The sequence below is a fragment of the Pholis gunnellus genome (genome assembly GCF_910591455.1).
Source record: "Pholis gunnellus genome assembly, chromosome: 12".
Lineage (NCBI taxonomy): Eukaryota > Metazoa > Chordata > Actinopteri > Perciformes > Pholidae > Pholis > Pholis gunnellus.
Genome location: NC_136539.1, coordinates 10,184,461 through 10,320,659, shown reverse-complemented (window position 1 = coordinate 10,320,659; position 136,199 = coordinate 10,184,461). Strand labels below are relative to the sequence as shown.

The following is a 136,199-nucleotide window of genomic DNA, read 5'->3' as shown; positions in this document are numbered from 1 at the left end:
TTATAGCCTAATGACAATAATACAGCTTTTAATTATTGAATCCATGAATATAATTTGTAAGATAAACAGATTATTTTCAATGCTTTAACAAGCTGTGTTCATCTGGAATAAGGTCATTTTATCCATCTTTTTTCACAGCTCTATTTGTTCAAGTTAATAGATGACCAACCCATATAGGCTAAATCATTATTAAATCAACTCTGCAGCAGAGCTCTGCCCATAACCACTGAAATTCTGACTCCAACGGGTCTCAGCAGGGCAATAGTCCATAATACATAATTTACCACCGGGGACAGCAAGGAGTTTCCCTGAACCTATTTAGAGCACAGAACTACATACTTAAATGTATATTGTGAATTTCTAGGAAATACACCAAATGGCGCAGTTTAATTGGGTCATTAAGTGTATTTCCTAAAACAACAGTCTGATTTTTTTGCAGAAACAATTGTCGCATTGTCAGGAATAATCCTATTTGTGAGGATTGCGTGGCGCACACGCACACACGCACAAACATACACTCTTACACACACACGCACAAGCATACACTCTTACACACACACACACACACACACACGCGCGCACAAATATACACTCTGTCTCTCTCTCTCTCTCGCTCCCTCTCACGCACACTCACACACACACGCACACGCACACACACGCGCACATACACACACTCTCTCTCTCTCTCTCTCTCTCTTACACACACACACACACACACACCACGCCCCCTCCTGTCGGGAACACCCTGGCTGTGGATATGAGCCTTCAGACGGTGCCGAGGCGCACCGACGCACTAACGCACGGTCACTGATCCCGGGACGAACTCCCCCAGCCTGCCGTGCTCCCGTGCCGGATCGTCGACAGCCACCAGGTAAGACACCGTCGCTCCTCAGGTCAACCGGCAACACACCGGGACTCCCAACACCGCCGTGTTTCGTCTGTCATATGGCACGGTCAGTCGCTGCCTGCTCGTCTCCAGTTTTAATGCTGTTTTGTTTGAGTCTTTTCCTTGTTTTGCGGAGGGGGGCTGTTTCTCCACCATCACGACCACGACCTTGGATGATTAGTCACAGACCAGCGGGTCCAGACAGCCCCACTTCCTAAAGTTACGCGCGTTTGGGCAGGTGCAATGCAGCAAAACGCTCCTTTTCTTGTTTCTTGTTGCCTCCCGCTGGTTTCGACGGTAGATTAACCTGCACCCAAGTCAACTCTCTTCATAATCTGCTGAGAATGTGTTGCATTAATTAACTTGCTGTCCGGAGAGGTTCGAGACCCATCACCATGATGTCATGATATGGTGGGCAGTGGTTTAGATCAATTGATGATGAGGGTACGAGTGACTTGATTTAAATCAACTTAATGGCCCTATAACATGTCAGTTGTTGATTAATGAGGACCCTGTCTGTGGTGGTTTCATGTGGAGTCACCAGGATATCCCTCGACTTCTCAGGGAAGACTGGTGCTACTGAAGAGGTGGCAGACTCACAGCGATGCTGCCTAATGTCTGCAGGACTGACTGAATATCTTGCTCTGTTTTCTGAAGGTGCACCATGTCTGGAGACGTGTACGGTATACACTCCTCATTACAATTCTTCATAGCCTCAGATTAGTTGGTGTTATGCGTGTGTTTGATGCATGCTTCTCACAGCAGGTATGTGAGATCCAGTTTAGGATAAAAGAAATGTGAAGCTTCTTTTGAAGATGTTGTCAGCAGCAGGATTTGAAGCCTCTATTCTGGAACCCGAAGACCTCATGAGGGTTTGAGTCTGGAATACATGCAGGATGTATAAATTACATTACGGTTGTAGGGCTCACTAGTTTATTTGTTCAATCAAATTATGTTGTAGCTGATGGTTATAACTCATCATCGATGACTCTGATAATGTTTTTGATTCATCGTTTGGCCTATAAAATGTCAGAAAACAGTCGAAAAAGACAATCACAAGGCTAAACAAGCAATTGTTGTCCGCACAACTGTCCCAAACTGAAATATATATGGTTTACCATCAAATAAAACAAACAAAAGCAGTAAATCCTAACATTCAGAAGCTAGATTATTACAGGAACAAAGGGAACAACTGAAAGATAAATTGATTATTGTCTTATGATTAACAATTTGATTAATCAATTCGCCCTTTCAGCTCTAAATCAATTAATGGTTCATCTTTAACGTCAGAAAATAATGTAGTATTACTCTTACAATTGCACGTGTCATCTGAACAGCAGACTAAGTATGAAAGACGCTCTATTTACGTTGATATTTAAATGAGACAAAAGCAGCAAATCATCACATTTGAGTCTGATCCAGCAACATGTGATAAATGACCTAAAGGAATAGATATTTTATTTGTTGCAGACAGTTATATGAAACGACCGCTACTTCTCTCACATCCGTCCAGCATCAATCTTCTCCTTTAACTCTTGACAGCCAATAAGCTCATTGAGCAATAATATGCTTTTCCCCAAATATTTATAATCTATTACTCTAAATGACTATTCAGTTACCAAAAATACTACTTGTTTCAGCACTAACTTTCAACATTTTTGATTGATTTCAGGTCAAAACATGGACTAGAGGCGAGTGGACTAACTCCACTACATGGTTTAGTCTTATTTACTGCAGTTATTTGGCAGCAAGTGTTACATTTTAATTGGCCAGTTCAAGGAGCCAATATAGTCTAAAAAGGCCAGTTCAACGTATTAAAGCGGCTACTAGACCTGTCAGACTGGCGGATAAGTGGCTACTTACTTACTACTTACGACAAAGTAGCCACAGACAACATTTAGCTAGTCTTTTCGATCAGCTATCAGGCCTGTGTATATACAACTAAAAACAGCTGTAAATTAAAACAAAGCAGTTGTGTTAATGAGTTAAAATAACATGAGTATATACATTATCCATGGGTTCATTACGAAGCCATGTAAGTGAATGTATTATTAGGTTTTTACAGTATATGCTTTCCCAAAAAGAAAAAACAATTTTACATTGCTGTTTTTTTTTTTTTGGGGTGGGGGGGGGGGGTATTTGCTGCGTACCACATGCCGCCACGTAATTTGTCATAGTGACGCTTCCTTAAATTGGTTAATTTGGCTCCTTGTTAGCAGTAGATGCTGCATCAGCTGAGGCTGTTTTATCATTGTCACAGGGAGAACGGCTCCCTAATGATAACCAAGCTTTTATACAGCTCACACACACAAGGCTGCTGGAGGGGGAATAGATGGGTGAATAAAGGAGGAGAGAAGCCAGGGAACGAAGGGATTCCCTGATTTCTCTCCATGCTGGCAGCCAGAGCTCATCCAGCAGAGCAGAAAGAAGCCCTGGGGAGTGCAGTCACACAACATTAGAGATCTGGCAAGACATAGTAGAAGTGTCCGTGTGTGTGTGTGTATGTGTGTATGTGTGTGTGCAGGCATATATAGTCAGCCACACATGTATTTGTTATTATGGCAGACATGTCTGTGACAGGCTGCAGCTCATGGTGCCAGACTGATGTACTCTGACCTAGAAAACCAAAATGCTGTATTTTTAACTACATCATTTTTTAAACCAGATTAGAAGAATTTAATTACTATACTACATAAATGTATATTTTCCATGAAAACAGCATGTACAATTTGACGTAATTACACAGGAATTGCACTTTGTCACGTAGCCTTTATCTAGCAAACCTAAAACAGTATTTACTAGGTTAATAAACCAACATTTTAGTAATTCAGTTCAGTAAGCTGCCCACACATGATCAGCAGTAAAACCACTCTGCGCTGGCTGTGCCATCATTTTCTTATGGGGAGAGCAATGGCCCCCAACTATGTGGAAGAGCTCCCCCCTGGCATGGCTCAATGCTCAAAATGTCCACAGAAGGCTGCATTCAAAGTTACAATTATTAAAGTCCTTGTGATTTGCTGTGATAAAATATGAAAATGTATTAGATAGAAGGACTAGATTAGTTTATGAAATTGATGTCAATATATATATTTATATGGATAAACAACTTCTTAAAGGGACAGTGTGTAGGAATTGGTGGCATCTAGCGGAGTGGGTGTTGGTTTTGCAACCAACTGAATACCCCTCCAATCATGTCCTCCCTTTCCAAGGCTGCAGTAACATGAGCTGCAGAGTGCAAACCCGTGGTAACACGGTTCGCCTCACTCAGAGGCCATCTTTACCATAACAACAACAGCACGTTTTTTTTGTACTCTGCGGCAAGCGCCCCCTACGTAGATATGAAGGGCTCATTCTAAGCTAACGAAAGCGCCACGATTCTCGGTTTCAGTTGATAATACACCAATGAAAACGGTTTTGAATATTATATTCCATTTCTGAAATACCACATAATGGCCATTTTAAAGTGAACAATAAAGCTAAAAGAGCACATGTTATTGGCAGGTCCTGTGTTTTGTTTGTATTATGTTGCCTAAAAAGACAGCATTGCAACATTTGTATGGAGGCCTCGTATACATTTTCTGACCAGCCTGAACACTTTGGCCTTTCGTTAACGTGACAGCTTTTGTAGTTACTGCTTTCTCTCTTTATATGGCAGTACTATTGGCATCTCATCGGTCCCTCACATAAATGCTGTCCACTCCCTGTTCTCCCAAATGATGAACTTGGCACGTGTAATGGAGATGCACATATGTTGGCTGCCTTTAAAACGTGGAATATTAGCCTATTAAACCCACTATAATCTGCATGATTATAACAAGATTAACTCCGTTGATGACCTGAGCTGCTGCAACAAAGCTCGTCTGTGCTGCTGCATTCAATAACTCGGATCTCTGTAGTGCCGTGTTGTGCGGGGTTTCCCTCCCTCCCACTCACTGATGCTTCTCTTTATCTGTGGCTCTCTAGTGCATACCCCGTTTGGTATGCAGCATATAGCCCCACGCGGCCTCAGAGATGCAGCTCATCCCCGTTCAATCACGGCCGCAGCGAGGCAATCAGTGGAAGCCCGTCCACACACCAACACTGCAGATGTGGGAGGTAGCAAAAAAACACTTAAAAAAGCAGAAATGTAATTTGGAAGCAGTGCTGAGAGGAATGACTCAGTTGGGTAATAGATTGCCGGTCAGGGAGTGATGCCTCTGTTTCACCCTTCCACCAATGTGTATGGACACATACACACTGTGGGCGCTCTGTCATAGGATGATGGGACACTTGAACCTGACAATGAGGCAAATGTGTGGATGCCCACATGCTCCAAACGAACCTTTTTTTATTTAAAATGACATTATTATTTAATTATTTCCCAGCAACAGCATGTTGACTGGGTGTGCTTTGTGGAAAAGTCAACATGGCAGAACGTACATCAAACACTGACATTAATTAGATTCATTGTTAGCAAGTCGTGCACATGAAGGTGTTTATTCAGTAAATGTATTTGAACAGATTAACGACAGCTGTAAGGACATGACTGGGAGTCACAGCCTCAGTGTTATGTAAATATAAACGTTAAAAACAACAAACTTTGACTGTGAAATTATTATAGTGGATTTAAAAATAAAAAAATGATGACGTTTAAAGGTACGTTATTAAAATTGTTATTTAAAAGATTTAACAAATGCAGTTGAAATGCCTTGCAATCATTTGCATTTGAGCTTGAAAGGTCTTTCTTGACATCTGAACGATGATGTACAGTTGAAACTGTGATATGCAGTAGAAAGCTTGGACCTAGAGTTCATAATTGTTTTTAAAAAACAATTTGATTATTCAAATGTATTTGCACTGATAAAATATGTAATGATATTATAACGTAATGTCTGAAGAAGAAATTTGAAAATAAGCGAATAAGAAATAACAAACAGGAGTCTACAACCATGGTAGCAGCTCTGTGAGTAACTTCGACACAGCGGTCCTTTGAGTTAAATGTTAACATCAGCATGCGAACAATGACAACGTTAATCTTAGTGACAGTTAGTGACAGTGTGGGGTCCATGGTAACGTTAGCTCTGACAGCTTGACGGTGTAGCATCAGAGGGCGGGGCTTAGAGAAGGTCAAATGTATGGAGAGACAATAAACGCAAATACAAGGTAAAGTGCCTGAAGGTGGAGCCTGTGAACCTGAATTCCATGTTGAAGGCATTAGATGCATTTTGTCATCAGCTCAAACCGAGCGGTCTTAAAAACATTAGGCAGAGGGTAACATGCTTTATGATGTCATTACAGGTGGAGACTCATAGGATTAAAATGTAGTCCTCAGTGCCATGCACATTTTAATCACATAATCTTGAGCATTAATCAGTTTCGGCAGAATGTCCTGTCCACCGTGCCTTTATTTGTTGAAAAGGGCAAAGTCCACATTGGAATGTCTGTTGGTTCTTACCACTGAGACACAGTTTGTTTCTCAATGTGAACGACGGATCCTTCACATTGAGGAACACCCGCAGTGTCTGTACATACTGTAAGACCAGAAGACGAGTTCATTCATCTGAGCTCAGCATGTATGCATTCAGTGTACCTTCAGTAGCTCTCGGCGTTGAAGTGCTAACACTAGTTAACGTTGTGCTAACATACTCGGTTGTATAGTGAACCTAGATCGTAAGAGCACTTCACACTTCCTGCAGAACATCTGGACCAAATAACAAATCCTTAAAGCTAAACGAGAAAAAAACGCATTTGTTCAAAACTAATACAAATCACTGTTGAAAAAGTGAACCTGTTTTATGGTGTGACAGCACTATGGTTAGGTTTTCGGAAAGTTAGAAATACAAGTTTTACTTTGTTGTCAACGACCGCAAAGGAACGATCAAACTCACAATTAGTGTTGACTGTCGGTAGGAAACAGAAAACAATATTTGACTCATCCATCCATCCCCTATAACAACGTTACCCGTCTTACACCTTCCAAGTCATAAATCCTAGAGTGCCATCCTATATGTGTTTTTGGGGGGTTTGCTGAAACAAATGATACTGTTATTTTTCTTGCGAGGAGAGTCTCTACTGGCATGTTGACATTTATAATTCTGATCTTACTCTTTTTTTGCTGTTCTTTTATTAAAAAGTGAGAAGTGCATCACCCTTGAAGGAATAGTTTGACATTTTGCTTTCGTGAAAAGAGTTAGATGAGATTTGGATTGGAGCAGGCAACAGGAAGTTACTGATCCCAGTCAAGAAACTGGCACAAACCCTCTGTAAAAAGGCGAATTGTCGTTTTTACGCTACGGATTTTGTTCTGATAAAACAGTGACATGTTAATTTGATCTTTAGAGGTGCTGGTAGGTTCATCCCTTTGGAAAGAGCCAAGCTAACTGCTTCCCCCCTTTATTATTGTTAATACTAAGCTAAGCTAACCGACTGGAGGTGGTGGCCATATAGTCAGAAACAGGCTGGCCAAGTATGTTTTCATTTTCATTTGCCTTGGTGTCGTGGTCAAAAGTAGTAGAAAACACAAGCACCTCAAAAAGTGATCGAAATATAAAGGATACATTTACAACTAGAAGGGCACTCGACTGTGCCGTGTCTCGCAAAAGTTCCAAATAATTTGTTTATCTGATCGGATTCAGATCTGCTCCAAATTGTAATTGGTTCTTTGTTGGCCCATGCATACACCCGAAAACGTTCTGTAATCCTGCTGCCAAACAGACCGAACCGAAAACATATCCTCTTCGGTGGAGGTCATAAACACATGCACGATATAGCTGCAGTACAGAATGCTGTATGCGGGGGTGATATTCTAAATAAGTGAATAAGCATATTCCCAAACTGTGAAAATATTCTTTTAATTAATGACGTACTATCATTTATAACTTGCCGACATGATAAATATTCATAAAAAAGATTACCAAACATTGTTTAACAAGCCAAAGGATTTTTTTTTATAACTTTGCAAACCTTACAATTGTTCTTAATAATGTCTCAAGCTAATCCCCCTACAATCTTTAATTAATATTATAACGCCCGAAGAAATGGTGCCTTATCAGAAAGTGATACCAAGGAAGCAGCTAATTGCAAAGTCCAAGTTACTGAAGCATCTTTGAACACTGAATTGAACTTGTTTTATAGTTCAGAGGTTTCACAAGTTCACAAGTGTTTGAATGGATGTCACGAGCACCTGAAATTCCCTCACCAACATGCGAACATGCTCCTCAGCAAATTAATTCTTCTGGCTTCTGATCAGTGTGAGAAAAGGTTGACAAGTAGATGTTTCTACATGCTTCTTTGGCTTGATACTGTTGATACATCCTTTTAAAAATCCAATATTGCTCTAAACCTGGAGTCCATCTGCCTGAAACAGCAGCTTGTCTTTGCTGCAGGATCTTTATTCATCGATCCATCCTCGAGGCTCAGGCAGCCCAGACACTTATCAGTCCTCCGAACACTGAATTTCATTGTCCATCTGTCTCCTTTGTGTTCCAGCTACGCTAACTTACCCACATACAGTGCAATAGAACTGAAGAGACAGGGCTAATCTTAAAAGACAATCATAATCCATTAGTGTCCACTGCAGCTTTAAATTACACATGCAGTTCAGGTGTTACACTCTGATTAATGGTAACACTGCTCTGCACACACACACACACACACACACACAAGCACTTTCAGAGGATTCCCCTCTCTAGGGGCATCAAAAAGAAAAAAGTACAGTCAAATGTTACAGGCAAGCAGCAGTTAAACAGGAATGAGTGCTATGAAATATTCAGCCATGTTGGTGAAAGGAGAGGGAGCTGTTTATAACCCCAACGTCTCTCTCTCTCTCTCTTCTTTTCTCTGTGAAGAAGCAGCAGAGGCCACGACTGTAACTAGGTTAATGAGATCCAGCCTCGATCTAGAAACCTCTCATCTCTTGTTCGTTAAGTGCTCATGCATGGGAATCTTTAGCACGCTGACAAACAAAAAGGGTTTTGCTGTGTTAAGTTTTCCTGAAAGAGGCATGTCATAAAAGATCACACGGCTCTTCTTGATATCTTAGTTTTATCTAGTGATAATATCTGACAGAGGTCCTTAAAGATAGATTTCAGATACTCTGCACTGAATATGTGCGTGTTTATCCAACAACCAGACTGTCTTCACTTGAACTGTCTCACAGTTTCCATCATAAGCCTAAACAGTGCCAGATCTGTGGCGTAGAAGGCAGACTGTGTCTTGAAATCTGGACCATTTCACTGCTGTTTCTGGCAGAAGGAATTGGCCTGTTTTACAGAATATGGGAGAAGCTTAGGTATGGTGCCTCCATAACCTGTCACTCAGAAATTGTTAGAAATCGTTAGATAGGCCTTGAGAATTTGATTGGAATTATGTGGATTTTTGATGCAGTGCAAAAACAAGCAAAATGGCAACATGGAGAGAAAATGAATATTAGAGGTGTGCGTTATTTTACGAAGACTATTATACATGATTTTGCTTTGCTGATGTCATCACTCATCAGGTTCATTCTTCATGCAAAGGCTTTGTGATATAATTAAAGGTGCAGTTGGTTTGTCTGTCATTGAATTTATTTAAACACTTAATAGTAAAAGGGCTGAATCCTCTCCACAAGCACGGCCGGAGTAATGCACAAGGGGGATATGTAAGATGCTAAAAAAAGATTTTGACACAAGACCCTTACACAAAACAGAATAGCTTAAAACGTACAAAGGATGTCAAATTAACGAACCACTTTTCAGTTAATCCAATTATGACAAATAACAGGTGTACAGGTCATCTATAGGTCCCCAGGTCAAGAGGTCATTCCTATGTTCCCAGGCTCCTATATTTTCAGTTTCCTATAGACTGACATTGTAAGATATGGGTAAGGGGCTGTCTTCGCATTATACTCTAAAGAAAGGAATGCAGAGCAATGCAAAGGCAGTTTGAATGGTTTAAATGCGTTCACCCACCGTGGAGATCGTGTTGGTTTCAAGGAGTATAACATCAGTAGGCTGTAATCTGTAGGTGGGGGATTTAAACGTATTGACTCAGGGAAACATATGTTCAACAATTGACCTCTGGACAAAACATTGCTGAGAACATAAAATCCTTTGAAAGGTCTTGTTGTGTCATATAGCAGGGATATTGAGCTGGGGAACAAAGAATCCTGAGCGCACACACGCTCCCCCAGGGCAGATGCCGGCTATGTGCAGCTGGTGCCATGAGATGAAATTGGAACCTGTCCAATATTTCAGTTCATGACTAAATACCTGCAAAACTAACAGCATTCTCATCAGCTTCAGCTGTGCTGAAGTGCTAATCAGAAAATATTAACATTCTAAAATTGATGTTGAACATGGTAAATATGATACCAATCAGCAGCATCAGCATGATGATGTTAGCGTTTAGCTCAAAACACTGTGACTAAATCAGAGTCGCAAACATGGCGCTAGATTCTCACGCCAGGCAGTCACTGCACAGATTAAACCCAATTTTACCCCCAAATTAGTCGTGGACTAATATTAGAATCATGCAGAATGTAAGCCACATCGGTTATTATTTGTGTGAGTGGTGCTTGTTAGTCTTGGTAATCTCTGGTCTGAGTCCTTTTCATCTTTAGTGATGCAATTTTCCAGAAATATTAGCTTCATGCAACAGAGACCACAGAACTACTGATGTGTTTTTATCTCTGAGGGGAAGAAAAGTTTCTTCTTTGTGTTTGTTTTAAGGGGTGCTGAAGTCATCACTGAACGTCTGATTTAACTTCCTTGCTCCTTCTGCGCTTAAAGTCCAGATCTGGTATCCTCTTCCTGCTAGTCTTTGATTTCTCCGGTCACACCCAGCAACACAACATGACCGAAACCAAATTATCTATTTTCCGTCTCTGTGCCTTCTCTCTGCTGGTCTGTGCGGAGGAGTGGCAGCCTTTTCCTAAACCCACGCTGCCCTTTCCTCTTAATTAGTGGGTGAAAAGACACAAACAGCCCATCAGTGCGAGGACAATGAAGCAGCATTCAGATTCGACTGATGCCGGAGAGTTCAGTGAAGGTGAAAGAATCAGAAATTGGAGGGAGGACTGCTGGGAGAATAAGAGAGGACAGCTAACAGGAAGCTCCAGATGAGGTTTTTAGAAGCACTAACTCTGTTAGTTTGTTTTTTTCCTATTTTCTGCTCCATTGAGCCCTGCAGGGAACTGTGGAGGCCTGCAGGCTTGATAAGTCATTACTATTGACGGCTCCCGTGAGAGTTGTAATGTTACGTTGGCTCTGACATGTGTGCTCCATGGCTGCAACGGCATCATTTTAAATGTTAGTCCTGGTTGAGAAGGAATTGCTTCAAACAACGGTGGAGGTCAAACACAAACTGAAAACAACTAAATAAAAACAACTCTGAAAGGCCTTGAGTGTATTATGTAGTAGAAAAATATATTACAACGGAAAGTCTTGCTTTTCAAATGTATCTTAAACCAATGTGTAGGATTTAGGGGGATCTATGGGCAGAAATGGAATATAATATTTGTTTTATAACTAATAATTGTTCTGTTTTTTATTAGCTTGGACTGTGCCCTTCGGATCTTCACATGGAGCTGGTCCTCCATGTTTCTACAGTAGCCCAGAACAGTCAAACCAAACACTGGCCTTCATTTCTGACAACCAACACTCAAAGCAGATGCAGGATATGCAAGGCAACGCTATGCGCACATGAATGATGTATATCACCTTCTTTAATTCTACACACTGGTCCTTTAAGTAAAAGTATGCAAAATGTTAAAACTAGTTTTAATAATTTGGCATACTGGTGCGTGGTTTGATTGATAATTCATCATAATTCGTTGGCTCATTACATGTTTGTTTTATGTAAAATCCTAGTAGCTCCTTAATCCTAGTAGCTAAAGCTGTCAGAAATTTGACGTGGAGTAAAAAGTTCAATTATTCCTTCTGAAATGAAGAGGACTAGAAGTATGAATTGGCATGAAATGAAAATACGCAAGTAATACTTCAAAACCGTACTCAAGTGGAGGACTGAAAATTGGGTGGGGATCTGCAGTTATCATTATGCTTGAAACAAAGTAGTTTGTACAACGGACGTCGGAAGTGTTTTTTGTTGTTCCGAACGGCGACACCAGAGCTGGGGCGTCAGAGAGGGTGGAGACGAGATAATTGTTCAAATGGGCTTAATAGCGCACACGGCTGTACACACGAAATCTGATGTAAGAGAACAATTAAAAAAGAGAGAGAAGTTGAAACGCTGCGTACTTTCTCCACACTCGCGTTACTGCGGGAAGTTGCCGTGAATGTTAGATTGTCGAATCCAGCTCCCCCAATTCCAACTTTGGAAAGATCTTTGTCCGTCAAACAAGGACTACAGTTGAAGCATACAGACACTTTTCCTGTCTACAAACGAGTGAAACACCACGAATGCCTTTTTTACGAGAGACTGTCTGAAGGTGTGCGCTGTATTCCCCATTTGAGAGATTATTGTGTCTCGCCCCTCTCTGTGACAGCCGTCTTTTCATCCCCATGGCTTCGAGCGAGGCTCTTCATAGCAACTACAATCAATTTTGCCTTCAGACACGTAAAATAGTTTGTTCCAAGCGAACCCCAGCCTTTACAGAGTTGACCCTCTCTCCTGTGCTGTACAATTTGTAGACAGCCAGTTTAGAGATAAGGGCAAAGGATTGGTTGTTGTTCTGCTGGATCTTTCCCTCAGCTGCAGTTTGACATCTTCACCCTCCCTGTAGACTTACAATCAGAGACAAAAGGCCAAATCTGGTGAGGACAGGATGCAAGTCACCGTTATGCAAAGTGGCAGGCTTGACGGAGGTGAGTTATTTATTTCGCTGTCTTAAGTCGCTTCATTACCTTTGAGCCTGCCAAGTAATTAAGGTTTCAAATTGGATTCTGATTCACCAACCACGATGGTCTCTGTGTTTCAGCAGAGTTATTGACAGGCAGAGAGTCCGCAGGATGAAGAGGAGTATTTGCAGACAGCTCCTTGCTTGATTAGCAGTGACATAGACAGGGTGTCTGACAGGTCTCCAGGCTGAGAGAAAGGGTTATTAGAGCACTGCAGTGGTGCGGATATGTTATCTTCCCTGAGGTGTTGTGTGTGTGTGTGTGTGTGTGTGTGTGTGTGTGTCTGAGAGCAACGAAGCAAGCGACAGAAAAAGAGAGACGGACGGAGGGGTCACCATTTCAGTGAAAAGTACTCATAAGCAGGGATACTTTCCACTCTGTAAAACCCGTCATATAAAATTTAACGTGCCGCCTCCTCCATCCCAATGTCTCTCTTCCCAGAAACCTCGGCAGTCTCCTCCAGCACGCCAGATCTCATCTCCAGCTCTCTGTGAGAGCGGTGGCCGCCTATTGATTTCACACCTCGCTGTGAACACAGTTCCCACATCCGATCTCAGGAAGCAGATTACATGCAGGGAGCTACACGGCTGAGATGGCCGGATGAATCTTATTTGCTTCATTTCCTTTAAATTGAGATAAGCTGTGCACGCTGGAAACCATTTTGAGGTGCAACAACATCCACGTGGATCCTTGTCACAACCTGCACTGCACTCTGAAGCAGCTTGCTTACTGCTTTATGAAGAGCACTCTCAGTCTGTAGGGACACTGTTTTCGACTCGCTACGGGTAAATCTGATTGGCCTGACTCTCAGGGTTTTATGAGCAGAAATCTGTCTGAAGGGCTTTGTGCCTCATCTCGTCCTTCTACTTAGAAAAGCAATTCAATTTTGTGTCTGCTGAAAGCTGCTGTTCTTTGGTCATCAACTACATCTGTCAATGCCATGATATTTATCTCCGAAATCTGTTAATATAGTGCTTTGGCTACATAGACAATACTCACTTGCAGGGTCAATTCAATGATGGTTGAAATATATATTATACCACCAGATTAATCGTTTCATTACCTTGAATCTCAGACTTTTGTCATCCAGCACTTCCATATAATTCCATATGATTTATGGATGTTGGATAGCAATTTAAGTAAAAGAAAACAGCCCCTACTTGATATAGCAGGAATTACCAAAGCAGAGATAAAGTACAATAGAATATGTGATATTCTCTGGTCATCTGTGTCATGGCACAGGTGTAAGCAGCTGTGAGATTTTTTGTTATGGACCTTTTCTGATGAATAATTAATATCTTTACACTTATACATGTCTGCTATTCTCTGTGTGAGTGAGTGAGTGTGTGGACCATATGAAAGCCTTTATTGGCCAGCAGAAAGAGGTCTCTGGTTGAGCTGAAGTGACCGGCTGTTTATTGGTCACCAGAGACGCTCTCTGCCACTCATCAGCAGTCTACTGCCGTCTGACATTAATGATTCAGGAGGAAAACGTACATACCACAGGGAGATGTCGGGGTTATACATTAAAACGATGGAGAGCCATGGTGTGGAGCGCCTACCTACCCTGGAAAACAACAACATCTAGACAGAGTAAAGGTTAACAGACTTGTGCAGCTGTCTGTTACATGGAAGTTGTATAATTTGTGTAACTTATTGATGATCTGCATGCTGCTCTTCACACTGTCGCCACCTCTGTCAACATTGCGTGGTAGTGAGGATGCTAGAACACGTAAATTATCTGGAAAAGCATCACCCCCCCCCAGGAGATGAAGAATCTGCTGACACAAGGTTAAAGAGCTACTGTATGATTTATTCATTATCTTTAAGGCAAAAAAAGATCGGTGCTGCCCCTCGCTGAAATAACAAGACTAAAGCTGGAGTCATAGCTGATGAATTTTCAATTTAAAATGTGGGGGCGGAGTACCAATCACAGGGCTATGCACAGACACAGACAACTATTCACATTCACGATCATTTTCAGTTGCTACTGAACCTGCATGTCTTTGGACTGCGGGAAGAAACGGGAGAAAACCCACACAGTTAAAGGAATGGACATGCTTATCTCATTTGCTTCTTAATTTTGTAAGTTAGTTCGGATGGGGCCCAAATCACATTCACAAAGACTTCCAGTTCAACCAGAGTTCCAGTTAGCAGCATATGTCAGCTTCAAGAGGTCTGACCATCCCCATCTGTGTTTGTGTTATATCAAAATGTCTATGCAATACACAAGGATAAGCACCTGGAGAGGACAGATGTTTGTTGCTTGAATCACAAGAGCACTGATGGCTGGAGGGGACAACTTTGGTGAGATGCCAAAGTGCAGCACTATAACAATATAATGGCATTACAAATGATCACAGAGGTAACGAGAAGAGTGCGAGGGTCTGAGGGGTTTAGTATGAACATCTTACACTGTTTTCCTCATTAAACAATTTACATTTGAAGGTTTTCCTTCTAGCAGAAGAGTCCAGTATTGAGCTACACACAGTCCAGGTGTGGCCTGGTTCATGACTGAAACACTCATATTTTGCCTGGTATCTCTGTTCCTTTGTCCGCCCATTGACTGTTCAGTAATAAATGCATTTTATTGATAACGTGTTTATCCAATGTTCATTTTTCATCCAAGTCTACTTTGGGTCTCTGCCAACTGGAGTCCAGCTGCTCCCAGCACACCTGTGGTCTTTAATTGGCAGATTGGTTCTGCTGTATATAAGCCCGGCCACCTGTAGAAACACACCACACTGACAGGTGGTAAAATGCCACATAGTTACAAAACACCCAGTTAGATTACAATGTGGCTTTGTGGCCAGATGTGCCCCGGCGGAGCGCAGACTCCGTGACAAAACGACCCATTCCATGTTTGAACAATGTGAATTGTGGAAAAGATGAAAAACGTCCCCCGCACTGTGTTGAGAAGGTCAAGCTTTGCTTGGAGCTTTGTTATTACTGCATTGATGAGAAGCGAGTGCGTTTCCGCCAGCACAGCCAAAGTTTAACTGTCTCATGACTCGTGTTTGCTCAGGGCAGCGAGAGCGGCAGCGGGAATGTGTGCAGTGTGTACTCAGGGAGGACTGCGTCAGGACACACGCCTACTGCGGGCACACAACTCAAACTCTGAGATACTGTTGTGCTCTCACGGCACAACTGTTATATGAAAGATGCTCAGATAAATATTAGTTTTGCTTTATTGATTGTTGAAGTCAGTCCAGTACGCCAGGAGTATCATGTGGCACAGTTGCTTGGCTACTAGAATTGTCTGTGTGGCTATAGTCTGCATTTTTTACTTCCTTGCTTTACATACACTACTACTTGCCAGTTTTTTTTTAAAACCTAGCCAAAACTAATGTAGTTCAATGCAACAGTCCTAGTGCACCTATAAACCTAAAGTGGATCAGTTGGACACTTGGACTGCAGCTCTGTCCCACACAGACAGTCAGTGTTTGTGTGAGGACAACTGGAAGTCCATGCATGTGTTTGTGTATTGTAGCGCTGTCGCTGGTAGCAGATTTAATAAATATGAATTAATTAATATAAATGTATGTAACCATTATTAGTAATGCAATTCATATTTCTAAACCCATACATTCGTATAAAATAATGATGGTATTCATCTTACGTCATAAGCCACCATTAGTTTGACTAACAGAATTTATTTAACATAAGATTCCATTTTGGAAAACCTCCAAATTTGATATTAATCAATTCAATCTTAATCTCAGGTTTGCTACAAAGTTCTTCTCAAGGTGTACAGGGAGCTATTATTTCATAAACACACAAATCAAATGATCAAGTTATTTATAAACATAACTAAATTACTGAGCAGAAAATAAATGAATAAGCGATAAAATAAACAAAATGAAGGGAATGAATAAAGAATATGACGAACAATACAATGAATAACATTGAACCAAATAAATTAAAAAAATAAAGAAATGTGGATTATATCACCATTGCAGTCAGAACAGTTGGTTAACCCTACCAGGAAGTAAGACTAAAGAATGCTCATTACAAAGCTACCAAAGTGTTTTCCTTTTAGCCTCACTGACTCTGGATTGCAACAACGGTCTGTCAATGCACAACTTTGGTCCAAATTAAAATACCTCAACAACTATTTGATGATCTGCCATGAAATTTGGTTCATACATTCATGCTCCTTACAGGATGCATTGTAATGACTCTGATGATACCCAGACGTTTAATTTAGCGCCACCATCAGGTTAAAATGTGTCCAATATCTGACCAAATACATGCAGAACTAATCACATTCCCATCAGCCATACTTTATACTTTTTGTGTAGTGCTAATTAGCAAATGTTAGCGTGCTAGTACACTAACAAAACATCGTACCTTTAACATCAGCATTATGAGCATTTTAGCATGCTGACATTAGCATTCGGTGCCTAAAACAGCCTCTCAGAGCTGCTAGCATAGCCGTAAACTCTTAGTCTTGTCCACTGTTGACGTGAGTGGTTGACCATTCGATTTGATATAATAAGACTGTGGTGTGTTTGTAAACACCCACAGCACCACAGAGAAGGTGGTTTCTGGTGCAACCGCAGGTGATGCCCAACATAGATAAGACCAAAAGTAAGGTCGCCGAATAAACACTTTGAATTGCCTTGTTGCTGAAATGTGCTAAAGTTGCCTTGTCTTACAAGAGAAGTCTCAGTCAGTGAATCGTAAGGGTTATTTATATTCAGCAGTTGAGTATTTTAAATGCAAAGGTATCTTTAAATCTCCATCTCATGCCCAAGGTGAAGAAAGATCTCTTCTTCGGCTACAATGCAGCTGCAGTTCAGCTTAAAACGCTCTAATCGCTGATGTCATGGTGTGCCTTTGGTTGCAAATGAAGCTGAGATGATGTCTGCCGGTTCATTAGTGCTAATTCATGTTAAGTGAAGGGAAGAGGCGAGAGAAGAAAGGGCGAGGATGAAAGAGACAGTAATGAATAAGGACTGAAGGAGGCTGGTGTGGGCTTATGCAGATCCCTCCACTCCATTCAATTTTTATTTCCCAACTTAATTTACACAAGCACCGGCAGAATTCTGTCCCTGTCCTCCCATATATATTAGTTTCTGATCTCCATGGTCGGTATTATTGAAAGCATGGATGGCAATTTTTATGCAAATCAGATTATTAGCGGTTCAGTTCAACTGATCAGGCATAGCAGCTAGATTGCGAATCGAGTGTGTTCATGTGTAGCATTCAAACCAAAGAACGACCAAAGAAATTCTTATTTGACTAAAATGTATTCGATTTTGTCGACATATAGATGAGTTGATTTAATAGACCGATGTCAGATTCTCAACAGAGAATCACACACAAGCACAACTTTAAATCTTGTTTTTACAAGAGATGTGCTGATAGGTTTCTTAGAAACAAGTTGCTCGGCATTAACACTGACTAATCGACTAAAGAAGTCTTAGTTGTCTAAGACCAAAGAGATCGATTAGTCGACTTATTGACTAAGACGGGCAGCCCTAGATCCAAGTTGTTGAGATATTTCAGTCCGGATCAAAAGTGGGGGACCTGCAGACTGACATTTCCATCCCTCTTTGTACAAAAGTATCTGCCAAATTAATGTTATTTAGCTGAGTGCATTGACATTCAGGTATGCAGATAATTAGACCTTGTCTTGTCGTGAATTTCAGGAAAGATAGAGCTTTGCTAATAGAAGCTGAGAAATGTGGGTGTTGTGCTCTGAATGTCAGGCTTGGAGCCTAATTGGGAGCTTGTTAAGCTGCTGTCGAGCTGTCGAATGTCCACCAATTACTTGTGCTTCCTCTTGTCATCTTGTAAATCACTGTCTTATTTTAATAAATGCTTTAATAAACATGAGGGGAAAAAAGCACTGAAACCAGGACTTTCATTGTCACCCCTTATATTTATATTTTTTATTAATGAGTTATTAATATCAGTCATGTTTTACTAACTTTCTATTGTGTCTGTTTGACCTCATCTAGGCTTCCTGAGAGTGGTCAGCTCTTGTCAGTTTCCCTAAGAAACAGAAGGTCATCGGAGGAAACGCTGGGGGGACAAAGTCTGGACTATGCTAGCGCTAAAAGAACAACAGCCCAATCGTGAGCAGAAAATTACAGAAAGAGGAGCTTTTTTGAAGCATAATGTAGCTCATTCAGACGTCTTTCCTGCAACATCTTTGCTTTGGTGATTTCATCGGCCAAGTGTACACTGAGGGACAAATGGAGCAGGTCGGGGAGGATCTCAACCTCTCTTATCTCCTGGAACATGAAAGAGACATGATCCTGAAGGTGCTGCAGAAAGATGAGAAATTGAGGAAGCGAGAGGAGAAGAGGATTCGGTGAGGACTTCAGTATTGCAAGTTTTAACGTTCATGCTACAGAGTTTTCTTAACGTCCCTTGATATTTTCTTCTACCTTGCCTGCAGGAAGCTGAAGAATGAGCTGCTGGAGATCAAACGGAAAGGGTCCCGTCGGCCCCAGGAGGTGGAGGAGCGACAGTGCGCTCGCTGCCTGAAGAGTCTGGGCCTCATCTTCGGCCGTGGAGATCTCTGCAAGGAGTGTCAGCTGCGCGTCTGCGACGACTGCCGCGTTGCATCTCCCAAAAGACGGCAGTGGAGATGTAACGTTTGTGCCAAGATCTCGTAAGTGCGATGCCTGGCAGGGATCAAAAACAGTTTATTGTTTAGAAGAGCAATTGACTCCAGATGGTTCGGATCAGATGGTTAATGACACCACATCTGTGTCTCCATTTGTCAGTGAGGGCTTCGGGTGTTTCAGTGCTGGCATCTTCTACAGGGCTTAAAAGAATAATGACCAACCCCCCTAAAAAACCTCTTGAGCACTAAAGAGTCTTTTTTGTGGCACCCACTTTGGGGGTTTATACATTCTAGACAAAGAAGTAATGTGAGATATTTACAGCTCTGCTATAGTGAACTGTTCAGAACTAACTGAATAATTACTGGTAAACAGGGTTGTGTGTCTGTTGTCGAAAATCGATTAGCCGTAGGATCTTTCTACAATCGCTCTGCACACTCAAAAAAAAAAAATCAATACTGTAGCATAGATACCAAGTCCTCCACTGCCGCCGGTCTGAATAATCACACTGTGACCACGAAATGTGTTTGTGTGAGAAGTAAAACTTTTTTGCTCGTGAGCTAGTAGCAATGTTTTGGCTCTGTCCAACGACACGTGTAACCCACAGAAAGAAATGAAGAAATGGACTGAATTAGTGAAACTCCAGCAGAAGGAGAGAAAGTGGTTACACGAATCAATCTTCATCCAGGGTATCTGCAGGTCCTAAACAGTCGTAAAACAAAAGGCCAGAGGGAAACTTCATTTAATCTTAATGTATTTTGTAGCCTGCAGTAGTGAGTAATGTTAGTTATAAAAACATTTTGGGAAAGAAAATCCCCAGTTGTTTCACACACTATCCATCTATTTTCTGTTGTTTATTCAGTTCCAGTTTGTGTCTAATGTTTAATTAATGATATTTTTATGAATTATTGTTATTATTGTTATATACAGTACTGACAACAATGTGTTGTCAATAACCTTCATGCACTTGGTAAACTATTCTTCATCTCATCATCTCTACTGGTTCGTTAATATTGTTCAAACTTTGGCCGGTGTGACTGTGAAACAGGCACTATATGATATCACAAAAGTCTTTAAAAGTCTTACATTTAACATACTGAACACTGCAGAAACACTGATAACTCACTGATTGACGATATCTTAGTTTGGGTGGACTTTTGTATGTTGAGGCTCCCAGTAATGTTTGTGTGTTTGCAGCGAGCTGAAGGAGGTAACAGGAGAGTGGTTCCTGGAGGAGCGGTCCAAGCGCTTTGAGCAGGGAGTGCCGAGCAGCGACGTGATCAAACAGACAATCATGAGTAGCCCGATCAGTGAGTTTCACCTCTAATGTCCTCTTTCCAAAACCGTATTGATTATGTGGAGTAGTGTAGGTTATATGCTGATTGCATTAATGCAATGTTTTTGATTACCAGTCACAGACAAAAAGTCAACAGAAAACCTGTCAAACCTTTCTGAGTCTGAGAGACCCGACACCCCGAAATCCAACAGAAGTGCAATACTCAACATCGGTGCCAGGAGGAAAGGGTAAGCAGAGGAAGAGGAAAACAGCTCAGTTTAAGTTCATGCAAACACATACATGTTCTGAATATTAGAGTGTTTACTGAGTGAATTCATCTCAACCGGCATTTGAAAGAACTCTGCAGTGTGTTGAGAACTCGCCTCAGTACAAAAGGCATTGGAAAAGATCAAGGGGATACTCTTATGATTTTACAGAGACATTGAATACATTTCAGAATATATTTAGTAAAGCAACACAGCAGTAATTGGATTGTGGCGGCTTGCACCGCTCCCCATCTTGGCGGCACTCTAATGGTACCTGTAGGCATCACAGTGATTCAGTCCAAAAATTAAAAAAATAACTTAAAAAATAACAAGAAGCTGTGATTATTTCATGAGTGTGGGGAGTAAGAAGTACTACCCTGAGCCTTCCACTTAGCACTTATTGTATTCATATTGGTTTGTTTCTGTACTTTCGCTCTGCTTTATGCTCTTAGATGCTTGTTTAAAAAAGGAGATGCACTTACGACTTCTGGTGACTAGTAGTTCTCTTGAATACCGATGTTGAATACACTTATTGTAAGTTGCTTTGGATAAAAGCATCTGCTAGATGGCTGTAATGTCATGTAATGTAATGATTACTGAAAACCTTCTGACTAATGAATTGAATAACCCGTCATTAAAGAAAATATTAAACTTCTGGTTTTAGCGTCTGACCAGAAGTGCAAAAAGAAGCAGTACGGTGCAGTGCAATGTGCCAGATAAACAACAGTATGAGTATACAATATAGACATTATAAACATATAAACAGTATGAACAGTGGATATGAAATGCAAGATATACAGTATAAACAGTAAGGTGTAAGTATGTATAGTCACTGGAGGAAGGTGTCTGGTGTGTGTGTGTGGTTCACAAACAGTAAATAGACAATAATGGGATTCATATGCCAGAATTTTGGCAGTCAATTAAGTACCGTGGTAAAAGACAATTAGAGAAATAGTTCAATAGTCTGTACTTCGGCACAGCGTTGCTTTGAACTAGATGCTTGTGTTGGTATGCTGATGTGGCACAAAGAATATTTGTATGTAATTGCCCACAGACTTATATGTGTTGTTTAATATGCAAGCACTCCTTTTCAAACATTTCTATTTTGAGGATAAAGGCACAGGATCATACGTGGCTGTATAAACTATTGGCTTGCGCTGTGTTCTTCAGTTGGCCATCACATCTAACGTTACTAGTAAATTTGCCACTGAGGTCCAGCCATCGGTAGGTATATGTCAACCTAAGCACCTTTTTGTATGTCATTAATGATGTAGTGTTAAATTAGTAGAGTAAATGACGGCACTGTAGTGAAAACAACATTGGGAATCGGATGTATATGAAATAGTGAGTTAATGGCTTGTTGTTGTGATAGACATGCTGTTTTTATCTTTGAGATATTGTGATTTTACTATTATATTTACTAAACTAAGCAGTTGGCCGTTGATGTTACGAGTAAATTTGCCACTGAAAGCTCAGTTTGTGGTTTTTATTTATACTTTACAAAATAAATTATTTTTAAAATGTGTCACCACCTTGAGTCAGCCTGCACTCTATGGGTGTGACACTAACAATGACAATGTCGACATGTGGATGTTTATCAGGTATAATGTTGGCCATGTTTTCTAGCTTATTGCAGCTTGACAAACATGGACATATATTTTTAATTCTGATAACAAACAGGTCAGAAAGCCACCTTCTTTGTGGAAATAATTAATCAAAATAATGTAACAGCATCCTTTACTAGATTTCCTCTGCAGGATGCAAACTGTAGAGTTGTGACTTAGATAATCTTGATAAAGCAGAGAGACACAGTGTAATAACTCTGCATTAATAGACCTGATTGAATATCTCCAGTAAACAGTAGATAACAGGCTTTGTGTGTGCGTGTGTGTGTGTGTGCGTGTGTGTGTGCGTGTGTGTGTGTAGAAGGATGAAGATGGATAAGAAAGGCAGCCGACCGGCCTTGAAGCCGGAGAATGGAGTCGACAGCGTCGGTGTCAAATCTGTTTCGGCCAGAGACGCTCACAGCGTAAGAAGTGTTCCCTCGGCACCGAGTCCACGTTCCAACAGGTGTCCATTCTTAACTACGAACAGACTGAACTGTGTGCTGTATACCACTTACATACAAGTATTTTAAATAATATTTTTATCATCAAAATACAGTCCCACAGAGATTTAATGAGGAATTAATTAAAACGAGATGGAAAGCGCAAAAAAATCCTTCTTACACATGCAGGCATGAAGGCAAAATATTTCAAAAGAGAAATAAGCCGCAAAGAAAAGTCAAGTGAGATGTCAGTGACTTTAACGACTCTATTGATGTTTTAGTAAATGTTATTTGTGAAGCCAAAGAGCCTCGGGCAGGTTGTTTCCTAAAAGTGTTACACAACTACATAAGACTTAAATTGAGGGTATTTCATGATGAAAGATGAAGGGAATATCATGGGATGACTGGTTTCTTTGCGGTTTTCAGGGGCGGTGCCGAGGCCTTGGAGTCCTCAGGGATGCCCACTGTACCCAACAACCTGCGTTCCCGAACTCCGGACACTCTCAGCGACAACCGGAGGGTCAGGGTCAGCAACTGATACACACAAACACACATACAGCAACACACTGGGGAAATTGTGCGGTTCAAATTGTTATTTTAACAGCTTGGGTGTGTTGGGATTTGTTTCTGCACGCAGCCTGATGGAGCGGAGAGCGTTGCCAGTATACACTCCAGTGACAGTGCGCCTGAGAAAAAAGCTACTGGCCATCACAGGACAAATTCGGGCACCCCGACAATTTCTGTGTCCAGGGCCTCGGTTTCATCAGGTATCACAGTCATTTTATTTTTTTTTGCTCCACATTGGAGCGACATGACTCCTGCTGTTGTCTCACAGCTTCACAGCTCACAACCATTTCAATATCTGAATCACAGTTTCAGGATGTGTTAGAGGCAGCCGTATCATATCAAAGGTGATGTTATACAGTCGAGCCAGAGCTGTGCAAAAATACTCAGCTGCTCGCAAACTCAGACCTCATAAAGGACGACATTTCTCCGTCTGTGAGGAGCAGATGTAACGTGTGCACAAATAACATTATTAACTTACACTGTCTGCTGCTCTTCTTTATGAGTTGAACTCTCCACTTTTTTTTTTATTTAATGTTCTCAACTTTGTCTCAGTTTCAGATCCTTTATCTCCACTAATAACAGCTGCTAAGAAGTGTGTCAGGACTTTTTTTCAAATGGCTCAATTAGTGCCGTTAGCTGGAAAAGAGGAGGATCGCCACTTACGCCCACAGATGTGTCACATCATATACTCCAGTATTAAACAGTATAGCTAGCCATTGTTTTGTGTCATTGTATTTCCAGTTTGCCATCTTATTTACACTGCTAATCAATTTCAAAATCGTACTCAACTTCCCTCTTTATTTTTCGCCCATATGTATTTGAGATTACTTATTTTAGGAAATGCACCTACTCACCTTATCTCTTTCTCTGAGTTAGATGAAAAGATCTATATCAATCTCATGTCTTTGTGTTAAGTGTGGAGCATTAGCCACGGGGCGAATATTTGCTCATCATATGGACTGCTATGATATCTCCAAAGTTCAAAAGTATGCCTTCCAGCTCTACAGTGACACATATGTTTAATCTGTACACAAAGAGCTTTTGAAGCAAAGAAAAGTGTTAGGAAACTGACATAAACTGCAATTGTTAGCATGTCTGGCTAGCTAAGAATCCTTTGAAGGTGCAATATACAACATTTAGAGCAAAGATATAGTGCAGTAATGTCTGCCTTCCCCTGTGTGTGGTCATCCTCCGTTCTTTGTTCACATAGCTGGTCAGCCTTTTAGTGCATGTTTAGTGCTTGTGAGTGTGTTTTACTGACCAGCTCATTGCCGCTGCTCTGCACTGCTCTCATACAGCTGTTATATCTAATAACGCTGTCCCGGCCGGCAGCGTCGGTACGTAAGCGTAGCACACACCCTCTGGTTCCCCCCCCTCAGGTAAACACTGTTAGCTCTGTCAGCACGTTTGCTGTAGTTGCTGTAGCAGCAAGCATAAATCACATTTAAGACGAGGACAGTGTGTCGGGGTTGCAACCACCGTTGGAGAGTTTTGTGAATAGAAACCATATTAGAAACACATCCAATGCACATTCACTGTAATCTGGCCAAGAATTACATCTCTATAGTGCCACATCAGACCGGTTCTTTAGTGTGTGTGTGTGTGTGTGTGTGTGGCCATGTAGAATAACATATGTTTAATCTAGTTTTTTAATTGGGTTTTTTCTTTTCCTTTTTCAAGTTTAGTTTGGTTAAAGCTAATAATTCCTTTGTCTTTTGTAGGCCTAGCTTGTTTTTAAGAAAGAAAATCGATTCAAATTGGGTGTGATGAGAACACACAGTTGTGTGCTGTTCTAACATCTGTACATGGATCAGCAACTGGTGAACCTGCTGGTATTTGCTCGTGACCTGTTCACTTTAAAAGCCTCTCTTTCAGCATGATATCATGAATCCAGCCATCAAACGTATATTTTAGAAGTCTGCTGAAAACATTAAAAAGTCAGCGTCAAACGTTTTTGACTTACTCATGTAGCTAACATGAGCTTCGTTAGTTAGCTAACTTACTAACTAAATAGTTATTGACAGCTTACCGACTAGAAGTGAAAGGCCGATTTCTTTTGTTAACAAAACGACATAAGAGATGATTTCCTCGCTTTAACTTTGTAAAGTGTTGAACTATCCTTTACATTATCAGCTTTCTTTCTAATTGCTCTCAGTTTTCTCTCAATGTAAAGCACTGAGCTAATTATATGAGGTACAAATAGTTATATTGTCACTGTTATATGGAGAGTAAAGTTCACACATTCATGAAGTTCACACTCTACCCTCTCTTTTACTGTCTGCTTGTATTGTGTCTGTATTTGGCTTCCGGCCCCTCACTCCCTTCAAACTATTTTTTTTGTTGTCTTTCTGACTCCCCCGCCTCCCTTTCCTCCCTTTCCTGCTCCAGATCACAGCCGCTCGGAGATGGACCTGTCAGCTCCTGGTTCTGAACCCAGCGACGACGCCTTCAGTCTCAGGAGCCGTTCGGTCCCCGGGCTCAACGAAGCAGTAAGCCGCTTCAGCCCTTTCCTTCTTCCTCCCTCAGCTCTAACTCTGCACACAGATTTGGTTTCTGTTACAAATTCACCGCAGGACCACAAACACGTAGATTTTTCAGTAACCTTTTAATACATAGATCTACTATACTGTGTGTCCATATTAAGCTCAGGATCTGAGCTGATGAACTCAGCGTGAGGCGTCAGATGTGGGGCTGAATGTTAATTTCTCCCCAGAGCTCACTTCAAAGAGCATGACAAGCGTCTAAACGGCTGTAGGCTGAAAACAGGTGGAGGATCTGATGGTCAGTATAGGGCTGCTTTGTCTCGTTTTTTACTGAATGGTAATTTGCATTCATAGTGCAGGCACTCACAGACACACACACACACACACACACATTTCATTTGTTTAACTCATCCATTCATTCTCACAAGTTTGATGCAAATCCAATGACATTTTGATTTTTGCGCGTGAAAAACAAGTAAACAAATTACTGCACTCTGTCCTGACTTGTCTGGTTGAATTTATGGAAGCTGGCTGCATCCTCCCACACAGAGCTGCTGTGTGGAAAACTGTACTTTGCACAAAGACGCTTTGGCCAGCTTCCCAGATGGCATCTCCTCTTTGATTAAATCTGAATCCTGTCATCCGCAGGAGTTTTCTGATGAGGATGCGGATGAAGACATTGATGCCCTGATGTCAGCTCACAGTAAGACTGCCAACCGACGCTTCAGCCACGCACTGTCAACGGTAACACCCGTAAAAAAAAAAACCTAGTGCAAACATGACAATATCAAAAGCAGATACTGGGAAGTGATGTGTGTTCACATACAGTACAAACATGTGCTCATACACTCACCAGCACCTGACGTGTGAGTCAGGCGTCTGCGTACTGTTGTTGACTGTGTAAACATGGTGTGAGACTTTGGGGCAGCCTGTTGTTACGAACAATTTCCTCTGGCGCTGCACACTTAGAAAGCCTGCTGCATTTACATAAACTAACTTGTAGCACCATAATGTGAAGGATTACTGTTGCGTGAGTAAGAGTACACACATTTCAAGGTACTTTGATGTTGTGTATGTAGTTGTTTTTTTGGTATATTATGAGGTAGATTAACCTGGATATTACCTCATCTACCCCCTTGTGATATCAAGCTATGCTGATAGTTTTATGTGCCCAAATTTTCAGATATGTGTCTCTGTGTGTCAATGCTGTTGCATATTATCACATATCTTGATTTGCCATGTTTACACTTGGGCCTTGAGCACAGTTCACTTGGTCACTTGGTCTACAAAGCACCAAGTCTGGCAGAAAATCCAGTTATTCAAATAGCCTAAATAATTGGTTTATTTCATGCCATTCTCATTGTTCAGTCTGTGTGTGTGTGTGCGTGCGTGCGTGTGTGTGTGTGTGTGTGTGTGTGTGTGTGTGTGTGTGTGTGCGTGCGTGCGTGTGTGTGTGTGAGTGTGTGGGAGGTTGAGTTCAATTTGAGAACTCCACCGGAAAACAGGCGAGACAGACGTCGTGCCTGTCTGTCATTTATCATTTCATCTCAGAAATGACTAAGAGCCGTCACTGAGCTTCTGTTTTCAGTATGAATGGAAGAGGAAGGAGGTGATGAGGGACATTATGCAGATAGTTAATATACTCAGCCTGCTGTTACATGATTCACCTCATGGAGGGCTTTGGATAGATAATGATATCACAACGGAGTATTTGTGCCATTTATTTAATATTGCACTTTCTATCACCGGGTAGATTGTGTTTTTCCAGCTTTAGAGAAACCTTTATTGTTATTCTATTTATTCAGTTTTACTGATGAATCAAAATGAGCAATACACATACACCTTTATTAAGTACCACTAGCTACTGTAATTAATCTTCCCATATAAATAATATATATATATAAATAATAATATATATATATAAATAATAGAAACATCTGTCAGTATAACAGCTGAGACTAATGGGAATGTTATTAGTTCTGTAGGTCTAAACAAGTAGTGGACAAATTAAATCCATTAAACCAATTAATCCAATTAAATCGAGACATTTCACTTACAACCACATACATCAACCTGCAGGTGGAGCTGGATAAAAAGTCAATAGGATTCATCCTCTGGGGACCATTAATGTCTGTAAAAACAGTCTCTCTCATCACTTGGGCTACAACACTGTGACTCAAATTAATTATGAAAATCAAAAATATGTAAAATAGACATAAACATCACAAAGGAACTACACATCTTCCTCATTCTGCCCTGTGTGTGTGTGTGTGTGTGTGTGTGTGTGTGTGTGTGTGTGTGTGTGTGTGTGTGTGTGTGTGTGTGTGTGTGTGTGTGTGTCCAGTGGTTCCAGATGAGTTGTAATCTCTGGATTTATCTGATCATCACCATGGTAACCATGTGTTTCTGGCTGTGCTCCTGTAGACAGGGTTTCTGTATCTCCTCCGCGGGGGGGGGGGAGTTATGTGCTCGGGGCCTGCATCTATGACTGGCACATCAAAGATCACAGACCTATCTCCTTCTCCACTTTTTTCTTCCTTCCCTCCTTCCTTCGTTCCCTCCTTCCCTCCTTCCTCTCTATCTCATAAATGAATCTGCTGCTAGTCTTCCACTCCTGGCTCAGAGAGAAGGTGGGGGTACCTCAATATCCCCGACTCAGATGCTGAGACTGTAAGTCTTCCCTTTCCATGTCTGTGCATGCATTTATATTCACCACTCGATGAATGCAGCAGAAAAGCATCAGACCACAAATCTCTAGCATTCATTAATGTATACAGAGTTTTTATGAATGTGATGGTAGCTACATCTCTTTCCATTAAGTCTATGCTCCCTACATTACACTTCATTAATCACACTGGCTCCAAGCAGGATATAAGTGAGGCTCAATTCTGACTTTCTTTCCCCAGCGCTCTCCAGACAGCAATATTATTATCAGTGGATTAGACCATTTAAATCCCGTCCAAAGCTACAACAGCCATGTGTGCCAGAAAAAAAAATCACCTGCTGGGTTTGTAATGATTGGAGTCTTTTGTCCATGAAATAGGTTTTGCAGGTGCACAACATGAGGAGGCAAAATGTGCTTTTCAATATCTCTAAATTGGCAATCTATGAAACTCACTGTCGGACAGTCAATGTAAAGTCTGGATGGTACAGGTAATAATAAAACCACATGACTGGCAACTTTCACTCTTATAACAAATAAGCAATTTTAAAGACACTATCTTAAACCTTTAAAAACTGTGACGGGTATTTGTCGCAATTTTCTGACATTTCAAAGACCAAACAATCAAGAGGTTAATCAAGGAAATGATTGGCAGGTTGCTCGATAAGGAATGGTCAAAGTCACTCTCAGAGAAAAGGAAAAGAGAGAAACATATAACACTGAGAGAAACTATCAAAAGCATGAATCGGTGCCACCTCATCCTTTCACTCGTTCATTTATAAAACAATGTGGTCAGGTTTTCCTCTCTGTTACACATTCTTTCATATCATCTTTCCAAAACTTCTCAATTCTAATTCATTTACCATCTCATCGGTATTATTTTATAGACCCAGGAACACAGATGATACAGTATTTCTGGGACATAATACAAACTGCAAGGTTGTGATGGGCACAATATGTAACTGTGAATATTCATCTAGAATTCTTGATGAAGCTTCCAGGCAAGCTTCACTCAGAGCAGTGCTCGCTACATCTCTTTTCAGCAGGCCACTGAATTTTTTTAAGTCTACAGTGTACAACCTTGTGGGGCTGCAGTTTGTAGCAACGTAAAATGTGATTCTGTTTCCATGAGTCTCACCCTCAACATCACCACCATGCTCTGCCACAGACTGAAGTTCATAAAGGGCCGCTACTGTTTCATGTCTACCTCGTTTCATCAGCGTTCTGTAATACTTTAGACGTTGTTGTTTTCTTTATCTTTCCCCCGTTTCCCTTTAACGCTTCGTACCTCATGTGTCGTGCTCTGTCCTCACCTCTTCAACACTCCTTGACCTTCTCCCCCTCCTGCATCTCCACCTCCCTTGTCTTTGTTCTTTGCCTAACAGAGTAGTATCAACAGCATGATGAGCATGTACAGTGAGACTGGTGACTATGGCAACGCCCGGGTGAGCGGCGAGATCCTGCTGAACATCAGCTACAGCTACAAGACTGGTGCTCTCAACGTCCTGGTGAAAGAGTGTCACAACCTGGCCACAGGAGACGAGAGGAGGCAACGCACGGACACGTGAGAGTTCAACAACACCATTAGTCTTCTCGACAAATGTTTAGTGTGTTTAGCAGACAAGTAATTCAGGGGGCAGGTGATGTTTCACGTTGTTGGCTTTAACAAGAACAAATAGTGTCCATCTCCTCCTGGGGAGCCCGACTGAGTCGCTGTGTCTTTTTCATGGCAGATATGTGAAGACGTACCTGCTGCCAGATACGTCACGGCAGAGCAAGAGGAAGACGAGCATCAAGGCCAACACCATTAACCCTGTTTTCAATGAGAATCTGAGGGTCAGTGGCTGAAAAACAAATCGATTTACTAGAAAAGTGATATCAAATTGCAAGAATTCCAAACTTTTACATCATTGAGCTCGTGTTTTTGCTGTGTTGTGCAGTACGTGATCAGCCACTCTCAGCTGGAGACTCGAACGCTGCAGGTCTCGGTGTGGCACCACGACCGGTTTGGACACAACAGCTTCCTGGGAGAGGTGGAGCTGACCTTTGACTCCTGGGAGTTTGATTCCCAAATAGAGGACTGGTACGCTCTGCTGCCCAAGGTAGGGACCACAATCAGAGCGTTGTCACACATGTTGTTTTTTCCTTCTACGTTATAGAAACAGGCACGAAGGCAAGTGGTTGAGAGGATTGTTAATGACGTGAACTATGTTTGTGTAGGTGGAGGGCAATATAGACTCCTCAATGCAGTATAAAGGAGAACTGACTGTCGTGTTGAAGTACATACCTGCAGAGAAAAACCTCACGCTGCCGCTGGACCAAGTACAAGGTACATTCATACTTGCGATGACCAATATATATTATATTATATATCATGTTTTAACTCAAATTGTGTTCATTTTAAATTTATTTCCCCAAATCTCACTGTGACATATTTGTTTTTTGTGGGTTTGATCAATCTTTGGCTGCACAGCATGAGTTCGTAATAATGAGTGACCGGCCAGTGGGATGCTGCGGTAACAGGGCAAATAGAAATATATTTTTTCCAGCTTAGAGCTATATCTAAAATTAAGCACTTCCCTTATCCATCCAAACTACAAAATATGTTTCCACACAATTTAATGTAAGAATTTCTCATAAATGTATTCCCTGTCTCTAATTAATGCTCCTGCGAGAGTGAGGCTGAGATGTAAAAGAAATAGACCGTTTTGATTATGTGTCTGTGGGTTGAATTTCTCTCTAACTTATTCATACATTTGTGATTTGTTGAAACCTAAATATGGGTTACTCTTTCTGTGTTAAACCCATGTGACGATTATATAAGTATACACTTTACTACGAACTTCTTTTGTTTTTCAAGTGTTGCGTAAATAAACCGAAACCTTGGAAATGAAGATTGTTTGTTCTTCCTGTGTGTCTGCTTCCCTCCTCTCTCAGTGAAAAAGGGCTTCCTGAAAAGCAAGAAGACGAGCAACTTCACTCTGCCTAAAGGGGGCATGGTGGAGCTGCTGGTCAAAGGAGCCAAAAATCTAACTGCAGTCAAGTCTGGAGGCACTTCAGATGCTTTTGTGAAAGGGTGAGACACTCTCTTCAGGGGGTTGGACACTTTTGAATGGGAGTCTTATGGCAGTTTTATAGAAGGGGGGCACATTTGTAAAATTAGTCAAATCTACTCACTTTTAAAGCCACGATTCTTGGCAAATAGTATAAATATTTTAAGTTTAAATATGCTAATAACAAATATGCCTCCCTTGTTACATAAGATGTGATTTTGGTAAACCCCAACCTGAGTATTGTAAAGTAACGTTTTATTCTTTTTCCCAGATATCTCCTCCCTGACACCAACAAGTCAACCAAGCACAAGACGGTGGTGGAGCGACGCACTGTGAACCCGCAGTGGAACCACACCTTCACCTACTGCGGCCTGCAGCCAGGAGACCTCAACAACGTCTGCCTGGAGCTCACCGTGTGGGACAAAGAAGCCCTGGCCAGCAATGTCTTCCTGGGAGGAGTCAGGCTAGGAGCTGGCACAGGTGTGTGAAAGCGTTACTGCACAAGACATTATAAGCTCAAAGTCTTGCACTGAATTTAAAATAATGTGATTAAAGCCTCTTAAACTTTGCACAGTTCTCCATTTGCTCAAAGACTTCACTGACACGTTGAGGAAGCTGAGGCTTATCTGCATGAATAATCTGTGCTGTAATGTTTACTCCATAAAAATAAGCTTTTAATCAGATTTAAAGAAAAACCTGGCTTAAAACCTATTGTAAGGAACCTAGGTGAAGGACCTGTATGCATACCAAACAAAAGTCCTGAGGCATAAATGAAGTCTCACTTGAAAGACCGGCGTTCTACCACTCGCTATTGATGTTTGCAGATTGAAAAACAAATTGTGTGAGCTGTGTGATTTGGGAGAAATGAAAAGTGAGGCCCATTTTCTTTTGTATTTTACACACTATGATGATTTTCTATTTGTCTATTTTCCATGAAATAGCCTGAAAAAACCCTGAAATATTCTGGCTTATTGATGACGAACAATTGGAATGGTTATTAAATGTGTGTGCGTCCCTTCATCTCATATCCAGAAGTGTTGAGCAGGCGTTCATTTCCTCAGGGCTCGCTAGTAGTTCAAACAAAGGAAAACTAATATTTATGCCTTTGTCTCTCTTCCCCTCAAGGCAAAAGCTATGGTAATGAGGTAGACTGGATGGACTCAAACGGGGAGGAACAGCGGCTGTGGCAACGCATGATTGAAAACCCAGAAGTCCCTCATGAGTGTACTCTGATGCTACGATCCAGCATGCGCAAGTGCAACACATAAGCTGGATCGAATTACAGACAAGAGAGGATGAAAGAAGAATCAAAGCGAGAGTAAGATGTGACGTGAAGGCAGAAGGACGGTTGAGAAAAAAAAAAAAAGTGTCCAGGACTCAAATGCTCATTAGGGAATAGAGACCGTCCTTCTTCCTAATTCTTTCCCCATGAGAGGCCCTGTGCAGCCAGTCAAGCCTTACATCCACATGTGTGTGTGTCCCCCCCCCCCCCCCCCCCCCCGCCCTCCAAAGCATTTAGTCTTTGACAAAGCACTACTGTTTACCATTGTATATGAAAAACATGTTGTATGTAACTTACCTAGTCGAATAAGCACACGATGTGACTCCTGATGTGTCCGTCCTCGTCTCTGTGCTTCATGAACCAGAGTCATATCTGCATGCAGTTACAGCTGCCGGAGACCGTTTGTAAGGCGTTAGACCCGGCTCTGCTCAACAATGTAGAGACTTAGACATTCCCTTTATAAGCAACCAGCTGCATCCTGGTTCGCATGACGATGCGGAGAGTCATCCCCTTATAAACAGAGGTGGAAGGTGACGAGTTCTTGTACGACTGTCTTACTCAAGTAGTTGACTTAATTATTACTGAGGAAAACAACTTAGTTGAAATCACAATAGTAGCACTTTTTAAAAACTTCTCATCTCCGTTAATCTTCACTGCCCTCTCCAAAGTATACTGACCATGTTTTATTTATAAGCGTTCTTTTAGATCACTTTATGAGGGAAAATGTTATTAATAATAGAGTATCCTCCTACAGGCTGCTCTGATATTGTATGTGAGGTGAAAGTATAAATACTGATTTTAGAATATACTAAAAAAACAAGGACTGCAGCTAATTTTGTGGATGATTTGTGGATTTCAATCACTCAATTAGTCGTTTCAAAAAATGCCAGAAAATGTGTGAAAAGTGGCCATCAAATATGTTCTAGCTGACGTCTTCAATTTTCTAAAGTTTCCAACCCAAAGACACTCAATTTACAATGAAATGAAACAGCACAAGATAACAAATCCTCACATTTGAGGAGCTGAAACAATCAAAATGTTGAGCATTTTCAGCCATGCTAGCGACTTTATTGATGGTCAGTCAACAACGATTTGAGGGATTGTTATTATATTTTGTTCAGACATTTAAGGATCCCAGTCAATGAATGCTAATGACTTTAGTGGACATGACTTTAGCGCCACCATGAGGTTGATATTTGTGGTTTTGAGTTTAATAGATTGTCATGAAATTTTGTACAAGTGAATTGTAGGCTAATATGTCTTTCGCATTTTTATCAGGTCAGAACTAATGACAATGTTTGTTTAGTGCTAGTTGGAAAATACTAGCATGCTAACAGGCTCAACAAAGTTGGTTAACATGGTAAACATTATACCTGTTAAACATCATTGCATTGTTAGCATGCTGATGTTAGCAATTAGCTCAAAGCTCCACTGTGCTTATGCTCTGCCTCACAGAGCTGCTAGCATGGCTGTAGCGGTGGACCTTTAGGCTCGTGGCTTGATAAATGACGACCAGTTAATTGACAGCAAAATTGTTGGCATATTATTTTCTGTTGACGGTGTTGAAAAATGTACCTGCAGGAACAAGAGTGCTTACTTTCCACCTCTGGTTGTCAGAAAAAAAGAATCTAGAAAGATTACACAATAATTAACTTCAATGTAAATGATCATAACACTGTATCAGTGTGATAATAGAAACTGCATGGCATTAGAGAAAACAGAGGTAGAAGAACAAAAGAAAGTTATGTAACGCACTGATAAATAGATCATTTTACACTCGGAAGAGAAAGTGCAGGAACCCTGAGACAGAGGCCGTGTGTTATAGAGTGAGTCAGCACTGAGGCGAGCTGCCTTCATCTCAGGGGGAGCCTAATAATGACGCAGTGGCAGTCACCTTGTCCCTGTTGCCCGGGGCTCTGCCATCCACCCTCCTGCAATATATCACAAATTTCACGATAACCATTCAAAAGTTAAACCCTGAACAACCATTTCTCACGTGGAACGCCAATTTTGTTGCGCTTGTCCTCTGCTCTGAAGTCCCTGAGCACAACGGTTTCACACTGCACAATTGTAGTAATAATACATGGTGTTTACTGTACAAAATACTTTAGATGAGAGGCTCATGCAATACCTGATTACTGAAGAAACTCTTGATTTACAGCATGTACTATCTCTGTTGTCTGGTTTGCAAGCATCAAACTCTGTATTCACTGTATTCAAACCTATTTTGTCGCAAATCTGTTATTTTGAAATAAACCCATCTTTCCATAGACTGTTTGCTTTTTCTGTTTGAGAATATACATTATTTTATCCAAAGAGCCACAAAAGTATAAATGTAGTTGTTGTGGTGTGGGACATAAAATATATTCAAACAACTCTCTGAGAAAAAACATCCAATAAAAAAGTAGAATTTTTATCAAATCACTACACTCAGGCCTGAATGAGGAAATTGATTTCAGACACTTTTGTTTTATTTCAATAACTGTGTCTACTTTTATATTCTGAAAATGTGTTTTGGTGTTGGGCGTTTGGACAAGTGCTTTCTGAATGACACTCGTTATCTTCCACCTGTTATCCAATCAGGAGAAACCTGTAAATGAATGCATAACAAGGTCAGATTTCATGGCTTTTTTTTTCCTGAAGAGCAGCCGTGCTTATTGAGAACATCCCAAAATGTCCGCTATCTTTTTTTGGTGTTGCAAGAGAAAATATCTGCCAGTGAAACAAGTTTAAAATGTCTGGAAATAATTAACAGAAACAAACAGGGTTCCCAGTGAGTCTGTGCAGTTACTATATTGGTTATTTGATCTGGAAAACTTGCTCTCAGTCTGAACACACCTTTAGAGGTGCTTGTAGGCTGATTTTGTTACCTTAATTTCCTTTCACCCTTCTTCAATTTCTCTTTTAACTTGTCCTCAGAGGACCATGCATGTCTCTTGCACTCACAGTGACACACGGAAGATCCCATCCTTAATGATAGACATATTTATTCAGAGCATCACTGTCCTGTATACATAAAACACACACATTATTCCAAAGAGTGTATATCATTATTAAAAGATGTGAGGTATAAATATTAGACACGGGAAGAGTGGACACGCCAGTTCATGAAGTAAAAAGACTTTTTGTACAAAATAGTAAAACATATTCTGCTTTGAAAATATGAATAATAATAAAACATAAAGATACAGAAGACACAGGAATCAATATGATTGCAATGTACCGTGTGACCCATTCCATTTAGTGACCTCTTTCAGTCATGCTTCAGATCAACACACACACACACACACACACACACACAGACACACACTCACACCTTCTGGAAACAGGACTGGATGAGTTCAGGTATGTGTGACATGAGAGGCTAAAACAAGGAGATCTGTCTGCTGTGACTGAGGAGGAGAAGGATCAAAGATGGCTGACAGTCCGTGTTTTATGATTGGCAGGTCTGGCCCGCTTCCTGCTGTAGCACCGTCTCGTCCTTGCGGAGGGGGAAGGTGTCGATGGTGGTGAATAATTCAGCTGCTGTAATCGGGAACGGGTAGCGTTGCTTGTCCATGCCCTGTTTGTCTACCAGCACCATTTGGAAAGACCTTTGAGGGATCTGAAGCAGTAACCTAGGAAACGCACATCAGCTCAGTGAGCAGCAGTGGTGGAAAGTAACTAAGTACATTTACTCAAGTAAATACTTCTACTCCACTACATCTCAGAGGTAAATATACTCCTCGTCTGACAGCTTAATGCTTCGCAGATTACACATTTTCATCCACTTACTGTCCAGTGAAAACCACGTATCTCCAGATGTGTTGGTGTTGAATGTTTGAGATAAACTGAAGGATGTGGTGTTCCTTTATGTGTTGAGAAAATCGTCCTACTTCTTAAGCTGAATAAACTGTTTTAAAGAAGCCTCTTGGATCAGCTGGAAAACGCATCGCCACAAATGCGGTTCTCACAGGACGGCGATGCTACAAACATATGATGATCTCATAGAATGTGATGCATTGCTGCAAATTAAACTCCCATCAGCATATAAATGAGTTAACATTAGCTCAACCTTTAACATCTACTGCATTAAAATGCAACGTACACATAAATGCAGCAGTATTATTAAGCTATAAACACTGTGTGTGTGTGTGTGTGTGTGTGTGTGTGTGTGTGTGTGTGTGTGTGTGTGTGTGTGTGTGTGTGTGTGTGTGTGTGTGTGTGTGTGTGTGTGTGTGTGTGTGTGTGTGTGTTTACCTGAGCTGCAGGGACAGTGCTGGAGGGAGCAGCCTGTGTCGAATTCGGCCAATCTGTGCTGGGTAAGTCCCAACCAGCTCAATTACTGTGACGTGCCTCAGGTCCAGTCCACACTGAGCGTGCTGAGATGAAGATACAGAGAAAACCCGATAAGTTTTTGCATTTTTATAGCTTTGTTATTGATTTCTGTGCTGGCAAAAGAAGGATATGAACACAGAGGATATACATTATAACTCTGCAGAACTGAAGTTATCATCAATAACACCAGGGCTGCAACTAACGAATATTTTCATGATTGATTTAAGTGCACTCAGAACTGAATTTTCTTTTTTTTACTTTTTGTTTACTTCACTGTGCAGAACAATGTATGTTCAGAGTTTGAACCTAGAACGCTGTTTTCACATTCATCTGCTGAAAAGGGGAGTCTAAACAGCAGTTAAACGCTTGGAAATGAATATTTGCATATTCACAGATTCTGGATTGTATAATAAGGTAAAAGGAGTGCATACAATCTGAAGAACTTCTAAACAGGTAATTGAACTAATACAAATGATTAGGGAAAGTTCTTGTTTTGTCCAAAACAGAGAAAGGCAGCAAATCCTCACTTCTTGATCGACATATCAATGGATCAGCTAATCAATTCTGCTCTGAATAGCACAAACAACTCCCAACCAGACAGATTCCAGGACTGATCACTCAGGTTATTCACACACTTTTAACGCGGCCTTGTCTTTCAGCTGATATCCCGTCACTTTGAAAGGTCAGGCGTCTGAAGACGGAGCTAACGGTTTACGACGAGCCGTGGAAACATCCAGCCCCAGAATAAACCTTATCAAAGCCGGTGTCAGTCTCATTTAATCATCGCCCCCCCACACACCCACACACACACACACACACACGCACACCCCACCCCACCCCATTCTCCCCTTCCTATCTATTTGTCTCTCTGCTTTGTCCCACTTACGCAGCAAAGCGAGAAGAAAAATCAAACACACTGCGGTTCTCTTAGTGAGCAGCAATATACACACAATCCACTGCAGCATTGACTTCCATCTCCTCTTCCCTCCGTCTCGGTTACCCCACATACAACTCGTGTTCTCGCTGTGAGTTGTGGCTCACCTGTAAGTATGTCATCTGGTAGCGGTAATTATGATTGGCAGCAGTTGGAGCCGAGATAATGAGGAGCCGTCGCTTCTCGTAGAACTGGTCCAGCAGTGCGGCAGCTGTACGCACTCCCACGTTAATGTTCATGGCTGTGGTGACATTGAATGTACAATCAAGTGATATGAGAAGATGTGACACACGGGACAAGAATACAGGATTTAATACAACACGGCGAGATGCTACGTGATTTGATTCTTTCGGTCTGTTGAGCAGATGTCATCATCGAAAGTAAACCTGCAGCATTGAGAATAGATTACTGAAGGTTTGTTCACTCCCATCTGCTACCTTTCCTCACATTCAATTCAATAGACGGGCGTCCAGAAGTGATTATTTGAATCGATGGATGGCAGGTGGGCCCTTTTCTCCTCTCACACGGAACCAGTTTAGCACAGGTAACACAAGACTGCTGTGTTGACTGACACTAGACAGCCCAATTAAAAATAAATGAGATTCAGAGCTCGCAGAATAAGACATGGAAACTGTTGCCCGAATTGACTCACAACAAGTATCTCAATCAACATAAAATGTAGGCCAATTTTTGATTAGCTCCGTCAAACTGGGTTGCTTTTTTTGTTTACTCAGAGCCTATCTATTATGTTCTGTGGGTGAATGCTAGTCCTAAAACGATACAATAATACAAAATGATCTCCACTAAGTCTTTTACATTACATTCAATGGTAATAATATTTTAAATAGGAATAACACGGCATGGACAATGTCCTGTGAGTGATGCAAAGAAAGAATACAAATGGAAAATGATTAACAGATGTGTTTTATTCTCAAACGGAGCCGTAAAAATAAATTCTAATTAATAATGTTTTGGATCTTTCCAAATGAATCCCGATGCCGCAGTACTGGGAGTAATCCCTGAAGACTATAGGCATGAACACGTATTGTCAAATATTCTTTTGGTCACAGCAAGGATGCTCCCTCGAGGGAATGGGATAAGCAGCTTGACGTAAATGTATGAATGCAAGGAAATCAGACTAAAACTACAAACAAAAACTTTAGAAATGTCTTAGGTCCATAAAACGAAGTGAAACTGAAAACATAACGTGAATGTTGAATCATTTTGGAACAATTCATTATTTCGTAGCTGATTCTCTTATTTGTTTTGTTCATTTTTAAAAACTGCCATATTATAAATAATACGTAAATAAAAGATAAAAGATTGTTGTGTTTGTGTGTGTCTATCTGCAGGCAGCACGTACCTGCACAGGTGGTATCTGTGCCAGACCAGGTGAGTCCGTACTGACACACTCTGGCAGCGCTGCCCCGAAGCTCGTAGCCACCGGTGCAAGTGAACACACAAGTGGTCCCGTAGTTGTCTCCGTCACTGTCACACTTCATATAACCGTTGTCTGGGGGAAACAGTGAGCTGCAGCGGCGCACTGCACAGAAAGAGAGGCGCTTTAGACACAAAATGTCAGGAGACCTGACAGGCAGCGAGGTGGCATTAAAGTAAATAAAAACAGACAGGCGAAGTTTGGCTTTCTCAGTGTGTACATGTCTACATATTCCAAGAAATGGAGGTATTTGGGTTGGAAGAATTTAATTCGTTTTCAGCCAACAGATATCAGTTAGGCTCAAAAGAAGTGAGTTCCCTGAAAAAAAGTAATTGGTTTTAATTATTCGGGGAAATTATAGGAATTTCCATGAGAGAAAAACTCATTTACCTCCTTTTATTCTCCATGATGAATTGTACTATTGCCTGCAAACAATTATTACAGTTTTGCATAGAGTTGACCTGCTGTGCACTGAGAAGAAGACATGTAGCTTACACTAGAAATACATTTGATATAATTAGAAGCGTTACAGCCTCTAGTTTTCCCATTTTTAGTACCAAGTTACAGAGGACCTTCTGGCAGGCTTCCTGAAAATAACTCTATAAAATACAGTGGTACCGAAAATCCTCCTCCACATGATTATCAAACCGCTTTTATTAGCTCACCTCGCACTCTGACAGTGAAGCGACAGGACCCTTTGTTCCCTGCGCGGTCAGACACAGTGTAGGACATCTTATGGAGCCCCTCTGGGAAGTCTGATTTTGAAGGTTTCCCTTTCAGGATAACGCTGCAAAAGACAGGCTTTGTTTTAATCTTTCACTGTGATCTCCCTGTTCAGAGGGGGATAATGACCAGCAGGAATACAACAGACTGGGTGCATTGAGGCAAAAAGCTTAAAAGGGTGGTGGAGATGAGACTGACTCTGTGAGAATGCCATCTGCAGTGTCTACACCCTCCGGTGTGTCCCAGGTCACCCTCGCTGTCAGTTTTCCTGGTTCTGCCCACTTATCCTTCAGATTAGGACACTTCATTTTTGGAGAATCCATATCTACACAGAGAGAGAGAAAGAATTCTTGAACAAACAGAGAACAAAATATCACATTTAAATGTGTATTTTACTACACAGGCCACAAATGAAGACTAGGAAATGTGAACTCTATTGGCCAGAGCAGGAAGAGTAGCAGTTGACTGTTATTTCTTTCCTATCTTGATTCCTATCAACGACTATGCTGGCAAATAAGCTAACCTTATGTGTTGGTTGAAAAAGCGGTTAGCGGCTGACTTGTTTCCAGCAATTATAAAAATGTGTGTCTTAAATATATACACGTGGTGGCAATTAACATGATATAATGCTAAAAGACTGAGCTAAAGCTAACAAGTCCCAGACAAAAAGTCCCCATCCTCCCCAGTTGGTAATCCACGTAGAAGACATAAAGAGAAACAGCTTAAAAGAGCTGTTACACCTGGTATTATAATTATGATACAGAACAATCTGTATTCACTTTGTTCCAACATTACCATGTTTGGCTGCTTAGCTTTTATAATTATTTGTATTTCCGAACAGAATTTATTTTCATTTTTAACAGTAGTAGAGATGAGACTTTTAGGGAGAGTTTGTCAAACATAATGTATCCAGTGCAATGTTGTTGTTAGTCCTGTAACCTGTCACTATACCTTTGCTTTGGAAGTAACGCTGGTTTGCTACCGTGGGCCAATGCTAACTATTGCAGCTTACATTAGAACCGATAAGCACAACCATGCACATCGTTTCAACATGCAAAGAAATCCAAAGCTTGAGAGGCCAGCTGTTCCTTGAGCTATTATTGGACAGGTTGAGCCTTTAACAAACGTTTATTATGAACAAGAAAATGACCACCTCGTCTTCGCTGCTGAAACAAAAACAGCAGCTCCCAACACGCTGCAGAGGCTGCTTCCTGTAGCACCATTTTTCAACTAAACACCTGTACTTTTCATTCTCCCCAAGCATCAAATGTCTTATGATTAGAGACTGCTTTCTGCAAAAATGTTTTGAAGTATTAGAAGTGATCTGGCCAAAGATTTGAGTCAAAACAAGTGAAGTGAATCATTACTCTTAAGACACTTGATTTCGCTTCACAGACAGCATTGGTATGGTTGTGATGGCTGTAGTTCAGTGTGATTGTCCACTGTTACCGAGGTCACAAGATGTTTGTTTGTGTGTCTGAGTACATGTAAATGTCTCGAGGCTTGTTTTTTTTTCCAAACATCAATCATATAACCTTATATTATGTGGAATACACTGTAGACTGCAGCTCACATTATGCCGTAAGCAAATAATGACCGGTTACATGTGTTTTTGCGGCTCAGTGGTGTGCAGGCTCCAGTTCACCGCGGGAGATGAAATTAATGCACAAATTCACAACACACAGTCTCACCGACACAAGTGGGGACTCCAGCACTCCACGCCTTGCTGTACTGGCACGTTGCCGTCTTGTGTCCCTTCAGACTGAATCCAGGCGAGCAGAAGAACTCACAGCGAGAGTTGAAGTAGGAGCCGTCCGAACACTTGTAGCCGCCGTTAGCCGGCATGTTCAGCTTGGGACAGCGGATCTCTGTCAGAGAAAGAGCTCCGTGTTAAAAGGGCTTTGAGGTAAGGGATGGTTTGCGCAGTTCAACAGACGTACTCAAGGAGTCAGTAGGCTTTAAACAAAGTGCTTTTCAGATTTAGTGCACCATCCACCTTATTTAAACAATTATCGTATCCATGGCGTCTCTAGAACGGTCAAGTTTGCACCACCAGTGTGGCCACTCAGGGCGGCTATAAAACACTTTTGCTTTCCGACATTGTACGAACTAGCTTTTTTCGTGTATCGCCCCACTTTACAGTAGCAGTATCAGCAGTACTTTCCCATGGAGTGATTCAGTGTGCCATGGTGTAAATACTGTTTTCAAAGAGACTTTCACACCCTGCAGAGAATAGACTAATTTATCCATGTAGTCATGAACCAATCTTTAAAATCCTGAACATCAAGTAAAGGCAGTTTTAATTTAGGGCAGAAAAAAAACACACTCCCTCCCCTGATGAAGACAGTCAGATGTGGTTCAAGGCTGTAGAAAAGAATTAGCAAGTGGACTGCTATCTCCACGAACAAGAATTAACTTGCTAAACAATTTAAGAATTACTATCAGGAATCCCAAGTGCATGAGTGTATATGTGCATGTGTAGATGTCCGTTTTTTTACCTCGGCAGGCGTAGTTAGAGGACCAGTGCTTGCTGGCCATACACACCACCTCTGAGCTCTGGGTCTCGTATCCCTGCTTGCAGCGGATTTTGCACCGAGTCCCCATCACGTTCCTGTAGTGCTCTCCTCTGGGTGCACGACAGCTCACGTCCCCATGTTTCACCTTAATGGGCGCACACCACGGGGTCCCTAAAAACGGAGGGAAGACAGCTGCAATGACCTTTCCTCCACAGCATCATGGCAATTATGTGTTTTTTGTTCATGGTAAATCCTTTGAGTTAGAGATTATCAGTGTTTGATAATAAGCACTTACCTGAAGACTGTAAAAGCCAAGAAGGACTTCCTTTATTAGTGTGAAAATGTGAAAAAACCCTCCCATCGTTTGAGTTCAGACTGATACGGAGGATTTCTTTTTACCTTATCTGCAACTTCCCATAATCCAACAGTGTCTCATGAGGCAGAGAAGATAGTCTCACTTGAGGGAAAGACATTATGATGATGTGAAGAAAGCACTTAGGTTTAAAAGTTTGTGTGTGATAGAGTGAGCAACCTTCCACATCGATAGTTGTGTTGAGAGTTTAGCTCAGTTTTGATACTTATCACACTACTGATATCAGCTGTTTGTTGTGCTATCCCTGGATTTAGTTTATTAGGTTGACTGCAGATGTATCAGTTTTACTCCAGAACAATAACGTCCGAATTGGAATAGTTCATTTAGGAGTTCGATACAAATGTGGTGTCTGTATGGTAAATATGAAGACCCGTCCTTTAACACTTATGAGAACAATCGAAATTTGCCTTCAACTTTGCTCGGATCGTGGTGGTCACCGCTGCCCATCTCTACAACGCTTATGTAAAAAAATCCTTGTTATATGCCAAGTATGAGGGGCCACAAAGTTCTTATTTCAATACAGGGAAATCAAAATCTGCAATTTATTTCCTTCTGGCTAAGGACAAGCCCTCACATCAACACACATGTATGCACACACTGGGAGGGAGAACACACCAGTTTAGGCTAATTTCCAGTTGGAATAAAAATGAGTATTCATTACACAGCGAGCCTCCCTGGCTGCCTCTCTCTCTCTCTGTATGTGTGTGTGTGTGTGTGTGTTGGCAACGTTTCCACAACCCTTGAGTAAGAGAAAATAATACTACATTTGAGCTTTTACACAGTTTGGTTTTGGCCTGGACAACAATGTTCCGTGTCTAACTGACCCCGAATCTAAAGCTGGAAGCTACTTTGACGTAACTGAGTCAGTTCACAAAAAAGAGGCTGGACTACTGTTGAGTTATGTCTCTTTAAAGACAATCTCTTTAAAAAACAAAAATACTTATTTCTAATTCTAATGATGTGTCCTTGTGTTAATTGTTCAGTTATATTTTTTATACTCCAGTTATATGTTTAAAAATGGAGGCTATTGTATAAGAATACCTCCCTTTTGTCTCCCCGTAAAGCGCTAACATATTATTGATGAAACATCTTGAACTCTTTTTAATTCAATCCAATGTGATTTGGGGCAACTACCTACACACTGTTGGGTGGGTTGTAGTGGAAAGCGGACGTAGCTGCTAGCAGAGCAGTATCATAGGTCAGGGGTGTGTCTTACTTATTTATTCGTCTTTTGCTCTTCTGGTTCTGATCTTACAACGCTGCTGAGGATGCAAGCCAACAGTCCTCTAGCTTCGTATTGTGCTGTATTTGCTATGCCAATCAGATGTGAAGGATTGTATCTAAATCCCTCTGGCGCTAAACCCCAGCAATATAGTCTGCATCACTCTGAAATATCTAGATATTAGATAACGACGCTAACTGCCGTTTCACTGGGACTTTATTCATAGCAATTCAGGAAACCATATTTATAAGCAGTCCCTAAATTGAAATGTGAGTCGCATTTCAGAATGAATGTGTATTGGCCGTGTCCATCTGAGCATGTAGTCACCTTTATGTCTACGAGAATACCAGTCCTCATCGTCTCCATATGCGTACTGTCCTGACCCTGGGGATGGAAGAAAAGAAGAAAAAAGCAACTAATACAACGACAAGAGCTGCATCCAAGATGTTAAGCAATGTTTGAAAGCATTGTCCTGTGCTGACCTTTTTGCCTCTTTTTTTTTCATTGCAAACAGCACAAAAACAGGCTTAAAAATATTGCTTAACTTTGCATCTGAACCAGACTCGAGGGGGGATCTGGATCTTTTGGACAGACCACATGCACACGGAATAAATCACAAAAGATCCTCTTTTTTTCAGCTGGTTTGGAAAAATGAATTTGTTGAACACACATTCATTCTTCTCAATCCAGTATTGTTTTTTTGCTTCTTCTTCTTTTACTGTGGCTATTGTATTTGTTAAAAATGGAGGGAGTTAAACTATTTTGAAACTTTTTGTTTCAAAACAGCTCCCATAGATCACACTTACCATTTTAAGTACACTTCAACAGTGAGCAGATCACTCAGACAGAGAAAATACATTGCAACCATAAAATAGCAGCATTCAAGGAGAACTGAAATATTTGTCAGTGGTGGCTGCAGAGCTGGTGGAGGACACACTTGAGTGATAGGCCTAAAAGACAAATGTGAGGGGAATTGTGATGAGCAAGCAGGATTATTTGAGGAAAGAGGATGAAGGGATGGGGTCAGGAAGCAGTAAAAAGGGAGAGGAAAGAGGAAATGTGTGAGGAAGGGGTTAAAGTAGGGGGAAGGGTGTTCAACCTTGGCCCCTGGATGTTATGAACCCCAGTGTGAATGTGTCCTCTGTTCAGGATCTTCAACAGAGGAGTGTTCAAGCCTCCTTCAGCTTCATATACCAGCCGCATGTTGGGGATTGAACCTGATACTGAGAGCACATCTCACATCCCCTTCCCTCCATTCCTCATCATGGCTTTTCTGTCACTTTAATAAAAGCTGTCTGGACCAAAATCCTGCAAGTCATCTAATACAAACACACACACACACACACACACACACACACACACAGGTTTTGAGGTTTTAGCAGTCGGCTCACACAGCATGGATTGTACGGAGCAAACCCACATACTGAGTGAATCACATTTAGCTGTCTAATGGGAAAACTTCAACGTCTGCTTCTTAATGGAGGGAGAAAGGGAGGCAGAGAAAGGTATGGAAAACTAATTACAGGTGAGTGTGAGTGTGTGAGTGTGTGTGTGTGTGTGTGTGCGTTTGTATGTGTGTGTCTGTGTGTGTGTGTTTGTGTTTGCGTGCGTGCGTGTGTGTGTTTGTGTTTACAAAACGTGTAGCATTTGTCTTTTCAGCAGATAATTGTACATTTTTTTAAAGGTTGTATATACGGGATTCATAGCAGCAAACAAATATCTGCAATGTAACGATATAGTGGAGAAATGTCTACCTGAGCTAAAGTCGGTTGACCTCTGTGTTGTGTAGAATGTTGTGCTTTGTTGACACAGCCGGGCCGGCCGGGCATGCATTTCAGTGCACGTTAGTCTCTCTGTGGCGCCCCACGAGCTAGCTAATGACGACCACTCTACACTGCAGTTACAGCCAATAACGCCATGGCTGTCATCAGAGAACCAAGACTTAAATCTTAAGGATTATGACTTTAATTCACTCACATAGTGGTCATTGCCAGAAAAGCTCTACACACGCCAACCTGCACCACCATACCAACATCAGAACACCGTAACAGCAGCAGAAGAAACATATTGAAACTGTTGTAGCCTTCTACAGGTACACAAAGTAAAAGATGCTGCAGTTTTTAATACTAGCACCACCTGCAGGCAACCAGTGTTACAGCATTGCTTTTTAATGCTTATGCCACCTGTCAGCTGTAGTATATTTCTATTTGAAGACAAACATAACTGTCACTGTCATTTACAGATTCTAACCGCCCTATAATAACAATTTGACTTAACCAGTATAACCTCATAGATTCATATCCACAAACACTAAACAAGTAAAATAACCAAAATCTACAATGACTAAGACAGAGATACGGCAGCCCAGATTACAGTAGACACCTCTACAGAGTTAGAGAACAATCAGACATTTGTATCCAGTATATTATTCATATTTATGTCCATTGGGGAACTGGTAGTCTGTCCTGTTATGTCATTTCAGTTCAGCCAAATCCAGTACAGAAAAAAAACAAAGGCAGGAGGATGAGATATAAAATCCATGATAACTAAATAAACAAATCCCAGGAGTATTTAAATAACATCTCTCTTACTGGGAAAGAAAAGGGCCCCAAACTCCATCCTAAATCTCTAACAATAAAACGATTGTGCCACACTAGCCTCCAGGGGATATCAAATAGAACAGAAATATAATCCAACTTGTGTTGCAAGAGCCTTTGACCTTTACTGCAGCACTTGTGACCAAGATGACTGAGACAATTCAACGAGTGGCTACAGAACACCAAAACGCTGACTTTCAATGATTTTTATGAAAACGTTTCTTCGATAAACATTTCTTGTTGGCTTTTCCAAGCTAATTGTTTGTAGAAATATCCATTTTGTTTTATCTACTGAACAAGAAATATGTAAACAATAACACAAGACAGACCGTAGTCCTCGTTTATTGTTCGTCGTCTTGAACTGTTTCTTTAGGACTTCTTCCTTCTCCAAAGTAACCAAGACGACAAGGGCCACAGGAGGACACTCAGAGTGTGAGGTCATCTCTGTGAAAAAGTCTGTGATATACAGTAGTTCCTGCAAGGTCGAGAGAAAGAGCCTGGTTCGTCCTTGTTGATAAAAGCACTCCAGATTCAAACAAGTCCAACAAAAGAAAACGAGCCCCGATGATGAGGTGGGATCAGCTGCCAGCATCACATTCCTGTTCATCTTCGTCAAATTAGGTCTCAGCCAGAAAGATGTCAAAATGTTAATTGTGCTCATCTTCCTGACAAACCTCCGGGAGCTTTAAATTACAGAGCCCGAAAGCCCAATTAGCTTTTTTCTGCGGCTCTGTAATAGAAACCGTCGTTGTGTGGAAGCTCATTCCCTGTAAGTAGCTACCGGCTAACAGAGCTGAAGAGAGCAGAAAATAAAATGGGAAGTCTTTCCTTTAAAAAAAACGGTATGAGATTACAGAGTTACATAATTCCTTTTGGAGCACTAATGAGTTCTGTCCCATTTAAACTGTATACCAACACCTCCGCTGCTGGTTTCTTAAACACATCAGCAGTTTCTGACCCCGAGGAACAAACTGATGCTGTTTTTATCTCCATTAACGCTTCACAGTGAGGTATACAACAGTTGCTATGTAGTTACAGTAACGGATCACAGATCGCCACTATTGTGTTGAAATCATAACTGATGTTTCATTTCAACAATATCTATTTCTAGATGTGTTTTGCATAGTTATGCATGAGCATACGGCTCAGTAACTACTTGCGTAGGATGAAGCGCTACATTACCTGAGAGACACAAAGATGAATAATAGGGGTTAGCAGCAGAGTTAATTGGGAATGAATCATTTAGAAAGTGTTCAGTATTCAGATTCACAGTTAGAAACTCATCATAGCACGCTGCTCAATTAATATGCCATTTATCTGTCTGCTCCCGAAGCTGCTCGAATCAATATATTTGCATTAACAATAGATCAAGTGACTGCGTGTAGTGTGAAAGGGTTCGCCTGTAGTGACAAACCCACAGTGAATTATCAGCTGACTCTGCAGTTCCACGTGCAAACACGACTTCAAATGAGGACTAATTGTTGCTTGTGATGGATGTGTAGATAAGTAACCGTCTTTCTTTCTGGCAAAGACACAACTCAACGTATTAGAGTGACTGTTCTCCAGTGTGGAGGATGTATCTTCCCCAGACTCACATCAGCACGTCGTGGAAAATGTGATCAGGCTTTTATGACTACTTGCTTAAGAGGTTTTTAACTGATGTAGAACACAGGCCTGGGCTTAAAGATTTCCAAAAAGAGGCCAAAAGGTGCAAAAAGGGGTCCTTCTGGCGCACCGCCACACAGCTTAGAGGCATGCACGAGCACACTCAACAACTCAACATGGTTAACAATTGACCACCAGAACAAACGCAAACACACCCCTGTAAAATAAACTCCTCATAAAAACACAAACACACAAGTACAGACCAGAGGCTCTACTGCTCGACAAGCAGTTTTTAGTCTGTCAGTGTAAATCTGCTCTGCAGCTTGTGTTCATGTTTCAGCCTGTATGATCATACAGCAGCCACTCTCCAACCATTTACAGGCAGATTGCCACTGTGACTACACACACACACACGCATGCACACACACACACACACACACACACACTCACACACGCAATACTCCATCCAGACTTGAGCTTTGAAGTCATTTCAGCTCCTCACTGCAGGCTACAGGCCCAGCTCTCTCCCATCTATCTGAATAGTCTGTCTGTGTTCTTATGTTGGATGCTTTTCCTCAGTGTGAGGCTGCAACGGTCCTTTCTTTCAACTAACATGAATAAATGAATCATCTTGCCAATGAAAGCTGAGAAAATGTCCATCACAAAATAACGTCCTCATATGTCTTGTTTTATCCCAACAGTCCAAACCCCAAAGATTCTACACTTACAATGATAGAAGATACCAATGCTCACATTAGAGAAGCAGAGACCAGATACAATTTGGGATTTTTGCATGGTGAAAAAAATGGCTCAGACGATTAACTGATAACAAAAAACAATTGCTGATTCATTTAATGATCGACTAATTCATCAGTAAATTACTGATAATACTTCAAAGATGTAAATCTCCTTCGCAGTGGTTTGATCCGAAGAGTTGATGAATAGGTCGTTGTTTGTAAGGTATTAAAAGAGAGGGCGAAACATGTAACGTACACTACAGTTGCAGGGCTTTCATTGGGACCACAGACTGAGCTCTGTGCAGAGAAACGTCCCCCAGATGCACACTGTACTCCCCCCGCTGTCCACCCCCTCCACGTAAACACCACCGCGGTTCACCCAAAACCAGCGGTGAGAATAAGAAGCCTCAAATGAATGCAAAGGGGAAAAAAAGGGGGGGGGTACAAAAACATTCACCCAATACAAAGAGTTTAATTTAAGTGCAACCTCAAATCAGGGATATCCCATTCTTTCTCACCAGACAGTCTAAAACTGGTCGATTATTTCCGGCATGGCTCATAACGTCCAGGAGGTGAATGAGGCTCTTTGTCAGTTCCTTACCTTCATAAGCGGAGCAGAAGCACAGCTGGACGAACAGGAGCACCAGCGGCCACACGTCCATGTCGAGACGCGGGACTCTTCAACGTGTGAAGAGGGAGCTCGCAGGAAAACTTCCAGCGCATTCCTGCTTCCCAAAGGCCCGCCTCTTGCTCCAGATCCAGGGACAAGGGAGGATTCTCCAAATACAGTCAGGCCCGGTGACCGGCGCGAGGCGGGTCAGAGAGACGAGGCTGTGCCAACAACCCCTGTAGGTAAACTGTGACATGGACACAAGTATCTACTAGAATAAGTCAAGCCAGTTCTCCTTTATAACCACTCCTCTACTCTTCAGGGGTCATTGTATATTCAATCAGTTACATAAGTAACATTTAGAGGTACTTATACTCATATTCAGATGCTTTACTTAAGTAAAATAGTAGAAATACCGTCGTCTAAAAACACTCCATTACAAGCAAGTCCTGAAATATTGATCAAAATTAAAGTAAAGTTTGTAGAGTGTGGATGTGAATGTGGAGCCAATTTGAGACATGTTGTATACTACTGGGTAGATTAGCCGGCCTACTGCATCATACTGTATGCATATCATATGTCTTTGTTATGTAAAAAGTAACTTGTTACTATAAGTGTCAGATAAATGCAGTGGACTAAAACGTACAATAGATCCTAAAAATTCAGTGGAGTAAGAAAATATAAGAAATGTTACAAATTAAACCAGTGATTCACAACCTGAGGGCCGGGACCCCATAATGAATATGACCTCAGGTTGTGGGGTCATGAAATTATGAATTTAATCGGAGAGAAAAACAAATTATGATAAGTTACAAAAAGGCCTATTTTCTAAAGGGTCATGGAGTTTCACGAGTAATCTTTTTTGATCAGGAGAACACATGTAAATATACATTGCATGGTCCTTCCTGCACCTATACCAGGTCATCGCTAGTAGATTCTCTCTCTCTCTCACACACACACACACACTCACACACACCTATAAAACGCAGCAATAACACAGTGGAAAGATTTTCCAGTTTCAAACAAGGACAGAAGTTTACAGCCTGTTTCACTGTTTGCTAATGATGTGAACATTTTACAGGAAGTTAGATCCAAGTTGTTTCCTATATAGCAACAATGAAATGTTCCATAGTAACCTTAGAGTACTCGATTACGTCTTCTACACCTGATTATCATTCTGTTTCAGACACAAACACACACAGCAGGAAGGCGGGGTGAAAGTACGGAGCTGTTGAAAGACTGATCAGGGTTTAATTTGCGCATGGTTTGGGTGTAGACCCTGTCTGGAGTGCGAGTCCACACATGAAGGCGTTGAAGTGTTCTTTGTCTTCTCAGGAAACAGGAAGGGGAGACGTGACTGTGAGAGGATCTCCTGAGCTGTAATTATGTAATGTGGGTTCAGCCGACAGTTTAGCTGAAATGTTTGTGTGAGGTCAGGTGAACAAAGAGTTAGTCGACCCCATCTTCGCTTTGCTTTGATGTGGTGTTACAGACAATGATTTGGGATAAAGATTGTCTCTGGGTTTAGCTGTATTGTCTTTAACTGTTGTTTACACAGACTTACACTTAGCTGGTGTTCATTTTTCCGTATATTTGGGGGATTTCTTTGAAGGTTCAGTATCTAAAATCATTGATCCCTATACCCAAACACACACTGTGCACATGTACAGTGTGTGTGCAGGGGTTTTGTCACCATAAAGGTGGTGAATGACACATTCGTGGGGTTTGACTTTGGTGCAGAATCTGAATATTAGACTGCTGCAGTGCATTTTCAGGTCTCAAAAGCGTTTAATCATCTAATCCTAAAGTGATGTCACTTCAGTCGGGTCTGATCTGGAGTAGTGTGGAGCAGCTCGGGGCTACATTAGCCGCTACTAGCAGAACACAACCGAATCTCCAACAGAACTTTTAGCAGCCGCATTGCATTGTGGGAAATGTTGGCACCAGGTTTTGGTAAGGAAGAAGACTGATTGGATTAAAAACAATGATTGATCCTTCTTTTTTTTTATTGTCCATTGTGACAATGTTATAGAAGTTCAATGCCAAAACATATAAATGAGCCACTCCATTGCTCTGGGCTCCTTCATGGGCATTGTAGATTATTTTTGAGTCAATCCCACAGACATCACTCTGCTGCCTTCAATAATCAAATGTGTGTTAATCACCAAATTAACTATTTTTCTGTATAGCTTTGAAAAATGAAACTATTTGTGACACAAATAAAATGAATGCCTTCAGTAGGAATGCAGCTTGGTGCCGGGTGCCAAACACAAAGTGGGGAAGTCGTAAATATTGAGAGACGGACTAATGCTTCGTTAGTTTTGGTCTTTTAATGTGATTTGTTGACAATAAGAATACTATATCAACAGTTATATAATATACCAGCAGATATCAACAGTCACAGTGAGCAGGTTTCACTGTACTGCATGGCCCTTGTGGTGCTGAGTCCGTGTCCGTTCAGTTAAACACTGTTTTGAACATGAACCTCACTGCAGATCGAGGTACTGAGGCAGAACGTCGTTCCAGAACTGCTGAGACTCGTCTCGTTTCTTCTCTCCTGCAGCGCTCTGCTTCGTCCTCGGTGCTGGTTTGGGTGTTTCTTTATGTTGTTTGTATTTTCTGTCAGGAGGCAACTCCTGCATGTTTTTTGTTTTTGTTGATTTTACCTTTTCCTGCTCCTCACTCTCCTCCTCCTCCTCCTCCTCCTCCTCCTCATCTCCTTCTTCCTGCTCCACCTTTGTTCTTCCCTCTTTTTCTTTCTTATGTTCCTCCTCTTTAGCATGTTTCTGGTTATGTTTGACGTTTGCAGCCTTTCCTTCTTCCTCACTCTCCTCCTCACTCTCCTCCTCATCCTCCTCCTCATCCTCCTCCTCCTCCTCATCTCCTTCTTCCTGCTCCACCTTTGTATTTCCCTCTTTTTCTTTCTTATGTTCCTCCTTTTTAGCATGTTTCTGGTTATGTTTGACATTTGCAGCCTTTCCTTCTTCCTCGCTCTCCTCCTCTTCTCCCTCCTCCTCTTCTTCGTTCGCTTCTTCCTCACTCTCACCTTCATTTTCTTCAGAATCACTACCTTTCTTTCCTTCAAGGCGTTCCTGTTTTGTTTCTCCCCTCTGATTTCTGAGTCTTGTCTCTGTTTTTGGTTTAATCTTTGTTTCATTCTCCTCTTCCTCCTCTTCCTCATCATCATCATCGCTCTCTACCATCATCTTTTTAACCTCAATACTTTTCTCTTTTGTTTTTATTTCTTCCTCCTCCTCAACTTCACTCTCTTCCTCTTCTCCTTCCTCCTCTGCTACATCTTCCTCACCCTCTTCTTCTTCCTCCTCTATAACCTCCTCTTTACTCTCTTCTTCCTCCTCCCCCTCTTCTTCTTCCTCCTCTGTAACCTCCTCCTTACTCTCTTCTTCCTCCTTACCCTCTTCTTCTTCCTCCTCTATAACCTCCTCCTTACTCTCTTCTTCCTCCTCACCCTCTTCTTCCTCCTCCTCTATAACCTCCTCCTTACTCTCTTCTTCCTCCTCACCCTCTTCTTCTTCCTCCTCTGCAACCTCCTCCTTACTCTCTTCTTCCTCCTCACCCTCTTCCTCCTCCTCTTCCTCACCCTCTTCTTCCTCCTCTGTAACCTCCTCCTTACTCTCTTCTTCCTTCTCTGAAACGTTCTCATTTCCCTGTTCTTCTTCCTCACCCTCTTCTTCCTCCTCCTCGTCCTCACCCTCTTCTTCCTCATCAGTAACTTCCTCCTTTCCTTCTTCTTCTTCCTCCTCAGCAGTCTCATCCTCAGCTTCTCCCTCATCTACAGATGCTTTTTCCTCACAATCTTCCTCCTCATTTTCTTTATCACCCTTTTCATCTAGCTCTTCCACGTCTTCATCAGGCTCACTGTCTTCCTCCTCCTCATTTTCATCACTCGCTTTGTCCCGTGTCTCATCTTCCTTTCCTTCACTCTTATCTGTTTCGTCCTCCTCAGCCTCACTTTCGGTTTCACCATTTTCCTCTGCATCAACCTCATCTTCCTCTACCTCAATGTGTTCTTCCTCTTCAGAATCAGACTCTGCAGTGTCACCTCCGTCTCTGTCCTCCTCTTCTGACTCTTTGCTCTTGCTGCTCCCCGAGTCTTCACCACTGACATCGTCCTCATCCTCACTCACCTCACTCTCTTCTTCTTTATTCTCTTCTTCACTGGATTCTTCACTTCCATCCTCCTCTGCTTCCTCGCTGCTTTCTTCTTCCTCCTCTTCAGGCTCAGTGACATTACTCTTCTTAATTTCTTCATCCTCCTCTTCACTGCTGGAGCCTTTTTCCTCCTCACCATCTTCCGCTGCAGTTTCATGATCTTGCTCTTCCTCAGTCCCTCCCGTAACACTCTCCTTTTCCTCCCCTAAGTCATTGCTACTTGCACTTCCCTCCTCGTCTTCTTCCTTGTCTTCCACATCGCTTCCACTTTCTTCATCTTCCTTCTTTTCCTCATCTTCATTATCTGTTTCTTCTCCTTCATGGTCCTTGTGGGTTTTCTCATCTTCTTCATGTTCTTGGCGGGAGGTTCCCACATCTGTGTCACGATCTGTTTGTGAAAAGTCTTCACCCCCGTCACTTTTCATCACCTCCTGCTGTGACCGAGTGGTATCATGACTTTCCTCTTCTTGAACTACATTCTTCTTGACCAGACCGTCTTTCCTTGTGCTTCCTTCTGGTGAATTTGACACTTCTGTGGAAGATAAATGTGATAATGTCGAGGAAAAAGAAGGTTGCATAACTGCACTCTGCTTTGTGAAATGTTTCACTCGACACGGTGTTTTCGGGGTTGTAGAGGTGACCGTGTCACTGTCGGACTGGAAACCCCCCACGCTGGTCACTGCCTCACTAAGCACCCCGATAGCTGCACCTGCTATCCCAGCAGCAGGAAGAAGACAGGCTGCGACACTGAGGATCTCCCCCCAGCTTGGCTTTTCTTCAGTCAGGCTCCGAGTATCCTCCCTGTGTGTTCCAGAAGCAAGCAGATCCCTATCAACAGGTTCTGGGTCTCGAAGGGGTTTTGCGCCGCTGACGGAAACCACCTCTGTTCCCTGAGTGCTTTGTGGGGAAATGGGGTTACACAGCAGTTCAACCTGTGTATCCTGCTGCGATATCAGCGAGCTGGAAGCTTCAGTCTCCTTACTCCTTGGTTTGGCCCTGGTATTAACTTCAGAGTCTCCTTCTCTGATTTCATCCCCTCCTTCGCTACCTGGTTTTGTTTTTGCCTTCAGTTTAGACTCTATTGACTTCTTTTTGTCATTTACTTCAGCGCTGTCACCTTCAGGTATCTTCTGCTTATCTGCAGTTCTACCTCTCGTTTTTTGAGCTGTGTTTTCTACAACTTTTCCTTTGCTTTTACTTTTAAATTGAGTATTTCCTGTATATTTCCTGTGATTCTTGACTGCTGTGGGTTTGACTTCCTGCAGTTGACCTTTAATTTTGACAGGTGTAGATGTCACACTTTGAGTTTTGTTATTATCAACCTGAGCAGGTGTGGTTTCTTCAGTGATTTCACTCTTGATTTCTGCATCTTTTTCTACAGGTGACCAACTTTCACTTCGGACGGACGGGCTGGTTGTTTCATTTCCTGTAGTGATCTTAATAAGATGAGATGTCTTGTCAAAAGCTGATTTATTTTCCTCCTTTTTTGGTGTCCCTATCAAGTTTTTCTTTAAAGTCATGGCTTCCATATCCTCTTTGTTTATATTACTTTCTTTCACATTTTTATTTCTCCTGTCATTTCCCTTCAGTTTCGTCAGTCTCTGCTGCGCTTCAGTCAGTGTCTTCCTGACAAAATGGGAGGGTTCCTTTCGCGCTTGTCCATACGTTGTGACTTTATTGGACTGCTTGGTGATATTCTCTTTGCCTTTAGATGAGGCGCTTTTCGATGCGTTTTTCAGACTCTTTGAGCTCATCGGTGAAGACACTTCTCTCATCAGGAGCTCTGGTGAGGCCTTGAGAGACTTTTGTCCTGCCTTCCCATTGAACTGAAACAACTCTGCTTCTTTCGTAGTTCTTCTAAGAGCCGGGCCTTTCTTCTTTTCCTATAATAAATCACACAGAACATAGGGATGTAAAAATAAAAATAAACCTGGCGGAAAAAAAGTCATATGTCTGATAATTGTGTGTTATAAAAAAGGAAATTTGAACAAGCACCGCAGCAGACCTGCAATCAACATTACTGAATGTGTAGTTGTGGCATTTAATGTTTCATGTGTTTTACTGCCATAGCATGTCAGCACTAGTTTGAGGAAGCTGTTTCTTGTTCAATAAAACTCCAAACTGAATCTGAATTTCTGCATTGTTTTGGATATATGTTGCAGTAGATTTTGTAGGCATAGATGGATTAAAGCGTACTGAATATAATTACAAAAATACATCAAAATGTTGGCAGCAATACATAAGAAGATTATATATTGCCAGTGAAAAGTATATTTTGGATCTCATCATCATGTAAAAATAAACAGCAGTTAAAGCCAGTGGTTGCATGTAACTTAGTGTATTTACTCAAGTACTAAGTAGAAATTGAGGTATTTCCCTTTTGTGCAACTTTATACTTCTACTCCACTGCATCCCGCGGCTTAAACATATGAAAAACAATGATTTTCTTGGCAGTATGAGCACTGTGGGTACACATGATGTGGATCACTGATTAGTCATCAACAAATCTGTCATCAGGCTGAAATGCAGATGTGGGAGGAAGGTAAAGGAAACCTTGGTGACAGTGGAGAGAAGATGAAAGGAATCCTTATTTTACCATCTGCATTTGAGATTAACAGACGGTGGTTATTTGGGGGTCAGTGGTGTGTGAAAACAGACAATTAATCACTGTCACAGCAGAATTTCTGAACTGTGAACTGTGGTGCACCTCTTTAGAGATATTCGTCTCTGCCACATATTTAAGCCCACACATGTATGAGCATAAGTAACGAGGTACATTTACTCAAGTAATGTAGTTCAGTAAATATTGAGGTACATGTATTTTACTTGAGTATTTTTATTTCCCAGTGAAATATTTACACTTCACTCTTTTTTACACCTGAAGTTGCTAGTTATAGTATATGTACACTAAATCAGTAGTTATACTTAAGTAGGATTCTGAATGTATTTACTTGTAATGAACAGCTTTTAAAGTGTGGTACTACTACTTATACTCCTTCCACCACTAGAGACACAAGCCCATTGAACATTACCACTAAGGCAGGAACGGGTTACTGAACACCACATGTTGCACTATGACACACAACAACGCGGGAGACTTTTTCACAGCTTGCTTCATCTCTGGCTGTGGAAACACTGATGAGATGTGGCAAGATTCCTGCAAACTTTCCCAAAGCATTTAATGTGTGTGTGCGTGTGTGTGTGTGTGTGTGTGTGTGTGTGTGTGTGTTTGTTTGTGTGTGTATCTGTTAGAGTGTATCTGAGGCTGGAGCCCAAACACATTTGTGTATTGGCAGAGGCAGTCCTAGTCTCTGAATCTACTTCGAGGGGATTCATCACACACATTCTTGGGAAAAAAGCAAATGAAAGGGGAAAATTAAGAAACCATAACACTGAATTCAATTTCATATTTCACTTCAATGTTTCACCAAATGGAAAATGTCTCCACAGGCACACACACACAGTATGTATGCTGACCTATGCACATTTCCTGGAAAAGTCAGTGAGTGTTCAACATTGCTGCTTCCTGCCCTGGAGTGCACATAATGTAGACCACAACCAAGAAGCCTAAAGAGGAAAATAACATTCAACTGACACCAAACAACATTCAACTGACTCTGCGTTCATGACTTTGCGGACAATATATTGTATTACTCTACTAATACATTAATGAGAAACCAAACTTCTCTCACCATGTTTGGCAAAAAGTCAGAGTTGACTCCTTTCTCAGAGATATTCTCCTCCACTGCAATTTGTCTCTGAGAAGTTTCTCCCTCTGCAAAAACCGACAGTGATTGGGTTATTGAAACAGCTGCACACAATCTAACACAAGATAAAAAGTCAGCTCATCAAATTAGAGGTTGAAAATACCTGTTTTAGGCGAGGCAGCATGCTCCTCCTCACTGAGAGGTTTGTTGGAAATATCACTGGAGGGTCTGGTGGGGCTGCAGGGCTCTTTAGGTGGAAGAGGAGATTCACCAATTAAGGCCTTTTTGGCGGTTGCCACTCCAAACAGTCTTCTTTTTGCAGTCCTTTTATGAGATACAAGGGTGCTATGTTTAGTTATAGTCTCTGGTGACGGTAAGGGAGAAGGCAGCTCTTTAGATTCAGACTCAGAGGAAGCAGCAGTAGAGGATTCATTCTGAAAGGTGTTTGATGATTGAGAATGTGGGCTCGATGGCTTAGAGGATAACACTGGAGATCTGGGGGAGAGTGCTGGGCTTAGTCTTGCTTCTGATTGTGGTTTCGGGGATGATGAAGGGGTGGCAAAGTCCTTTGAGAGTGTTTTAGGGGTTGGGATATTTCTGGACGTTTGCCAGGAGGTGTTGAAAAAGTCCGAATTTAGACGTGGGAGGTTGTGAAACATCTCTCCAAACTGCTCCGCAGAGTTCCCCTGGAAGAAAAGAAATGAAAAACAGCAACAAAAAGTGAGTAAAAGGTTTGAACCACATCGATGGAGCTCCCCCAACATGTAGTCTGCGGCCCTGCAGCCGAGCTACAACTTGGTGTAATACTTCCTCCTACTGGAGTTAAACTGTGATTACAGTTATCTAAAGTGGAGACAACACACTTTCTGCAGGGTTCACAGAGATAGATAAAAGACTTTCTAATACCACATACAATGCAATTTAATACTTGTTTACAATCATACTGAAAGTATGAAAGTATGATGGCTAAGAATTATTGGGCTTAGAATCATTTCCCAGCAGTATCTAAAACATATTCCCAAATATATAACTAGTAAAATAAATGTGACCAGAACCCAGACATGCAGCATAAAATAAATATATAGATTAAATGATAATTAAAAAAAGATTAATTCATTTAAGTACATTTTAGAGCTGCAATGATTAGTCAATTAATTGATTTGGCGATCAAAAGAAAATGTATTTGGCAACTATTTTGATTAATTTATCATTTCAGTAATGTTTTGATATTTACAAATGTGAGAATATGCTGCTTGGGTGGTCTTAAAATATAATAAATTGTATATTTTGGGTTTTGGACTGTTGGTTGAACAAACCAAGACATTTATAGACATCACCTTGTGCTCTTGGATTATGTGATGTGCATTTTGTACTGTTGTAGTTTTTTTTTGGTGGACCAAACAATAAATCGATCAATGGATAAAATAATCAGCAGATTAATGGATTATGAAAACAATCAGTAGTTGCAGGCCTAGTAAATGTAAACGACCAGTGTGTAGGATTCATTGCCATCGAACGGTGAAGTTGCAGATTGCAACCGACTGAAAAGAAGTACACCAGGGTGTAGGTTCTCACTTTTTCTCTGTGGCGTGCTCGAGCAAAGAGGGCGGAGAGTGGGACTGTTGGATTAGGATCAATCAAAGTGTCCAGCAGAAGCATTTCTGTGTAACTTGGCTCTAAAAGGTTCTCTGTGACATCCTCTTCTGGTCTGGGTGCAGCCAGTACCAGCATGTGGTTACCACCACAGGACACCTAAAACGTAAGAAAACACAAGGACGTAATGTAGTTTATTACAGAGGATCCTCTCAATCTGCAGACACACAGGATAAACCACTCAGGAGGTGGACTACAGTCAGACTTTGTGGGTTTAGTGTTCTGCTAAAGGACATTAGACAAACACAGGAGCTGAGGATGACACGACCACCCTGAGCCGTTTCATCACATTCACTTACTAACTGAACACTGTGCTTGAGAAAACGTGCGCAGAGTGTCGGGCTGAACTGGTTGATGAAGTTCTCCGCCCCTAAACCCAGTTTCCCATGCCGACCATCACCAAACGTGTACAGGAGCCCGCTGTCTGTGGAGGACAAACGCTTCACATCAAGCTTGAAGCTTGTGTTCAATCGCTTCACATTGAATTCAGATGATCAGGAAAACATAAGAGGGTAAACAGGCAGCACTATTTTTAAACACTATCATCATGACTAGAATGAGCTTCGGAGATTACTTACTTGTGATGACAGCGGTGTGGTTCTCTCCACAGGCGACATGTTTGATGCTGCTGTTACAAAAGTGCTCCAGTGGTTTTGGCAAATCAGCTTCAAACAGAAACGTCCCGTGGCCCAGCTGACCGTACTGACCTCTGCCAAACGTGTACACATTCTCCTCTGGCACGGCAAAACAGACACAATGGAAGAGACTGCTTTGACGAACAGCAGTGGTGGAAAGAAAGTATACATTTACTGAGTATTTTCACTTATATTTCAGAGAGAAATACTGTACTTTTTACTGCACTACATTTGATTGCTCGGGCTACTTTGTAGTTTGCATTGTGCAAAATTTGCAAACATCTTCATCTTCCAAGTCATTTGTGTCTATTATTGAGCCTGTTTTGATAGAAGTCAAATTGATGAATTTTCTTCAATCGTGTGACCTTTTTCTTACATTTTATAGCAAATTCTTTATTCTGTCTTCTTTCAAGATGTTCACACTCTTCTCTAAAATATTCTTGAAGTTGATTTCTGTTGAAAGCATTAAATATTAAAATGCAGCTTTGAGGGGTTCTGTACAAGGATGAGGAAGGGGCCTTGTCTCTCTCAGAGCTGTGATGCTGGTTGTTGATGTTGTGCTTTATTTCATATTAAGATGATTATTTATGTTTATATGTTAATTATTTAAGTTATAGAAAGGGGTAAGACCATATAAGTGTTTAAGTCTGCCTACTAATTTTCAGACAAATAATATTTACTCATTTAGAATTTATTCTATATGTTTAGTTTTCTTATTATTTGTGAAATGTGCAAAATGAATAAATCTATTTATCTATACCGATCTGCTTACATGTTGAATGTGTGGTGATAAAAATTCAATAAAAAGGCCTGTCTGCATAATGAGTACTTTAATTACATTTTGCTAAAACTGTACTTTTAAGTAAAACTATAAATGCAGGACTTTTAATTGTAATTGTGTTTTCCACACGATGGTATTGACACTTTTACTAAAGTAAAGGATCTGAAGACTTCTTCCACCACTAACAGACTGTATTTCTGATATATGTCAAATATAGATGGTAAAAGAAAAAAAAGATGTCAGCAGAAAAGTGTCTGTACTAAACCTACCTGTGAGTGCCACCGTGTGCTCCCCTCCGCAGCACACCTGGGTGACATGACCCAGAAACCCTTGCACCCGCTGAGGGACTCTGTGATTGGCCAGCTGCTCCACCTGGAGACCAAGCCTTCCATTCGCGCTGTCGCCAAACGTGTAGAGATCTCCATCCGCTAGAGCAAAGCCGACACAACACTGGAGTGTGAAGGCTGGTTAAATGAACACTCAAACTGTCTCTCGTGCTGTGTTTGGTTGGACTGTGTTGTATACCTGTGACAAATGCTGAGTGGTGGTACCCACAGGAGACCCACATCACCGTCTCTCCAACATCCACCTCTGTGGGTTCTGCTGCAAAGCACTCATCTCCTAAACCGATCTGACCCACGGCGTTGTCTCCCCACATGAAGAGCCTCCCGTCCTCTAACAACACACACACACACAAACACACACACACACAGACAATCTAACATCACACAGTTTGGACTTTTGGCATGTTGATCTGATGGAAACACTTGTTACATTATGACTTGTCACTGTTCGGACCTGTTAAGGCAGCTGAGGTGTTGCATCCTGCAGAAAGCATTTTGATTGGTGCATGGTCACAGAAGGGATGCAGCAGGCGAAAGGATGTGGTGTTGTTGCAGTGGCCCAAACCGAGCTGGCCCTCCAGGTTAATGCCAGAAACAAACACACTACCCCGCCCTAGAAATGTACAAAACCGGACTTTAATACAACCAATTCTGGGCCCGTCTGTTCTGTATTTAAGGAATGTCATATGAAATTCTGATGTTATTTGTTAATCATCTTACATGTGCAGACAATTGTGTGATACCTCCCACAAGCTACAAGCTTCACCTTCTCAGACTTTAAGGCTGAAAGGAAAATACAGTGATTTTATATACAGCTTGTAAAAGTGTTATTTCGACCTATAACAATAGAACATAAGTTATATTATATTTTGTATCATTAATCTGAATCTGCAAAGTAACTGAGCTTATTAGTTAAACATAGTGTAGTAGTAGTGTAGTAAAAAGTACAATATTTGCCTCTTTTCTAGTGGCGTAGAAGGACATATAGAAGAAAATGTAAAATACTCAAGTATGATACTTGAGCACAGTACTTGTGTAAATGTAGTTACTTTCCACTCCAGTACAAAACAAGTGATTTGACGATGTTGACCTTGGCTAGACCAGGTGATAAAAGGATTAATCGAGAAATAATTGGCATATTAATCAATAATGAAAATAATCATTATTTATATTTTTGGTGGAAAATAACTCACCTTTCACAGAGGCAGGTTTGCTGGCAGCAGGCTTAAATCCACGCCCCAGTTGGCCACAAGTATTACCACCAAACATGAGCAGCCTGCCATTTTCTGCTGACATAAGAATCATTTAATTACACAAATATTTAACGTTGAACACAGCAATAATTCACGAATAAAAACTGTGCATAATTTGTCTGCACCTGTAATGACAGCAGTGTGCTCTCCGCCGCAAGATAGATGCACTGGCTGATCATTCTTCAACCAGAATTTACTTGGCACATTGTCAGCAAAACTGCTCTTTCCAAATGTGAAGATGGCCCCTGTTTCTGAGGACAAGTGTATGATTCATCTGTTAAACAGTCTTTAGGAAAGGTATATTTAACACGGACTCAAAGGCAGCACTACTCTTCTCTAACTTAACACCAGCTAAATCCCAACCTGACATCTCAAGCCATTTAAGTACCAGCCTGACAGAAATAGCAACAGGTCAACCACACACACACACACACATAGGATGTGTGGACATTAACGGACAGGTAAGTATACCATTCATCACGATAAGTGTTGTATATGCTGGTTAATTGTATGAAGTGCTCTCACCGGGTATGTCCACATCGTCCTGTCCCGTCATCTCCACTGCTCTCCCTCTCACACCTCCTCACCTCCTCACCTGCACCGTATGTCAGTCCCGGTGCTGAATGACGGGAAGATCACGATGACGCGAAAGAGGGACAGGTGATAGCCAGCTGCTCTCCCTGAGCCAACCATGGAAATAAAGTTAGTCATAGGTGAGGAATATTAACATATATATATTGTTTTAAAGTAGCCTACTTAGTGATCAAAGCAGCATATTAATTAGTTCAACGCCATGACAAAACACACTAAAATGAAAACAAATGGACACATTATGTTTCTATGTTATCTATATATATATGTTAAAATGTATCACACACATCTATGACAAGTAACAAGTATTCTATATTTAGATATATTATTACTATTGTGCTTCTGTCACATGGCGTTCCCTTGGGGGGACAGACGAAACGTGTTTTTGTTTGTTTGTTTGTACCAGTAGGCAAAATGCATTTTCGAGATCTCACATAGGTATGAAGGCAATTCATTGACAATGATTAGCCTTCATACATATGTGATACAAATTGTCTCCGGGGGGCTGAAGCAACGTTTCCACAGCAGCTCTGTCCATCAGTAGCCTAGTGGAGCAGCAGGGAGTGTTGTAACGCAGGAAGTACTTGCTTTGAAAACCAGCTGCAACTTTTTTTCTTTTGCATATGAAATACACTCAAAACCCAATTGAATAGTCCACGTGTCACAACACTAGTAACCAAAGAGCGTTAGTCATCCCAGTCCACCTGTCCGTCAACAGACAGTAAACTCTCGCAAGACTGGGAGGAAGCCACGCCTCACTTCCTGGTTCTGTGGCGACGTCACTCAGAGCAGCCCCGCTGCTGGTTGCGCGTGAACTCGGACAAACAGCGAATGAACGTCTAAGCTGATGAAATAATTCCCAACACATGTGTCTTCCATTATAGTTTACCTGAGCTACAATGTCTGCTAAACTACTGTCTGTGAACACCGTTTTCAAATGCTTGAAAACGCTTTCGGCACGAGGGTTTAGGTAAGAAGCTGCAGATAAATGTTATATTAAGTATCGTTAGTAGGCTACATTTAATACTAAGTTACATGCATCGTGTCCTCGTGTGTTGCTTTCTCAGCGGTGGAGCTGCTTCCCTCGGTTCAGTTGACTTAAAGGGTCGCAGCTGTCTCTCTCTGAAAGACTTCAGCTCAGATGAAATCAAGAGGCTGTTGTGGGTGTCAGGGGATCTGAAACATCGGATCAAGCATGAAAAGCAGGTAGCCAACGTTACTAATGTCTGCTGTAGTGTCCATATGTTACATGTCCTCATAGTGGACCATTCAAAGGTAGCTAACGTTACTAATGTCTGCTGTAGTGTCCATATGTTACATGTCCTCATAGTGGACCATTCAAAGGTAGCTAACGTTACTAATGTCTGCTGTAGTGTCCATATGTTAAATGTCCTCATGGTGGCTAATTGTCATTTCTATTTCAGTATCTTCCTCTGCTGCAAGGAAAGTCGATTGCTATGATATTTGAGAAGAGGAGCACCAGAACAAGAATGTCCACAGAAACAGGTGTCCGTTTTGTGTCTGCACTATGCTTCAGTTTAACAATACCACAAAATGATTTGTGCAAAATGATAAATGATTTTAGAAAGGCGGGAAGATGTTATAAAGTCACATTTGCACAATTAAAACAATCTTTTTGGGGGTAAAGATTTGTTTTATTAACATATATTTACTTTACAGTGCAATTGCAATATGTGAGATATGTAAAATGTGCATTCATGCACGAGAAAATAGATTTAAAATAAAGGAAAGGGAAAAATCCACGTGTACAGATACATGCAAATGACCTAGAAGAAAGGTTGATTATAAACAAAATAATGATACAATGGTAAAAGTAGTGATAATGACATTACTAATAATCCTAACCATTTGTAAAAGAAAACATTAAATATGAATGACAACAATCTAATAGAAATGTAACTTCTCACACTGTTAGCAGGGCTGATACTGTGTGTTCAGCGGTGTGAAGGTCATTGTCAATATGGACACAAAAGAACTGCTGAAAGGCAACTTTCAGTCCATCCCAGGGACAAAGAGGTCTACGGTCCACTCCTCTCTTTCCCTGCACTACTCCTTGAAGGGTGTTGTTTTTATTGTTGGCCATTAGGGAAATTGAAGTTGTCATAATATCATAATTCCAGGTTTTGCTCAGCTGGGTGGGCACCCCTGTTTCCTCACTTCTCAGGACATCCACCTCGGAGTGAATGAGAGTAGCACGGACACAGCTAAGTGAGTTTTATATTTATGCTTTCACTTATGGAAATAAACTGGAATTGCTGACACTGACATGTCCGCATCTGGAATCTCTAAACTCCTTCTCCAGGGTTCTCTCAGGGTTCTGCGATATTGTCTTGGCACGAGTGTACAGCCACTCCACGCTGGAGGAGCTGGATAAAGACGCCACCATCCCCATCATTAACGGCCTGTCGGACCTCTACCACCCAATCCAGATTCTGGCTGACTTCCTCACCTTACAGGTACTGCGACTCCTACGCGCACTGCAGTTTTCATCCAGTAAATGATAATGACACAGTGGTTTCTTAATTACCACTCTCCCCCAGGAGCATTACGGGTCCCTTAGTGGTCTAACGGTGAGCTGGATTGGAGATGGGAACAACGTCCTCCACTCCTTCATGATGACTGCAGCTAAATTGGGAGTTCATCTTAAGATTGCTACACCAAAGGTTTGCCTCGTTTGATGTTGTCACGCACATTTGGCCTCTCTTTTAGCGCACTACCTCTACCTCCTTTGTACTGTACAAAGCTAAAGCTGTATTTTAATTCACAGGGGTATGAGCCAGACAAGAGTGTTATTCAAGAGGCACAGAGACTCTCCAAAGAAGTGAGGTGTTCTTCGGGTGTCATCATTCTAAACCGACCCTTTTGTCAAAGGACTTCTTATTCATTCATAACATCGCTTTGTGTCTCAGCATGGGACCCAGCTTGTTCTGACCTCTGACCCGATGGAGGCCGCCCATGGCAGCAATGTTTTGGTCACTGACACCTGGGTGAGCATGGGACAGGAGGAGGAGAAGAAAAAGAGGCTCAAAGACTTTAAAGGTTACCAGATTACAATGCAGGTAACTAAGAACGTTTTCTTTTTACCTGTTCATATTTTTTTTTTACATTTGCTCTTTCCTACGTTGTACTGCAACTGCTTTTTTACTTTCTCAGATGCTCTTTCTTACTTAAAAATCAAAATGGTGTCACCCACAAAACACACCAGTAGCTTTTTGGAGACGGTAGCAGTTGTTTTCGGTCAGTTGTTTTCACAAATTGGTCCCTTTTGACAGCTGGACACACTTGTTGACAGTCTTAAACATGCTCCTTTCTTACTGCCTTTACACAAAGCAGTAGATTTTAATCTTCTGCAAATTGTTTGTATGGTAAAATAGTCTAACAGTAATTACAGACATCATCTGGCTTATAATTCGCAAGCAAGCTTTAAAGAAAAGTCTTGCACCGAGCATGATGATATAATTGATAGGATTTAAAAAAAAAAAAAAAGGTTACAGTAATTATTTTGGTCAATAAGAATATGTCTTTATGTCTGGCAATTAAATACTTTGCAAAGGAGCTCAAATCTATTTAATTTCACTGAGTTGAAATGGGTCTTGGTTCTGGTCCGCTGCAGACAGGAAGTGTTGCCAAACCAGACTGGACCTTCCTGCATTGTCTCCCCCGCAAAATGGAGGAGGTGGATGACCAGGTGTTCTACTCATCCCGCTCCCTCGTCTTCCCTGAGGCAGAGAATAGAAAGTGGACAATCATGGTGAGTAACCTGATTAGTATTTAACGCACAGTTTAATACTGGTATGGGTTAAAATGTTCAGAATGGTCTTTGCCTCCGGTTTGATTCTCCATCTACTGATGATCGTCACAACTGTCTTCTCTTTCAGGGTCTGATGGTGTCTCTTCTGACCGACTACGCTCCACAGATCCCCATGCTCAAGTTTTAACTTTACCATAAGGTGGAGTTTTACTTGCTCGTCATGAAGTGTGACAGTCTTATTGCATGTGCTTCTGCATAGTTCAATGTCTGATTTCACCCACTGATAGCACCATCACAACATTGTTTAATTCACTTCCTGATTTACAGCATGGATGGCACTGTTTGCGTTCCCTCGCTGTTCAATTATAAGCCAAAAATTGATGTTTACATTCTGCCTTTACTGGTATAGAGAACGAGGATTGTTGCGAGCGTAAGTTTTACAGACCTGTTCCTGATAAGTAAAAGATTACCGATCCTTTCTTCAACACACATTCTACATTATGTTTACGTAGCCGCTGCCCCGACATTTTGTTGTAATATTTTTTTGAGGGAACGTATATCAGTTGCTGTGCATAAGCCCATTAAATGCACAACTATACATGATATAACCACAACGTCTCTGGTTTGTTGCATGTCAAAACCCTCTCTCTTCCATCCATGTCAGTAGTCTGTTTCTACTGTATACTATGTACTAAAAGCTAAATGGCAAAAACATACTCTCTACTTATAAAAAGGCATTGTGTGGCATGCCAATTCTCAGTGCAGATTGGTTTTAAAAGGCAATATAGTATTACCATGCAATGTGGTTAAAATGATTTAGGAAATGGACAAAAATACAGGTGTTGTAGCAGCAGGTGAACGTCGTGTTGTACTACTCAACCCTCGTGGTTAAATCCTTATCTCAAAGTCTGAATGTACACAAATGTTCCTTTTACATCTTGCTCTTCACTTATAAAGTCCCCTCTGAGTTTTGTGTGCGTGTGATGCACTGATGATGGAGGCACTATACTAGTTATCTACACTATATCAACATTATCTAGAATTGACAAACTAAATTATGCTCCTACATGTATTTGTTAGTGATAAAAAACAACAATATATTATTCTATAAATATATAACTTTGTGAAAGGAGCCATTTGCTAATTAATTAATTTGATACTTTAAGTACATTTTGCTGATAATACTTATGTACTTTTACTCAAGTAACGTTTTGAATTTAGGACTTTTACTAGTAATGGATTCTTTTTAGACACTAGTATTTCTACTTGTACTTATAGGTAAAATAACTGAATACTTCTTCCACCACTGCTAGCAGGATGTTTATCATAATTCAGTTTTTCTGTTTGGCATATTTTTTAACAAACATATTCCTGTGGACATATTTATTACTTTGGTGACATTTTCTCACATCTTTTATTTTTAGCACTTTAGACTAGAACTCTCGTCGCTATGAGATATTTCTATGACAGTGGCCCCCTTTGAAGCAGAGTTTTGGATTGTGATGTTTACTTCCACATGGATATAGTTGTATTTACCTCCTGTCGGCTCGGCCGCATGGTTTAGGGGCTTTAGGCCATGGCTGCATGCAGAGATGGGCAAAAATACATCAAAATGTATTTTGATACAAAATACAAAATACCCCCAAATAAATGTATTACTACAAAATACAAAATCCTGGTGCCAGAAAATGTAACAAAATACATGTATTTTGAATTTAAAATATAGGAAATACTTTTTTCTGGATTTTCTGTTTTCTCACAATTTGGTATAGCAGAGCATTCAGGTTTGGGCTATAATGTACACAAAGCTCTGGTGAACCCCACAAAAAGGAAGAACAGTCACGGAATGTCAGTGTAACTAAGCAAAGCTATTACAAGACAACAACTTGATTGATTATGTATATATATATTTTTATTAATGGGACTTAACAGCCCATAAACTTTGGCGTTGTATCAACAAGAAAATATTCATCACATATGACATACAAGCTCCCAATCTCCCTCTTCCTATACAGATATATACTGTAATACAAAATACAATGTCTACCCTGTGAACATTAGTTCTTTAAAGAAAGCTGATCTTATACTCGAGGGACTTAAGTCATCCATGCACAAAGATTTCACAATTAGCATCATTTATGTTACACATTCACTGACTGTAAATGGACAGACATACAGGACTGCATCTGCTGCCACTAAAAACACAGTATCATGGGAAGCACTTATTTGGTCAGATAAATCATGTTCTACCCCAGGAGGAGAAGTTACTCTTTCTTATTAGAGTGCTTGAAGTTCAGTGCTTTGATGAGCATTTCTATGATTCTAGAATTTACTCTTTCTTATTAGAGTGCTTGAAGTTCAGTGCTTTGATGAGCATTTCTATGATTCTAGATTTTTAAATAAAAACAGTCTCTGTTGCTATCGGGTGCATGACAACGGACGCGCATAAGTCAGTAAATGTCATGGAAACGTCAACACCACGGCGGTATAGCGAGCGGAGCGGAGCCTTGAGCCTTGACTCGACGGCGGAGCGGAGCCTTGACTCGACGGCGGAGCGGAGCCCTGAGCCTTGACGGCGAAGCCTTGTGCCTTGACGCTGGAGCCTTGCCTTCATGGCGTGTAGACGGCGAAGCCAGATCCTTGACGGCGGAGCCTTGAGCCCCGACGCCGGAGCCTTGCCTTCATGGCTCCGCCGAGCCTGTCGCTCGGCGGAGCAGCTCCACCACTCCGACAGGTTCCGCCGAGTCAGGCTCGGCGGAGCGGCACCGCCGATCCGACAGTATCCGCCGAACGTCCGACAGGCTCCGCCGAGCGACAGGCTCGGCGGAGCGGCTCTGCCGATCCGACAGGTTCCGCCGAGCGTTAGCCTCGGCGGAGCAGCACCGCCGATCCGACAGTCTCCTGAAACTGTCGGCTCGGTGGAGCTTGTCGGCATTGGCGGAGCCTGTCGGCATCGGAGGAGACTGTCGGCATCGGCGGAGTTTGTCGGATTCGGCGGAGTTTGTTGGCATTGGCGGAGGTTGTCTGCTCGGTGCAGCCTGTGCTGGCGGAGCTTGTGGCTCGGCGGAGCTTGGCGGCTTTTCGCGTGCCTGTCGGCCCTAGACGGCGGAGCGGAGCCCGTCGAGTCTGTCTGCACTTGAAGGCGGGCCGAAGCGGGGCAGGGCGGGGCAGAGCGGGACGGGGCGGGGCGGAGCTTGTCGGCAGTTGACGGCAGGAGCGGAGCGGAGCCTGGCAGTTGACGGCGGAACAGGGCGGAGCGGAGCCTGTCGGCAGTTGACGGCGGAGCGGAGCGGGGCGGCGCGGCGCGGAGCGGAGCGGGGCGGAGCCTGTCGGCAGTTGACGGCGGGGCGGAGCGGAGCCGAGCGGAGCCGAGCCTGTCGGCAGTTGACGGCGGAGCGGAGCCTTGACTTGACGGCGAATGGTTTACACATTTGCTGTGCTTAAATTAACACATGAGTGCCTCAGTAAATGTCATGGAAACGACACCACCACGACGCTATAAAAGGTCAGCGGACCTCAGATTGTCACTTTGCATCTGAACTTGGAGACTCGGCGGAGCGGAGCTTGTCGGCTCGGCATTTCACAGCATAATTTACAATAATGTAAACATTTCAACATTAAAATAGATGAGCATACTTTACTATACACGTGTAAACTATTTTAAAACACATGTAAAGTGTAGAATGCTCATCTATAATGCTGAATGTACAATGCTGAATACTTGTTCATTTTCTAACATATTGTTACATGTTATGTTGAACTGTATTACATTGTGAATACAATTCCTTTTAACTTTAAGTTGTTATTGTTGGTTTTATTATGGTCCATCCACCTGTATTTTCAGTCATTCTTTTTACATCAGTTAGAATTAGAACAAAGGTTTAAAAATAACTTAATTACAACCTGCTAACATAACTAACTACACTATTACATTTCAGAGCTATTCACATAACTGTTTTAAAACAACCGACTCCAGATTTGATACATTATAAAGGAAAATGTTGTTTACTGGTGGTGCATTGCAAATGTTATTTAATCTTGATCATTTTAAATGAACCAAACTAAATCCTGAAGAAAACACAAACTGACCCCTTCACCCATATATTACATACATATACATACGTACATATACATATACGTACATATACATACGTACATATACTTCATTTATTAGAAGATTATAATAAATTAACATATCTATACATATCCACCCCAATAACAATTGACCAATGTGTTCAGGCTAAAACAATTACAACCCTAAATTAATCTCTGAATATCACTTTAAAATGTTAAAGGTGCACTTGAGAGCAACTCATATTTGTGGGATGATAATTTTCAAACATTTTTAAATATAGGAATCAAACATGCATTATAATATTTCCATGGATTCAGTGATTCAACTCTGATCTGACCTGCAAAGCATATTTTGGATGCTGTAAAATACATGTGATGTGCTTTGTATTCATATTTGCGGTGATGTAAACTAATATCTGGGGAAATGTATATATGGGGAAGAATGTGACCCATACAGGATGTAGTCACATTGTTGTTCACTTATTTATTTCATTTTGACTTGGGAGAGAGTTCTTCGAGATCGCCAAGATCCGTTATCACATCATGATGACTTCCTGTACGAGTGCTATCGATTCTGCCGACACGGAATCATTTATTTACAAGACCTTCTCGAGCCATACATTGAACACCACACGCCGCATATGAAGGCAAATCACTGTCAAAATCCGAGAGTGCGAATGAGATCCATGCGCGCGCGAAAATCAAACAGCCGCGAGCGTATTTTACTTTGACGAGCACTTTTATATCACTCCGCGAGCAAAAGTCCGTCTCGCGCGAGCAAAAGATATCACTCTGACGCAGATGCTAGGTCTGATAGAGGTGTTTTCAATTCAATTTAATAGCGTTATTAAATACAAAATGTGTTAAAGTCAAGTTGCTCAGATTGGTTTAAATTCACTCCATCATTCTATTACAGACAATGTGTGTTTGATAGTCAAACCTCTTGTGACAAACAGCTGAAAGACACTTTTTGATCTTAATTGATTAAAACATGATGATCATATTTAATCATACTGTTGTGTTTACAGAAGTTAAGAGATATAATATGAGCAACAATTTGGACCCGCTCAAGGATCTGGAGCCGAGATTAGGGACCACTATTTGTATATTAACTGTTTACCCAACTTAAATCACTAACAAGTAATTAGTGGATGAAAAAGTATTCAGATCCTCACTGCAGTAAACGTACTAATAACATACTGATGAAACAATAATCCACTATGATTAAAATACCTGCAATCGAAACCTTAGTCAAGTATGTTATTATCAGCAAAATGTACTTTATGTGCAGAAAGTAAAAGTACCCGTGCAGTAAAATGTACATTATTTGCCCCTGACCTGTAGTGCAATCTGAAAATCTGAAAAGTCAGAGTGATATCCGGTTTATCCAAAGACGAGGTTTGTAACCAATTATATGTAGAGATACAAGGGAGACTGGGTCCGCCCACTTACTGTCAAAAAGAAAAACTACTCGCGAGCGAGCAGGAAAAAGACACATCATATGTTCTACAATAAGAACATTTCATATCATTATGCCTTCAACACAGAAGCAGATCCACTCTGCTCAGTTTCTGGAGATTCTCCACGTGAAGTTGCTTTGCTTAAATAGCTAGCTACTCGACTGATAAGTTAACTTGCTAAACACTGGCTATGCACTAGCCTAGACAGCATGCTAGCGTCATTAGCATATTAGCATCGATCGCTAGTGTAAGCTATTATGTTGAGTATGTTAAGAAGCAGGGTTCCTATATATGTGTTTGGGCTTTTATTGTGAAGGAGAAGACGGAAAGAGAGAGAGAGTGGAGAAGTGTGAGTTTGAATTAAAGTGGCTGCCTCTTGGCGCTGAATACGGAGCTCGTGGTTCTGTGTTATTATTATTATCCACACATATATGTGCAAAGTAAACCCTCGGCTACACTAGCATGTTAGCATCGATCGCTAGCTTGATATTATAACCATCACCATGTATATACAATAGGCTACAATATTTTACTTGACAGACAATCCGTTGAACTTGAAGATCTGAAGACTGAACTCGTGAACTGTTTTTTGATTCGTGGAGAAAGTATTTTGAGTATTTTAAATACAAAATTACTCCACTCTAATGTATTTTGTTACAAATTACGTTAGATTTTTAATCGGCCTTATCAAATACAAATTACAAAATACTCAAAAGTAATTGAAATACGTATTTCAATTACAAGTAATAGAAATACTGCCCATCTCTGGCTGCATGGATGTATGGAGGTGAGAGTGCGCCGTCCGATGGAAGCAGACGGTAACGTCCCGGCTCGCTGATTGGACAACGTAAGATGACGTTCTGACGCGTTGTTGATGTGCGGGAAGCTTTGATCCACGTGGGTGGTCCACTCAGATCAAAACGATGCGTAACAGCTTCATTCATAAACACCACCAGCCTGTCATTTAGGATATACACATGCGCACATTGATTTTTTTATTTTTTTTTAGTAACATCAATACAAACGCCTACACTAACTACATGGCGCATCTGAAACAGAATAATTATTAACTATTCAGGTTTTCAACACTCACAGTGTTATGATGATTAAAACGCGCACAACGTGTGTATGCAGCTACAGGTTAATCACGGAGGTAACAATGCTAGAAATGGCGAAATGAGACCACCCACACACTGAAGGAGTCTGCGAGGAGAGGGAGTAGAAGCTGAGGTGGGAGGAGGAGGAGGAGGAGGAGGAGGACGCCATTGCAGCCGCAGCTGGCCGCCTGTGATTTAGGAGGGACTAACGTTATTGAACTATGTCGAGGGGCTTCTTTGGACATTTTTCAGGCTCAGCCCTCAGTCACCGCTGCGGGGTTGTAGCGTGAAAACAGACGAGCAGGATGGACTGTTCACCTTCGACGAGGAGACAATGTGGAGCCGCCGCGCCGAACCGAAGCAGGTAAAAGTTGAGGAGGGAGCGCTGTGTTTCGGGGGGACAATGGGAGAAAGTTTGAGCTAACAGAGGCTAACTAACGTTAGATGTTTTAGCTTCTGCTAGCGGGCTGAAACTAGCGGTGCACCCTCCTCACGCTTTAACAAAGTTTACATTCATCAGCGTGGAGCTAGCGGTGCAGGAGACTTACATTTCTAGGATAAACGTGTCACTTTACGTTAACTCTCTGTAAAGATAACCGAGTAACGTTAACACCGAGGTGGGAGATGACAACCAATGTGTTTATTCCGCTAAAATAACGTTAACAACTGAAGCTAACGGTGGGCGAGGTAGCTAGCCATGCATTTAAATGTGAAACATTTCAACTCACGTTAAAGTTACTTTGCTTAAACTTTAACTCTGCAAACATGCGGTTTATTAGTACGCAATTCCTTATTTACATGTTACAACCTCTGCCAATGATGCTGCAAAGTAAAGCTAGAGGTAGAAATACTATTTATATCCTTAAAAGTAGAAATACAACAGTGTAAAACTACACTAACTACTTAAGCATTGTTATCTTCCCCCGTCAATGTTGTATTATTATTTATTAGCTACAATGTTGCATAAATGTGTAAGAAGCATTCTAATGTTGTAGCTGATGGAATTGAAAGCTTCTATTGACAACTTTACACACAGCTGGACAGTTTAAGATACAAATATATCTTATTTGTCAAATCTATGATATGTTTTGTATTTAAAATGCTAATCTTCAAAGTAACTGCAGCTGTCATATAAATATATATAATGTCTCCCTCTGAAATGTTGTGGTATTAAACTATGAAGTAGTACACAATGGAAACACAAGTACCTCGATACTGTGTGTCGAGTACAATACTTGATGAAATATACTAAACGTTACAAAACATTTTGGGAAGCCGCTGGTTTCAACTGATTTCCGTTGAAATGTGTAATCGATCACTCACTATGAACATAAAGTCTGCCGTAATGTTAATAAAACAGTATTATTAAAATGAGGTCATGCAGTACATGCATCTCAATACAATCTGACCTTAATGGAGCTGAAATGACAGAACAATTAATTGGCAATGATAATTGATTTCTCATTTAATTCAATTATCACACAAAAGGGCCAAACATTCTCTGGTTCCAGCTTCCTAAATGTGAGGATTTGCTGCTTTTTCCGTTTTTACTTTGACCTAAATATCATAGTTGGTTGAAAGAAATTGTAACAGGCATTTTTTTCAGCCATGAAAAATAGCTATGAAAACAGTGGTTCTTTGCACCCCAACAACTGCATTCCCACACAGCAGTAAAGTAACATTCTCCTTCTTTCCACTAACAGTCGCCAACCCTTCCTACACCTGTCTGGTGGCCCAGCCTCGCACCATGAACACCAGTAGGAACTGCACCACAGTGGGGAACGGTGATGGTCTGGCTGCCCTGGAGTCGGTCTCCATTGTAACCATCACACTCCTCGCCTGCCTGGGGAACCTGTTGATCGTGGCGACCCTCTATCGCAGGCCTTATCTGCTCACGCCCAGCAACAAGTTTGTGTTCAGCCTGACCGCGTCCAACCTGCTGCTGTCCACGCTGGTGCTGCCGTTTGTGGCCGTGAGCTCGGCAAAGAGGGAGTGGGTGTTCGGGGTCGTGTGGTGTAACTTCACCGCGCTGCTCTACCTGCTCATCAGCTCTGCCAGCATGCTTACCCTCGGAGCCATTGCCATCGACAGGTTAGTGCTGGATCATTGTTGAAGTCAGACGTACTTAACTAATAATGATTATTACTTCCTTTTGGTTCGTCACTATGGGCACCTCATATTACATATAGTACATTTATTGTCTCCAGACTCGTGCCCTTTAGCAAGTCACTTAAACACTCAGACCAAACGATACATTTTTATTCATAAAGCACAGGTGAAAGTGTAACTTTTCCCCCAGAGTGAGCATGAGGTTTAGCAGCACATGTTTCTGTTTCTAAGATTCACTTGAATTTGCATTAAATTTACTTTAGGAAATGTCACAGTTTCTGGTGCATTTCCCTTTAAAGGTCAGTATGCAGCCTGGTAAATAAGGTTGGTTAACCACACACTCAGCTCGTGGTATTTTCCTGGAGATTTTCCCAGCTCAAGTGACGAGCATTAGACCGACTCACACAAAGTAACTTTAAATGTGCACTGATATGAATGCACCGTTCAGCTGAGATTATGTCCATTAGTTCCTATTTTTAGAAATAAGAAGCGGATTCACAATTAAAACAGCCCGCACGCATAAAGATTGATATTCTGAACTCGACCACTTTTTCGACACAGACTGTAACCTTTTCTTTTTTTTTTGTTGTTGACTAGATATTTACTATTTAGCTTATTTTAGACAGTTTTTTTTGTACATTTGGAGAGATCACTTTTGTCTAATATAAATATAGGAGAAAGTTTATATTTCTCTATGTAGGGTGTCAACAAATCTATCTCTTGGTATCAGTACTGTAAAGCTACAACTTAACTAAGGAACACCCGTTTTTAAAGAGATTATCTACGTGATTTATCAAGCAACAATAAGCATACCAAACATTCCCTAGCTCCAGCTTTATATTCCTAAGATTTGACAATGTCCCCTTGGGGCTCTGGGAAATCTTAAACTGCATTTTAATAGACTAAAAGATTAAGAGATTTGTTAAGAAATAATCTGCTAGTTAATCTGTTATATATATTTTTTTGCGTTGGTTGAAATTGACATTGAATTTGCCTCTGGGTAAATGCTATTGTTAGGTTGTCAGGGATCACACAGGACTGTGAAATGTAGTTAAGGTCTACTGTAAATCAGCTCTGTAGCATACAGCCCTCACTGTTCCCACTGCTGTCCTAATTACCCTCGTCACCTTTGGGAGTTTGTGCTTACAGTGCATGTTTTTGTTCTCCCGCCAAGCCTCCTTTTCTATTGTATGCGGCTTTTTGGAGAAACACTTGGCAGCATTGTTGAGTGCAGCTTACAGCTGTTAGCTTCCGTATCGCTCACTGACATCTGAGCAGTCTCTGTGCGTGGACCAGAGGGCTCCCTTCCTAACTGTGTTCTCCTCTCGTCCGTACAGGTACTACGCAGTGCTTTACCCGATGATCTACCCCATGAAGATCACAGGGAACCGGGCAGTCGTGGCCATCGCCTACGTGTGGCTGCACTCCCTGGTGGGCTGCCTGCCTCCTCTGTTCGGCTGGTCCTCCTTCGAGTTTGACTGCTTCAAGAGGACCTGCGTTGCGTCGTGGCACAGAGAGCCGAGTTACACGGCCTTCTGGGTCATCTGGTGCATCCTCCCCCCCTTATTCATCATGCTCGCCTGTTACGGTGTCATTTTCCGCGTCGCCCGCATGAAAGCCCGGAAAGTACACTGTGGGACAGTTGTTGTGGCCCACGAGGACTCCACTGGAGTTCAGAAGAACGGACGTAAAAACTCGAGCACGTCGACGTCCTCTAATGGAAGCCGGCGGAGCCTCGTGTACGCAGGGAGTCAGTGTAAGGCCTTCGTCACCATCTTGGTGGTGGTCGGCACCTTTCTCGTGACCTGGGGGCCGTATGTCGGGGTGGTGTGTAACGAGGCTTTGTGGGGACAAGGGAGTGTGTCTCAGGGACTGGAGACGTTGGTCGCGTGGCTGTCTTTCTGCAGCGCCGTGTGCCACCCGTTCATCTACGGCCTGTGGAATAAAACGGTGAGGAAGGAGCTGCTGGGGATGTGTTTCGGAGATCGCTACTACAGAGAGTCGTTCGCCACGCGGCAAAGGACGTCCCGCCTCTTCAGCATCTCCAACAGAATCACAGGTGGGTGTACAGCAGGGGCTCCCTTTGTCATGCAGATCAATTCAAATGAAGGTGGACGTCATTTTTTTAAAAATATTTATTTATAACCACTTTATGTAAAGACACCAAATCATAGACAAAAAGAAAAACGTTCAGGAAGATACAAATAGACAGAGTCAAAACAAGGACAACAAAGCTGTACAAAGATAAGAAAACATATTACTATTATGTACAGAGAAGGTCGGTACAATGTTTATTTACAGATTAAACTGTAAACGGACACATTAGTAAAGGGGTGTTAGTGTAATATGTGGTTTATGTACAGTGTTTAAAGCCTGTTTTGATGTACATTTGTGTGTTTAATGTGTTGTATGATGTTGTTCAACGAGATCTTGCTTGTGTTCTTTCAGATTTGGGCATGTCCCCGCACCTGACCGCTATGCTGGCCGGTGGAGGGCATCTGCTGGCCCCAGGAAGCAGCACCGGGGATACTGGCTTCAGTTTCACTCAGGACTCGTGTAAGTGTTGCATACAGGGAAAAAACGTCCTCTGTGTGTCCTAACCCAACACAATATAATCATTTTACTAAACCTCCTAAAGCCCGAGGTAACGTCTTCCAACTACTTATTTTGACCAATCAACAGTCACAAACCCAAAGGTGGATCTGTTCACTGTTGTTAAAAGCTGGAACCAAAGAGTGTTTAGTTATTTTAGTTCATCTTTCAAGCAAAAATATCAGTCATGTATCACGTAGTTGCCAATTAATTTTCTGTTGATTGATTAATTGTTCCAGCTGTTGAGTTTGCTCAAAAGTCTTTCCCATAAAATCTGTAAATCTTCTCCATATACTGTACATACTGTATTGTCATATGGGCTCAAAACCAGCAAGGGTTGCAACGAACAATCGGTTAAATGTTGAACCTTGAACCAGAGATTATTTTTTTAAACATTTTTCTTGATGAATTACTTAAACATTTAATTCATTGTTTCAGAACTACAATAATAATCATTTGTCCTTTGTCAGCAGAAGATGCATCTTTACTGACAAACGTGTTCATGCCTTTTAAAACTCAACTGTTCATCTTAACATGAACAGAAAATGATTCATGACACGCGTAAACATAATGTTTGAAACTCTATTGCGTCATGCTCCCACAGCGTTGTTCCAGTCGCCCTCACATTCCTGTCTCACAGCTCATGTTTACGGTTCAGGATGGCAAGTAATGTCATGTGTGATACAAAGAAACGTCTGATTATCTCCTTTGTGTTTAGAGCTGCGCGGTATGGCCAAGATCTGCTGATGATATACTCTACCATATCGCATGGTTTCTGGTAATTCAATAAATAAATGGTCTATATGAAACAACAATCAATTAACCCGCCTTTTTTCCTGTAATGTCTCCCGCACAGGCACAGACGTGATGCTGCTGGATGACTTCTCCACAGACGGCTCCTCCCACCCACAGCAACACGGGAATCCGTCCGGGAAGAGGAGGAGCTCCGTCACCTTTGAAGACCAGGTGGAGCAAGCCAAAGGTATCATTTCCACCGCTGCACAAAGAGATCAGAGGGGAAGGGAGTTCCCTCCATACACACTGAGGGTTTGAAGAGTGACTCTGTGGTCAGCAAGCTACAAAACAGAACTTGTTTGTCTGATAATATCCGTGTTTTTCTTTTTCCTCCTCAGCTGAAAACACAAGCACGTCCTCGGTTCAAATCCACGCAGAGGTGCACAAGTCTCTCGACATCTTCGCCTCCTGCCTGGCGAAGGCGATCGAGAACGACGCTAAGCTCGCCCTGTTCGGGGAGGATCTGGCTCTCCCGGGGGGACTGTTTACGACGAGAGCGGCACCGAGACCCAGATACCTGGACGGTCAGAGACTGAGGCTGGAGAGTATCGATGAGGGGATCGTTAAAGATGACAGAGCGGAAGAAGAAGAGCAGGAGGTGGAGGAAAAACCGGCCTGAACGCAAGCAGGTGTGTGGACATGTTTTTAGACTCAGTTTATTAGTGAACCGCACGGGTTTCACACCCTCAACACGACTATATGTGACCAGTTAAGAGTGGTGCTCGTCATGCTCTGTAGTGCAGTTTATGATCCTGATCTGTCCACACATGGGTACTTCATACTTGAAATTATTAGGAAACGGGAAGAAGCACATTATTAATTCCACTATGTTGTACCAAGTGCACACCATCAGCGTCTTTGCAAGCTTTTGTGTGGCATCATGTAATCAATAGGAAGCCTTAACTACTGTAACCTAAATGATCGGATTGTTGTAGTAATTTGTTTATTGCTCTATATTATGGTATGTCCATAACGTGTGCCATCATCAGGCTGGAAAGAATGCATTTGTTTCAGTCTGTTATCAGATCATTTTAAACTTTCTCTTTTATTACATGAAAGGAAGTTTCAAACCCAAATTCTATATTCAGGTACAGACGAAGGTGTGCTTGTACTGCACACCGATGCTCCATAAACACAGGTGTTTCCACTTATTGTGCCCACAGAGTTGGACATGTGAGAGTTAAAATACTGGACATTGACAATGAAACGCCATATCCATTACTTCTGGTTTTAATTAGCTTCAATGATGGACTTTGGCAGATGTGAGGCGTCTATATTTATTTAATATCACAGAAGTGTCAAAGTAGGATGTATCGGAGCTTTCAGAAGTTTCCAGTCATAAACTAAAAGTGTGACCCCACTATTACGATATGACATGTAAGTAGAGCTCTCGTCTGGCATAATCAGTGAAAGGCCTTTAATGTAATAAAAGGGGAATTTTAAAGGGAGCATACAACACTGTTGGGTGATAGAAATCACAGTTATAGTTTGTCATTTGGAGAAGATGGATTTGTGTTTTCAAACTGATAGTTCAAAAGAATTAAAGTAAGCAGAAGGCCTTCCTCTGACACAGACTGAAAAATACAACGTGTTTACATATGGCTTACCCGTGTTAAGTGCTACGTATGAAATAGTCATATTTAGCGAGGTCCTTTTCATAGCAGTCATATCGACATGTCATTGCAGGGTAAACACAGCTGAGTTGATTACATTAGTTGTGGTCCCGTTAATTAATTTTTATCATCTACACCTGTGTTATTAGTCTAAACGATGGGGATGTTTCAGAGTCCTGATACTGCGCCTGCTGGCTCACTGTCGCAGTGTACTGGGACACCTGAATAGAACAGAGCCATCGTTAATGTTATTAGTAACACCTGTGCTTTTCCTGCTGTGGAAGAGGCCTATTGATGGGGATTGAAAACACAACATTGCCTGTAGGCGTTGACTGCTGTCTTGTCCAAAGGTTATCTGAGGAAATGTATTTTAATAGTACATTCTGTATTGTAATTCATAAGAAAACTTCTATAGTGATACAGTTTGTCCATGTATTGCTCAGCCCTGAGCTTTATCATATGAATCTGTTGGTGAACATTTGTAGTGTTGATACGGTCCAGGCAGAGCGGTAAGAAACGGGGACAGTCCTGACATTTCATTATTAGCAGCTACAGTAATTACACTTGCAGTATGTGCTTGCTCACATAGAAACTACTCTCATTGTGTGTCAGAGAAGGCGATTATTACTGCATGGTCAGTATTTTTACTTACCAAAAAAGCAGTATATTTAGAAACTATCAAATGGGTTAATGAAGTCCAAAATTAGGTTATATGGAGACGGATTGTTATCAGTGTTTCAGAGGTTGTTATATTAAAGCTGCATTGGCAAAGGCCTACATTTCATATTGTGCACACTGTGCAGTGGTCTTTAAAAGTCAAAGAATAATTAATGGTGTGTGTCGAGTTGTCTTAAGGAAAAACTGGTCTTAATAAAACAAACAGTTTTAGTAAATATTCATTGGTGCATGTGGTTTACCTCAGCTTATACACTCCATCACTCCCTTTACTATCATGAAAGAAGCTCTAGAGGACATTTGTAATAAGTAGAGTGCTTCAGTCTTACCTCGTATCTTTTATATTATGTTTGAACGGTACTATACACAAGTGATGTAACCTTTTGATTTTCACTATACAGTTTAAAGTATTAATAGAAATATTTGCATTAAAGTTTTGTATCAAGATTCTTCTATTAAAATGTTTTCATAAAAATGTTCAGAACTCATTTTCTATTTATTATTTTTCTTTTGATGCCGTGAAGCTTGAACCATGTTGGCGTCTAAACACTCATTCACTTCAAGTCAAATCCCCAGTTAGGACTCAAAAATCAAGAGGGTCGTTTACAGTTACGTGTTCTTACAGTCAGACTGTTTACAGCAGTACTACCGTATACATGAATGGAGTTGTGTAAAGCTGTTAGAGGGAGCAGCACTAAATATCAAGTGATGTCTCTTGAGCCAGCGCGGTCTGAAGACTACACGTTTGAGAAGAAATAAAGTTGGAGAGAAATGCGCTTAAAGTTACTTTGAGGAACTTATAACTAGGGATGGGTATCGTTTGGGTTTTTTCCGATACCGGTGCTAAAACGATACTTTTAAAACGATACCGGTGCCTAAACGGTGCCTGAACCGATACTTTTTTTATTTCCAAGTCAAATTTAACAATATATTTAACTGTTTAAAGTATACTATACATATTAGTGCTGGGCAACGATTACAATCTTTAATCGCATGGAATTTTTGCGATTAATCTCATTGTTATGGCAAAGTTCAATAATTAATTCAAAGGTAGTGTATTGTGCACTTTTATTTTAAAAGTACTGCTATATGAACAAAAGTGCAATAACATTTGGTTTGCAAACACTTTAAACAAATAAGGTTCTTTTTAACAGCAGTATTCCCTTTACACAGAGCAGTTATATCTCTTCACTATCTGTGCTCAGTGTGTGACTTCATGTGAAACGTTCCACTGCTGTGCAACAGGAATACAATGTTTCAGCACGTTTCATCTAAATGTGTGTCGTCTTCATGACAGAGCATGTGAATGCAGCTCTACTGTTCATCAATATAATGCTGTAACTCAGAGGTGATGATGGTTACCCAGCGATCAAAGAATAAAGACACACTTACGCACAATGTAGGTGTGTTTTCCCTTTAACTCACGAGATGCAGGTAGCATGTTTTATACTTAATGTCAATTTAATTCATACTTTGTTGGCATCTTATTCTGAAAATCGGATGTTCCTCTGAAGAAACCGGATGTTGTCTCACGTTAAATCTTTCCGCTAACTTTCAAAGTCCTTCGCTCGCTCCCGATCTGTGCCGTTTGAATGCGTTTACCGTGAATTTCAGCGTATAGGTCACTAACATGTAAGTGTCTGCTGAGTTGACCACGGAGACCTGAGTGTCTGCTAACTTTACCGCAGCGATGTCCAGTAGTCTCCATTCCTCCACCGCTGCCAGTGAGCAACGGACTTTCAAAATAAAAACAGCCACACTTTTGACACTTTACCTTTCGGCATTTTCTCTGTTAAAAGGTTGATGGCTAGCTAGCTACTGTATCTATACAAACGGTAGCTATCGTTACCTGCTGCCAGGACGGAGTCATCAGAGTAGTGTTAAAAAAAAGTATTTCAATCGGCTCAGGCACCGAAAAGAAGCACCGAAATCTGCGTTGCGTTTCGGTCCGGTAGGTATCGGTCATATAGGTACCGGTTCCATATTGGCACCGGGTTTCGGTACCCAACCCTACTTATAACTGGTCACCGGGTCAGATTTCACACAAAATCATGGCAGGTTCACCATAAAGTCCTGGACATCCCAGAATCCCACCGCAGACGGCCCCAGATCCAGCTTCACTGCTGCTTTCGACCTGCTGACCCAGAACCAGGACTACTAACCCCAGTGGCTTTAACAGACCTCTGTAGCCCGCTCCTCATCTCTGCTTGATGCTAATAGCTCGCGGCTACATTAGCTGGTGCAGCTGCAGAGGAAATGTGAGCTAACAGTTGTTTCTGTGGTAAAATGTCTTAACTTAAAAAACTGATTGTTCATTTCTGGAATGATTTTTAATTCGTTAGCTTGTTGCACAGTCGTCTTAAGCTTTTATCTTCCAGACATCTTTGAGATGCCAAAGCTTCATTTTGAATTAAAAATTCTGTAAAAGATGATTGACTGTATTGACATGTCCCTTTTTAGGTAGAAGAACCACAGCTTTGTTTCTCTTATTTTCTTCAACAATAAAATTAAAGCAATCTCCCAAGTATGTTTTTACTTAAAGTCCTTGTTTACATGCGTAACTGCCGGAGCAGCACATCAACAATTTCAAAATGTCACACGTTAACACTGATCAAAGCTCACTCTCTCCTAACAAAATAATATTGCACTTAACATCCTTGCACACCAGCCGCCATTATTCTCACACTTAATATATATATACTGACGTCGTTGCCTTTTGCATTCACACAGATGTACTTTATCCTCATACAGAAACATCAGTAAGAAAGTCATCTTAAAAAAACACGGGGGGCTAGAAATTACACTAATTTTCAAAAGGAAGTATTCTACACTATACTTGTACAAATCTCAGTTTTTTTTTGTTTTTTTCAAGTGCTATACAGCAAGAAGAAATAGTGTTTTCTTTAAAATAAAATGCCAGCAGGCTACTGCTCGTCCTCATTTTCCTGTCCCGAACCTTCGGAGCGATCACCTTCTAGTCGATCTGCAAGAAGGCACAGGCAGACGTTAAAGAGAGGGGCACAAACGTGTCCTGAGGAAAGGTAAGTAAACAGTCTGTACTGCACAAATATTCAAACCAATAGTGTACCTGATCTGATGTGATTAAGGGAGGCCAACATTCGGAGCATGAAAGAGGCCGGGACCGTGATTGTGTTCCTAGTTTCCTCCAGCATCAGCTCGTTCCGAGCTATTACCTTGAAAGAGACGAAGACGAATACTATGAGAGAATGTGAAGGAAGTTGAATCTGACAAATAACGGGAATAAACAGGAAACTGCTACAACAAAAACACGAATATAATTTTTTTTCATTGGCCCCTGTACGGTGACTTAAGACGTCAGCTATTTGAAAGTAGTTGACAAAACCAAAGAGTACAAATTAAAAGTGTTATGTGACAGACTATTACTGTCCAGAGAAGTGACTTCCTGAAGTCACCATGATCCTGATTTCTTTTGGTTGTGTGAGGATAACATGTTGAGTTGATCCTTCCTAAACGGTAACATTATACATAAATTATGTAAATTATTTTAAATGTTCTCATTTTGAATTAGTGGAACTGTATATTTAATGAGCCGGGCAGCATTTGGTGCAGCACAATTAAATAAATAAATCAGTCCTCTGATTTCCCTGATCTCTTGGCAGTCATACCTCATCGGCGAGGACTCTGTTGAAAGATGGCGATTGTTCCAGTGGCGACCAAATCTTGATATCGTAGTCAATCCCTGAAGAAGCCAGAACTGAAACAGAGCAGAGAATGAACATTACCATACTCAGTAACATGGTCAGATCATCTGAGGTGGGGGTGGGGGGGTGAAGGTGGGACTCACTGGGGTCGTACGGGTGCGGCTGCAGGCAGTTCACCACGTGGTTGTCGGCTTCCAGCAGCATGAGGTGCTCTCCAGTGTGTCTGTCCCAGATGAAGATGTGGCCGCAGTCTGAGCCGCTCATTACGAAGTTGTTCCCCCAAAAACAGGACTCCTTTATCTGGACAAAAATAAACAAACCCATTTTGAATTTTACACTGTTGAAGGAATAGACACCACTCTCATATCTCATATCTGTGTGTTAAGCGAAGAGCTGGAGACCGGAGAGCATAGAGGCTGGAAACTGTTCAAAGCACACCTCACTAGTTGCTTGGACAGAAATGTAAAAACATCAATTTGTGGTTTTGGAGTTATGTGGTCTAACTATTTCTTGACAACAGGATGCATCAGCCCAGAAGTTCAGAGCAGCTTCTCTGACTCTCAGCGGATGTTGTCAGATTTAGTCCATGAGCTCTGGTTTTAGTAGAGAACCTCACGGTGAGGACAGGGTTCCAGGAAGTTGACTGTCAAGACTGTCACTGCACGTAATGTTCTTAAACCACAAATTGTTGTTACATTTAGTTTTTTACAATTCAGTTTGTGTACAAATTAAACAAACAAGACACAACATGTTAATGACTGAACTGAGGTGCTGGTAGGTGCATTTTTGCACTTTGGATAGACCGAGGCTAGCGGTTTCCCCGCTTCCTGTCTTTGTGCTAAGCTAAGCTAAGCTAAACTAACTGCCTCCCGGTCCCAGCCTCATACTTAAAACACAGACATGAGTACCCAGAAAGAAAGAAAGTATTTCCTGAAATGTCAAACCATTCCTTCAAGAGGGCTCTAAAGCACTATGATGAAAGCGTACCATTGTCCTGGAGTTGCGGTGGCCTTTGTAGACCATCTTGACTGAAGGTCTCCTGATATTCTGTGTCTCGCTCTCCTCCATCTCCCGTCGTTCTTTCCTCCTGCGAAACAGCTCCTGGATACGAGCGGCAGCTGAGCGTCTGTAAAACACAAGAAAACCAATATATGTGATAATAAAGCACGCGAAAGACCAACAACAACAACAACAAAAAAGACCCACACACCCATGCCGTCTCTGATGCTTATGAACTCCATGCTTTGAATCTTGAGTGAAATTTGTGCTGATAAAATCAATTCAACCAAATAACAAACCCCAAGCTAGAAAGCAGCCACCTTCAAGGCAAAACAAATCATAACTGAATCAAGCTCCTAATGTTGTTGTTGTGCAAAGTCTTGTCCATGAACAACAGCAGTGTCACTAAATTAACTCTACAGTGCACACACAGTATACTAATCCTCCGCCTCCGGTAGAAATCAAAAATCAATTTGTCCGGCTCTTTTCCATCATGCACACTTTCTTTGATCATTCCTCTTTCTTCCTTCTGTACAACACCTTCAAAATGCTGCCGTTACGCTGCCACTCACACATCTGTGGAGTCAGTACTCACATGCACATCACTCTAACGCTACAGTTAGCCGTGTGTAGATTAGTTTTTTTGTGAGTGAAATGACCAAACCAAGGCAAAAAAAAAAAACCTGTTTTCTTCATCATGTTATGCTGTTGAGTTTTAATGCGCCGCTGCATGTCACACACCTGGCAGGTTAGATGCTTTTAGTGCAAAACACTTTACCTGATCATCCTATCTCCTACTGCAGATCCTCTGGAATTTAATCTATATTTGTAGTGAAACAGTCAATGGGAAGGCATCACAGAAAATCAGAATACCCACCCTTTAAAAGTGATATTAAACAAGAGCAAAGATATAATAACCTGCATTCAAATAAATGAGGGTGTTTTCTTGCTTGTAGCGAGTGAATAGAAACGAGAGCAGTCTGACGTACCTCTGTCCCTGACCTCTGAACCTCGTTGACGGGATGAGTATCGGGTCGTCGTCGCTGTCGTCAGAGTCCTGGTGGGCCCGTGCAGGCTGGCTCTGGCCCTCCTCTTCCTCCTCCGCTCTGGGCTCTGCTCTCCTGCAGCCTCCCGACGTGTCCTCGGCGCCCTCCGGCTGACTCCTCTCCACCGGCGAAGCGGCGGCCACGGTGTCCCCCTGAGAGGAGCCCGCCGCCGGGGCCTGAGCCGACGAGCTGCCGAGGGCCCCGGAGCAGGAGGCGCTACACGGCGGCTCTGTGGAGGCGGCCGGGACGCTCGGCTGCCCCGAGGACACAGACGGAGCTGAGGGGAAATACACATCATTACATGTAGGACTTTGTAGGATTACAATACTGCCTCTGTGCATGAATTTACTTCTTTGGATACTAAAGTTTAAGAGTAACTTAAAGATAATGTTCAAGATCTTAAGTATACGCTATATTTAGAGTATCATCTCTTTGAAAACACAACTTTTTAGCCTGGTGTTAAGTTACTTTTTAACTGTCAGAGGTTTCCTGATGCTGAAGTTACTCACGTGGCTCCGACACTGAACTCTCCGTCGACAGAGTCTCTCTGCTCTGCACAGCCGCAGCCTCAGACGCTTTGGGTCCTCCACTGCCCATAGAGCTGGATGTGCTGCTGCTCCTGTGGGGGAAGATTAAAAAAACAGTGACTGAGAGGGTTATTCAATTATTCCTCAATGAGGAATTTGTTGTAGCATGTTGATGATGCATCCGTTTCCACAACATTTGTACACATAAATTCATAGAGGGTGAACACTTTTCTGCTTTGCAAACTGTGAAGGAACCAGAACTTGGTGGTCACTGAAAGTTCACAGATTGAAACGACGACGTCGTAACGAAATAAAATGAAGACAAGCAACCAAGCTCTGCAATTATGATGATCCACAATGCTGTCAAGACATGAAACTAATGAAATATGTTTTCTAGAATAAATTTTCACCATGACTTCAGGTTTCATTTATGTGGAAAGAAATCGGATAGCAGAATAAACAACACATGCAACACCTCCAAAGTTATTATTTCATGGAAGTCACTGCACACAGAGATGGCGTATACCCTGCTTTAAAGCCTATTTAACTCTAAATGGACCATCATTTACTAAATGAACATCATGCTGTATTGAAGAAGACTTGAAACTAAGCAACTCATGTTTACAATGTTTACAGAGGGAATAAATCAAGAGAGAAGTAGGGATATTTTCTCATAGACTTTTATACAATCAGACTTCTTTATGCAACCAGAGGAGTCGTCCCCTGCTGGTCAGTTGTGAGAATGCAGGTTTAAGGCACTTCTACATTGGCTTCACTTTTCAGAATCAGAGGTTGCCGCCTGGTTTGACTCTGATCCCTGCTTTCTATTTGTACTAAATGTGCATAAGGCACTGCATCATCATACTTGTTTTCCCTAATTGATTAGCTGTGATAAGGCAGCCTGTAGAGGGTCCATTATCACATGCTTCAGGAATAAAAGGGCAACTATATAAACAAAGGTGCTAAAAAAAAAAATACATTTCCACCAAAATAATCACCACAACAAACGTATTCAAAAGAGAGAACAAAAAAAGTTCCACAACGACTTCAGCGGGCCTTTTATCCGCTTGTACTCGGGACGATGACTCACCACTCGTCAGTGAAGTCCAGCTTGATTGTGCTGGTGGTGGTTCCCTCTGTGCTGTAGTGCAGGCTGAGGACGGGCTCTGCTGCACTGGGTCGACCGGTGCCGGTCGTGGTGGTGGAGGTGGTGGGTGCGCTGGTGCTGACTGGTACAGAAACGGGTTGATCGGGAGGCGAACCTGCCGCTTCTGCTGCTGCTCCTGATAAGAAGACAACACGGGCGAAGCAGGCGAGAAGGATTCATTGTAAATCTGTTTTGCTAATTACTCTGAGAGAAAAAGCTTTCGGCTCAGAGTATTCTTTTGCCTGTTGCTCACAGCACGTAACTGCTTGTTTAAAAAGGCACACTAGCAACATGCAACCGTCTGCTGCATGATCACTTCCCATTGATACACAACACAAGCATGCAGCTGACTATCACCAGCAACAAGACACACACACACACACACTGATACTGTGCAGGTATATTGATACCTGGGCTTCACAGAGTATCGATCCGATACCAGTGATAAATGAATAAGCTGTTTGCCTCACTGTGTAGAAGAGACTGGGATCATTCTGTCATGTGTAAGGCAACACAAGGCTCGACTTAAACGTTGTAAAACAATAGATATAAAAGTACTGAATTGTTGTTTATCAAAAAGTCAATACTCAGATAATATATGCATGATATAGGATATGTCGGAGTATCTCTTGATGAATGTGTGTGTGTGTGTGTATGGTTTCACTACTTAGATGATGATGTTGGTTATTATTCTTATACAGTAACTTTGGTCAGCTAGACACACTGGCTATGCGCAGACACATGAACGTGTGTCTGGACAGACAATGGGAATAATGAGAACGTAAAGTAGTGGACGGAGAGAAATAAGAAGCATGAAAACGATGCAGGACAAACTGTGCAGAGGGTTGAGAGCAGGTGTTTGTGTTGATGAGGGAGTGTGAAGAAGAAAAGCAAGTGGCAGGGTTGGGAGAGGGGGGGGGGGGAGAGACGCACCCTGCTGTTCATCAAGAGTCATGGATCCCAGCTGTTTGTTTACCACAGACGAGGGGGAATCTGGAACACAAATGAGACCGACTAAACATCGGTGACGGACGCACGAGGGTTAAAAACTGCAAAAGTCGTGTTAAAAATCGATCCCAAGGCCAAGCAGGAGAAGCTGTCAAATCAGCCAAAAAGGATCATTTCACATTCACTGCATGTGACAAAATGAGTATCGGAGATTATTAAGTCAGAACATGACAAGCTCACTCATGCTTACTACACGCCCTGCTAGTAAATGGTTAATTCCTGCAGTGTTACAATAACCATCAAGCTCACTGTAAGACACCACGATGCTAAATACAAACATTTGTATTTTGAAACCTTAAAAACAATCCAAACGTCTCAAACATGTTTTTGATATTAGTGATAACAAATGTCTAGTCATCAGTGCAAGCCTGGTTTTAACGTAAACAATACAAGCAATGGCCCTTTATTCAGTTCATGACTAGTTGGTCCTAGATGTCCGATAAAGCCCCTTTCAGACATGCAACTTGTTACATAAAGTCTGTGTCATTCTCACATTTAAACAAAACGACCCACTGAGTCCCTTTAACGTAAAGCCACAACTCCTAAACGTACCGGGACAAACCTGCCATCATGTCGGAGTCTGAATATCGTCTCATTATCATAAAGGCTGCAGAAGCACAGGGTTAAATATCACTCGGAGAGATTAAATGCACCTCTTGTTCGCATTAAGAGCACTGTAACAAGTTCATTACTTAATTATCATCTTCAGCTCAGACAAATCGGTTGAACAAACCACTGTGAACAAACCACTTTTACCATATTAAAAGGTGACTTGACAAAATGCAATAGTGTCGCTGGTGTGTCTACAGACCCCCAAAGAGAAAACCAGCCCCTCTCTTTTTCTCCTGCTCCATCTATCAGAAAGAGTTCCTTCTATAATATACATAATAATAATAATCATTGGACTGCATGACTGAACACATCCAGAAAAAAAAAGCATGCATTACACGCAGCATGTGAGAGTAATAGCAGTAAACGCACTGGCAGACATTAGCAGCTGACGTTGCTCTCTGATAAACAACGACATGGAGAAAATGTGCGTTCACTTTGAGCATCGGCGAGTTTAATAAACTCCAAAATAAAAAAAAGTTTAAGTTAAGTGGAAAAACCATCACTGATGCAGCCTGTGAGAGAACTGAGAATACTCTCCTCCCTTCACATCATGTCTTTTCAACTTCCAAGCTATTTGTGCACCAGAAGAGCGCCGTCTCGTTCACGTAGCGGACACCTACGTCTGAATGACATCGCTTTAAAGCCATCACTTTAACAGGCACAGGAGGTGATGTAATGTTATTCCATGTCTGAAAAGGGCTTTAGTTACGATTCTCAAGTTTGAGTCAAGATCAAACCAAAGTGAATCAAGACAAACAGTCCAGACAGCTGATCAGAATGTATCACAACAAAAAACAACCACATGAGCTAAAGCACTCGGGGTGAAATCTCAAGCAACAAGTGGAGCGATGAAGTGAGAGCATTAGTGAGTGAGGGGCTGAGCAAACAGCAGAGAGGCGACACAGTGACGGCTACAGAGGTTAATAAGTACAAGGTGCATCATTGGGGAATGGAAAGAAGATCACTGTGAGATTAGTGGTCAGTTTTATCAAGGCCGGGTCTTTCTGGAGCCTAACTGTCTCTACAAACAAGAGAGAAAGACAGCCCGCGTGGGGGGGGGGGAGCTCGGAGGGGAGGGTAACCTGGAAGGGGTCTCGTCTCAGCAGCAGCAGCGGCGGCAGTAGTAGCAGCTCTTTGTGACTGCCTCTCAGTGGCTGCAGGGGAGGAGGAGGAGGAGGAGGAGGAGGAAGAAGAAGAACGGGCCGCTCGCTGACCCAGTCCTGGTGGGTCGGCCAGCCGAAGTAACCTCTGCAAACGCCTACACACTAAACTTATGGGCAGCCGATGAGGACCGTACTCTGACAGAGAGGCAGAGAGGAAGAGAGGCAGAGTGAATAATGCACGATTAGAAGAAGACTGAGGGGGGGGGGGGGGGGGGGTGAGGAGAGGAGGAGCAGAGAGTCAGGAAATAAAAGAGGGAGGACGACAACAGGATGCTGAAGGAAAAGAGAGTGACGTGAGGCTGCTGCTTGACTGGAGTGGCTCCAACAAACACACACAAGTACACGCACACACACACTCACACATACATGGGAGTCGTTCTAAGGATACCTATTCACTGTACTAAAGAGTAAAATGTCAGTAAGTAAAAATAGCTGTTTTTGGGTCCTTTGTCAAAGCGACAGTTGTGTGCATTGTTTCCTTACCTGAGAGAGCAGGTTCTGAGGTGGGCGTGGGTGTCGGCGTGGAGGTCCCGGCCGTTTCGGCCAGACTCCTCTGCTCTGAGTCAGGCGAGGAGGTGAGTGGGGAGGAGGAAGGAGCCGAGCTCCCCACAGCTGAGGAGCTGGAAGGAGGAAGTGCTGTGACTGTTGATGACGACCCTGAGGAGGAAGAGGGAGTGGATTTAGGGATAGCGGCAGCGGCGACCTCAGGACCGGCAGGTACCTCCGGCGCGGTTGACCCCACGGGCCTCTCGGGGACGCTGGACTCCTGACTTGAGCCTCCTGCGGGGGCCGCTGGAGTACTCGACGCCGCTTCTGGACGGATAGCTGTTCACAGAAACAAGAAAATAAATACATGTCAAAAATACAGCGTTTACAGCATAGTAAACACGTATAAGAAATGTGAAACAATATGCTAATAGCCCCAAACTATAATCAATAATCACATAGCAGCACATGCACCCCTCAAATACATTTTGCCAAAGGTTTGCGTCCGAATGGGAGGATGTACGTTTACATTTTCACAGGACATTTGCTTAATACTTATTTGTAGCGGGAACATTATATAGCATGAAACAATGCCACATAACACAGAATTTATAGCCTGTTAATTTGCAATGCCTCCACCTAGATACCTTACACAATGCACTAAACTTACCAACAACACACACACACACACACACACACAACGGTAATTTGAGAACTTTTAGTGCGTCTAACTTGCTGATTTGGTGAGTTCTCACCTCTGGGTCGTGTCTGCGGCCGAGTTCCTCTGCTGCTCTGAGCTTCGCTGGCCTCCTCAAACCAACGAGACAACATGTCCGACATCCTCTGCATCAGGGACACGTTCGGGCTCTGCTCGCCTACGAGAGCGCGGGAGAAAAGTGTTCGCAGGTTTACACAGGTTCACTGGACGTATTAAAACAAACACCACAGAGGCCGATATGTCGAGACAATGCAATGCAATATCTGTCACGACGCCACACAGCACCGTTAAAAAGACTGTTGTTTCTCACGTGGAGCCTCGGGAAAGAAATGGGACAGGAAATATGACCAAATATTGATTCAGCGACTCAGACTTTGGCAATTTCGACGATTCTAACCAGTGATGACTAAAGCAAATGGAGTGGAATAATAGTTGTGATATGTGCTTATAGCGACACTGACATTGAAGTGGAAACACAGACATGGTTTCCTGTGTAGAAGCAAACTACCTTTTGGTTGCGGTGTCACTTGTAACTGCATGCATATTTAAGTCCATAACTATTTTTTTTTATGCTCTGATTTTTCAGCCTGGCAAGAAAATGTAATTGTATTTTTGCTTCTTACAAACAGGGATTGAGGAATAAATCTAAATGGCCCCAAAAAATGTATTGTGAATACATTTTTAACATGTGGACGGGCGTTGTAAAACTGTCTCAGAGGCCGGATCTGTAATTAGAGACCTCTGCTCCAAACCCAACGAGCAGGAACACGTACATGTCAGTTGCTGTGCTGACTACTCTGATCTTACCGTCCCTCTCCCTCTCACTCTCAGGACGAGCTCGGGGTCCAGTGTCAGACCAGTCACCTCGTAGACGGAGGCGCTTCACTGGAGGCTGCCTCAGCTGTGGAAACACACACACACACACACACACACACACAGTAAGATTAGCAGTTTGTCAGTCAAAGCATGGTCAAAAATAGCTCCGCTGCCAAAGCAAAACACTGCTCGTCTCTGTCAGTGTCCTCTTTAGAGTGTGTGCCCCCCCCCCCTCCACCCCCCCTCCCTTCTGCCTGCACGACCGAGGTTGCCTCCACTTTCCAGTCCCCTGGCTCTCTTTACAGGGCAACAGGCTGAGAGCCAGAAATAGAAAAAGGGGGTCTTAGTGCAGAGACTATCAACTGCTCTACTCCGGAAATGTCATCAGGTCTGATTGTGGACTGGAGGTGGTGAAAAGCCGCAGAGGCTGACAAGAGATAGTAGAATAAATCAGAGAGCAAAAGGCCCTGAGGAAATTAGGTTATAGGTGGAGGAAAAGGGGGGAGAGAGGGGGAGAGAGAAAGAGAGAGAGAGAGAGAGAGCCTGAGCCTTTGCTCGGCCGTCCCCTCCACCTCAGCCTGAACTATTTTGGAGGATAGATGAACACTGCCTGCGTCGGTCGCTGTATTTGGAAAGGAATGTGTGTGGCGGTTGCATCTCGACACAGCTGAGCTCACCACGAGGCTTTGAAACACTGGCACCATGATCCGGCACATTCACACACACGTGAGGACCAGTACTGGCAGCTAACACTTTCCAACTGAACGCTCACCCAAACAGATATGACGACACGTTTAAGAACACTGAAGAATAAAACGTTTTATATTTGGTTATAATCAATAATCCACTGGGCCTTTTCTTTCTTTGTCATTTGCTAATTAGCGCTGAACACAAAGCACAGCTGGTGATGGAAGGGTGGATGGAGGATCACCAAAATGATTACAGTTCATCCTGAGAGGAAGATGAACGTATGAACCAAACTTCATGGCAATCCATTGGATTATTGTTGAGATATTTCACTCAAAATCACAAACGTGAACCTCGCAAGAGGATAGGATGGAACTGACACAGCCGTCACTTGATTCATGCCACGAGCGTAACGAAAAACACGCAGTTTCTAACAGGACTCATGTGATGTTATGGGAGCCGCATGACTCGGGAGTCAACACAGTGCGCTCACCTCCTCCCTCCTCTCCTCTGACGGGCCCTTCAGCTCTCGGGCCTGGTCATCTTTGGGATCGAACAGGTAGATGTAATCGGAGGAGTAGCTGACCAGCACCTCCTGACCGTCCTCGCTGTAGCAGAGGGAAGTCACGCGACACGACTTGTTGGACAGGTGAGCGGGAACAAACCTCACGCACATGCCCGTCGTGCCCCGGCCCATGTAGTTACCTGTGGACGAGAAAGAGAGCGCCTCACTGTCTGGTGGCTCCGTTTCTATAATTGTATCCATTTTTTGTATCTATCTTTAGTAAACACATATACCAATGGCATGTATTACGAGATAACGGACAAATTAACTCAGGCACACAAGTGAAAAACTTAGAAAATAGATTTTCTAAACCAAGAGAGGAAGCCCTCAAACCTGCTTCATGACCTCAATCTGTCAGCCTGACTTATTCATAACAGCTAAAAACAATACACTATGGCAGCAGAAATAAAGAAAATATTAAGATAAATTGTCTTTTATTGCTACGTGAGGCTCATTTTCCTCTCTGAAGAACATCTATTGTGACTTCAAACATACAGTGAGCCTAAAATTCAACGTGAATCTTCTATATCTACATAAATACAAAGAAAGGGGAAGTTGAGCAGAGGTGGGTCACTGATATGCAAGTTACAAATAAGTCTGAAGTCTTTGCGCCCAAGACAAGACTGACACGTCCCAGGTTAAGTGCAAAGTTATAAACTTTGAGTTTCGAGTCCTAAACAAGTCCAAATGTGCTCTTCACCAAATATCTTACATTAAATTTACAAAAATCATGCCTGCTTTTTTAGAATTTGTATAGTCTAAAGTCCTCATGGGACTCGAGTCCACGCCTCTGAAGCTGAGCGAGTGACGTCAGCGTGCAGGGCGGTTTACCTGTCGCTCTGGTGCCCAACATGCGTCTGTCGTAGATCCGCACTGAGCTGTCAGAGCAGCCAACAGCCAAGTAGTACGGCACCAGAGGGGAGATGGAAATAGAGGTCGCTGCCCTTCGACAGTTTATCAGGATGTCCTGAAATCAAAGAATAAAACAAGCATAATTCATTCTTCTCTTTTCTAGAGTGAATGAGCCTTACTCTAAAGTCAGCAGCAACAGAGGTGGCATTTCAAAAAAAAAATCTGTATTTACAGACAAATAGATTTGAGGACAGTCAAATAGTTTGATCCGGAAAAAAATATATATTTCCACTGGATTTGATATTTTCCAGTTGTGGATGTCCACTTGTAACATTAACAGGCTGTAGGGTAATTAAGAGGGAGCGGTAACACGGACTGGTTAAGGTCATAGGCACTGATCTCCTGCAGGGAACACGAGAAGATGCAACACAATCTAGAGGGCAGAGCCTCTCACACACACACACACACACGCACACGCACACACACACACACACACACACACACACACACACACACACACACACACACACACACACACACACACACACACACACACACGCGCAGCCTGGCCTGAAGCCAGGAAAACTGTTTTTGGAATAACCCCTGAATGCATATTTAAAAAAAACTAAATTTGAAAAAAGAAAAACAGGACACTATCGCCCATAACGTGCCGCCGTAAATAAGCCCCCCACTAATGACCAAATAGCCGCCATCACCAACTGAAACATCCCAGCTGTCACCGTACATCTTTGCAGTCTTCCTTCGTGCAGCTCGTCTTCGTGCGGAGGTCGAACCACCGCACCGTGCCGTCCTCCCCACACGACAGGAACGTGTAGGGGTCATTTGGTACCGTCATAATCTGAGAAAACAAAAAAGAGAGAGAGGCCCGAGGTCAGCAGACAGAAACCGTGAAGAAGAAGAAAAGACGCGTACGCTCCGTGAAATGTCTCTCTCGCTCAGCACCTCATAAGCTGTTCCATAATGGCAGGTGAACTGACACTGTCTGTTGTGCTCGGGACTCTTCTCTGTGTTGGTGTAGTAGATGATGCCGTCTCCGGAGCAGGAGATGATCTCCTGATCGTTAGTGTGGGGCATGAACTTGGCGCTGAAGATATTCGCCCGATGACCTGAACGTATGGACTTCTTGACCTGAGGAAGAGAAAATAAGCGATAGCTGAATAACAAGTAACTGACGAAGGGAACCGAGACCTCAACACCTTTCCGGGTCCCACCTTCACCTAAACACACACACACACCTGCACTGGATTTATTTGGGTGCTCTGCTTCAAGAAAGAACTGCAATGTGTTTGTCTTCCCCAAAACAAATTCAGGAAGGAGGTTGTGTTTCAGTGGTGGAACAAACATCCTCATATTCTGATAATTCTCTTTAGTTTGTTTTGTTCCCACTTTACTGTAATATGTTGGCTTATGTTGCATTATATTGTTTATCTACTGGAACATCTATCTACTGTTTTGCATCAGAGAATTGTCAAAATGCCAAATGAGCTCCAAGTTGTTAAATAATAAACAGCTGTAAAACTGTGTCTGCTTTTGATTCATAGATAAAAGTTCATTTACGGCCTTTTGTTGTTCTTCCATTATTAAAAAAAAATCCGCTAATTTCAGTGAAAGTGACGACAACCTACCTTTTTGTTGTACGGGTTGGAGATAACCAAAAAGGTGTCGTCTGAACCCGACAGGAGATATTCACCGGTGTCGTTCCAGCATATAGTGTTGACCTGAGGAGAGAGTTAAACGTCTCATTATGCAAAGATACAGGTGTTAACTTTGCAGGTTGCATTGGTGCCAAAAGGATTAGTTGATTCATTGTTCTGAACTAAACAATAATTTACAAGACGTCACTTGGGTTTTGTGAAAATGTGACATTTTAAAGAGACTAAACCAGAAGTTCAAGATGAATCTAAGAGGTCAGGAGATGATTATCAGTCGAGGAAATAAGAAAACACAAAATGTTCCTACACGGAATTAGTTTTTTGGGGGAAATATTGCATAGTTTCAATACATCAGGCCTCCAGAATGATTTAAATGAAAGAGTCTGAGCCAAAAAAACAAGACTGAACTACTACCAACACATCGTCATGCACTTTGTGCTGAGGGTTGTTAGTAGATATTGGTTTGTCTTAATTAAGGGCTCACAAGAAAATAAAAGTTGGGAACCACTGAGACTTAATAACACGTTCATCAACATTGACTGAAATCACGATAAAATCATATTAGCAATCCATCCTTGAATCTAAAGCGGAGCACAATAACGCTCAGCTGACGGTTCACTGTCGCACTCTGAGGATCGATATTTCATTAACATCTGCTTGTTGCAGCGTCAGTGTTTCATCATCACACTGTTTGCTCCTCATTTCCAGACCCACTCTGCTGCAATCAGTGAAATGACACTGCCTGCCCGCCCATTCACCACATCCTGCAGCCTGAACCCGGGGCTCAAACTTACACCACATTCCAAACCAGTTTCAATGCATTCTGATCCTCTGAAGGTAAACGTTAGCAGACTGTGAGGTGGAGTGCAGGTGAATCTGTCGCGTGTCTCTCGGGAGATGAAAGACTAAAAGGCAGAGGGTGAGCGGGCATGAGGGGATCTAAATGCAGAGCATCATCGGGCCTTTTTTAAAAACATAGATCTGAGAATCCTGTGCAAGAACAGTGAAAAAAGCCTCAGTCTTCAAATGTAAAAACTACATGTACATGATACTGTAATGTTTCTTCTAAACTTATATTTATTACCTTCGTCAAATGGGAATGCAATCCAAAAATGATGCTTCTGGTATTTATTTGTATGCGAGTTGGGGGGGTCTATTTGTTTAGTGTATTTTGTATAAAACCAAAAGAACAGATGCTCAGTTGGGTCCCCACCTTCAGGTACGACTGTAACTAACAATTCATTTCACTTTTGATTACTCTGCTGATTATTTAGTCTATAAAATGTCAGAAAACATAAACAAAAGCAGAGAAAAACCTCCCAGTGGAGAAGCTGGACCCAGAGAATCATGAGCACATTTCTTTTTACTATTTCTGCTTGAAATAAGGCTCAAACTATTATCAACATGGAGGCATTATCTTTGTGTTGATCTGATGAACCATAAACCATGTAGTTGATTCTCTAGTGGTGTAGCCTCTATGATCTGTGACTTCCTGGAGAAAAGATGCTGCATCACCCACTCTTGGAGAATATATAGTTTATTAATAGTCTATAAAGTGTCAAAAATAATGTCAAATGTCCAGCGCATATTATCAGAACCCAAAGTATACAGTATACATTTCAGAGGTTATAAACATAATCAGTATTCTCTAAAATAATGTTTGGTGTTTTTATTCAATAAACCACTTAAATGTATTAATTGATGATCAAAACTTGTCATTCCATTTTTTGTTTATCCACTAATTGATTAAGCTAATAATTGTTTCAGCACAAAATGACTCACTTTCTTACCTCGAACAACAATTTATTTAAAAATAAAATATATCTCAGCTTGCCGATACATAAAAAAACCCAGCTAATATATTCATAACAAATGTTCCTCAAATCCTTTTTACTGCAGCTCTTGTGGCTGAGACATGGCCGGTGTCAAAGTGAAGCTCTCCTGTGGTTGTTGTGGTGTTTTGAAGGGACTGACGTCCGGGCCGATAGTGTGACAGGACGTGTGACTGTTGTGTCAGCTTCAGGTTTCTCAGAGGTATTAACCACCTGGCCTGGAGTCAAAGATCGGCTCTCCGTCAGACTCTAGGGCTTCACACACTGACCGAGGGGGGAAAAGGCAGGAAGTGGTTCTCTTTTCTCTTCTCAAGATGAATGAACAAAAAGAACAAATGGATGTAAAACGTGGGGCACTTACACAGCCATCATGTACGTTCAGCGTCCCTTCAAGTTTAAGTCTCTGAACAAATTCTCTTCTACCTGTGAACAGAGAGAAAACAACTGTAAGGAATAGCAGCTCTATCGGTCGACCATCTTCACTGTAGTTACATGCAGCAGAAGTTCTGTAGACTGGCTTTAAAATAGCTCTTAGTTAATAGCATTAGTTAAACTGTGAAGACAAACTCATTCATTGTCACGTATTTAAGCCATAAAACAGTTATAACTCATCCTGAGCAATAATAAAAGTTAGATTGTGAGACACTGACTCTCAACAGGTTTTGTTTAGTCGTGGGTTCAAACTGTAAAAGAGACAATTCAGTGAACTTAAAACAGTCCGCCGGCAGACTAAAAAAAAACACAATCTTTGAGTGCGCTGTTGACACGATTCTCCCACAATGCAATGCACGATGGCAAATGGAGGAGCTGCTCTTAGCTGCTAAAAATGAAAAACACTTGCGAATGAAACAACAAAAATAGCCGTTAGAAGAAGAAACATTTTGCTGCCTCTTTGTTTAGAGTCGCGTCAGCACTTATCGGTACATTTTCCGTTTCTTGTTTTATATTTATTCTCATTATCATCTTCCCAAATCTGTCTCTTCGTCAGTGTTTTGGTTCATTTTGTAAAAAGAGGCACAAAACAAATGTGTTACATTACATTATTACATTCTGTAACACTTTGTCATTTGCAAGTGCGTCATTGTTTCAACTACTTTTCTGATTATTATAGTACACACTGAATACAATTGGGACTGGGACATAGAGATAAGATAATATAATAATATATGGTCGAGGTGTGAGGGGGGAAGCATGCTAGCTTCCTGTATTTAATGTGGGAACGATGTTTCCTCTTTAGTTTAAGAAAGAAGTTGTGAAAGCGAGCAGCGAGCACACGATCGAGAGCTTTACTTGCACCGACAGGTTTCAGGTTTCTTGAACGTTGCATCAATCAAACAAGCCTCAATCTGTGTTTCCTGTAAATGAGAAGCTCCTCTGAAGCTGTCAATCAAAAGGACTAATAACAACAATAATAACATGAGAATACTCCTAATACAGTCATGATCAGACTGCTCACACAAGATGTTTTTTATTCTATAATGTGTCGTGTGATATCTTCTGCTTGAAAGTTATGATTTAAAAAGTGAACTAAAACAAACAAAAGAACTGAGACACTGGCTCTATACGAATACATTGTATCTCATGCGGCAACACATTATACTCTTACTATTGGTGGCTTCTTTTTTTAAATTAGTAATAATCAATTAATTGTGTAATCAATGTGTCGACACAAAAGCCTGTGTTTGGCCAGTTATACATAGAAATAAGGAGAATGTGCTTCATGCAGACCTGCCTGTCAATGAATTCAGCTGTTATATTTCTATTTTAACATTTTAAAAAGCTTTGTTTCATCCCATCCGACTTATTCTTCTCTCTCTGAATTACGCCGCGCTTTGTGGAGTCTCCCATCAGCGTGTTAAACGGATTCAAATGTCATTTATTAACACTTAGATCTGTCTTCAGTGCACAGACAGCCCTGCGATACATAACCTCCCCGGAAGTGTCTTCGGCGTAGACCACTACTTGTTGCCCCCCCCCCCCCCCCCCCCCCCATCCCCCCTTCAGGAGCTAAATATATCCCACAAGAGCTCTGACCCACACATCACTGCATGTATCCTCGACCCATAACACAATAACAGCTCCGGCCATATCTCCGTCCAGCTAAATACAGCGCTGACTAAACCGCCGTGGCACCTGCCCCACCTCGACTAGGCTTATATATCTTCAGTCCACCACTGCCAGGTGTTTGCTGGGCCACACTGTAGACGGGTCTTATGAAACCTCTCTTGTTTCGCTGCGTGCCACTGCCAGCGCCGCTGCCCTCCGTTGTGGTCCTCTCACAACAAACACACACATGCAGCAAAACCAGGAGAAATGTCCTTAATGAGGAGCATCGCTGCGAGTTAACTCACACCAAGTGAGTCTCAGAGTTTCACCCTCGTTCAGCTGGAAACATGAATGAAGAAAAACACAATCTAGACTTAATATTTCAAACTAGTGACAAATGCTCTTATTTATAAGGGCCACAATAACACGGCAATGTCTTCTTCTGTGACTATTTAAAACATCAGCAGTTTCATGGTCAGTTTAAAAAATAATAATAATAAATGGAAATGGACAAAAGCAGGTCCTATTTCTATTTGGTCTATTACTGAAGCAGCGGCCTTCCTTTATTACAATGTGGAAACTTTCTTTGAAGACAAATAAACAATTAGGCTGGCACTGTTTTGTCACACCGGCCTGATATTCTACATAATATTACAATATTTACTGCGTATTCACTTACTTGAATCTATTGTTCTTGTGTCTGTTTGCATTGGCATGCAATAACATTTTTATTTTGTGAGGTTATGAAGATTACTTTCAGTTTGGAGATGAGCACTTTGTTGCAAAATACACTTCATAGAGAAACATCTCTTTATAAATACATTACACGACTCCTCCCAGCTTTTTTTTTTTTTTTTTTGCCGTTCTAGTGCTATATGTTAGAGTTATGATACACAGACAGACAGGTAACAGATACAGAGACGGTGATGTATTCTGTAGACGGTAATTACAATGGAATTGCGTCTACACCGCAATTCCTGCGCAATAATAATGGATTATCTGATTTGTTCCTGTAGCTATTACATCACAACATGCTGCACTATTAAGGATTATACACATATATATATATATATATAGATATATAACATTTAATCCCGTCTATCTAGCGCTTAAACTCCGGACTCTCGCATCTCTTGCTTTACATGATCACATTAAATGTAGACTCGACGTCTGCTGTGTTTACACTGCGCGGCTGTGACTTCGCAGGAGGAATAACTCAGCAGCTCTCTGTTATTAAGGAGATCGGAGCTCAGTCACGTCAGTAGATCTGATTCAGCACCACACACACACACACACACAAACACACACACACACACACACAGCCTGCCGTGCAGTTCACCGGTATTATCATTTAAATAATACATGTTTTCACACCTATGAACATTAGCATCAAAGAGGCTTGTTTTGTTCTTACCTAAGTAGTTGGTCCTGATGGTGTTAGGCTCGTTGTATCCAATTAAACGTTTATTTACATCCCAAACCAGGTTTCCAGACCAGGACATTGTGACCATATGTGGGCTTTAATTAACAATAACATTGAAACCAAGCTAACCCGTTCCTGTTGATGTCGCCGTTTATTTATCGTCGATTGGTCGTGCCATGGATATCAGTCCCTGTGCGTCGGGATCACGTTAGCTGGTTGCGACACTCAGCGTCTGCATCTCTGGAGGTGAAACACTCGCTGCTGTGCGGTCTCCTCGGTGCTCATTGCTTTACATTCACTGTACTCCTGCTCTCTGCGCTGCTAACTATCGGTCCTGCTAGCCTAGCCTGGTTTATTTCTTCTAGCAGGCAGCGGTCAGCTGTGTCCAAACAACGCGATAGACTACGTGATCTTGACGGAGAGGATAGGAGCGCTCGCTTCACTGAGCCCGGAGAGCAGGCGGGAGAAGTGTGTCCGGGAACAGCTCGGGAAGTAATGCAGGAAACCTTTTCTTCACCATTTTTTAACAAGTTATAAAATATTTTACGTAAATAATAAAATAAATAAAAGTGACAATACCACAGTGGACGTAAAGGTTTCTGTGCAGCAAGTTTTATTTATTTTATAAAATTATTTAAAAAAAATTAGAATACCTGGCCCTAGAATTGCAGTGTGGTAATTTGATTCAACACATTAATTAAAAATATTCAACTTAAGAACACACGTGTACAAATTAGATATTTTTCCTGGGCAAGCAGGTAATAAAGCAGAACCCACCTCATTTAAGTCCTTTATTGGTGCATATTTCCAAAATACTACTACTGTAGTATACTTCCAAATACAAACTAGTTATTACAGTAAGGCAGTGACTGAAGCTATGGAGTTCCCTGGGCACAAAACTCATAAAGCGCTGCACTGTTGAGGGTTGCATTTAAAATGTAATCGCATATCTATCTAGTAGCTTAGCTCTTGAATCTTACAGCTTGTCTTTAACATATTAAATCATGCTCGGTATAGTTAATGCCCTCTTGGTCATAATCCATCCTGCGCGTACAGATTAATCGCCCCTTTCACTCAAAGTTTGAAGAAAACTAAGCCGGCTATTTGACAACATACTGCTGTCTTAAACTTCTCCAGAGTCCTCACAGCCTGATTAACCTGTTAGGGGCCCCAGAGGCAAAAACAACTTCTGTTGGGCTGTTGTGAAATCGAAGCTGCCATTCAAATCACATATACTTACATGCTTACTTTGAGTATGTTCTGCAGCCACCCTTACATAGTACACTGTTGCATGCAGTATGTGTGTAATTGGTTTATACTACATCCCATAAAATTGCACCTTAAACTTTGAACCTTTCTCCTCTCACATCTGCCATGCAGAGGATTGTGTGTCATGCAGGACATCCTGGTAATTTTGGTATACTGCATTTGACGTATTGGGACATACTAAGTCTTTTTCTGGCATACTAAATAGTATTTGTATTGGAATGCACAGATAGATTTTGCAAGACCTTCGATACTACTAGGAGGTCATGAGGGCCATTGAAGGCTTCTGTACCTAGTTTCTCTGTAAATGTTTAATCATCCTCGCATGGTGCGAATCGATTTGATTCAACAAAGATTGGGAGTCCTCGTAATGATATGTTGTCTTTGCTTCTCTTGTGATCTTGTTGAATGCAAACATATATATACAAGTATTATTATATAGGGGGAAACAATGTAATACAAATAATTACTAAATAATAACTGTTCAAAGTGTCAAACAATTTAAATGGAGGTTACAATCAAATCATATCAGTGAACACATAACAGAAAAGAACACAGCAACAGAGAGAAAATAAATATAATGAAAAGATGAATGCAGATTACATTCTAGATGTTTCAGGAATACAGTTGCAACATTTACTTGTAGCCTAATACACAACATTAACAACATTCAATCAAGTCAAATTGTTGGATCTTCACATTCAAACTATCCTATGCATCTTTACAAACAGCTCTAACTTGTGTTTATAATGTAAACAAATCTTTTATTTTTTTGTTTCTCAGTAAAGTAAACTGTTGCTGAATTGTTTCCATTCTTTCGGATACGCCGGGTAGGAAAAGTAGCTCTCCTTTCTAAACCAATCATATCTGGGCTCTGACCGCGCGGACCAATCAGGATATGTGACATCTGTAACCCCGCCCCCACGCGGTAGGTTGCATCACACAGAAAGTCACCTCCTCGTCTTGTGGGTCAGTCAGAAGCTACTGAGAAGCTAGCAGAGCTAGCATGGTCACAGTGTTTCAGAGGGAAGGTCGATGGTAGGACAGCAGCATCCTCACAGATAGTTTAACCCACCTGTCATTCATTTATTTATTTGACAACCTCGTGCAAATACACGAAGGCGAACGTTTTTTTAAAAAAAGCCAAGTATTTAGCTTGCTAACCATTTTAGCGAGCTAGCTTGAAGTTCCGCTCAGCGTCCTAACCTCCATCGGGACATCTAACGTTACAGCCATGGCTGCGTTGAGAGTGTCCTATCACAGGATCCTGGACAAGATCGAGCACATGCTGCCCAGCAAACTGAAACCGCTATACAACCACCCGGCAGGTAATGTGGAGTCTATTATCAGGTCTGTGTGTGTGTGATGTCTCTGATGAGGGATCCATCCAGCTGTTTGGTGGAAACACTCTCACGGAGAGGATCAAACAGCAGCTCCTGTCAATTGTTGTTCTGGGAGACCCTAATCTGCTGGAATAACACCAGCGAAGAAGAGTTTATGACCAGGGAAAGTGGGTGACGTTAGCTCCTAAAACCAAGATGTTTATTGAGGTCTTAACTTCTAAAGTATTGCCATAAAGAAAAAGGATCACAATGTACTTTCATTTCAGCCACTCCTTAACCAACCAGCACCAGTTATTGTCATCATATCAACAAACAGTTAAATCAGATATTGTTCTCACACTATGATAATGGTACTATTAATTATAATTGGGTAATATAATATATAAGATGAGCGTTTATTGACCCCTAGAGGCGAAATTCGGCTTTGCAGCAGCACAAGGACAGGACAGGTACAGATAAATAGATAAAGTAAAGTAAATAAAAAGGGCACATGAAACTAAAATCGAATAAATCTTTTTAGAATAGAAATGAACGTCGCCTCTATACAAGAGTGATTTAAAGACTAAAGGTTACGCTACAGTGGTGTGATTTAGTGCATCTCTGTTTATCACGTTTTAACTGATTAAAACATATTCTATTATACATTTTATAATCAACTTATTGTTTAAGCTCTAATTCTGATTTATAGCAAACTCTGGTATGTGTAAATCTTGTGATACAATGTCAAACATTGACGTAAACTGTAGTTTAAAGGCTCCGACCAATGCAATGTAATACAACAGCCCTCTCATAAATGTCACCTTCATGAAGGTATATTTTGTCAACCCACTTTCCATGAGGGCACAGGGCAGACTCATTACTGTGGACACATTCACCAGTAAAACACAATACAGCACCACAAACCACGATACCAACAAAACAACCAAAACAGAACACCATAACCTTCATGAAGTCACTGCATTAGACTGCGTTATGTTCACATACGTAGTTAACTGAATGTATTCTTCTTATTCTGCGAGTACAACTCACACACGCGCACACACACACACACACAGTCAGCTCTCTTTGACACCCATCTTAACTAGAGGGTACTGAGATCTCTTACTGCGATTAAGGAGTAGCTGGCGTCTCTGGGGGTTGTCTGCTCTTTGTTTTGTCTGTAAGGGTAGAATGAAGCTCTGGTTGTCAAGAACAACTTCCTGAACAGGTATGAAGGGGGCGGAGACTAAAGTCGCCTCCCTCAGCGATGATTGGCAGTGACAGAAGGCCTACTTTTTTTTTTGTTTAGCCTGCAACATGGTGCAGGATTTGTGATGAAAACAGATTCCAGACCAGCAGCTTTGTAATGGTCCTGTGCACTTTTCCTTTGCTGTCACTAATTCAGTTCATGAGTCTTCTCCCAGCGGCTCAATGTCCAAATATCTGTCACACAGAAACTCAGGCTCGACTGTCCGGGGTTTTCTTTTCACCAATAAGGAAATCCCGGGAGGAAGATTAACAATCTTAGGACGGAAACCTCAAACCCTGTTCTGTGGTGTTGACTGGTAAAAGTGACTTGAACTGCATCATGTCGTATTTCTCTTGTTCTGACCTCGTGTTATTGATGATCCGTGGTATGGCAGCCTGCTGATGGTGTGATACTTGTGTTATTGCTTTGCAACATTTCGTTGTCCTAAAGCCAACACTGCGTTACGTTTATTGTGGTGTTAAGTTCAGACTTTGAGAGCAGCTCAAAGGTACGGGCCACAACAATAAGAAATAAACAATAGACATTTGAGCCAAGCCTTTCCGATACGATGCGTCATGTGGTATTTTTATAACTAAATAGTAAAGATGCTCATGATGCGTCTTCAAACCTCTTTTCTTTATTGACTAAATCAGTTGATGATTTTACGTGTGATTCTTTTATTAATATTAGAAACATATTCTTATGAGGACAATGCATTTGAGACCAGCAGCTTTTTGTTTCTTCACATTTTTCTTCCTGTTAATGTTGTCTATACGGAGCTGATTCACTTTATTCGAGTCTGCTTCCAGAAACCGTGAAATTACCCTAAATACTTTAATATCCACCGTTATCGACATAACATGTTTTCCTTTTTCTTTTGTTTTTATTTCAGGTCCAAAAACGGTTTTCTTCTGGGCCCCGATGTTTAAATGGGTAAGTGTATGTTATACAGTGAAAACAAAGCTTACATCTGTGCACGGTGGCCCGCTGTGTTATTCGAATACTTTTCCGCGCCCGAAGATGTAATAATATCCCGTAATTCACAAGTAAAACAACCTAATTTACTGTGCTGCTACTGGTCTCATGAGCTCTTTGGTGGTCCCAGCGCTGAGGTTGGTAACCTTTGCCATAGACTCAAAGGACTTAACCTCACACCACCGTGTTACTGTTATATATTCAAAATGATCTGTCAACATGCAGTAAATGAATACAGTTAAAAGACAAACATCTCGTCACCTCCACAGGGTCTGGTTGGAGCCGGTTTGGCTGATATGACTCGACCAGCAGACAAACTCAGTACCTCCCAGTCTGCAGTGCTGACGGCCACCGGTAAGATTAAAGAGATTTAAATACATTATTATTATTATCTCCAAAGAGGAGAGGCTTAACCATTATGCCTCTGTTCATTTATCAAACATTCAGCTTATCAGTTCAGGCAGAATTTGACCAGTCTGTGCTAAAGGTTGTCTGATGCATCTGCTTTTGCAATATGTTCCTTCAAACGAATCTTATCTGTTGCTCTCTTGCCAAAACAGACTGTGGTCTCACGAGCATAATAACCTTCACACTTCCTGTTGTCCTTCTCCCACCAGGCCTGATCTGGTCCAGATACTCGCTGGTCATAATCCCCAAAAACTGGAACCTGTTTTTGGTCAACTTCTTCCTCGGCAGCGCGGGAGCCTCCCAGCTCTACAGGATCTGGAGGTTTGTGTGTTTATTGTGGTTAATTCGCAGCATATGTGACCTTTTTTTATTATCTCCGTTAGAACCGTTCAAATGATCGATTATGATAAGTCAGTGACGAGTGTATGTGTTCCTCGCTCATCAATGATCGGATATCATGGCGACGAGTTAATGTTGAAGTGCATCGCATGAAAGTAGCTTTCATGTGCGCTTTGTTTCCAATGTCAACAATGAACTGAACTCAGGGAAATGAGTTGAAACGTGTTCCACAGGCAGGTGAGATCTCTGAGTGACTATGAAGACTTTAAGGGAAGTCCTGCAGACTTGTGCACCAGCTGTTAAGTTCAGACTTGTTAAGTGTTTAGTAAGTTGAGTTATTCTGGGCTTCTTACAGGGAAAAAAAGGGGAAATGCTTATTCAGCAAAAGTATTTTTGAGTGCACCTAAAAAGCTGAAGGCAACACAAGTGTATCAGCATTTTAAGGAACTTCTCTCTGCTACAGCTCCTGTGACGTGTTTCCTTTATTAATTATGATCGGGCAACACATTTAATCTCTATAATGTGTTGTCTCTTTTTCTCTTCATAGGTTCAACCAGGATCAGAAGGCCATAGAGGCTGCAGAGGCTGCAGCATCTCAAGAGGTGGCAGCCTCTGCAGAGTCCTAATCGCTTCTCTGTTGCCAACGCTCCACTTCCCTCCGTGGACTGAAAGGGAGACGTCTCACTGGGCACAAAGCGGCCCCTTCCCATCATCGCTACACCGTCCCATATTGTCTCCATAATACTCATGCCATAACCATTGTTCTACCATGTTCTCCCTGTTGGAAATGTTCACTTTTCCTTGAGTTTCTTTACTTTCCTCAGGGTGTTAAAAAAACATACACAGAGGAGGCAGAACCGTCTTCAACACACGCCAGAGTTATCGTCAACGCACAAGTATTACTTGTTTTAACAACATGTATGATTGTAAATTCTCTGTTTATGCTTTACGTCTCGTGCACTAGTTGGGAAGTTTTTGCTTTTTTTTCCATCATATTTCAGGTGTAGCAAACAGTACCTCATGCACTAATTTCCCAAAACATGGAAGTCTCGGATACGTGTTGAACGTGGTTTAAAGGAATGTTTCTGGATTAAATTAAGGATCTCGTCACATTAATCTATTCTTTTAGGTATTTATAATTAGGTCACATTTGCTGTACCTCTGATTATTAAATCGTTATTGATTACCATGTAATGATTTCTTCCATTTTAACGGCTTTAATCTGTGTGAGAGCGAATCATAATTTATTAATCACTTGATTTAATTGTCTTGTTGTGAAAACTGTAGAAAGATGCTGTTATTTTCTGATTATCAGGAACACTTGAACCAATGGCACGCGTTTAACCCATGTAGCTTTTTATTGATTGTTAGTCGACGAAGCAAACACTGACTCGCTAACGGGTCTTTCTCAGAATTCTGCTGTTGAATGCTTTGTTACTAGAAAGGTGTTTTGTATTTTTGTGTGACAGAATAGTTCTTCCATTGACCAACTTAGTTTACACATTAGAATCCCATGAATATTTTCGCAATAATTGGTGTCATCACTTTTGAACATTTCTTGATCTGCTGACTGTTTGAACAAATGGCACTTTGATGGTCAGCCATTACGGCTCTGAGGCTGTTATTCTAATAAATCATGTTTAACACCTGCAGCCTACAACGTGACGATTATACACACAAAGATGGATTTACTCATCATGGTTAATACTAATATTGTTTTGCAAAACTGGATGAGATGTTCAGACAGCAGGATATATCCAGCACGGAGGGATCATTAAGATTTGGTGGAGCTACAATGACGACCTTTTAAGGAAGATACTTTCACAGATGAAGTGGAAACTAAACATTTCAGCGTCTCAGTCTAACGGCGCTGATGGTGCTCACTGCTCCGGCTGATGGGACACTTTAAAAGATCTGTTAGTTATTAATAACCAAGCTTTTTCTGTGATGACAAGTCAGCAATGTCTAGCGTCTACTGATGTTCAACAGAATACAGTGTTAAGTCTTTAAAGTGACAGACAAACTGATCTTTGTCAGAAATCAATGGATCTGCCTTTAGACTCAAATCATGCAATAGTATGAATCCACTTTTACTTAAACACGGCTGGTTGACACATTAAACACAAAAATATAGTAGCATGCTTTTATACGAGTTTCAAAATGATCTTTCTTCAACCGTGTCTTGTAAAATTACAAACGACACATATGGTGGTTAAGCAAAATGTTTTATTCACAACCCTGAGCAGTGAGTCAGATTTAGCGTTTTCCGCCAACACGTGGAGCGTTGATCTTCATGGTCTTAGCGACCTTGGGTTTCTGTGCAGTCTTGGCAGACGTCTAGAGGAGAGATGCAATAAACAACAGTTACAAATCACCATTTTATCCAAATGAACGTGAAGTTAATTGATAATCCAATAAATACAGAGTGGCAACATTATATTAGTACACAAAGCAAAGCACAGTTTAGTTTCTGTGATAAGTTAGTTTCCAAATGGTTCTTTTAACAATAATAATCATATCACGCAATATAGTGTAGCATTACTTCTAAAGTCTTACCTTTGCACTTGCTGCAGCGGGCTTCTTGGATGCCTGCTTTACCTTCTTGGCCTCCTTGGCAGCTCTGAGAGAAGAAAAGAGAAACAATCAGCCAAACTAGACAAGCAGTTTGAGGCTGGCTGTTTCCTGGACACCATTGTACATAATTGTTCAGCTGAATCCAGCAGAGGACTTCAGTGTGAAGTCTAAACCCTCACTACACGCTATGCTTTAGAAATTTGCCAAAACAAAAAGAGACATTAACCGTGTCAGATTTGCTATAATGTAGATATGGCAGCTCACCCCCACATTCATGATTTCCCCAAATGTTTTCAGTTGTTTATTGCAAAACACAGACTTAGATTAGTTTTGACTAAATTGATGTTTTCCTGAACTTCAGAGTAAAACCAGGTTGTAAGATCAGACTCTTTGAAAGGCTTGCTGTGGCACGCTACCACCGAGATGGCCAGCGGAAATGAACACTCAAATTCCAAAATTGTACATGCCTGATGTCTCTTCTGCTAAAACAACAACCCCATAATATTTCAACACTAATACAAATACTGTTTGTGTCCTCACCTGATGGCCTGCTCCCTCTGGGCCTTACGGACCTCTGGCTTCTGGTTCCTCTTGGCCATAATTTCAGCCAGGGAGGCACCAGTGATGGCCCTCTGGAACTTCACTGCACGGCGGGTACGCTTCTTTGCCACCTCTTCCTGTTAACAACATGAAGAGACCTTAGTTTATTTGTAGTACAAAATTGTTTTTCGTCAAGAATACACGATACACCTGTCCCCAGCCCTGACCCTGATTGGTATTTTACAATTGCTAGTTGTAATGGAATCAGACTGCACTTAGCACAGTTACAGGTGAGAAGTACTGTAGCATGTAGGAGAATTTGGAGGCTGGCCAATGGAGAGATGTCAATAAAGACGTCAAGGACCAGTACTATGATCTCCAGTTGCTCTATGGCTGCAGGTGTGGAGTGAGCACTGCTGCCCAGCCTGCAAGACACAGTCGGGCAACAGCACATAACACAGATGGGCACTGTACACACCGTCCACCCGCAGCCAAACCAATACACGTGTATTGACTTGGGTTGAATAGTCTCAATACAAGTCATCAATATGGTTTTGTGAAGACAAAACCAGTTCCCCATCTGCCATGATGAAGTCATGTTAGCAGTGCTTTTACGCACTTGTAAAAGTTCTAAAACAAATGCAATCGACTACTTAAACACTATCAGTTGTATAGTTTTGACAGCTGTGATAAGAAACATAAGCACATTTTGCAAAAAATAAGCTTAGTCGCAAAATTCATAATCAGCCAAATATCTGCACCAGACCAGACAATGACAGTACAGTAACTATCTGTCTGTCTACGGACGGTTACTTACAGACTGGCCCTTCTTGTGCTTGCGTCTGTACAGCACGGTCCAGTTGATCTGTCGGGGGTTCCTCTTGGCCAGGAAGGCAGACTCACATTTGCCGTTCACAAACTGGAACACCTATCAAAGACAGGAAATCACACCCGGATTACAAAACTACAAATCCCTGTGATGGACATTAACAAGATTACTCTAATAATGTGCAGTAAATTGAGATTTAGGACAAATGTGGATCATCGTCATTTAGGAACATCCTGGGCAGGTGCAATCCCCCCCCCCCCCCCAGCTACAAAATGTGAATTGTGTTGTAGGATTGTTAGCAGAGTGTGTGTAAACACCATTTTGTCCCCCATTGCGCTTATTTATAAGGACACTTTGTAGTACATACATTAAAAAATAATTACATGTTAAGACAAACAAGTATTTAACTAATGGCTTTTACTGGATGTATTGTACCAACTGATGCAATTTTCTTAACATACAGTTTGAAGTGAACGATGAAGGTCCGTCTGCTCCTCTGACACAAGTTAAATATAAAACTAGTTGACGTTACAACACTTGTGGCTTTATCAGTTCACGCTAGCAGCTAACGTTAGCATGCTTCATGGAGTCTATGGACCCACTCCAGAGACCATTGCTTATGTTACGGACCTCTATATGAGACGACAAAAATGACAACGAAAACCAATATGTAATCCGGTAAATTGTACTTCACACAGAATCTACAGACAAAGCAGCTGGAAAGCGGTGTCGGGTCGAATGGTTACCTTCCCGTCTATCCTGGCGTATCGGCGGCCATGGCCGGGATATATTTTATACCCACTGAAACTGCACAACTCGACCCTGAAAACGAGAAATAGCAGGCATCACTAAAAGAAAAAGGCATACGTTAACTCTTAATATAGATAACATCGTAAGAATGTTTATTTAAGCGATGAGATGGGCTTTGATAGTATTCTGTACACTCACTTCATGATGGCTGCGAGAGGGCACAAAACCGGAAAGAAAGATGACGGAAGCGGAAACGGAATTTGGATACTACAAATTTATATTTACTAACTAATAAACTATGAATATATTTTTCGGTAACTTGACGTATTGTTAATACTCTACACGTTACATAGATATATAAATTAGCGTTGCTTTTGTACACAATAGTTTGATGAAAAAATACATTGTCCAATAATCACAAGGGTGACGTCACAGACGGACGGTTGCCTAGCAAGTGAAACAGTAAGCGGGAAAGCAACAATTTACTTTTTTGTTTTAATAATATATTAAAGAGGAGAATCAAGCAAATAACTCAAATTAAATGAAAAAAGAGTTACCATCACATCTACGCCTTTTTGTCCTTAATGTTATCAGCTAGCTTCTTTGTTACTGTCTTTACTACAACCCAGAAATGACGATAATTGTAGTATTTTCAAGCCACAAAGACGCCCCTCTGCAATGAGCGAGGCAGCACGTTTGAACTACATATCCCAGAACGTCCTTGGTTAAACCGTTTGACAAGCGACAGACGCTTCTCGTCTTTGAGACCACGGTCTGCAGCTTGCTAGCTAGTAACGTTAGTTAGCGAACGTTAGGTATTGCCTGAGGCGACAGGATGGGTGTATCAGATTTACAATTCGACACAAATGCTGGTAAGTGGTACATATTAGTTCAACTGTAGCCGTTGTGTTTATGTTTATTAACAGCATAGACATCTCTATGATTATCAGCTAGCTAATGTCAGCTAGCATGCATCATCCCAGACTCCAGAGTGCAGCTGTTGGCTAACCTTGTTAACACTAATGTTTAAAATGAGTAAGTTACGATATTTTCTTTTGTTATTTGGAAGATATTGACATGAGTTTACACAAAAGTAACGTTAGCTCTACCTACCTTCAACACAGACGTGATCGCTTTCTCCTCCTCTTGTCTTCTCTATTATTCTTTTCGTAAAGGGTTACTTCGGTTGTTTAGTGTTATTCTTTAATACATTTGGAGGACTTGCAGATACAGACTAAAACAAAACTCCCTCATTTTTAAACTCCATGCCCCCAGTTTACAAAACAGGCTTTTCTGTTGATTATTTGAAGTTTCAAGCAGCCTAACTCAAGGTAACTTTGATCACAGTAAACTGTGTCTGCCACCAGCTTTACTGCAGGTCTATACTGTCTATGTGTATGGTGATTTGCATTTGAAGAAGTGGTTCTTCTGTCTGTTTAATGTCCACTCTCTTTGCTCCCACAAGGACCCGTGGTGGATCTTTCATCCAGGGGTATGCAAAAGCTGGATCAGAGTTTCACCTGCTCAGAGGATACTCACACTCTCATCCTGGACCGGAACCACATAATGAAACTGGACCATCTGGAAAGGAGCCCAGGCCTTCAGCAGGTAGTTGAAGCCTTTGAAGCATAGTCACTGATAACTCTGTGCCAAAATACCAGTACATTTTCTTGATTCAATGCCTTATGTCACATCTTTGCCTTCTCCCCCTATAGCTATCTGTAGCCAGTAACCGTCTGGTGAGAATGATGGGCGTGTCTCGGCTGACAGAGTTGACAGTCCTCAATCTTCCAAATAACAGTATTGGATACATCGAGGGGCTCCGAGATCTGCCACACCTCAAATGGCTCAACCTGTCTGGGAACAACATTAAGGTGAGGAGAGAAGAGATTCTCACCTACTTCACTGATATTACACATCTCATTTATTTATAAAATGACCTTACATAGATAACGCCGTCAGTTTCAGCCCACGCGTTAATATATTAACCGACTTTAAACTCTGCGACACAGGTCATCGAGCAGCTCAACAACTGTGTTTCCCTTCAACACTTGGATCTGTCGGACAACAACATATCTACCATTGGTGATGTGACTAAACTGGGGGCATTAAAGGTGAGCGCTGGAGCCTTTGAGGTCAAAAGTAAACAAAAAGAGGACTATTTAATAATGTACGGTTTTTGTGTCAGATGTCTTTGATGGATTTTCTGTTATTTTTTCAGACACTGTTACTCCATGGAAACAGCATTACAACACTCCGCACTGTTCCTGCTCACCTACCAGCCAACTTATCCATTCTCTCCCTGGCAGAAAATGAGATCAGGGATCTTCATGAAGTAATTATCTTTTTTTTTCTTTCTTACGTGACACAGCAGCACTGATCCCCATTTAATTATATGGATGCTAATTATCATTGACCGACTTATTTCCGTAGGCCTCATACCTGGCACCTCTCCATGAACTGGAGCAGCTGTCCATTATGAGCAACCCGTGTGTCATGGCAACACCCTCATTGCCAGGTTTTGATTATCGACCGTATGTCATGAGCTGGTGTCTGAGCCTCAAGGTTCTGGACGGCTATGTCGTGTCACAGAAAGAAGGGTGTGTACATTTTTTTTTAATTCTGTTACAAGTTGCTTGTTAAGATTAATGCAGGAATACTATCAAACGGTTTGAATCTCTTTATTTAGTGTGTATAATTGTCACAATTACAGCCTCAAAGCCGAGTGGCTCTACAGTCAGGGAAAAGGACGTTCATATCGACCAGGTCAGCATGTTCAGCTGGTTCAATACCTGGCAAATGTCTGCCCTCTGACGTCATCACCAGCCCTGGAGACGGCAGAAGACGCCAAACTGGAGAAGATCCTCAGTAAGCAGAGGTATAGACCAGACCCTCATCCAATACACACCTCATGGCCATGATAACCCTGCCATAAAAACATGTACTTAAATGACCTCATGTTTGCGCTGACATTTCTTTCAGGTTTCACCAAAGGCAGCTGTTAGAGGAGACTCGAGAAGACTGTCCCAGCCCTCCTCGTCCAACTCAGCTGGACGTGGAGAGGCACAGTCCGTCACATCCGGTCCCACGGGGGGGAGGAGCCGGAGAGGTGAAGCAACTCAGTGCGCCCACACCGGCTGCTGCTCCCTCAGTCCGGGAGACGGGTAAGAGGGCATCTTTACGGTGCATACGTTTCTATTGTTTCTCTTTATTAGTTGTGATTTCTTTGTCACAATTGTAACCTTTTGTGCCTCCTTTGGTTCAGAGCCAGTCGTGCAGTTTAACACCTGGATGAGCTGCGATTCCTCTCACCCGTCACTGCCGGTGGTTCGCAGCCCACGGCTCGGAGAGGAGCACGTCTATCTGGAGGACGTTCAGACGGATGAGGAGAAACTCAGCGGCAGCATGCTTTCCTCAGAGTCCACCTTTCTGCCCTTCGCACCCGATCCGGAGCTGCAAACGACCCACTCTGACAGCGAGGATGAGACGGAGACATTTGAACCCGATTCCCTGGCTCCGACGCGGCCAGCACAGCCCAAAAAGCACAACACCAACAAGACGCACCATTCACCCCCGGCGGATAAGCAAGAGAGGGGTCTCGTAGAGGAAGTTATTCCTGGCGCAGCTACAACAGCTGAACCACTGGGCGTCAGAGTTGGCACGCCTCAAAATGATCTGGAATCATCCTCTGACTTTGGTAAAGCTGAGATGAAAGACGCCCCCGAGCAGGAAGAAGTCGGCATGCGTGCCAGTACATCAAGTGTGATGGAGGCAGACGGGGCAGCGGTTAAAATACAGTCCTGGTGGAGGGGACAGCACACTCGGTGTTGTCACCTCGTGGCCAAAGAGGTGCGCAGTGAAATCCGCCTGCGCAGGATGCAAGAGCACATCCTCTCCCTGTCTGGACAGTTGGACAGGTATGCGGCTGACATTGTATATTTTCTGTTGTACTTCTGGTATGAGAGTGGTTGCACTTTCACACATGTTACATATGGTTGTGGATGATATTTCCGAAAATATGAATAGGTAAAAAGTGGGTTTTGTTGTTTGCAGGGTGCAGCAGCAGTATGAAGAAGAGAGGTTACAAAGGCTGGTTCAGGAGGAAGCTGTGAAGTTTCTGTGGAAACAGGTCAGTGTGTATGTGGGGGGGGGGGGGGGGGGGGGGGGGGGGGGGGTTATATGGTGACAAGCGCACACATAGAGTCACAAGGTGAGAAACAATACCAGTGTTGCTGTCGTGGCTGGTAAAAATGGCTTTCCGGAGAGGATGCACCTTTTTAAAATGGTCTGTTCACGTGACTGCCTAGTTAGTTCAACACTGTTCCTGTGTTCTCCTTGTAGCTCCAGTCTATGCAGCAGTGGAAGCAGTCTGTGGAGCAGCAGCTAGCTAGCGTTAGTCCGGCTGTCACCCCGGCTCACCCCTCAGCTCCTGGACTATACGTGGCCGTCCCGCCCGCTGCATCCAGCACGGCGAACCCACCCACCACGGACGCCTCGTTCCCGGACTCTGGCTTCCAGTCGACTCGGGATCAGCAGGCAGCGCAGGAGGACAGTTTCCTGAGCAGCGGGACAACAGACTCTCTGAAGACAGTGCGAGCCCTCAGCCCCGTTCACAGTGGCTTTGCTGGCGTTGGCGACGGTGCGGACAGCGCAGACTGCAGCCTGCTGGAGCAGTACCTCTCGTCTGTACAGCAGAGGGAAGAGGAGGCCGAGGAGGTGACTAGTGACAGAACAGAAACCTCCTCACCAGTATCACCCAGCAAAACAACACAGTCCCACTCCCCCCCTCAGAAGACGGCAGACAACCGATCACAAGTGCAAAGAAAGGAGGAAACCACTCCTGGCCCCGACTGAGAGTCTACACCCAGAACTCCTGAGCGTGTTTCATTTTGACTGGAGGATGACGATGCGTTGAGATGAGACTCTGTCTGACACTCGTCTTGGTTACTGACCCAGATCTCAAATAGCGGTGCACTTAGTTTCACTTGTTTATCAAGACTGAAAACAACACATAACTGTGAATGTAACTCACTGTAACTCAGCTTTATACATTTGGATCTGTTCTGTTATGTAACAATTTCCGTGTGAAGGCAGTGATCGTGATGTAGCTTCAGAACATATTAGTACCTTGAGATCAATCATTTATGATGGAATACTCTGAGTAGGTTGCTGCCTCTACTGATTAAAGGAGCAGGTATTGCAGATCCTCTTCTCTTTATTAACATCCACTGTATTACATACATGTGATAAACTAATATACTCTACATGAAACAACAAGCTTACTATCAATCAATCACATTTAATAGCTGAGCTGTTTTAAATCTTTTGTTTCAACTTTAGATCACATCAGAAAATCTTGTAGCATCTTTAGCTTGAAAATATGTAAATAAATTTAAAATTATTATTTTCCAATTATTGTTATTTGGTTTGTTGAAATGATGATCAATCACACCGGTGCTTTTCTTCCATTGACCACCAGTAGGTAGGCCTGGTATGGCCTGATTAATATTCATGAGTTGTTGACAAAAGTATTCAAATCACTAACATGGCACAGAATAAAAATATGAAATTACAAGTTAAATTCTGCATATTCTATGTTCTATGAATATGTGTATTAACAACAAAATGTAGGCTGTGTACCGTGTGCACTATTATGTTCTGGTCATTGTTATTGATGTACTGATGTACAAGTGGTACAAAGTTGTAGTTGATCAAGGTTGAGCTAATTTGAATAATTTCATATAGGTTTAGCAGTTTAATCTGTAACACTGGATCATATTTAAAAAATGTAATATTTTATAAATTTTCTTGTTGAAATGTAATGAATTAGAAGTATAAAGTTGCCATAAATGGAAATACCAAAGTCATGGACAAGTACCTCAAACCTGTATTTAAGTACAGTACGTGATGTACTTATCCAACGTTAGTTACTTTCCACTGTTGCCAGGTCATTACAGCATATAATAACATAAGCCAAGCCAATATAGGAAAGCGGAGTAACATTTGTGTTGTTGTCATGTTACTACTAATCGGTACAACCGGTTCATTGTATTCACTCATTTGAATGGATCTACTTATTCTTCAGCCGTGTTCCTGGGCGCCTGGACAAACGGCCTTTAATTCCGCTTAAATGCGCTCACGTTTTTCATGGCTGACCACCAGAGGACGCAGCGAGACTGAACACCACTTTTCACCCATCAACCCAACCAATGGGGCTGTTTTCCTCCCATCGTGGTTAGTGGGTGCTCTTAGTTACCGGGACGCTGAGTCTGCCACACCGGTTCTAACGCGCTACCCAAGCCGCTGCTGCCTCCTGTCCTCCGGCCTCATCACCCTCCTCCGGCCTCACCACCCTCCTCTGGCTGGATAACGACCCGAATCCGACATCATGACAATCTGTCGACGTAATAACGGGTAAGTGGAGCATTGCACGGATACAACGCCTGCATCACCAGTGTAAACGTTATCTAACATGGTCACGGTGCTATTATACGTGTCGGAATGTGCACACATGTACCGACAATAGGCCCGCTGTTATTCCCTCCGTCTCTTTGTTGTTGCCGCTGCAGCCGTTCACATGATAGGAGCAGCTGATCCATTGCTTTCTCAAGATGGAAGATTTCACTATAAATGACAACCGGAGGGATTACAGTCATCATTTTTAAAGCGTTAGGCCCTATATGCACGGCTTTTAAATCTGCTTGTTTTAACGTATAGAAATATAAGCGTGTTTATGAGCTACTGCACAATAACCGTGATTTGGACTATAGCCTTTGTGGATAAATAGGATTTGAACTACCACGCTTAACGTTCGCCGGTTAATCAATAGGTCAAACAGCAGGAAGTTAATACATTTTTTTTAATGCAGAAATGTCCAAAATTCACTGGTTTGTTTGCTTTTCCTTAATTGTGCAATTGGCTGTCTCTCTCTCTTTGGTGACAGGGTAAAAGCAAAGATACACTGGCCATCAGCATACCAGACAACCACTGAATACAATTTAGAAAAAGGGTGGTAATGAGGCCAAAATGAAATTGACATCAAGTATAATGGGTGTTGTGTGGAAACAATAATGGCATTAATTGCTTTAAGATGATCAATGATAGGCTTAATGCCTGTAACCACTTCCTGTTGCAACAGTGCGCTTGGTTTAAAGTCTCTCTATGGAGAAGAAGTCACCAAAACAACATAATGCTTGTGCATTGCTCATCGCTCTCCAGAGGAGCAGTGTGACTATGGAGCAGCTGTTAATTGTTAGTGTCATGTGGCTCTGATTCAGGGAGGACAAACAGCCACTTAGTGCTAGAGTAAGAGAGTAGTTATAGGGTGTGTGTGTGTGCGTGTGTGTGTGTGTGAGTGTGTGGAAAGCATAGTATAGTTTTGGACGTTGGGACTAAACCACCTAACTGTAGAGTAGTTAAAAAATGTGCTCCCTCTCAACAATATGTGTCAGTATTAACACTTGCTTCATGTATATTTACAATGGTGATACTGATGTACTTTTACTTAATCAGCAGAATAAAGCATCACCAAGGCAGACAACGCAGAGGTGCAAAGACTGAATGATTTTCACGTGTTTCTTTATTGCGGTGAATAGAAGACGTGCTAGTTTTCTGTTTCTTCTTGATCCTTCTCGTTGACAGAGTTCATCCGTCAGCGTCGGTCGCTGTCGACCAAATGACGCCATCATCGTCGGTGTGACAACATCGAGTGAAACCGGGCCTGATCATGGGAGACAGAACGAGGTCACCATGTGCCGATATCTGTCCAAATATGCCCTCATCTTCCTCTTCCTAGCCCTGTCTGGCATCATCTTCCTGCTACGCAACATCCACACTGTGGAGGTGAGAAGTGGGCGACACATGAGGGTTTTCTCAATTCACTCACCTTTATATCTGTTAACAGCATATTGTGTATCTTTTTGATAATACTGTAGCCAGAGATGGGCAGTATTTCTATTACTTGTATTTGAAATACGTATTTCAATTACTTTTGAGTATTTTGTAATTTGTATTTGATAGGGCCGATTAAAAATCGAACGTAATTTGTAACAAAATACTTTAGAGTGGACTAATTTTGTATTTAAAATACTCAAAATACTTTCTCCACGAATCAAAAAACAGTTCACGAGTTCAGTCTTCAGATCTTCAAGTTCAACGGATTATCTGTCAAGTTAAATATTTTATGTGTGACAGATGTCAACTAGCTTGATGTATAACTTATGTCTGGGTCTGGCTACATAGCCTATTGTATATACATGGTGATGGTTATAATATCAAGCTAGCGATCGATGCTAACATGCTAATGACGCTAGCATGCTGTCTAGGCTAGTGCATAGCCAGTGTTTAGCAAGTTAGCTTATCAGTCGAGTAGCTAGCTATAGGAAGAGGGAGATTGGGAGCTTGTATGTCATATGTGATGAATATTTTCTTGTTGTTACAAAGCCAAACTTTATGGGCTGTTAAGTCTCATTAATACAAATATATATACATAATCAAGTTGTTGTCTTTCAATAGCTTTGCTTAGTTACACTGACATTCTGTGACTGTTCTTCCTTTTTGTGGGGTTCACCAGAGCTTTGTGTACATTATAGCCCAAACCTGAATGCTCTGCTATACCAAATTGTGAGAAAACAGAAAATCCAGAAAAAAGTATTTCCTATATTTTAAATACAAAATACGTGTATTTTGTTACATTTTCTAGCACCAGTATTTTGTATTTTGTATTTTGTTGTAATACATTTATTTGGGGGTATTTTGTATTTTGTTGTAATACATTTATTTGGGGGTATTTTGTATTTTGTATCAAAATACATTTTGATGTATTTTTGCCCATCTCTGACTGTAGCTTATGAGGATAGTTACAGAACCTTTCTTTGCAACTGAGTGGAGTTATTATGTTATTAAGTCATTTTCACCACAGGATAACATTCACTACAGAATTAACTCTCCTCCCTTTATCTTCAGAACTGGAACTGCCACACTATTTCAGCCCTCTACCAGCTCCAGAGCAGGATCCAGTCATCCTTCATCCCAGCGAATCTCCCCACCTTTCATCACAACCGCACCTTCTGTGCCCATCTGGGCCAGAAACCCTTTCCCGAAGATGAACTGGAAGAGCGCTACCTGTTGGACTCCATCGCCTGGCCCGGGCCTCCGCCTGGCTCCACAACAACCGGCCTGCGCCAGACCAGCGACCCGGTGCACAGCCTGTTCGCCATCCTTCCCACTAAGGGACGAAGGGAGTGGCATGTGGGCGATGAGCTGGAGGCCCTCGTCCAAATGCATGACTTCCAGGGTCGTCCCAAGCACTACGGTGGGGATTTCCTTTTGGCCAGGCTGCACTCCCCGGAGCTCGGAGCAGGTGTAGCGGGTAAAGTGCTGGACCACAGGAATGGCTTTTACTCCGCCATGTTCCCGCTCCTCTGGGTGGGGTCTGCACAGGTGGAGATTACGCTGGTGCACTCCAGCGAGGCCGTCGCCGTTCTGCGGCGGCTGAGGGAGGAACGACCGGATCGAGTGTTTTTCAAGAGCCTGTTCCGCCTGGGCTTCCTGTCTGAAACGACTGTGTGCAACATGTGCTTGCCCTCTGACCAACAGCCTCTGTGCAACTACACAGACCTCTACACGGGGGAGCCCTGGTACTGCTACAAGCCTAAGATGCTGAGCTGTGACACCAGAATCAACCACGCCAAAGGAGGCTACCTGAAGCACCTCATTACCAACAAAGAGGCGTCGCTCTTCCAGAGGTTTGTGTTTGTGTTGTGGTGAAGGCTAAGTCAGTTATTATGTGTTGCCTGTGTAGCAATATAGCTTACTCCTTCAGTGTCCAAAAACTAACTATAAACACATAAACGAGCCACAGTGTAGCACTGGGTGACATTTTCCTTTATTATGATGCACATCCGTCCTGATGCAGGAAATCGATTCCGATTTTGATATTTTTTTCATGGGATTTGTTGATAGTAACAAAACAAATAGAATAGCACCAGACTCAACCTTCACCTTTTTTTTAACACGGATCAATTCTGTCGCTTTTGTCTTAGTGGCGTAAACATTAAAGTTCGCATACACGCTTCAGGACCCGACAGAATCAACGTGCTGCCTCCCAGGAAAGGTATGCTACACCTGCAGGGTAACGTTTGTGGTATGTGCGTCATGTGTTCATTCCATTCATTTTGATCTTTATCTCTGCAACCTTTCTTGCTTTGTATCAGAAGTAGAGGTAGAAAACAGCAGCGTAAACCCAGAACCTGGTAAGCTGGCGTCCTCCGGATATTTCTACGAGGACTCGTGGAGGTCATTGAGTGGCGTTACAATGCGCCAGTTCAACGACTCCTCTGCCGTCACTCAGTGTTTGAAGAACAAGGTGATCAACATGTACGGAGACTCCACCGTCAGGCAGTGGTTTGAGTACCTCATTGAGTTAGTATCAGGCGAGTGATGTCTTCTTGTCTCATCTTTTAGTTTCAACCTCTGCACTCCTGTATCTGTCTCACTGCAACTTCAATCTATCCCATCTTCCCTCAGGATTAAAGGAGTTCAACCTGCACAGTCCTAAAAATGTTGGGCCTTTCATGGCGGTGGACAGCACCCATAACATTCTCTTGAAGTACCGCTGCCATGGCCCGCCCATCCGCTTCTCCACCGTCCTGTCCAGCGAGTTGCGGTACATTTCCAACGAGCTGGACGGCCTCTCGGGGGGTCCCAACACCGTCGTGGTCCTCAGTGTTTGGGCCCATTTCAGCACCTTTCCCGTGGAGGTGTACATCCGGCGGCTCCGTCACATCCGGCGGTCGCTGGTGAGACTTCTGGACCGAGCGCCGGGGACAATCATTGTGATCCGCTCAGGCAACCTCCAAGCCCTGGACCAGGAGGTGAGCCTGTTCAACAGCGACTGGTACTCTCTGCAGCTCGACGAGGTGCTCAGGTCCATGTTCAAGGGACTGAACGTGCTGCTGGTGGACGCCTGGCAAATGAGTTTGGCACACCACCTTCCTCACGCCCTCCATCCACCTCAAGTCATCGTCAAGAATATGATCGACATGCTTTTGTCTTACGTTTGCCCGTAGAAGATATGGAAGAAGAGTGACAATAGTGGATCTTGTTGAAGGAAACTGAGTTAACTGTGTGAATCCATTATCCAGATGTTCCCCAAAGCTACACACCTTTAAATACTGTCTTTACTGAGAGACTTCTAGTACTGATCTCTGTTTACCTGCCTGTTCTATTTCATTTTGAATCCCACAAAACTCATTTTATTCTGAAAATGCCAAAGACTTTGGGACAGTGATTGTTAGTTTTGCCAAAGCTGAAGACTCGCTGGGTTCTTATTTTCAAGATTTTCCTCAGGCTGTTAAGAATGTGTTCTCATGCTCTGATGTTACAGCACACTCATGTATCAGGCCATTTTAAATGTTCTGCAAACTACTACATACATGAACTACATTGTTGTTAAATCTCATCTATATATGTGCCCAATTTGGTTTATAAATGTTATTTCAGTTGTTTACAGTGCAGTTCACTTGTTGAGGATCACCTTTTCATCTTTTATATCCTCATCCTTGACTTTTAGCTGGTGACTTCTCAAAGTCAAATATTCTAAGTCAAATATTCAAATATTTCCTTTCCGTGTTCAGTACTAATAAAGATCAAGTTCTGTATGCTGTCACATGTTCATTTAAAGGAAGACAGTGCAGACTGGTTTCACCAGGTCTGAGAAAAATGTGCGTATTTCCTGTTTGTCCCCTTTTAGGATCATCAGAGGCAGACTCTGAGGAGACTTTGTCAGAACGTATACGAGCAGAGTTGCTGCCATGTTTGCGATAGTCAAATGTGTGCTTTTCTATCTGTTAATATGAGCGGTACATGACGTTATTTCGTCATTTGATTATTCAAACGAGAGGTTCGACCAAGCAGTGAAAGGATGTTTGGGATGGAACTGGAAGATTTATCTATATAATATTTCTATCACTATATGGGGGTACGATAATTGTGAGGGTTAATCAAGATCATAAGATGGTGATGCATCTTGTGTCATGCCTTTTCCTGATATTAAAGCCTTTGGTACAGTACAATAAACTAAACTGTTACAATGACAGCATTAAGAGTCACTCAGCCGTCTCAGTCGCTCCGGTTTCTCATGAATTCTCAGTTGAATTCATTTTTTCTGTAATTAACAGGGAACGTTATTGTTGAGATTAAAATCTCTGCTTTTAAAGAGATCTCACCGAGAGGGAAGCAACACTGTTGCAACATGAAAAAAAAAAAAAAAAAAAAACTTAATCAGGCAACTGTCACTCACATCCACTCCATACCAGCACATTTTAAACATACTTAAAGCAGGTAACGGGTCCACCAGCAGGCAGCAGAACATCCAAAGTGAACCGGGTAACTCAAACACGGCTTGAGTGGCCCTAAAAACGCCATAAATCACTCATGTTTTGTTGACAATTTTATTTAAAAAGTTTCTTATTCCCTTTAAAAACTTCCAGCACATCTGCCAATACCAAAGCTTGCAGAGTATCATGTTCTCTAGCAGTAAAATATCAGATACAGTTCATCAGTAACTTTGGCAAAAACACCACAACAGGAAGAGAGCTCTGTACAAATACTACAAGAAAAAAAAGACACCGTTGTATACAAAAACATCCTGATGGTGACACTAAATCCCCAACAATGCCTCTAAACACATTCAAGAAAACAGAAGTGCCTCCCATTAAGAATAGCTGGCTCTCAATGGGAGGCAGAGCTGGAGAAACAGATTGTGGAGTGTTCTTACATCTTGTGTGCAGACTGAAACATGTGGGCAGGCAGATAGGAGTGTGAAATACGAAGAAGCAGATGTGGAGCCAAATAAGGCTTCTTTGCAACTCACCGAACAAAAAGAGCGGTGTTATCTTGACGCCACACAGGAAGAGGCACTGAGAGTTTCTGTTCAATTTGTATCTTGTTTTTTAAAGCTTCACAATGAATCCTCTGTTGATTTGTGTCAAGACAAGAAGACGCATTGTGCGTTAATGTTGACCAGTGCATTCTTATTATAATGCACCAGCTCGGACTCATCTCTCAAAAACAGATTTGAAGTCACTGCGAGCGCTAAATATGACAACATCTTAGCAGGATAATCTAGAAGAAGGAGTGCAAAGATATATAGAGGTCACGCTTATGATATTCGATATGCTGTTTATAAGTGTATCTATTAAATATTTGACTCAGTCAAGACCTTCAATCAGGTACGGAGAACTGATGAAACAAAAAGTACAGTTCTGAAAGAGGACAATACAACTTACTATAGACTTGCTGTAACTTATAAATGAAAGCGAGAAACAAAGAGAAAGCAAAAAGGCAAGAATCATTGGCAGCGTTTCTGAATGGAGGCAATGCAGAAGTTGTACATGACACCACGTCAGCATATCGAGTTGAGAGAGGGAGAGTCAGGCTCACACGTCCTGGACGTTCATGGCCTCCTGTGGCCAGGTGTACGAGTCCAGAGAGAAGGAGTCGTAATCTGGACTGTAGATGTGAGACAGCACAAACGCCTCCTTGTCTTTAGGCTCAGGGTACAGGGAAGCCATGTTGTTCTTGTATGCATAGTTGACAATCTGGCAGAGAAGGAAACAGAAGGAAAAACAGGGTAAAAATTATGTATTTGTTATTTTCTTAATATAGATTCTTACTACAAGTTATGGGATCACACATTCACAAAAGATTTTCTGCCAAAGATAAAACAGTTTTTGGTTATTTTCACTGTTAAAGTGGAACCGATTTAAAAAAGGTGATGTCATGTACTTCAGTGCACCAAATCAGGATTTAGCAACAACTGAACTAGAATTTAGTGTCAATCAAATCAGATCACATCAACACATTCCTGATGAAGAATAGCTGAGTTTATGAGTGTTAAACTCTTAATAAATAATATGTAAAAAATGTTTTTTTAATCATGAATATTTAGAGTTTGAATTTTCTTTTTCCTGATAGACTTTAGTACCAGATACAAAAAACAGAATCTCTTAAAAATATAAATCAGCTTTAGCAAACGCTGATCTACATTTTATTGAATTAAGTAGGTATATAGCATGTGGGTAAAATTAATTATATTCGGTTCGGAAAAGTGATTTATATGACGCTCTTCTCCGCAAAACACTCTCGCGACGCCCAATTGGGCAGTCGTTGAGACCTCTGATTTGTATTGTACATAAACACAAACACTTCAAAATACAGAATTAATAAGATTTAGTTGATCCAGATTTGAGCGCCATATGCAAACTATCATGCCACAATATTTAGACCCCCCCCCCATGATATTTGAAAGTTGACAGAAGACACACATTCCATTGTGAGGATTGAGGCCCGACCACACAGAAAGATCACTTACCTTCACTGCGATCTTGAAGGACACCTCTCTTATGGAGTTGAGAGGAGGATAGAGTCTTCCCTCGGCCAGGTGCTCCTCTGTTACCATGTCAGCTATCGCCTGAAACAACAGAGGAGACACGAAGATGAAGGAAATTGCAGAAAGAGAGGCCTTAAAATACCATAAAAGATGCAACTGTGTACAAAAGGGTGTAAAATCCTTATTGGTTGGAGTTGACCCTTCAGGTGTCACTTTACAAAATAATAAGTATTTTTATTCAAGAACTCACGTCCTCATGAATAAATGTTCATGCATCATTAATATGTGAAGACGATACCTCTGCTGTGGTGAGGAAGATGTCGTCAGATATGTGGCGCACTCCGCAGGCAATAACACCCAGAGCGACTCCGGGGAAGACGTAGGCGTTGTTTCCCTGGCCGGGGAAGAAGGTGCGTCCATCAGCCAGAGTCACTTTGTCGAACGGACTTCCACTGGCGAAGATGCCCCGGCCCTGAAGAGGAATGGAAAACACAAAGTGTGAGTCACTTCTGTAAAGACAACAGAAAGATATACAAGATGTCGTTGTGCTGAAAAGGCAAGTTCTGTTACCACACTGAACGTTTTTGGGGAAGTTCTTACAGAGCCTCTGAATGTCTTGTCAGATGTAGACTAGGCCTTGGTGTCAAACTTTCTAATGTGTTGGCGTTTTAAAAAACTCCAAATCTGTCCATATCTGCCAAATGAAAACGGACTACAACAGCTATATTCACTTCTACGCAATTCCACACACGAATTACAGCAGGGGCCAGCAATGTGGCTTAAAAAGAGAGCGACGCATCAATAACAGCACAGAAAAAAGACAACCAAAGACAAAATAACACAGATTTAATTCATAAACTGGAGGATATGTATTTAGAGGGGTTCTTTTTACATCCCAAGTGGACACACAATAGCATATTTGTGTGAGAAACACTGAATATAAGCTAAATGACACCTTCAATCTACAGCGAGGCTGATGAGTACCTCTGTGAGCTGGTAGCACTGCTCTGCTGTGCACTCCGCCTTGCTGGTGGGATTACTCAGGGCAAAGATGATCGGCCTCTCATTGAAGGACGCCATGTCTTTGATTATCTTCTCAGTGAACGCTCCCGCGACAGCAGCCACACCTTCATGTTCAGGAAACAGAACATTAATGACTTCAATGTCACACGCTCCGAAGAAACAATGTGAATAAAAAGGTGACATTTCAGACCACATGGGTTAATTACTGTCGAGCTAAGAATTACAATCTCAAAATTGTAGGTTTTTTTTAAACCTATGGATCGGTTTCTACTTTGAATTATTGTCTTATTATCTCATAGTTTTGATTAAAAGTCTGAGAATATCTTCCAGTTCATCAGACATGCAGTGTTTGAATTTAGACCCACGAACACTAACGTACACATCTGAAGTCTTTGAGAGAGTTAGTTGATTTGGAGGAAATTACCAAGTTGTTATTGTGCCGAGCAAAGCCGGAGCGACAAAAAAAGAAATCACCTTTAATAGGTTTCTCTGTTTTTCCACAACTGATGACCATAAATGGATGAAACAAACAATGAGAGTTATAAAGGGGTTTTACTTTCACACCATAATGTGACCTTCCAGGTAGACTCACCTATGATGGCAGTGGGTTTGACGGTGTGCACCACTTCCTCCAGGGTCTTTATGTGCGGGTGATCGTGAGCGAACTCTTGCTTCTCGTGGTTGAGATTGCCTCTTCCCTAAATATGAGTAAAATGTGTTTTCTTTCTCCGTTTGGTGATTTACGCACGCACACACACACACACACACACACACACACACACACACACACACACACACACACACACACACACACACACACACACACACACACACACACACACACACACACACACACACACACACACACACACACACAAACACAAACAATATCTGGGAAAGCTGAGCAAGTGACAGATTTACCTTCACAATGAGACCTTTTGAGTCCACCATCCAGATTTTCTTGGCAGCTTCTTCTCTACTTACTCCCTCTTTGGCCATGGCCATCATGAGCAGGTGAGCGATACCCAGAGCAGCCTGGCATTAAAAACAAGAAGAAAAAAAAAAAGGTTCTTCATCGACCTCGGCTAGTTTTAAGTGTGTCAATCGAATGTGTTCGGGATTACAGACTAAAATCCAGCGGGCAAACGTCTTCTCACCTCGCCCGCCCCCTGGAACACAACGGTGTGGTCTAAGAGTGTGCTCTTGGTGATCTTCAGAGTCGCTAAGATCCCGGCAACAGCTACTGAGGCCGTGCCTGAAGAGAGAAAATAAAACATACTGTAATTTAGAGGAGCGGCTTTCCGTTGTTTGGCTTGTGATGTCTTAAGGTAAAGAAATTCTCTTCCTGAGGCCGCTCGTCACTGGTTGCATATCTCTACCAGTTGTATCCACAATAATATAATTGTGTTGCAATTTTATTTGATTTTTTTTCTGCTTCCCTATTTTGATAATCACCTCAGGAGCCCTCACATTTATCTTGAGACCTCAGGGTCTCCACCCCCAAAATTGTGAGCCAGTTGATTTAGATCTCATATGAAAAATGAGATTAATAAAGTGCATCATGACCGTACACTTAATTTAAGAACATGAAATGTGTAATTCAGAAATATAAAACCGATTTTTATCATTTGTTGAGTTTGTCGGAGTGATTTAAACATTTAATGGTCTCATATTTAGTATCTTCATGTTGTATCATTTATCATGCTTATAGGGTTTACTGCTCGTTGCTGCGTTTGTAGTACAATATTTGTGTTTTCTTCTGCTTTATGTGTATAATGTCATCCTCACACCAGCAGTAGTACGAGTAGTTATAAGAGGACTCCAGCAGGAAGAGCACGCGACTCCTTTAATGGACACCTCGCTTCCTCCCTGCACTAGTTACACAAACGATCTGAGGAAAATCTGTGTCTGTGTATCTTCATGCAAAAGCTTTTTCAGGGCTTTTACATAAGCAGGCTTTTAGAAATGAACAAAGGAATCTCTGTGGTGAACTGAAATCTTACTAAAAGAAACACGCTCCTTTAAAACATGTCATAACAAAAAGAACTGTGTCAGTATTTAGGATCAGACACATGTAAGTGCTATTGATGATGTTATTTCAAGGATCACTCTCACGTTTCTAGCCAGAGTCATTCATGGCTTTAGAATAAACCGATTGTAAAATGTTTATTTCTCTTCCTTCGGAGAATGTGGTATTTCTGGGATGTGAATATTGGGAGGAAGTGAGGGAATGTTTAGATGGTAAAACGGTGTCTATTTTGTCTATTTTAACGAAAAAAAGACATAAATATTGTGTGTATAAAGCTGCAGTAATGTCACCGGCCACCTGATGGAGGCTGTGAGTGTCTAAGTACCCTGGATGTCGTCGTTGAAGGTGCAGTACCGATTCCTGTATTTGTTGAGGATGCGAAAGGCATTGCTGTTGGCGAAATCCTCAAACTGAATCAGACAGCTCATCCCGTACCTGCAGAGCGACAGAGTGATAGAGTCACACATCAGCAGCCGCTCGCACGTTCTTTTGTCCGTCGTGTTTCCACTCACTTGTCCGTCACCGCCTGCATGAACTCGTCGACCAGCTCGTCGTACTCCTTTCCTCGGATTCTCTTGTGCTTCAGTCCGATGTACAGGGGGTCGTCGAGCAGCGCCTGCGCCAAAAATCCGTAAGTCAATCGATTGATGAGACAAGTTGACATTACCGTTCTGTTTTTACAACTGCTCAAACTCCTCTGATATGTCTTATCAAGTAACAACTGCTCAAACTCCTCTGATATGTCTTATCAAGTAACAACTGATCAGATATGAAGTTGCTGATAAAACCTCACTAGCGCCGTGCTGCAGCTCTGTGATCAAACACACCTGGTTGTCAGTGCCGACGTCCAGCAGCACCGGGAGACACTGCTGCGGACGCACACCACCGCAGGCTGTGTAGAGCGCCAGCTTCCCGACAGGAATGCCCATACCGTTGGTTCCCAGGTCACCCAGGCCGAGGATACGCTCCCCGTCTGTCACCACAATGGCCTGCAGGAGAACACACATCAGTAAAAATATGTATCATACAGTGATAGCTTCCCAGGCATAAGCACCTGTGTGTGTGTGTGTGTGTGTGTGTGTGTGTGTGTGTGTGTGTGTGTGTGTGTGTGTGTGTGTGTGTGCACCTTTATGTCTTCCTCAGGCCAGGAGTTGAGCATGGTGGCGATGTGGCCTCTATCGTGGATGGTGATGAAGAGTCCTCTGTAAACAGGTAGGTTTCAATTATAGAGCAGCAGTATTGATTTAATGACGCACGTCTTTAGATCGGTTTCCTGCACGCTGCTGGCTTTCATTCACCCTAACCCTACACAAGAGTAAAAACCGAAACACTAATGTTAATTAAACAAATAATGAGTTGATCTCTTCTCTGTCTTTCACCCGACAATAACAATGAAATTCAGATTAAATCAAAATGACATCCTGTGCTCTTTGTGATGGATGAAGTTACTCAAACCAGTTTTACATCTCAGCAAGTTTAACTGTCCGAAGCGATACTAAAGGAAATCAAACTGTGACTGAGACATGTCGGGCAGAAATGTCAGGTGTACAGGATTTGTTGTTTCAAAACATGAAAAACAGGTCCTTCATAGAGAACGTTAAACCAAACGTAAGGATGAAAAAGTACCGTGGTCTCCTGAAGGCGTGGCCATACTGTTGGCAGGCCAGGCCCACAGTGGGAGTGTACACGATGGGCATGAACTCCTCGATGTCAGAGGTCAGCAAACGGTAGAACAACTTCTCGTTCCTGTCCTGCAGCGTCATCAGCAGGATGTACCTGAGACAGAGAGCCAACGTCGCCATTTTGGTTTTTGCTGCAACATTTTCTCCGATTTGTGTGACTTGTAACTGTGCTAAAAACATTTCTGCATGAAATATAGTGAGACAGAGGTATGACGAGCAACAAATGGCTCAGGACAGAACCAAACCAGAGATGCTGCAGTCATCTGATATGAGTCTTAAATTAGCACTGGATGTTGCTTTACAAGACTTTCATATGACAATAAATAAACTTTTAATCACATGACGACTGGCGAGAACAACAGCAGATGGTGACCCGCTAAAGGAACAAACACGTGGGACAGCCCCCCCTATTGGTTGCACTCCTTCAACATCTGCAGCTGTATATTCTTGAACAGCACTTCAGCATGCTTTACTGTGAATGTCTGGAGTCGGTTCCCTCACTTGTCCAAAGGATTGGAGCGCGTTTCGTAGCTCTTCATGACCCGCAGCACTTGCACATCCTGGGAGAGGAAGCAGGGGGGCAGCAGGCCGTGGATGCCCAGCTGTAAGCGCTCCTCCAGGGTGAACGCCATTCCCTGCAGAGCAGAGTGGAAGAGGAGCGGTTACAAAACACTGTGGAAAAAAAAAAGGAGCTTGCACAGGGTGAGGCCCGCTAACGGAATAAATCAAACAATCCAGACCACAGTGAGTCATGTGTTAGTCATCCCAGAATGTGGTTGGTTATGACTCACACCCACCCGCCCAAATACAGTGGTCTTTTTGATGTGTCCCCCCCAAACTACTTTAGCTGCAATTTTTTTGCAATGGAAACACTGGTATGAAAGCAACATTTAAAAAGTCCTATAAATGTTTTGTTCACTTAAAGCAGTAAACGAGGCTTTTATTCTGGTAAGCAGCCTTGTACCTCTCTGCCTTCTGGTTCTGGTTAGTGCTGCCGCTCGGCCGTCTCAAGGTTGGCATTCTTCCCAAAGAGTGATTGGAGGGGAGCGCGACGTTTAATCTATTTATTCTGTCCAATAGTGCGGGAGCCTGAGCTCACTCCCCTGTCAGCTTCACTTCTCTTTCCTGGTCCCGGCCGTATAGCGCTCTCCGTTTCCTCTCTATTCTCGCACGGCAGAGGAAACACTGACCTACATGGGGAACAAACTGGCCGTCCTGAGATCTGAACACGTCACACATTACAGCTACAGTCGTTCCACAAGCTGCGTGCTTTCCATTGAGGAGTATTTTGAATACACGGCTGAACAACACTATACTGTAAACAAAAGTCCCGCCTGCCAGAAGTCAATTAAAAAGGAGATACTCCGACACACCAAACATGTAAATGCATTTACCAAATGTGGTCATACACGGTCCAAGAGAAAGTCACAGATTAACAGAGATAAGGTAAACCCATCAGAGCAAGCAGGTTAAGTAAACTCATTAAGGTGACACCCCTAACCAGTAGCTATTAAAACATTAAAGACAGAGAGAGACTACGTGCGGGTGGGAAAAGTATAAACTGCTTAACCTTAGTAATGTCGCCAGTCCAAATCTTATCATGGATTACTATAAGGTTACAACATAATAGCATCCCATATAATCACATGTGTTGCTTTTAGATGGTTATGATCTGATTGAGTTTTGAGAGGTCACTGCAACCACTTTGTTTGCAGAAGGAAAGATGTTAGTCAATAGGATCATAAATCTAGCCTCCTCCCTCAATAAATACCGCTCATAAATCCAGTGGAGCCACTCGGTGTCCGTTGTGATTACTCCACGAGTGTGTGACGGTGACAAAATGTGTGCAAATGTGCCACAGATTTCCAACTGGACCGTTTAGTCTGAAAGTGGAATAATAATCAAGTATCTGATCATTGAAAATGTTAAAGCACACCATAGACATGAGCTATCATTTACTTTTTATTAGAAGATGTTTTTTTCATCACTTGCTCACTGTTTCCGCTGAATTGACTTGCGAGTACAGTAACTGCTGACTGGGCGTCAGGAACTGTGACCTCCTATCAACCCAAATGAAAGCAATGAACTCAGCTAAAGTGTCTGTATCGGTCCTGCTATAGCGAGCAAGGCAGGAAAAAAAAAAAGTATTCCCAGTTTACAGAGTTTAGGGGGAAAGAATGCAGTGAAAGAAAAAACGTCGATGAGTCACTTGGTGGAGGTTTGTTTTAGACCAGATCTGAAACTGCTGCAGCTTTGGAAAGAGTTTTTTTTCTGTCTAACTCTGAGGGGGTATACAACTCAAAACGTATGATTATCTTAAAAAGCGATATGCGTGATTCATATTTTTATGTTAAATTAGGACAGACAGAGACAGACGCATTAAAAGGAATCAACAGAGAGACCATTCACAGCTCCAGATGTGGACTCAACTATCTCACTTAGATAGCAGCTATGGCATTCATGTGTCACTCCTGTGCTGTACCAGGTGGTACTTCCACGGTAGTCTGTGTTTATATATACTGTATATATGTACCACCACCATACAACATGGTACAGGGGACATAACGTTGTGGGAACACAGGGTCAGTAAAGGTCAGATTTTCATAGAGTTGTGAATTTTCATTTCTTCAAGCTTTAAGACACATTTCATACTTCATATTTCATACATATTGAGTGTTATATTTGTTCAAGAACGCATTAATCTATGTTTTTTTTCTCAGTGGCTTTCCATCAGGCCTGTGGTCCTCTGCACACGTGGTGGACTACAAAACCACGTAATCCACCATCAGTGTTATGCTTCAGAAAGCTACCGTATGAGTAGAAGGAATTGTAGCAGCTATGAGGCCTTCAGAGATGCTGGTATAAATAAGTTGTAACGACAGGTCACACGTCATGTGTGAGCTAGATCATTTATAATAAACATGGGAGGACAAGATGCCCAATTATTCTCTGACTGGGAGTATTCTTTAAGCTAAAACACCAACAATTGTGTTGTAAATGTAAATCTTTCCTGATATTGTTTTTTTTTTATGACATCAACTGAATATCTTAGTTGTTGTTCAGACAAAACAAGACATTTGAAAATGTTTCACTATTTGCTTATAGACCAAAAGACTATTGTTGTTTTTTTATACATGCATACAAAACAAATGTAGATTTATTCTGCTGTTTTGCAATGTTGACATACAGCCACACATAATGTCCTCACACCCTCACCTATATCATAGAGCTCACCTTATTGAGGTGCGGGTTTCTGGTGATGTCGTAGCCCCGCTTCTTGGTACTAGTGCTGCCCTTGCGGCTCGTCCCGGAGTGGCAGACCCGCACAGCCTGGAGAGAGGCCCTGTCGGCGGGCACGCCACCAGCGGGGTGACCCGGGGCACCGGCGAAGACCCTCATCCCGCCCGCCGCTGCCGTGCGCCTGCACAGAGACAGCGCGGCTCTTCCTGGGAGCGAGTTCATGCTGCCTGCGGGGACAACAACGCGCAGGGAGTGTCAGTCACACTCACCTTCCAGTTCAGAAAACGGACGCTCGACCTAGAAACGCCACACATGCCGCCGGGAATAGTACAAGATCCTCGTGCGACGTAAACAACCTACTTCAAGTGTGAACCTGAACCACAGCTATCGTTGTACAAGCTGAGTCACAGTGATGCACAAGTGACACAGCAACCAGTCGCGTTAGTGCAAATAAATATAGTGTAAATATACTTCATGGTGATTCAGCAGATGGTTTCATTGTGTTCGTATTTACATATTGCTGTAGCAGCTAAGCTAGCTACTGTTAGCTGCTTCTAGCATAACTGTTTCTTTATGCAACAGTCTGCGCAGCTGCTAACGCTGGTGGCTAACATTCAGCTAGTCTTACCTGAAGACGGTGTGAAGCTGCTGTGCGTCTGACTTATATCTTTGTCCGGTGATCGCGGTAGCTGACTGTTATCAGTGGATGCTGTGTGTGGGGGGGGGGGATCGACAGCGAACAGCTGATCCAGGACCCTCTGACTTTGACGATCTCACTTCCCCGCTGGAGCACCAATCAGACCGCAGCATGGCGGGCCCACAGGCCCAACCCCCCACCTCCTCTCAGTCAACAACGGTTCTTCAGCTTCATCATCTCCAAGTTACTCAGAATGCAACATAACTATCTTCGAATAAACCATTATTTCAAATAAGTTGCCTTTATGCTATGATGATTACTACATTGGTAATACATCTGTGACACTGTTTAA

General features: G+C 42.0%; 10 protein-coding genes across 16 annotated transcripts; 6 read left to right on the top strand and 4 right to left on the bottom strand.

Moving 5' to 3' along the window:
- The first annotated feature begins 773 nt into the window (after positions 1-773).
- On the top strand, positions 774-35,175 carry sytl5 (synaptotagmin-like 5). Of its 3 annotated transcripts, none has more exons than XM_079170143.1 (17): positions 774-871; positions 18,666-19,021; positions 19,109-19,324; positions 20,475-20,587; positions 20,690-20,801; positions 22,746-22,889; positions 23,293-23,386; positions 23,504-23,633; positions 25,822-25,922; positions 26,565-26,660; positions 29,964-30,142; positions 30,312-30,414; positions 30,519-30,680; positions 30,799-30,907; positions 31,516-31,654; positions 31,903-32,111; positions 32,757-35,175. In XM_079170143.1, the coding sequence occupies exons 2-17, from the start codon at positions 18,903-18,905 to the stop codon at positions 32,897-32,899; spliced, it is 2,169 nt and encodes a 722-aa protein (XP_079026269.1). In that variant the 5' UTR covers positions 774-871; positions 18,666-18,902; the 3' UTR covers positions 32,900-35,175. The 3 variants fall into 3 exon arrangements, with proteins under 3 accessions (XP_079026269.1, XP_079026267.1, XP_079026268.1); XM_079170141.1 differs by having other exon boundaries at positions 23,293-23,392; XM_079170142.1 differs by having other exon boundaries at positions 859-953; positions 23,293-23,392.
- Positions 35,176-35,903: 728 nt separating this feature from the next.
- srpx (sushi-repeat containing protein X-linked) lies at positions 35,904-50,098 on the bottom strand (the record flags this gene model as incomplete). Its single annotated transcript, XM_079170646.1, is given in 11 exon segments — positions 35,904-36,530; positions 37,153-37,274; positions 38,272-38,405; positions 39,528-39,707; positions 40,268-40,389; positions 40,524-40,650; positions 42,017-42,193; positions 42,824-43,012; positions 44,764-44,820; positions 49,977-50,052; positions 50,054-50,098. Coding segments are annotated over 11 exon segments (1,413 nt in total). The 3' UTR covers positions 35,904-36,346.
- A 13,812-nt stretch (positions 50,099-63,910) lies between these two features.
- On the top strand, positions 63,911-67,865 carry otc (ornithine transcarbamylase). The gene is made up of 10 exons (XM_079170506.1): positions 63,911-64,092; positions 64,190-64,328; positions 64,547-64,628; positions 65,264-65,351; positions 65,446-65,599; positions 65,684-65,806; positions 65,911-65,964; positions 66,053-66,202; positions 66,757-66,894; positions 67,022-67,865. The coding sequence occupies exons 1-10, from the start codon at positions 64,022-64,024 to the stop codon at positions 67,079-67,081; spliced, it is 1,059 nt and encodes a 352-aa protein (XP_079026632.1). The 5' UTR covers positions 63,911-64,021; the 3' UTR covers positions 67,082-67,865.
- Positions 67,866-73,798: 5,933 nt separating this feature from the next.
- gpr161b (G protein-coupled receptor 161b) lies at positions 73,799-81,786 on the top strand. The gene is made up of 6 exons (XM_079170556.1): positions 73,799-73,889; positions 75,229-75,616; positions 76,972-77,693; positions 78,083-78,190; positions 79,083-79,208; positions 79,360-81,786. Exons 2-6 carry the CDS (start codon positions 75,273-75,275, stop codon positions 79,638-79,640), a joined length of 1,581 nt encoding a protein of 526 aa, XP_079026682.1. The 5' UTR covers positions 73,799-73,889; positions 75,229-75,272; the 3' UTR covers positions 79,641-81,786.
- A 2,041-nt stretch (positions 81,787-83,827) lies between these two features.
- dcaf6 (ddb1 and cul4 associated factor 6) lies at positions 83,828-102,968 on the bottom strand. 5 transcript variants are annotated; one of them, XM_079169705.1, is made up of 21 exons: positions 102,584-102,968; positions 99,485-99,546; positions 97,265-97,357; positions 96,582-96,767; positions 96,364-96,477; positions 95,598-95,733; positions 94,695-94,906; positions 93,506-93,599; positions 92,736-92,855; positions 91,978-92,319; positions 91,414-91,629; positions 89,645-89,704; positions 88,655-88,847; positions 87,547-87,656; positions 86,981-87,314; positions 86,770-86,811; positions 85,980-86,118; positions 85,136-85,292; positions 84,957-85,045; positions 84,398-84,503; positions 83,828-84,292 (listed from the first exon to the last, which is right to left on the bottom strand). In XM_079169705.1, exons 1-21 carry the CDS (start codon positions 102,678-102,680, stop codon positions 84,234-84,236), a joined length of 2,961 nt encoding a protein of 986 aa, XP_079025831.1. In that variant the 5' UTR covers positions 102,681-102,968; the 3' UTR covers positions 83,828-84,233. The 5 variants fall into 5 exon arrangements, with proteins under 5 accessions (XP_079025831.1, XP_079025832.1, XP_079025833.1 ...); XM_079169706.1 differs by having other exon boundaries at positions 86,770-86,799; XM_079169707.1 differs by lacking the exon at positions 86,770-86,811.
- Positions 102,969-104,817: 1,849 nt separating this feature from the next.
- mpc2b (mitochondrial pyruvate carrier 2b) lies at positions 104,818-109,799 on the top strand. Its single transcript, XM_079170812.1, has 5 exons — positions 104,818-105,186; positions 107,322-107,362; positions 107,674-107,758; positions 108,022-108,133; positions 108,699-109,799. The coding sequence occupies exons 1-5, from the start codon at positions 105,093-105,095 to the stop codon at positions 108,775-108,777; spliced, it is 411 nt and encodes a 136-aa protein (XP_079026938.1). The 5' UTR covers positions 104,818-105,092; the 3' UTR covers positions 108,778-109,799.
- Positions 109,800-110,357: 558 nt separating this feature from the next.
- Positions 110,358-113,077, bottom strand: rpl24 (ribosomal protein L24). The gene is made up of 6 exons (XM_079170811.1): positions 113,043-113,077; positions 112,841-112,916; positions 112,083-112,193; positions 111,266-111,402; positions 110,708-110,771; positions 110,358-110,488 (listed from the first exon to the last, which is right to left on the bottom strand). The coding sequence occupies exons 1-6, from the start codon at positions 113,045-113,047 to the stop codon at positions 110,408-110,410; spliced, it is 474 nt and encodes a 157-aa protein (XP_079026937.1). The 5' UTR covers positions 113,048-113,077; the 3' UTR covers positions 110,358-110,407.
- Positions 113,078-113,758: 681 nt separating this feature from the next.
- cep97 (centrosomal protein 97) lies at positions 113,759-118,380 on the top strand. The gene is made up of 11 exons (XM_079170773.1): positions 113,759-113,879; positions 114,310-114,452; positions 114,560-114,718; positions 114,857-114,958; positions 115,066-115,179; positions 115,278-115,444; positions 115,558-115,722; positions 115,827-116,008; positions 116,110-116,761; positions 116,898-116,973; positions 117,186-118,380. Exons 1-11 carry the CDS (start codon positions 113,867-113,869, stop codon positions 117,696-117,698), a joined length of 2,286 nt encoding a protein of 761 aa, XP_079026899.1. The 5' UTR covers positions 113,759-113,866; the 3' UTR covers positions 117,699-118,380.
- A 749-nt stretch (positions 118,381-119,129) lies between these two features.
- nxpe3 (neurexophilin and PC-esterase domain family, member 3) lies at positions 119,130-124,602 on the top strand. Its single transcript, XM_079170688.1, has 6 exons — positions 119,130-119,258; positions 120,486-120,686; positions 121,809-122,590; positions 122,888-122,958; positions 123,059-123,277; positions 123,372-124,602. The coding sequence occupies exons 2-6, from the start codon at positions 120,594-120,596 to the stop codon at positions 123,911-123,913; spliced, it is 1,707 nt and encodes a 568-aa protein (XP_079026814.1). The 5' UTR covers positions 119,130-119,258; positions 120,486-120,593; the 3' UTR covers positions 123,914-124,602.
- A 686-nt stretch (positions 124,603-125,288) lies between these two features.
- me3 (malic enzyme 3, NADP(+)-dependent, mitochondrial) lies at positions 125,289-135,971 on the bottom strand. The gene is made up of 15 exons (XM_079170621.1): positions 135,839-135,971; positions 135,205-135,437; positions 132,472-132,605; positions 131,915-132,064; positions 131,415-131,490; positions 131,116-131,277; positions 130,801-130,904; positions 130,614-130,723; positions 129,417-129,514; positions 129,181-129,294; positions 128,852-128,957; positions 128,221-128,363; positions 127,535-127,708; positions 127,219-127,317; positions 125,289-126,445 (listed from the first exon to the last, which is right to left on the bottom strand). The coding sequence occupies exons 2-15, from the start codon at positions 135,430-135,432 to the stop codon at positions 126,284-126,286; spliced, it is 1,860 nt and encodes a 619-aa protein (XP_079026747.1). The 5' UTR covers positions 135,433-135,437; positions 135,839-135,971; the 3' UTR covers positions 125,289-126,283.
- Positions 135,972-136,199: the final 228 nt, after the last annotated feature.

Coding starts and splice junctions, on each gene's coding strand:
- sytl5 (XM_079170141.1), top strand. CDS start 18,903: ATGGAGCAGGTCGGGGAGGATCTCAACCTCTCTTATCTCCTGGAACAT. Junction 22,890..23,292: donor CCGAGTCCACGTTCCAACAG/GTGTCCATTCTT, acceptor TGCGGTTTTCAG/GGGCGGTGCCGAGGCCTTGG. Junction 30,415..30,518: donor TTTTCAATGAGAATCTGAGG/GTCAGTGGCTGA, acceptor TGTGTTGTGCAG/TACGTGATCAGCCACTCTCA.
- otc (XM_079170506.1), top strand. CDS start 64,022: ATGTCTGCTAAACTACTGTCTGTGAACACCGTTTTCAAATGCTTGAAA. Junction 64,093..64,189: donor CTTTCGGCACGAGGGTTTAG/GTAAGAAGCTGC, acceptor TTGCTTTCTCAG/CGGTGGAGCTGCTTCCCTCG. Junction 66,203..66,756: donor GTTACCAGATTACAATGCAG/GTAACTAAGAAC, acceptor GGTCCGCTGCAG/ACAGGAAGTGTTGCCAAACC.
- gpr161b (XM_079170556.1), top strand. CDS start 75,273: ATGAACACCAGTAGGAACTGCACCACAGTGGGGAACGGTGATGGTCTG. Junction 77,694..78,082: donor CATCTCCAACAGAATCACAG/GTGGGTGTACAG, acceptor GTGTTCTTTCAG/ATTTGGGCATGTCCCCGCAC. Junction 78,191..79,082: donor CAGTTTCACTCAGGACTCGT/GTAAGTGTTGCA, acceptor TCTCCCGCACAG/GCACAGACGTGATGCTGCTG.
- dcaf6 (XM_079169705.1), bottom strand. CDS start 102,680: ATGGTCACAATGTCCTGGTCTGGAAACCTGGTTTGGGATGTAAATAAA. Junction 99,547..102,583: donor CATCAGGACCAACTACTTAG/GTAAGAACAAAA, acceptor CTCTGTTCACAG/GTAGAAGAGAATTTGTTCAG. Junction 92,856..93,505: donor GAGTGAGAGGGAGAGGGACG/GTAAGATCAGAG, acceptor GCGCTCTCGTAG/GCGAGCAGAGCCCGAACGTG.
- mpc2b (XM_079170812.1), top strand. CDS start 105,093: ATGGCTGCGTTGAGAGTGTCCTATCACAGGATCCTGGACAAGATCGAG. Junction 105,187..107,321: donor GCTATACAACCACCCGGCAG/GTAATGTGGAGT, acceptor TTTTTATTTCAG/GTCCAAAAACGGTTTTCTTC. Junction 107,363..107,673: donor GGGCCCCGATGTTTAAATGG/GTAAGTGTATGT, acceptor TCACCTCCACAG/GGTCTGGTTGGAGCCGGTTT.
- rpl24 (XM_079170811.1), bottom strand. Junction 112,194..112,840: donor ACGCCAGGATAGACGGGAAG/GTAACCATTCGA, acceptor TGTCTTTGATAG/GTGTTCCAGTTTGTGAACGG. Junction 110,489..110,707: donor CCGCTGCAGCAAGTGCAAAG/GTAAGACTTTAG, acceptor TCTCTCCTCTAG/ACGTCTGCCAAGACTGCACA.
- cep97 (XM_079170773.1), top strand. Junction 114,719..114,856: donor TGTCTGGGAACAACATTAAG/GTGAGGAGAGAA, acceptor TCTGCGACACAG/GTCATCGAGCAGCTCAACAA. Junction 115,723..115,826: donor AAGATCCTCAGTAAGCAGAG/GTATAGACCAGA, acceptor CATTTCTTTCAG/GTTTCACCAAAGGCAGCTGT.
- nxpe3 (XM_079170688.1), top strand. CDS start 120,594: ATGTGCCGATATCTGTCCAAATATGCCCTCATCTTCCTCTTCCTAGCC. Junction 120,687..121,808: donor GCAACATCCACACTGTGGAG/GTGAGAAGTGGG, acceptor CTTTATCTTCAG/AACTGGAACTGCCACACTAT. Junction 122,959..123,058: donor CGTGCTGCCTCCCAGGAAAG/GTATGCTACACC, acceptor GCTTTGTATCAG/AAGTAGAGGTAGAAAACAGC.
- me3 (XM_079170621.1), bottom strand. CDS start 135,432: ATGAACTCGCTCCCAGGAAGAGCCGCGCTGTCTCTGTGCAGGCGCACG. Junction 132,606..135,204: donor GAAACCCGCACCTCAATAAG/GTGAGCTCTATG, acceptor TCTGCTCTGCAG/GGAATGGCGTTCACCCTGGA. Junction 130,724..130,800: donor ATGCAGGCGGTGACGGACAA/GTGAGTGGAAAC, acceptor GTCGCTCTGCAG/GTACGGGATGAGCTGTCTGA.